At 44.2% G+C, this 144,179-nt stretch overlaps 2 protein-coding genes and 2 pseudogenes across 2 annotated transcripts; 2 read left to right on the forward strand and 2 right to left on the reverse strand.

The window, feature by feature from the left end:
• The first annotated feature begins 32,456 nt into the window (after positions 1-32,456).
• On the forward strand, positions 32,457-64,895 carry LOC123426090 (nuclear pore complex protein NUP54). Its single transcript, XM_045109866.1, has 9 exons — positions 32,457-32,959; positions 33,048-33,101; positions 33,195-33,254; positions 33,358-33,468; positions 63,615-63,680; positions 63,755-63,841; positions 63,949-64,050; positions 64,129-64,278; positions 64,367-64,895. The coding sequence occupies exons 1-9, from the start codon at positions 32,561-32,563 to the stop codon at positions 64,502-64,504; spliced, it is 1,167 nt and encodes a 388-aa protein (XP_044965801.1). The 5' UTR covers positions 32,457-32,560; the 3' UTR covers positions 64,505-64,895.
• On the reverse strand, positions 49,059-65,483 carry LOC123426089. The gene is made up of 2 exons (XM_045109865.1): positions 65,001-65,483; positions 49,059-53,745 (listed from the first exon to the last, which is right to left on the reverse strand). Exon 2 carries the CDS (start codon positions 52,671-52,673, stop codon positions 51,045-51,047), a length of 1,629 nt encoding a protein of 542 aa, XP_044965800.1. The 5' UTR covers positions 52,674-53,745; positions 65,001-65,483; the 3' UTR covers positions 49,059-51,044.
• A 6,851-nt stretch (positions 65,484-72,334) lies between these two features.
• LOC123426502 lies at positions 72,335-75,024 on the reverse strand (annotated as a pseudogene).
• Positions 75,025-91,883: 16,859 nt separating this feature from the next.
• LOC123431416 lies at positions 91,884-92,707 on the forward strand (annotated as a pseudogene).
• Positions 92,708-144,179: the final 51,472 nt, after the last annotated feature.

Raw genomic sequence — 144,179 nt, forward strand, 5'->3', positions numbered from 1 at the left:
TAGTACATCGTGATCGGAATTATATTTATAATTTTTTGCCTCGTGAGAGAGAAAGCATCGCTCAAACTTGGGGAGGCTTAAATCAATGCTATATTCATGCCCCAATCATGAGCTCTCGAGAGAAATTATCATTCAAAACTTCTATGCTCGGCTTTCTCATGATGATCGCACCATGCTTGACACTTCTTGTACCGGTTCTTCTATGAAGAGAGATATTGACTTCAAATGGAATTTATTGGAGAGAATTAAATGGAACTCTCAAGATTGGGAGCTTGAACAAGGTAAGGAGTCAGGTATGAATTTCACGTTTGATTGCATTAAATCCTTTGTTGAGACAAATACTTTTGTGACTTTAGCGCTCAGTATGGACTTGACTCTCAGATAGTAGCTTCATTATGTGAATACTTTGCCGCTCATATTGATCTCCCCAAAGAGAAGTGGTTTAAATATCATCCTCCGTTAGAAGTCAATGTAGTTAAACCCACTCCAGTTGAAGAGAAAGTCAATGCCTATAATGATCCTATGGTTCCCAGTGCTTACATTGAGAAACCACCTTTCCCTGTTAGGATAAAGGATCATTCTAAAGCTTCAACTGTGATACGTAGAGGCTATATTAGAACACCTACACCCCCTGAGCAAATTAGAGTTGAACCTAGCATTGCTATTATAAAGATCTTCTATTTGAAGAAGTTGAGGGACATAATATTCACTTCTGTGAAGATGCTGCTAAAATTGCTAAACCTCACATTAGAGACAAACATAGGCATGGTGTTGGCATGCCTGTGGTTTCTGTTAAGATAGGAGATCATTGTTATCATGGTTTATGTGACGTGGGTGCTAGTGTTAGTGCAATACCTCAATCCTTATACAATGAAATCAAAGATGAGATTGCACCTGCTGAGATAGAACCTATAGATGGCACTATTCAGCTTGCCAATAGAGATACTATCTGCCCTGTGGGAATTGTTAGGGAAGTTGAAGTCTTGTGTGGTAAAACAAAGTATCCTGCTGATTTCCTCATTCTTGCTACCGCACAAGATAGCTTTTCTCCCATCATATTTGGCAGACCCTTCCTCAATACAGTCAATGCTCACATTGATTGTGAGAAGCAAACTGTCATTGTTGGCTTTGAAGGTAATTTCTCCAAGTTTGGTAGACAACCTCATGAAAAAGAGTTGCCTAGTAAGGATGAAACTATTGCCTTAGCTTCTGTTGTCGTGCCTCCTACTAATCCCTTGGAGCAATACTTGCTTGAGCATGAAAAAGATATGCATATGGATGAAAGGGATGAAATAGATAGACTTGTCTTAGAACAATATCCTATCCTTAAGAATAACTTGCCTGTTGAACTGCTTGGCGATCCGCCTCCACCAAAGGGTGATCCTGTGTTCGAGCTTAAACAGTTGCCTGATACTCTTAAGTATGCTTATCTTGATGAAAAAGAGATATATCATGTTATTATTAGCGCTAGCCTCTCAGAGCATGAAGAAAAGAAGTTGCTAAAAACTCTGAGGAAGCACCGTGCTGCTATTGGATATACTCTTGATGATCTTAAGGGCATTAGTCCCACTCTATGCCAGCACAAGATTAAAACTGATTGTGATTTCAAACCAGTTGCTGATCATCAAAGGAGATTAAATCCTAAGATGAAAGAGGTAGTAAGAAAGGAAATATTAAAGCTCCTGGAAGCGGGTATTATATATCCTGTTGCTCATAGCGATTGGGTGAGTCCGGTGCATTGCGTTCCTAAGAAGGGAGGCATTACCGTTGTCCCTAATGATAAGGATGAATTGATCCCACAGAGGATTATTACTGGCTATAGGATGGTGATCGATTTCAGGAAACTGAATAAAGCCACTAGGAAAGATCATTACCCTATGCCTTTTATCGACCAAATGCTAGAAAGGTTGTCCAAACACACACACTTATGCTTTCTAGACGGTCATTCTAGTTTCTCCCAAATACCAATTGCACAATCTGATCAGGAGAAGACCACTTTCACCTGCCCTTTCGGTATCTTTGCTTATAGATGTATGCATTTTGGCTTATGTAATGCACCTGCTACCTTTCAAAGATGTATGATGGCTATATTCTCCGACTTTTGTGAAAAGATTGTTGAGGTTTTCATGGATGACTTTTCCGTTTATGGGTGTTCCTTTGATGATTGCCTCAACAACCTTGATCGAGTCTTACAGAGATGTAAAGACACCAATCTTGTCTTGAATTGGGAGAAGTGCCACTTTATGGTTAATGAAGGCATCGTCTTAGGACATAAAATTTCTGAAAGAGGTATTTAAGTCGATAAGGCTAAGGTTGATGCAATCGAGAAAATGCCATACCCCACAAATATCAAAGGTATAAGAAGTTTCCTTGGTCATGCTGGTTTCTATAGAAGGTTCTTTAAAGACTTCTCTAAGATTTCTAGGCCTCTTACCAATCTCTTGCAAAAGGATATTCCTTCTATTTTTGACAATGATTGTGAGGAAGCCTTCGAAATACTTAAGAGGGCTTTGATAACTGCACCTATTGTTCAACCACCTGGTTTGAACTTGCCTTTTGAGATCATGTGTGACGCTAGTGATTATGCTGTTGGTGTTGTTCTAGGGCAAAGAGTCGATAAGAAGTTGAATGTTATTCACTACGCTAGTAAACTCTAGATAGTGCCCAGAGAAACTATGCTACTACGGAGAAGGAATTTTTAGCAGTCGTGTTTGCATGTGAAAAGTTCAGGTCTTACATGGTTGATTCCAAAGTCATTATTCACACCGATCACGCTGCTATTAAGTACCTCATCGAAAAGAAGGACGCTAAACCTAGACTTATCAGATAGGTTCTCTTGCTACAAGAATTTGATTTGCACGTTGTTGACAGAAAGGGTGCTGATAAACCGGTAGCAGATAACTTGTCTAGGTTGGAGAACGTTCTTGATGACCCACAACCTATTGATGATAGCTTTCCCGATGAGCAATTGAATGTCATCAATGCTTCACTCATGACCCACAAGTATAGGGGATCAATCGTAGTCCTTTCGATAAGTAAGAGTGTCGAACCCAACGAGGAGCAGAAGGATCTCACAAGTGGTTTTCAGCAACGTAAAATCTGCACGCACTGAAATTGTCGGTAACAAGTGATTGTCTGGTGAGATGAATCGTAGCAAGCAACAAGTAACAAAAGTAGCAATGGTGCAGCAAAGTGGCCCAATCCCTTTTGTAGCAAGGTACAAGCCTGGACAAAGTCTTATAGGAGGAAAAACACTCCCGAGGACACACGGGAATTTCTGTCATACAAGTTTCATCATGTTCATATGATTCGCGTTCGTTACTTTGATAATTTGATATGTGGGTGGACCGGCGCTTGGATACTGCCCTTACTTGGACAAGCATCCCACTTATGATTAACCCCTCTCGCAAGCATCCACAACTACGAAATAAGAATTAAGACAAACTCTAACCATAGCATTAAACTAGTGGATCCAAATCAGCCCCTTACGAAGCAACGCATAAACTAGGGTTTAAGCTTCTGTCACTCTAGCAACCCATCATCTACTTACTACTTCCCAATGCCTTCGTCTAGGCCCAAATAAAGGTGAAGTGTTATGTAGTCGATGTTCACATAACACCACTAGAGGAAAAACAACATACAACACATCAAATTACCGAACAAATACCAAATTCACATGACTACTATTAGCATGACTTATCCCATGTCCTCAGGAACAAAAGTAACTACTCACAAAGCATAATCATATTCATGACCAGAGAGGTAATGAGTAGCATCAAGGATCTGAACATAAACTCTTCCACCAAAGAATCCAACTAGCATCAACTACAAAGAGTAATCTACACTACTAGCAACCTTACAAGTACCAATCGGAGTCGCGAGACGGAGATTGGTTACAAGTGATGAACTAGGGTTTGGAGATGAGATGGTGTTGATGAAGATGTTGATGGTGACGAGTCCCCTCCGATGAGAGGAGTGTTGGTGATGACGATGGCGATGATTTCCCCCTCTGGGAGGGAAGTTTCCCCGACAGGATCGTCCTGTCGGAGCTCTAGATTGGTTCAGCTCAAGTTCCGCCTCGTGGCGGCGGCGAATCCACGAAAAAATTCCTCCCTGATTTTTTCCTGGACGAAACCCTTCATATAGCAAAAGAGGGGGGGCACTGGGCCAGTGGGCTGCCCACAAGCCCTCATGGCGCGCCCTGGGGGGTGGTCGCGCCGTGCAGGCTTGTGTGCACCCCGTGGTGCCCCTCTGGCACTTCTTCGGCCTAGTATTTTTGATAAATCGGGAAAAAATCCTCGTTGATTTTTACGGCGTTTGGAGTTGCGCAGAATATGTATCTCAAACTTGCTCCACTTTCAGGCCAGAATTCCAGTTGTCGGTATTCTCCCTCTTCATGTAAACCTTGCAAAATAAGAGAGAAAAGGCATAAGAATAGTACCGTGAAGTGAAATAACAGACCAAGAAGCGATATATATCAACATGAAAACATGATGCAAAATGGATGTATCAACTCCCCCAAGCTTAGATCTCGCTTGTCCTCAAGCGAAAGCCTAGCTCAATAAATATGTCCACATGTTTAGGGAGAGAGGTGTCGTCAAAACAAGATACGAACATGCATGCATCATGATCATGATGAGAACAACAATACCAACATATAATTTCTCATGCTAAAGTGATAATTCATTCACAAAGTAAAGCATGAATCAATAACCTTACCAATAAGTAACAACCGATAGCCTTTAGTCATTGAAGCAATTGCAATTTATCACAACATCAGAAAGAGTCAAATAAGAGCTTGTAAAGCAAATCCACATACTTAATCATTCTTTCGTTCTCTACAATTGCTACAACTCACGTGGTACTCATGAGATCAAAGTTTCAGCTGGACACAAAGAAAGATAGGGGCTTATAGTTTTGCCTCCTAACTGCTTACCTCAAGGGTAATGTCAACAATAATAATTCATGAATGCCTACCTCCAAGTTGACATATGAGTATAGATCTTTCCCAAGCATGTGACGGTAGCCAAGACAAAGGCAAAATAAGGAATTGGTGAAGATCACCATGACTCTTTCAGGGGCAAAAAGTAAATGTACAAGATAGGCCCTTCGCAGAGGGAACTAGAGGTTGTCATGCGCTTTTGAGGTTTGGATGTGTGTCCTCTTAGTGCGGAGGAACGTCACTTTATATTGCCTCCTGTGATAAAGAACTTTATTATGCACTCTGTCGCTTTTATGTCTTCCTCGTCACAGGTTCGTATAAAGCTTATTTTCCACACACTAATAGATCATACATATTACAGAGCATTTTTTTATTGCTTGCATCGATGACAACTTACTTGAGGGATATTATTCAATCCATAGGTAGGTATGGTGGACACTCATGGCAAAACTGGGTTGAAGGTTTATGGATGCACAAGTAGTATCTCTACTTGGTGCGGGAGTTTTGGCTAATGTGAGGTGGAAGCAATCGTCACATGCTAAGGGATCTCTAATCACATAACATTGTTCAGAGCCAAGCAAACACAATTCATTATGTTGTCTTCCTTGTCCAACATCTACTTCTAGGCATGTAATAGTTTAGTGAGTGTTCACAGTCATAGATGGTGTCAGAGATGATATATTTATATGTGAACCTCTCTTTCTTTATCACTTCCTATTAATTGCAACCATGACCAAGGTCTACGTTTGCCTACCCTGAACAAGTTTCAATCCTCATTCTTTTTATATGTGAAGCCATCACTTCCCATAAGATCATTACATGATCTTTCATGCTTTTGTTCTATTCTCACTCTTTTGATCATGGCAAGAGGCAAAGCCCTTCAACTAAGACACTATTTATTATATGGCTCACGAGCTCAAATACATCGGGGGTGACACAATGCAAAACTCAAGACTAAAACACTAAGACTTTTATTCTACTAGAGAAAGAGAAAACTGAAAAGGAAAACTAAAACAAAGGTAAAGGCAAAAGATGTGATGGTGATACTATACCGGGGGAACTCCCCCAAGCTTGGCACAAGCCAATGGGATTGCCCATACCCATGCTCAGTTGTCTTCCTTTGGTGGTGATGGTGGTGGAGTTGTTGAAGAGGTCTTGAGCTTGTTTAATTTCCACTTGAGCATAAAATTCTGCTCCCTCAGATCATCGTTTTCCTCTTCAAGCTTCAACACCCTCTTCCATAATTCCTGCTTACTCTCCTGCAAGAAAAGAGAAGGGATAAACAAAGCCCTAGGCTTCCTCCTTGAGTCATGGAGGCTCGACTTCTTGAACTCCACATGTGTGTGTCCAGGTTGAGGTAGAGGAGCCTCCTCTTCATCGGAACTTGTTTGTTCCTTCCCCTTGGGATCATAGTCTTCTTCCTCATCAGTGGTCCAGCCATATGGATCCAAGTCCCCATAGACCTTGGGATTAGCAAGGTAATTTGCTACAAAGCTCTCCCCCTCTGAATCTTGAGAAAACATCTTGCCCTAAATCTGCGGCAGAAAACAGGCTCAAAACGAAAAACAAAGGAAATCTGCGTGATGCAAGGGTCAGACCAAACAGGAGTATATATAATGATTTTTTCAGACCAGAAGGAGTACCCCACACAAAAACGGAGTCCGGGAGGCGCACAAGGTGGCCACAAGCCCTCACGGCGCGGCCAGGGGGTGGACCCGCACCGTGCAGGCTTGTCGCCTCCTCGTGCACTTTCTGGACTACTTCCATTTTTTGTATTTTTTCAAATATTCCAAAATGGAGAAAATTTCCTACTGGAAATGTTTTGGACTCTGTTTTCTTACCGAATCACATACCTCTTCATTTTCGGAGCCTGAAACAGGCTGATAAATGCCCCTTAGGTATTCTTCCGGAGTTATGGTATTGATAATATTGCTTTCAACATTTATGGGAGTACCTGAGATATAATGCTTGATTCTCTGCCCTTTTACCACTCTCGGACAATTACCTTCCCTGTTATTGATCTTGATAGCACCGGAACGATATATTTCCTCAACAACATAGGGACCTTCCCATTTAGAGAGAAGTTTTCCTGCAAAGAATATAAAACGAGAATTATATAGCAAGACATAATCATCTACATTGAACTCACGCTTTTGTATCCTCTTATCATGCCACCTCTTAACCTTCTCTTTGAACAGCTTGGCATTCTCATATGCCTGAGTTCTCCACTCATCAAGCGAGCTAATATCAAATAACCTCTTCTCAGCAGCAAGTTTGAAATCAAAGTTGAGCTCTTTGATTGCCCAATAAGCTTTATGCTCTAGCTCAAGAGGTAAATGACCTGCTTTACCATACACCATTTTGTACAGAGACATACCCATGGGATTCTTATAGGCAGTTCTATAAGCCCATAGTGCATCATCGAGTTTCTTAGACCAATTCTTTCTAGATCTATTGACAGTCTTTTGCAGAATCATTTTAATCTCTCTATTGCTTAGATCTACTTGACCACTGGACTGAGGGTGATAGGGAGACACAATTCTATGGTTGACACCGTACTTAGCAAGCGTTTTACGGAAAGCACCATGAATGAAGTGTGAACCACCGTCGGTCATTAGATATCTAGGGACTCCAAATCTAGGGAAGATAACTTCTTTCAGCATCCTGATAGAGGTGCTGTGATCAGCACTACTGGTGGGTATAGCTTCTACCCACTTAGTGACGTAGTCAACAGTAACTAGGATGTGAGTATACCCGTTGGATTTTGGAAAAGGTCCCATATAATCAAAGCCCCGGACATCAAATGGTTCAATGACAGGTGAATAGTTCATAGGCATTTCGTGACGTTTGTTAATATTACCTATTCTTTGACATTCGTCACAAGACAAGACAAACTTACGGGCATCCTTGAAGAGAGTGGGCCAATAGAAACCTGATTGCAATACCTTGTGTGCAGTTATATCTCCCCCATGGTGTCCTCCGTAGGCCTCGGAGTGACACTTCTGTAGGATCTGTCCCTGTTCATGTTCAGGTACACAACGTCTAAAATAACACCATCTACTCCTTCCTTATAAAGATGAGGATCATCACAAAAGTAATGTCTCAAGTCAAAGAAGAATTTCTTCTTTTGCTGGTACGTGAAACGAGGTGGTATGTATTTGGCAACGATATAGTTTGCATAGTCAGCATACCACGGTGCACTATGTGAAGCATTGATGACATTCAATTGCTCACCGGGAAAGCTATCATCAATAGGTTGTGGGTCATCAAGAACGTTCTCCAACCTAGACAAGTTATCTGCTACTGGGTTATCAGCACCCTTTCTGTCGACAGCGTGCAAATCAAATTCTTGTAGCAAGAGAACCCATCTGATAAGTCTAGGTCTAGCGTCTTTCTTCTCCATGAGGTACTTAATAGCAGCACGATCAGTGTGAATAGTGACTTTGGAATCAACTATGTAAGACCTGGACTTTTCACATGCAAACACGACTGCTAAAAATTCCTTCTCCGTAGTAGCATAGTTTCTTTGGGCACTGTCTAGAGCTTTACTGGCGTAGTGAATAACATTCAGCTTCTTATCGACTCTTTGCCCTAGAACAACACCAACAGCATAATCAGTAGCATCACACATGATCTCAAAAGGTAAGTTCCAATCAGGTGGTTGAACAATAGGTGCAGTTATCAAAGCCCTCTTAAGTATTTCGAAGGCTTCCTCACAATCATCGTAAAAAAAAGGAATATCCTTTTGTAAGAGATTGGTAAGAGGCCTATAAATCTTAGAGAAGTCTTTGATGAACCTTCTATAGAAACCAGCATGACCAAGGAAAATTCTTATACCTTTGATATCTGTGGGGTATGGCATTTTCTTGATTGCATCAACCTTAGCCTTATCGACTTCAATACCTCTTTCAGAAATTTTATGTCCTAAGACGATGCCTTCATTAACCATAAAGTGGCACTTCTCCCAATTCAAGACAAGATTGGTGTCTTTACATCTCTATAAGACTCGATCAAGGTTGCTGAGGCAATCATCAAAGGAAGACCCGTAAACGGAGAAGTCATCCATGAAAACCTCAATAGTCTTTTCACAAAAGTCAGAGAATATAGCCATCATACATCTTTTAAAGGTGACAGGTGATAACATAAGCCAAAAGGCATACGTCTATAAGCAAATGTACCGAAAGGGCAGGTGAAAGTGGTTTTCTCCTAATCAGATTGTGCAACTGGTATTTGGGAGAAACCAGAATAACCGTCTAGAAAGCAAAAGTGTGTGTGTTTGGACATCCTTTCTAGCATTTGGTCGATAAAAGGCAAAGGGTAATGATCTTTCCTAGTGGGTTTATTCAATTTCCTAAAATCGATCACCATCCTATAGCCAGTAATAATCCTGTGTGGGATCAATTCATCCTTAACATTAGGGACAATGGTAATGCCTCCCTTCTTAGGGACGCAATGCACCGAACTCACCCAATCGCTATGTGCAAGAGGATAGATAATACCCGCTTCCAGAAGCTTTAGGATTTCTTTTCTTACTACCTCTTTCATCTTAGGATTTAATCTCCTTTGATGATCAACAACTGGTTTGAAGTCAGGATTAGTTTTAATCTTGTGCTCGCATAGAGTGGGACTAATGCCCTTAAGATCATCAAGAGTATATCCAATAGCAGCACGGTGCTTTCTCAGAGTTTTTAGTAACTTCTTTTCTTCATGCTCTGAGAGGCTAGCACTAATTATAACATGATATGTCTCTTTTTCATCAAGATAGGCATACTTGAGAGTATCAGGCAACTGTTTAAACTCGAACACAGGATCACCCTTTGGTGGGGGTGGATCCCCAAGCAGTGCAACAGGCAGATTATTCTTAAGGATAGGATATTGTTCTAAGACAACTCTATCTATCTCATCCATTTCATCCATATGCATATCATTTTCATGCTCAAGCAATTATTGCTCTAAGGGATCAGTAGGAGGCATGGCAATAGAAGCTAAGGCAATAGTTTCATCCTTACTAGGCGACTCTTTTTCATGAGGTTGTCTACCAAACTTGGAGAAATTGAACTCATGTGGCACGCCTTCAAAGCCAACAGTGACAGTTTGCTTCTCACAATCAATATGAGCATTGACGGTATTGAGAAAAGGTCTACCAAATATGATGGGAGAAAAGCTATCTTGTGTGGTAGCAAGAACGAGGAAATCAACAGGATACTTCGTTTTACCACACAAGACTTCAACATCCCTAACAATTCCCACAAGGCAGATAGTCTCTCTATTGGCAAGCTGAATAGTGACATCAATAGGCTCTATCTCAACAGGTGCAATCTCATCTTTGATTTCATGATATAAGGATTGAGGTATTGCACTAACACTAGCACCCACGTCACATAAACCATGATAACAATGATCTCCTATCTTAACAGAAACCACAGGCAGGCCAACAACAGGCCTATGTTTGTCTCTAGCGTGAGGTTTAGCAATTCTAGCAGCATCTTCACAGAAGTGAATATTATGTCCCTCAACATCGTCGGACATAAGATCTTTGATAATAGCAATGCTAGGTTCAACTCTAATTTGCTCAGGGGGTGTAGGTGTTCTAATATAGCCTCTACGTATCACAGTTGAAGCTTTAGAATGATCCTTTATCCTAACAGGGAAAGGTGGTTTCTCAATGTAAGCACTCGGAACAACAGGATCATTATAGGCAATGACTTTATCTTCAACTGGAGTGCGTTTACTACATTGACTTCTAAGGGAGGATGATATTTAAACCATTTCTCTTTGGAGAGATCAATATGAGCAGCAAATGATTCACACAATGAAGCTACTATCTGAGAGTCAAGTCCATACTTAGCGCTAAAGTCACAAAAAGTATTTGTCTCAACAAAGGATTTAACGCAATCAAACGTGAAATCCATACCTGACTCCTTACCATGTTCAAGCTCCCAATCTTCAGAGTTGCGCTTAATTCTCTCCAATAAATTCCATTTGAAGTCAATATCTCTCTTCATAAAAGAACCAGTACAAGAAGTGTCAAGCATGGTGCGATCATCATGAGAAAGCCGAGCATAGAAGTTCTGAATGATAATTTCTCTCGAGAGCTCATGATTGGGGCATGAATATAGCATTGATTTAAGCCTCCCCCAAGCTTGAGCGATGCTTTCTCTGTCACGAGGCAAAAAATTATAAATATAATTCCGATCACGATGTACTAAATGCATAGGGTAAATTTTTTGATGAAATTCCAATTTCAACCGATTTTAGTCCCATGATATATCCGGTATCATCACATAGCCTATACCATGTCAACACCTTATCCTTCAAAGATAAAGGAAAGACCTTCTTCTTGACCTTATCCTCAGGCAAACCTGCAAGCTTAAATAAACCACAAACTTCATCTACATAGATTAGATGCAAGTCTGGATGTGATGTTCCATCTCCTGTAAAAGGATTAGCCAGCAGTTTCTCAAGCATACCCGAAGGAAATTCAAAGCAAATATTTTCAGTAGGTGTAGCAGGTTGAAGAGCAACTCTTTGTGCTTCCGTTCGAGGTGAAGATACCCCGAACAAGCCCCTCAAAGGATTAGTATCCATAGTGACAAGTGACAATAAATTTCAGCACACTATATGAATGTTTCCTTACCAAGTTCCACTTACCAAAGGCCCTTCACTCCCCGGCAACGGCGCTATAAAAGAGTCTTGATGACCCACAAGTATAAGGGATCAATCGTATTCCTTTCGATAAGTAAGAGTGTCGAACCCAACGAGGAGCAGAAGGATCTGACAAGTGGTTTTCAGCAAGGTAAAATGTGCACGCACTGAAATTGTCGGTAACAAGTGATTGTGTGGTGAGATGAATCGTAGCAAGCAACAAGTAACAAAAGTAGCAACGGTGCAGAAAAGTGGCCCAATCCCTTTTGTAGCAAGGGACAAGCCTGGACAAAGTCTTATAGGAGGAAAAATGGTCCCGAGGACACACGGGAATTTCTGTCATACTAGTTTCATCATGTTCATATGATTCGCGTTCGTTACTTTGATAGTTTGATATGTGGGTGGACCGGCGCTTGGGTACTGCCCTTACTTGGACAAGCATACCACTTATGATTAACCCCTCTCGCAAGCATCCGCAACTACGAAAGAAGAATTAAGACAAAGTCTAACCATAGCATTAAACTAGTGGATCCAAATCAGCCCCTTACGAAGCGACGCATAAACTAAGGTTTAAGCTTCTGTCACTCTAGCAACCCATCATCTACTTACTACTTCCCAATGCCTTCCTCTAGGCCCAAATAATGGTGAAGTGTTATGTAGTCGACGTTCACATAACACTTTGTAGTTGATGCTAGTTGGATTATTTGGTGGAAGAGTTTTATGTTCAGATCCTTGATGCTACTCATTACCTCTCTGGTCATGAATATGATTATGCTCTGTGAGTAGTTACTTTTGTTCCCGAGGACATGGGATAAGTCATGCTAACAGTAGTCATGTGAATTTGGTATTCGTTTGATATTTGGATGTGTTGTATGTTGTTTTTCCTCTAGTGGTGTTATGTGAACGTCGACTACATAACACTTCACCATTATTTGGGCCTAGAGGAAGGCATTGGGAAGTAGTAAATAGATGATGGGTTGCTAGAGTGACAAAAGCTTAAACCCTAGTTTATGCATTGCTTCGTAAGGGGCTGATTTGGATCCACTAGTTTAATGCTATGGTTAGACTTTGTCTTAATTCTTCTTTCGTAGTTGCGGATGCTTGAAAGAGGGGTAAATCATAAGTGGGATGCTTGTCCAAGTAAGGGCAGTACCCAAGCGCCGGTCCACCCACATATCAAACTATCAAAGTAACGAACGCGAATCATATGAACATGATGAAAACAAGCATGACAGAAATTCCCGTGTGTCCTCGGGAGCGTTTTTCCTCCTATAAGACTTTGTGCATGCTTGTCCCTTGCTACAAAAGGGATTGGGCCACTTTGCTGCACCATTGCTACTTTTGTTACTTGTTGCTCGCTACGAATCATCTCACCACACAATCACTTGTTACCGACAATTTCAGTGCTTGCAGATTTTACCTTGCTGAAAACCACTTGTCAGATCCTTCTGCTCCTCGTTGGGTTCGACACTCTTACTTATCGAAAGGACTACAATTGATCCCGTGTACTTGTGGGTCATCATCCGCATTCGCATACCTATTTCAATCTCGTTACCGGCAAGTCTCTTTACTCGTTCCGTAATACCAGATCACGTGACTCACACTTGAGTCACATTGCTTGCAAGGCTTGTGTGTGATGTTGTATTATCGAGTGGGCCCCGAGATACCTCTCCGTCACACGGAGTGAAAAATCCCAGTCTTGATCCATACTAACTCAACGGACACCTTAGGAGATACCTGTAGAGCACCTTTATAGTCACCCAGTTACGTTGCGACATTTGATACACACAAGGCATTCCTCAGGTGTCAGCGAGTTATATGATCTCATGGTCATAGGAATAAATACTTGACACGCAAAAAACAATAGCAATAAAATGACACGATCACATGCTACGTTCATAGTTTGGGTCTTGTCCATCACATGATTCTCCTAATGATGTGATCCCGTTATCAAGTGACAACACTTGTCTATGGTCAGGAAACCTTGACCATCTTTGATCAACGAGCTAGTCAACTAGAGGCTTACTAGGGATAGTGTTTCGTCTATGTATCCACACATGTATATGTGTTTCCAATTAATACAATTATTGCATGGGTAATAAACGATTATTATGAACAAAGAAATATAATAATAACTAATTTATTATTGCCTATAGGGCATATTTCCAACAGTAACACATGCAAGAACCCCTTCTTGGATTGTTCCATTTTGAACTTCTTCAAAACTTTATCAAGGTATGTGCTTTGTGAAAGAGCTATTAGGCGTCTCGACCTATCTCTATAGATCTTTATGCCCAATATGTAAGCAACTTCTCCTAGGTCTTGCATTGAAAAACTTTTATTCAAGTAATCCTTTACACTTCCCAAAAACTCCCTGTTGTTTCCAATCAGCAATATGTCATCCACATATAATATTAGAAACGCTTTAGAGCTCTCACTCACTTTCTTGTAAATACAAGCTTCTCCAAAAACTTGTATAAACCCAAACGCCTTGATCACCTCATCAAAGCGCTGATTCCAACTCCGAGATGCTTCCACCAGTCCATAAATGGATCGCTGGAGCTTGCACACTTTGTCAGCATTCTCTGGATCGACAAAACCTTCTCGTTGCATCATATACAACTCTTCGTTAAGAAACCCATTAAGGAACGCCGTTTTGACATCCATCTGCCAGATTTCATAATCGAAAAATGCAGCTATTGCTAACATGATTCGGACGGACTTAAGCATCGCTACGAGTGAGAATGTCTCATCGTAATCAACTCCTTGAACTTGTGAAAAACCTTTTGCCACAAGTCGAGCTTTATAAACGGTCACATTACCGTCCGTTTGGTCTTGTTCTTAAAGATCCATTTGTTCTGACTAGCCTTGCGACCTTCAGGTAATACTTCCAAAGTCCATATTTTGTTTTCATACATAGATCCTATCTCGGATTTCATGGATTCTAACCATCTGTTGGAATTTGGGCCCATCATTGCTTCTCCATAACTCGCAGGCTCATTGTTGTCCAACAACATGATCGACAAGACAAGATTCTCGTACCACTCTGCAGCAGTACGTGCTCTTGTCGACCTGCGACGTCCGACAGTAACTTGATCTGAAGCTTCATGATCATCATCATTAGCTTCCTCTTCAACTGGTGTTGCCTCGACAGAAATTTCTTTATGCCCATGCGCCACCATCTTGTTGAAGCAGAGGTTCCGCAACCTCATCAAGTTCTATCTTCCTCCCACTCAATTCTTTCGAGATAAACTCTTTCTCAAGAAAAGCTCCGTTCTTAGCGACAAACAATTTGCCCTCAGATCTGAGATAGAAGGTATACCCAACTATCTCTTTTGGGTAACCTATGAAGACGCACTTTTCCGCTTTGGGTTCCAACTTTTCAGGCTGAAGCTTTTTGACATAAGCATCACATCCACAAACTTTAAGAAACGACAGTTTTGGCTTCTTGCCATACCACACCTCATATGGTGTCGTCTCAACGGATTTTGATGGTGCCCTATTTAAAGTGAATGCAACATTCTCCAATGCATAGCCCCAAAATGATAATGGCAAATCGGTAAGAGACATCATAAAACGCACCATATCTAATAAAGTACGATTACGACGTTCGGACACACCATTACGCTGTGGTGTTCCAGGCGGTGTCAATTGTGAAATAATTCCACATTGTCTTAAGCGAGCACCAAACTCGTAACTCAAATACTCACCTCCTCGATCAGATCGTAGGAACTTGATCTTCTTGCTACGATGATTTTCAACTTCACTATGAAATTGTTTGAACTTTTCAAACGTTTCAAACTTGTGCCTCATCAAGTAGATATAAACATACCTACTCAAATCGTTAGTGAAGGTGAGAAAATAACGATATCCGCCTCGCGCCTCTATGCTCATTGGTCCGCACACATCAGTATGTATGATCTCCAACAAGTCACTTGCATGCTCCATTGTTCTAGAGAATGGAGTCTTAGTCATCTTGCCCATGAGACATGGCTCGCATGTGTCAAGTGATTCAAAATCAAGTGACTCCAAAAGTCCATCAACATGGAGTTTCTTCATCACTTAACACCAATATGACCTAAGCGGCAGTGCCACAAGAAAGTGGCGCTATAATTGTTAACTCTACATCTTTTGGTCTCAATGTTATGGATATGAGTGTGATCACAATTGAGAATCAATATGAACAAACCCCTCACATTGGGTGCATGACCATAAAAGATATTACTCATATGAATAGAACAACCATTATTCCCTGACTTAAATGAGTAACCGTCTCGCAATAAACAAGATCCAGATATAATGTTCATGCTCAACGCAGGCACAAAATAACAATTATTTAAGTTCATCACTAATCCCGATGGTAACTGAAGTGAGATTGTGCCGATGGCGATCGCATCAACCTTGGAACCATTTCCCACGTGCATCGTCACTTCATCCTTCGCGAGCCATCGTTTATTCCGCATTTCCTATTTCGAATTGCAAATGTGAGCAATAGAACCGGTATCAAATACTCAGTCACTACTACGAGAGTTGGTAAGGTACACATCAATAACATGTATATCATATATACCTTGTTTGGCGTTGGACGCCTTCTTATCGGCCAGATACTTGGGGCAGTTGCGCTTTCAATTACCAGTCCCTCTGCAATAATAGCACTCAGTTTTCGGCTTAGGTCCAGCCTTGGGTTTCTTCGTCGGAGGGGCAACAACTTTGCCACTCTTCTTGGAGTTACCCTTCCTGCCTTTGTCATTTCTCTTGAAACTAGTGGTCTTATTGACCATCAACACTTGATGTTCTTTCTGGATTTCTGACTCAGTGACTTTCAGCATCGCAAATAACTCGTCGCGTGACTTATTCATCCCTTGCATGGTATAGTTCAACACGAATCTCTTATAGCTAGGTGATAGTGATTGAAGAATTCTGTCAGTGATAGCTTCTTGCGGGAGTTCAATCCCCAGCTCAGCTAGACGGTTAGAGTACCCACACATTCTGAGCACGTGTTCACCGACACACGAATTCTCCTCCATTTTGCAAGTATAGAACTTATCAGAGGTCTCATACCTCTCGATCCGGGCATTCTTCTCAAAGATAAACTTCAACTCCTGGAATATCTCATGTGCTCCATGACGTTCAAAAACGTCTTTGAAGTCCCGGTTCTAAGCCATACAAAATTGCACATTGAACTAGTGAGTAGTCATCATTACGTGCTTGCCAAGCGTTCAAAACATCTTGGTCTACCGTAGCGAGTGGTGCATTGCCTAGCGCTGCATCAAGCACATATTGCTTCTGGCCAGCTTGGAAGATAAGCCTAAGATTTCGAGCCCAGTCAACAAAGTTGCTTCCATCATCTTTCAACTTAGCTTTCTCTAGGAACGTATTAAAATTCAGGGTTGCTACTGCACGAGCCATTGATCTACAACATCAAATTTTGCAAAGATTACTTAGACTATGTTCAAGACAATAGAGTTTAGCTAATCATATTACTAATAAACTACCACTCAAATAGACATCCCTCTAGTCATTCGAGTGTCGCATGATCCAAATTCACTAACTCAAGTCCAATCATCACGTGGGTTGAGTATAGTTTCAGTGGTGAACATCTCCATGTTGATCATATCAACTATATGATTCATGCTCGACCTTTCGGTCCCTTGTGTTCTGAGGCCATGTTTGTACATGCTAGGCTCGTCAAGTTTAACCCGAGTGTTCCGCGTGTGCAACTATTTTCCACCCCTTGTATGTGAACGTTGAGTCTATCACACCCGATCATCACGTGGTGTCTCAAAACGATGCACAATCGGGGAGAACACAATTTTATCTTGAAATTGTAGTGAGGGATCACCTTATAATGCTACCGTCGTTCTAAGGAAAACAAGGTGCATAAAAGAACTAACATTACATGCAAATCATAAGTGACATGATATGGCCATGAACTTGTGCTTCTTGATCTCCATCACCAAAGCACCGGCATGATCTCCATCGTCATCGGCGCTGCACCATGATCTCCATCATCATGGTCTCCATCATCATGATCTCCATCATTGTGCCGCCATCAAGGTTGTCGTGCTATCTATGCTATTACTACCAAAGCTACTACCTAGCAATATAGTAAACGCATCTGCAAGCACAAACGTTAGTTTAAAGACAACCGTATGGCTCTTGTCGGTTGTCGTAGCATCCACGTGCAAGTCGATATTTAAGTAACCACATGATCATCTCATACATCCAATATATCATATCATGTCTTTGGCCATATCACATCACATGCATACCCTGCAAAAACAAGTTAGACATCCTTTAATTTGTTGTTGCATGTTTTACGTGGCTGCTATGGGTATCTAGTATGATCGCATCTTACTTACGCAAGCCACAACAGTGATATGCAAATTGCTATTTAACCTTCTCCAAGGACCGCCTCAGTCAAATCCGATTCAACTAAAGTTGAAGAAACAGACACCCGCCAGTCATCTTTATGCAACAAGTTGCATGTCTATCGATGAAACGGGTCTCTCGTAAGCGTATGAGTAAGGTTGGTCCGGACCGCTTCAAACCAGCAATACCGCCGAATTAATAAAAGACCAAAGAGGGCAGCAAACTGAACATCAACGCCCACAAAATCTTTTGTGTTCTACTCGAGATATCATCTACGCAAGAACCTAGCACTGATACCACTATTGGGGAACGTTGCATGGGAAACAAAAAAATTCAGACGCACACGAAGACCTATCAGGGTGATGATCTTCTACGAGAGGGAGAATGGATCTACATACCCGTGTAGATTGCTAAGCAGGAAGCGTTAAGAAACGCGATTGATGTAGTGGATTGTCTTCGCGATCCAAATCGCCGCCGTCCCATGATCCGTCCTGATCTAGCACCGAACGGACTGCACCTCCGCGTTCATCACACGTACAACTCATTGACGATCTCCGCCTTCTTGATATAGTAAGAGAGACGAAGAGGTAGCTAAATTATCCGGCAACACGATGGCGTGGCGGTGATGATGGTGGAGCTACTCCGGCAGGGCTTTGTCGTGCCGTACCGATCTAGCTACGATGTGTCACGAACTAGTGGAGGGAGAGAGGTTTGCACAAAGGCTTGAGTTGCAAAAACCCGAAAACCCTCCACTATATATAAGAGGAACCAAGGGGAGGCTTGCCTTGCCTCCTACTCCAAATAGGAGGCTTCGACCGAAGCAAGGAGGAAGGTCTCCTCCTCCAATTCGGTTTGGTGGAGGAGTCCTTTTCTTCTTGTCCACCTTCTCTCTTTTTTTCTTTCCTTTTTTTTGCTTTAGCCGAAATAGCCCTATTGGGTTGTCCTCACCAGCCCACTAAGGGCTGGTGCGCCACCCATGGGCCTATTACGTTCTATCCCGGGTGGGTGGCCCCTCCCGGTAAAACCCCGGAACCCATTCGTCACTCCTGGTACTTTACCGATAACGGTCGAAATCTTTTCGGAAGCCAAATGCAACAATCCTATATATCAATCTTTGTTTCCGAACCATTCAGAGACACTGGTGATGTCCGGGATCTCATCCGGGACTCCGAACAATATTCGGTTACCAACATCAATAATTCAACTATACCGAAAACGTCACTGATCCTTAGGTGTGTAGACCCTACGAGTTGGAGAACTATGTAGACATGACCGAGACACTCTCTGGCCAATATCCAATAGCGGGATCTGGACGTCCATATTGGATCCTACAAATTCTACGAAGATCTTATCGGTTGAACCTCTTTGTCAAGGATTCACACAATCCCGTATATCATTCCCTTTGTCCTTCGGTATGTTACTTGCCCGAGATTCGATCGTCGGTATCTCCATACCTATTTCAATCTCGTTACCGGAAAGACTCTTTACTCGTTCTGTAATACAAGATCCCGTGACTAACTCTTTTAGTCACATTGCTTGCAAGGCTTGTTTGTGATGTTGTATTACCGAGTGGGCCCCGAGATACCTCTCCGTCACACGGAGTGACAAATCCCAGTCTTGATCCATGCTAGCTCAACGGACACCTTCGGAGATGCCTGTAGAGTACCTTTATAGTCACCCAGTAACGTTGCGACGTTTGATACGCACAAGATATTCCTCTGGTGTCAGTGAGTTACATGATCTCATGGTCATAGGAATGTATACTTTACATGCAGAAAAAATAGCAACAAAATGACACGATCATATGCTATGGTCATAGTTTTGGTCTTGTCCATCACATCATTCTCCTAATGTTGTGACCTCGTCATCAAGTGACAACACATGTCTATGGCTAGGAAACCTTAACCATCCTTGATCAACATGCTAGTCAACTAGAGGCTCACTAGGGACATTGTTTTGTCTATATATACACACATGCATTTATGTTTCCATTCAATACAATCATACCATGGATAATAAACGATTATCTTGAAACAGGAAATATAATAATAACTATTTTATTATTGCCTCTAGGGCATATTTCCAACACACTGCGTCGGAATGACCTCAACCACGGAAAACCCGTGGTCTCCTCGGGTTCCTATTAGAAAACCTCAACCTCGAGATAGCCCAAAGTATCATTGGAATCCCACGCACAAGACGTTCGAGAAGAGTAAAACAAGTCCAGCAAGGCCACCTGGTGAGCCAGATCCACATCTAGAGCCGCACGCTTTCTATCTACGGGCGTGATCCATCCATGCAAAGTGGACGATAGACTGAAAATGCCTCGAGTTGCCCTGAGGTGGCACCGCCGACTGCTAGGTGGGTGGACCAACACTCATGAGGAGCACTGGCCCCGGGGGTTGATTAATTATCCATGGGGTGATCAAACCCTATGCATATTTTAGCTGTTATTAAGCAAATAGTACCAATGTTGGGCCTTGCGAGACGAGTTTTATCCGAAAACGAAAATCGAAGGGGTCCCCATAACAACCCCAATCATGTTAGGAGAGCTCAATTATGGAACATAACACCGGTAGCCGAAGCTAAGGCGACAAAAGGGGAACAAAACACCCAGCCAAAAGACCAAGCCTTCCGCCTTTTACCAGGTATATAGGCGTATTAATTTAAATAGCAATAATATGGTGATATAACAAGGAACACATGTTTTCACATGAAAGCAACTGCACGTGCAACTAGCAACGCTATCAAAAGGTTGATAAGCGGTAACATAGCCAAACAGTGGTTTGCTGGGTTGTGGAAAGGTTAGAGGCTTTCATGGCAATGTTGGGAGGTTGACATTAACAGGTGGTTGGCAGCGAGACATAACGAAAGAAACGAGACAACTAACATGGCAATGATAGTAATGGTATCTACGGAAACGTCATCTTGTGTGCGATCCCGCTTGGAAGAAGAACGAATACGTGAGGCAGACGAACCAACGTAGTCGAACGGATCCTCACACTATGAAGCGGTTCGGAAGTTATCGAGAAGAAACAATCCTAAACCACAACAATCAACACACGATAACACCACAACAAATGCACGATATGATGCACAATGCATATGATGCATGACCATTTCAATTATGCAAGGCATGGCATGGCAATTCACAACACTCAAACACTACACATTAAGTGAAGCTCAATATGCAACGAGTTGCATATTGACGAAACTCCACATACAAATTATTTAGTTCACTCCCGTTTAGGTACACGACAATTTAAATGTTGTTTAAACACGACAAGAGGTGAAGCATGTGATTCTACACGTCATTCTAGTCGGTTTACACATGGAACATTTGAATGGAGCTACGATTAAAAGATACGAGCAACACAATATATTATGCCATGAATGCAACATGCATGCAATTGACAGCCACGACACGTTCCGGTTCCGATAACTCGACGAGATACTGGTGCAAAAGAACTATGAGCCCGTGCGTGTCATGCCAAAGAATGATGGGGTGATCCGGTTACCGGGTTCCCATGTTCCGGAGGTATGAATATGGAGTACGCGCAACTAACATGGCATCTACGAAACGAACAACTCGCATGGGCCGAAATCTACTGCTACTAGTTCATCATATCCGAGTGCAACATCAATAAAGCAGAAAAAAACGAAAGAACCCAAATAATGGAGTGAGCTGGACCGAACCCAGAATCCCATACATGCGGCATGCATGGATGGCCATACGAGCAACGTATGTGTTGGCACTAGATGCGCGGGCTGGACAAACATGAACTTGTGTACAAAAGATGTCTAAAAGAGAGAATATCAACATGAAAAATAGCAGGCGCTGTGATTTGATCCCATGACCCCTTGGATGCAAACGAGTGGCGCTAGCCACTGGGCTACGGCCGTGTTTGTGTACAACCATGAGCGAGGCACAATTTGAACTAAATCAATGGCGAGGTTTGGCTTTTCTTGAAAGCACGGGGATCTCACCATCAGAGGCAGCAGACAAACGCGATGGCGAGCTCGCAAAGGAGGTCCGGGGCGCGGCCATGGCTCCATGGGGCAGCTCCTGAAGAAAAGAGAAAAAGAGATGGGCCGGTGAGAAGGAGGAGAGAGAGAGCATGTGAAGGAGAGGGAGAGGGCAACGAGGCACCAGCCTGCTGGAGGTCGCCAGCGGTGGCTGGAGCTCCTGGAGGCGGCGGGGTCGACGAGGCGTTGGGCGGCAGGCGAGGCCATGGCTGCAAGACGCAGCCAGCGGCCAGGAGGTGCAGGCCGCGGCGTGCGGGCTCCGTGGCATCTGGTGGCACTGGACGCATGTGCGTGCGGACGACGAACGCGTCGAGGAAGCAGGGGAGGACGCTGGTTTCAGGCGTCATGTGGCTGAGGTTGGATCGGAGATGATCCCGAGGAAGAAGAGACCAAGTGGATGGATACGTTGTGATGGGAGGCGATGGTTGGCTGGCGGAGAAAACGAGGTGGGGAACGAGAGGGAGAGGTTGCGTGGGAGGCTGTGGTCTCCCGGACATGTCCAGTTTGACCGCGAACATGCCCAGTAGGTGGGGACTTGGACGTTTTGGGGCGATTGGATTGAGATCCAATGGTCCAGATTTGCTCTAAGATTGGATTTTGGGGAAGAGAGGTGGTGGAGCTAGCGAGTGGGATTTTCTAGGGGGTGGCTGCAAATTTGGTCAGGGGGAATGGACCTCGTCCAGATTTGCTCTAGAGCTCTCTCCATGGGTGGTTCTATATAGGGTTTGGTCTATGGTGGGATGGACCTTGTCCGTCCGATCGCGATCCGACGACCACGAACGGAGGGAGTGACTAGGTGGGTCTAGTGGGGTGTGTAGATGGGCTATGTAGGGATGATAGAGAAATGGTGTGGCCCATGACAAAGTTTTAAAACACCGTAACGTCTCACAATTAAACTCACTATAGTGATGCTATATATTTAACGGTACGAGTATCAAACGAACTTCAATTGCGACGAAATTTCGCAGGCGGTCTTCCTACATTGAAATAAGACCGCATCCAAGTTTCAATCCAATCCTAAAAAGTTTTATACACACTTTTCAAAACAAAAATTTAACGATGACGCGGGCGCGTGCGTGTGTGCTTGGTCTCAAAATGGTCAGCAATAAAACAGCGAAAACCGGCAACGACGAATAGATGCAAGTTTGAAAACTGACGACAACAAAGTACCGATGCAATGCGCATGATACGCATGATGCAATGATGAATGCGACAAACAAATAATTACAGGGCGGCAATGGAATAAAAGGAGAATGTTGGGGAACGTCGCATGGGAAACAAAAAAATTCCTACGCGCACGAAGACCTATCATGGTGATGTCCATCTACGAGAGGGGATGAGTGATCTACGTACCCTTGTAGACCGTAGAGCAGAAGCGTTAGTGAACGCGGTTGATGTAGTGGAACGTCCTCACGTCCCTCGATCCGCCCCGCGAACTATCCCGCGATCAGTCCCACGATCTACTGCCGAACGGACGACACCTCCGCGTTCAGCACACGTACAACTCGACGATGATCTCGGCCTTCTTGATCCAACAAGAGAGACGGAGAGGTAGAAGAGTTCTCCGGTAGCGTGACGGCGCTCCGGAGGTTGGTGATGATCTTGTCTCGGCAGGGCTCCGCCCGAGCTCCGCAGAAACGCGATCTAGAGGTAAAACCGTGGAGATATGTGGTCGGGCTGCCGTGGCAAAGTTGTCTCAAATCAGCCCTAAAACCCCACTATATATAGGAGGAGGAGGGGGGAGACTTGCCTTGGGGTCCAAGGACTCCCAAGGGAGTCGGCCGAGCCAAGGGGAAAGGTCTCCCCCTCCCAAACCGAAATCCACTTGGTTTGGAAGGTGGAGTCCTTCTTCCCTTTCCCACCTCCTTCTTTTTTTTCCTTTCCTCTTTGATTTTCTTTCCTATGCGCATAGGCCTCTCTTGGGCTGTCTCACCAGCCCGCTAAGGGCTGGTGTGGCACCCCAAACACCCATGGGCTTCCCCGGGGTGGGTGGGCCCCCCCGGTGAACTTCCGGAACCCATTCGTCATTCCCGGTACATTCCCGGTAACTCCGAAAACCTTCCGGTAATCAAATGAGGTCATCCTATATGTCAATCTTCGTTTCCGGACCATTCCGGAAACCCTCGTGACGTCCGTGATCTCATCCGGGACTCCGAACAACATTTGGTAACCAACCATATAACTCAAATACGCATAGAACAACGTCGAACCTTAAGTGTGCAGACCCTGCGGGTTCGAGAACTATGTAGACATGACCCGAGAGACTCCTCGGTCAATATCCAATAGCGGGACCTGGATGCCCATATTGGATCCTACATATTCTACGAAGATCTTATCGTTTGAACCTCAGTGCCAAGGATTCATATAATCCCGTATGTCATTCCCTTTGTCCTTCGGTATGTTACTTGCCCGAGATTTGATCGTCAGTATCCGCATACCTATTTCAATCTCGTTTACCGGCAAGTCTCTTTACTCGTTCCGTAATACAAGATCCCGCAACTTACACTAAGTCACATTGCTTGCAAGGCTTGTGTGTGATGTTGTATTACCGAGTGGGCCCCGAGATACCTCTCCGTCACACGGAGTGACAAATCCCAGTCTCGATCCATACTAACTCAACGAACACCTTCGGAGATACCTGTAGAGCATCTTTATAGTCACCCAGTTACGTTGCGACGTTTGATACACACAAAGCATTCCTTCGGTGTCCGTGAGTTATATGATCTCATGGTCATAGGAACAAATACTTGACACGCAGAAAACAGTAGCAACAAAATGACACGATCAACATGCTACGTCTATTAGTTTGGGTCTAGTTCATCACATGATTCTCCTAATGATGTGATCCCGTTATCAAGTGACAACAGTTGCCTATGGCTAGGAAACCTTGACCATCTTTGATCAACGAGCTAGTCAACTAGAGACTTACTAGGGACAGTGTTTTGTCTATGTATCCACACAAGTATTGTGTTTCCAATCAATACAATTATAGCATGGATAATAAACGATTATCATGAACTAAGAAATATAATAATAACTAATTTATTATTGCCTCTAGGGCATATTTCCAACAGTCTCCCACTTGCACTAGAGTCAATAATCTAGTTCACATCACCATGTGATTCCAACGAATCCAACACCCATATAGTTATGGGGTCTGATCACGTCTTGCTTGTGAGAGAGGTTTTAGTCAACGGTTCTGAAACTTTCAGATCCGTGCGTTCTTTACAAATCTTTATGTCATCTTATAGATGCTGCTACTACGTGCTATTCGGAAATGCTCCAAATATCTACTCTACTATATGAATCCGTTTCACTACTCATAGTTATTCGGATTAATGTCAAAGCTTGCATCGACGTAACCCTTTACGACGAACTCTTTAACCACCTCCATAATCGAGAAAAATTCCTTAGTCCATTTGTTACTAAGGATAAATTTTGACCGCTGCTAGTGATTCAATCATGGATCACTCTCTGTACCTCTCAACAGACTTTGAGTCAAGGCACACATCAGGTGCGGTACACAGCATGGCATACTTTAGATTCTACGGCTAAGGCATAGAAGACGACCTTCGTCTATTCTCTTTATTCTGCCGTGGTCGGGTTTTGAGTCTTACTCAAATTCACACCTTACAATGCAACCAAGAACTCCTTCTTTACTGATCTATTTTGAACTCCTTCAAAAACTTGTCAAGGCATGCATCTTGTTGAAACTTCTATTAAGCTTTTCGATCTTTCTCCATAGATCTTTGATGCTCAACGTTCAAGTAGCGCAATCTAGGTATTCCTTTGAAAAACTCCTTTCAAACAACCTTGTATGCTTTACAGAAATTCTACATTACTTCTGATCCACAATATGTCAACCACATATACTTATCAGAAATTCTATAGTGCTCCCACTCACTTCTTTGGAAATACAAGTTTCTCATAAACCTTGTACAAACCCAAAATCTTTGATCATCTCATCAAAGTATATATATTCCAACTCCGAGATGCTTGCACCAGTCCATTGAAGGATCGCTGGAGCTTGCATACTTGCTAGTATCTTTAGGATCGACAAAACCTCCCGGTTGTATCACATACAATGTTTGCTCAAGGAAACCGTCGAGGAAACAATGTTTTGACATCCTACGTGCAATATTTCATAAATAATGCATCAACAACTAACATAATTCTAACAGACCTTTAGCATCGCTACGAGTGAGAAAGTCTCATCATAGTCAACTGTTTGATCTTGTCGAAAACATCTTTGCGACAAGTCGAGCTTTTCTTAATAGTGACTTATCACCATCATCGTCTGTTTTCCTTTAAAGATCCATCTTTACTCAATAGTCCTATGACCATCAAGTAATTCTTCCAAAGTCTACACTTTGTTTTCATCCATGGATCCTCTCTCGGATTTCATGGCTTCCAGCCATTTGTCGGAATCTGGGCCCACCATCGCTTTCTCCATAACTCGTAGGTTCACTGTTGCTCAACAACATGACCTCCAAGACAGGGTTACCGTACTACTCTGCAGCAGTACGCGACCTTGTCGACCTACGAGGTTTGTAGTAACTTGATTCGAAGCTCAATGATCACCATCATCAGCTTCCACTTCAATTGGTGTAGGCGCCACAGGAACAACTTCCTGCGCCCTGCTACACACTGGTTGAAGTGATGGTTCAATAACCTCATCAAGTTCTACTACCCTCCCACTCAATTCTTTCGAGAGAAACCTTTCCTCGAGAAAGGATCCGTTTCTAGAAACAAACACTTTGCTTTCGGATTTGAGATAGGAGATGTACCCAACTGTTTTGGATACCCTATGAAGAAGCATTTATCCGCTTTGGGTTCGAGCTTATCATACTGAAACTTTTTCACATAAGTGTCGAAACCCCAAACTTTCAAGAAACGACAGTTTAGATTTCTCTAAACCTCAGTCTATACTGTGTCATCTCAACGGAAATACGCGGTGCCCTATTTAAAGTGAGTGCGGTTGTCTCTAATGCATAACCCATAAACGATAGTGGTAATTCGATAAGAGACATCATAGTATGCACCATACCAAATAGTGCGTGGCTATGACGTTCAGACACATCATCACACTATGATGTTCCAGGTGGCATGAACTGCGAAACAATTTCCACATTGTCTTAACTGCGTACCAAAACTCGTAACTCAGATATTCATTTCTATGATCATATCGTAGACAGTTTATCCTCTTGTTACGACGAACTTCACTCTGAAACGGATTTGAACTTTTCAACATTTCAGACTTGTGATTCATTAAGTAAATACTCCTGTATCTACTTAAATTGTCAGTGAAGTAAGAACATAATGATATCCACTGCGTGCCTCAGTACCCATTGGACTGCATACATCAAAATTTATCACTTCCAACAAGTTACTATCTTATTTCATCTCAATGAAAACAAGATCTTGCTCATGTGGTATGGTTTGCATGTCACTAGTGATTCGAAATCAGGTGAGTACAAAGATCCATCAGCATGGAGCCTCTTCATGCAATTTATACTAACATGACTCAAGCGGCAGTGCCACAAGTAAGTGGTACTATCATCATTAACTCGTATCTTTTTGGCACCAATATTATGAACATGTGTAACACTACGATCGAGATTCAATAAACCATTGAAGGTGACTATTCAAGAAAAATAGAGTAACCATTATTCTCTTTAAATGAATAATCGTATTGCAATAAACACGATCCAATCATGTTCATGCTTAACGCAAGCACCAAATAACAATTATTTAGGTTTAACACCAATCCCGATGGTAGAGGGAGCGTGCGACGTTTGATCGTATCAACCTTGGAAACACTTCCAACACGTATCGTCACCTCGCCTTTAGCTAGTCTCCGTTTATGCCGTGGCTTTCATTTCGTGTTACTAATCACTTAGCAACCGAACCGGTATCCAATACCCTCATGCTACTAGGAGTACTAGTAAAGTACACATCAACATCATGTATATCTAATATACTTCTCTTGACTTTTGTCAGCCTTCTTATCTACGAAGTATCTAGAGTTGCTCCACCTCAGTGACTGTTCCCCTCATTACAGAAGCACTTAGTCTCGGGTTTGGGTTTAATCTTGGGTCTCTTCATTAGTGCAGCAACTGTTTTACCGTTTCATGAAGTATCCCTTCTAGCCCTTGCCTTTCTTGAAACTTAGTGGTTTTACAAACCATCAACTATTGATGCTCCTTCTTGATTTCTACTTTCGTAGTGTCAAACATCGCGAATCGCTCAAGGATCATTGTATGTATCCTTGATATGTTATAGTTCATCACGAAGCTCTCACAGCTTGGTGGCAGTGACTTTGGAGAACTATCACTATCTCATCTGGAAGATTAACTCCCACTTGATTCAAGCGATTGTCGTACTCAGACAATCTGAGCACACGCTCAACGATTGAGCCTTTCTCCTTTACTTTGTGGACAAAGAATCTTGTCGGAGGTCTCGTACCTCTTAACAAGGGCACAAGCATGAAATCACAATTTCATCTCTTTAGAACATCACTTATGCTCCGTGACGTTTTACAACGTTTTCGGCGCCTTGCTTCTAATCCATTAAGTATTTTGCACTGAACTATCGTGTAGTCATCACAAATGTGTATGTCGGATGTTCATAGCATCCATAGACGACGCTCGAGGTGCAGCACACCGAGTGGTGCATTAAGGACATAATCCTTCTGCGCAGCAACGAGGACAATCCTCGGTTTTACAGACCCAGTCTGCAAAGTTTTGCTACTATCAATTTTCAACTAAATTTTCTCTAGGAACATATAAAAATAGTAGAGCTATAGCGCAAGCTACATCGTAATTCGCAAAGACCATTAGACTATGTTCATGACAATTAGTTCAATTAATCATATTACTTAAGAACTCCCACTCAAAAAGTACATCTCTCTAGTCATTTGAGTGGTACATGATCCAAATCCACTATCTCAAGTCCGATCATCACGTGAGTCGAGAATAGTTTCATTGGTAAGCATCTCTATGCTAATCATATCAACTATACGATTCATGCTCGACCTTTCGGTCTCATGTGTTCTGAGGCCATGTCTGCACATGCTAGGCTCGTCAAGCCTAACCCGAGTGTTCCGCGTGCGCAACTGTTTTGCACCCGTTGTATGTGAACGTTGAGTCTATCACACCTGATCATCACGTGGTGTCTCGAAACGACGAACTGTAGCAACGGTGCACAGTCGGGGAGAACACAATTTCGTCTTGAAATTTTAGTGAGAGATCACCTCATAATGCTACCGTCGTTCTAAGCAAAATAAGGTGCATAAAAGGATTAATATCACATGCAATTCATAAGTGACATGATATGGCCATCATCACATGCTTCTTGATCTCCATCACCAAAGCACCGGCACGATCTTCTTGTCACCGTCGTCACACCATGATCTCCATCAACCTGTCGCCATCGGGGTTGTCGTGCTACTCATGCTATTACTACTAAAGCTACGTCCTAGCAAAATAGTAAACGCATCTGCAAGCACAAACGTTAGTTATAAAGACAATCCTATGGCTCCTGCCGGTTGCCGTACCATCGACGTGCAAGTCGATATTAACTATTACAACATGATCATCTCATACATCCAATATATCACATCACATCGTTGGCCATATCACATCACAAGCATACCTTGCAAAATCAAGTTAGACGTCCTCTAATTTTGTTGTTTGCATGTTTTACGTGGTGACCATGGGTATCTAGTAGGATCGCATCTTACTTACGCAAACACCACAACGGAGATATATGAATTGCTATTTAACCTCATCCAAGGACCTCCTCGGTCAATTCCGATTCAACTAAAGTTGGAGAAACTGACACCCGCCAGTCATCTTTGAGCAACGGAGTTACTCGTAGCGATGAAACCAGTCTCTCGTAAGCGTACGAGTAATGTCGGTCCGAGCCGCTTCGATCCAACAATACCGCGGAATCAAGAAAAGACTAAGGAGGGCAGCAAAACGCACATCACCGCCCACAAAAACTTTTGTGTTCTACTCGAGAAGACATCTACGCATGAACCTAGCTCATGATGCCACTGTTGGGGAACGTCGCATGGGAAACAAAATTTTTCCTACGCGCACGAAGACCTATCATGGTGATGTCCATCTACGAGAGGGGATGAGTGATCTACGTACCCTTGTAGACCGTACATCAGAAGCGTTAGTGAACGCGGTTGATGTAGTGGAACGTCCTCACGTCCCTCGATCCGCCCCGCGAACTATCCCGCGATCAGTCCCACGATCTAGTGCCGAACGGACGGCACCTCCGCGTTCAGCACACGTACAGCTCGACGATGATCTCGGCCTTCTTGATCCAGCAAGAGAGACGGAGAGGTAGAAGAGTTCTCCGGCAGCATGACGGCGCTCCGGAGGTTGGTGATGATCTTGTCTCGGCAGGGCTCCGCCCGAGCTCCGCAGAAACGCGATCTAGAGGTAAAACCGTGGAGATATGTGGTCGGGCTGTCGTGGCAAAGTTGTCTCTAATCAGCCCTAAAACCCCACTATATATAGGAGGAGGAGGGGGGAGACTTGCCTTGGGGTCCAAGGACTCCCAAGGGAGTCAGCCGAGCCAAGGGGGAAGGTCTCCCCCTCCCAAACCGAAATCCACTTGGTTTGGAAGGTGGAGTCCTTCTTCCCTTTCCCACCTCCTTCTTTTTTTTCCTTTCCTCTTTGATTTTCTTTCCAATGCGCATAGGCCTCTCTTGGGCTGTCTCACCAGCCCGCTAAGGGCTGGTGTGGCACCCCAAACACCCATGGGCTTCCCCGGGGTGGGTGGGCCCCCCCGGTGAACTTCCGGAACCCATTCGTCATTCCCGGTACATTCCCGGTAACTCCGAAAACCTTCCGGTAATCAAATGAGGTCATCCTATATGTCAATCTTCGTTTCCGGACCATTCCGGAAACCCTCGTGACGTCCGTGATCTCATCCGGGACTCCGAACAACATTTGGTAACCAACCATATAACTCAAATACGCATAGAACAACGTCGAACCTTAAGTGTGCAGACCCTGCGGGTTCGAGAACTATGTAGACATGACCCGAGAGACTCCTCGGTCAATATCCAATAGCGGGACCTGGATGCCCATATTGGATCCTACATATTCTACGAAGATCTTATCGTTTGAACCTCAGTGCCAAGGATTCATATAATCCCGTATGTCATTCCCTTTGTCCTTCGGTATGTTACTTGCCCGAGATTTGATCGTCAGTATCCGCATACCTATTTCAATCTCGTTTACCGGCAAGTCTCTTTACTCGTTCCGTAATACAAGATCCCGCAACTTACACTAAGTCACATTGCTTGCAAGGCTTGTGTGTGATGTTGTATTACCGAGTGGGCCCCGAGATACCTCTCCGTCACACGGAGTGACAAATCCCAGTCTCGATCCATACTAACTCAACGAACACCTTCGGAGATACCTGTAGAGCATCTTTATAGTCACCCAGTTACGTTGCGACGTTTGATACACACAAAGCATTCCTCCGGTGTCCGTGAGTTATATGATCTCATGGTCATAGGAACAAATACTTGACACGCAGAAAACAGTAGCAACAAAATGACACGATCAACATGCTACGTCTATTAGTTTGGGTCTAGTTCATCACATGATTCTTCTAATGATGTGATCCCGTTATCAAGTGACAACAGTTGCCTATGGCTAGGAAACCTTGACCATCTTTGATCAACGAGCTAGTCAACTAGAGACTTACTAGGGACAGTGTTTTGTCTATGTATCCACACAAGTATTGTGTTTCCAATCAATACAATTATAGCATGGATAATAAACGATTATCATGAACTAAGAAATATAATAATAACTAATTTATTATTGCCTCTAGGGCATATTTACAACAGATAATCTCCTGAAGCGTCTGTTTCAAGTTGTTACTTCCTCCTTTTCATTCCCAAGATCTTCCTGAGCACCTCCCACGTCCTCATCATCATCTTAAGAAACAATATCAATAACAAAGTCGACACCACCCATCTATTCAAACCCTACAATTGTAAACCCCAACACGATTTTTTCTTCATTTCAATTAACCTTTCAAAATGAATTCTTGTTGGGTCCCTCCAAGCAATTTTGATCCTAACATTCTCAAAGAAAGTTATAAACATTACATTTCAATCAACATATATTAATACCCCAAACATAAAAACCACCTGGAAAAAACTTTCCGCGTACACTATTTAAATGAGATACCTTCAATGAGGCTCAAGCTTTCACTACCTCTCCAAAAGAATCACAAGCACCTTTCCATTCAATCATCTTAACATCAACATTTTAAGTTTTTAGAAACCCGATAACTCAATCAGATCCTCAATTTTCTTTCAAAATAAAAATCTAATTAGAAAGATTTTGTGGAATATCTCCATGATCTTTCATGGCCATTGCTTTGACTTAGAAAAAATATCAGTCAAAAGAAGAAAATCTGACGTTCCGGTCGATCCGCTGTCTTGCCGCTCCTTTCCCGGTTTCCGCTCCGGTCGATCAGCTGTCTCTACCCAAGAAACCCTAAACCGCCGGCGGTCAGTTGTCCCCTGCGTCGGCCGCCATGTTCGGGACCCCCAACTCTCCCCCTCTCTTCGGGACGCCCTCTTTCGGAACTCCCTCCACTACCCCTGCCTTCGGCACCCCTTCCTCCACGCCGGCATTTGGCGCGCCGTCGTCCACTCCGGCCTTCGGTGTCCCTTCGTCCACCCCAGCCTTCGGCGCGCCCTCCTCTACGCCGGCGTTTTGGACACCCACTTCGAGCCCGACGTTTGGCACGCCATCGTCGACCCCGGCGTTCGGAGCGCCGCCGTCGCCATCACCATCACCCTTTGGGTTCCAGCAGCAGGTGAATCCATCCCCTTCGCCTTTTGGTTTCGGCGGCGGGGCTGGCGGGCAGATTACCACCCAGATGGCCCCAGTTGCGCCGCTGCCACTCTCGCCCTCCGACCGCGACATTCAGGTCCGCAACCCTAGTAGAAATGTTGACCTCTGTTTAATGGTTTGAGGAAGGAACGGTTCGAAAACTTGGTATTTTTAAGTTCTTATAGGCTATGGTGGATGCGTACAAGGAGGAACCAGGCAACCCTCGCTATGCTTTTAGGGTGAGATTCTTCTAGCAACTTTGGTATTTGTATTGGAAAGATTCTTTTGTTAATGTGACCTGTTTGATGCTTTTCTGTCTGTTTTGATGGCAGCATCTGTTGTTTAGCGTGACAGATCCTTCACAAAGGGTGAAGCCTGTAGCAGCATCTGATGTGCGTAGTTGGATAAATTAGTTCAATCCATGTTTTTGCTGTTCGTGGTGCTCTTCCTGGATATCATAACGCGATCGTGTTAATTGTGGTCTTGTGGGTGTAGATCATGTGGGCAGAAGCGATGGGTAAGCTTGAGTGCATGGATAGCGCGGACAGGGAGAGGCTATGGCCTCAACTTGTGCAGGGGTTTAAAGATCTCTCCTGCCGTCTTAAGGTATACTAGCAACTATTATTGAAACTAGACACCTTTCATTGGACGTGACGAATTGTCTTCTGTGATAAAGTACTGATTTTACAGCCTCAATATGTAGGCATATACTTCGCAAACAAGTATGATAGCTGTAAAAAGTCGACCAAAAATGCTTACATATGAACTTCTAACTCAGCTTCGTTCAATATGTACTTGGAAATGTAGATGATAAATAACATAGTGCTCAATACAAGAGAGGATGTCAATATTATTACTCTCATTGTTGGTGACATTAGTTTTACCTTGACGAGCGATTACATGCCACACTTGGATGATGCATCAAAATGGTTTTATGGTGTTGATTTGGTTTTTATGAAACACCAAATATTTAAAGCAGCACAGGTTTGTGGTGGAATAACCCCACTTTGCCCCTACAGAGTGTACAACACAAGTCCTGAAGGAACTACTTCAACATGTTGCAGTAGATACCGCTCAAGAGGCAAATATAGGCCAATATGGTAGCAGAAATTCAGCCTAGAACTCTTTTTTTTCTGAGGGGAGCCTAGAACTCTTAGAACATGAGATCTAGTCCAAGATCTGATACGAGGTGAGCCGTAGGACTGTCTGATCTTCACGATTGGAGTTGGATTCATGGATGAACGCAAAGAACAACATGAAAATGACAAGAGGAAACACACACAAGGCAAAAACTCACCACCAAGTACCCACTCAGGCATCAAGAATTGCTCATTGAGGCGTTTCTTCACAAAATCAATGAATTGGCGGTCATCCCTTGTGATAATTATGTCATCAACATAGAGTAGCAAAAGAGTGCGAGCATGAGAAGTGAGAATAAACAAAGTAGGATCATGAGCACTAGCAGAGAATCCAGTCCCTGTGATGATGGCGGAGAAACGACCAAACCATGCACTAGGAGCTTGTTTCAGCCCGTAAAGAGAGCACCAAAGCAACAAACAGTGCCATTAGAGAGAGTATATCTAGGACACAACTGCATATAGACCACTTCCGGTAGCTCACCTTTTAGGAAGGCATTCTTGACATCCAATTGAGAGATGGACCACTGCCGAACAACTGCAACAGCCAAAAGAGTGCGAGCAGTGGTCATGTGAACAACATGAGCAAAGGTCTCATCATAGTCATGACCATACCCCTGTTGGAAGCCACACACAACAAGACAAGCTTTGCAACGCTGAGTACCATTTGAACTTGTCTTAACCTTGTAGACCCTTTGCAAGTGATGGGTCTAATGCCTGTAGGCAGTGGTACAATGTCCCAATTGCCTCTGTGCACCTCATGATACGACTCGACAATAGTGTTAACAGCAACAACATAAGAGGCTGGAGAGTGTGGCAATCACTCAGATACCGAGGAGCAAGGGGGAGCAGGTGACCCTGAAGGAACGGGACCCAACGAGAAAGGATTGGAAGTGGAAGGTGGCGCATCAGAGGGAGAAGGGTGTTGAGCACGATGGGAGTGGACAAAAGGAAAAAGAGAGAGTGAATAACTCAACCCGGGTAGGTGAGTGAGGAACAAAAACCTTATCCCGTGTAAGCTAAAGCTCATAAGCAGATGAAGGTGGATAATCTGGTAGAGTAAGAAAAAGAGATGCTCAACTAATAGTCTCTGTGGTGGCAGTAGAAGAATGACGAGGGTAGAAGGGCGAGACTCATCAAGAGTGACATCTTTGGAGATCCTCTGTCGCCGAGCAATAGGGTTCAACAATGGTAACCCTTGTGCTCTAAGCGTAGCCAATGAAAACACATTCAACAGATTGAGCATTCAATTTGGTGCGTTCATGAGGGTGGAGAGGTACAAAACACGCACAACCAAAAAGGCATAGAGCACTATAGCTGGACCATCACCTAGATGATCAACTGGTATCCCCCTAAGACTAGAAGACTGAATATTAATGATATAAACAACATTAGAGACAGCTTCAGCCCAAAAGTGTCGGGACAACATAAGATAAAAGAAGAGCCCGAGTAGTCTTGAGGATGTGGCAATGTTTGCGTTCAGCCACCCCATTTCGAGCATGGGCACCTCGATAGGAATACCAAGGAAGGGTGCCTTGTTCAGCAAGAAAACCATGATGTGCACGAGATAGGCACTCGCCAGTCGAATCTGTGTGAGAAACTCGAACAAAGGAATCATATTGAATGCGAACTATGGCAATGAAAGACATGTAAATTTGAAGCACTTGACTGTGAAATGACATAAAGTAGATCCAAGTGTATCGGTGAAGATTATATAATATTTATGACCCCCTGTGGAAACAAAGAGGGCAGGACCCCATACATCAGAGTGAATAAGTTGAAAAGGTCGCTGAGTAACAAAATTACTAGAAGGACAAGGGAGTTGTATGTGCTTGTGTTGAATCAAGGAGAGAGAGAGTAGGGTACCTACAGACTCTTCCTGCTTGCTCTAGTTCACTACGTGAGAACACCTTGTGTGTCTGGCGGCTTACTCTCCAGGGAGGACTGGGAGCTCCTCCATTTAGGTCATCACAAGGGCTGGGCCTTGTGGGCTTAAGTGAGATGGGCCAGACAACCCATACTGGTTCAACACCCCCCCTCAAGATGGGTGGTAGATATCTATCATTCCCATCTTGCCACATGCCAAGTTGCACTCCTTTGTTCCCAGTCCCTTTGTCAAGCAATCTGCAAACTGCTGCCCAGAGCTGACATGAGTAAGATTGTTGATTCCAGCATCAAGTTTCTCCTTAATGAAGAAGCGATCAATTTCCACATGTTTTGTCCTGTCATGTTGAACTGGATTATTAGCAATGGCTATAGTTGACTGATTGTCACACCACACCTTCAAGGGTCCGTTCCTTAGAAGTTTCAACTCGCTCAGTACGTACTTCACCCAGAGCATGTCACACAACCCTTGAGATAATGCTCTATACTCAGCTTCTGCTGTTGATCTAGATACAACAGGTTGTTTCTTGCTTCTCCATGACACCAAATTTCCACCCACAAACACACAGTAGCCAGAAGTTGATCTTCTATCATCTTGACAACTGGCCCAATCAGAGTCACTATAGCCATCCACCTCAAGATGTCCACTCCTCGCAAACCACAACCCTTTACCTAGAGTCCCCTTCAAGTATCTCAGAATTCTATCCACAATATCAAGATGCCCACTCCTTGGTTCATGCATGTATCTTGTTATGACCGACACCACTTATAGCCGGAGGAGGCCTAATGGGCCCGTTTAGTTAGGGGCTTAGCCCAAGTTATCTTATTTTTATTTAGCAGCGAGGTTACATAAACAGTTGTAAGACACCCTTTTGGAATTAAGCAATAAGACATATTCTATTGCCCGGCTCCCAAAGGAGCTGGAATCCCTAACCCTAGCCGCTGCCTCTCTACTGCGCGAGACGGCGCCCACGCGCTGGCCGCCACGCCCTCGCTCATGCCAGCCTCCCTTCTACCCCTACAACCTCAGGCCGAGACCCGGTAGGGCCTTAGCTCCTACCATATCTGCTCACCACACCCACGGCATACGTAATGTCAGGCCTGGTATGACAAGTACAATAACCTCCCAACCAGTTTCTGATAATCTTCCTTATTCACCAGCTCTCTTGATTGTGTTATCACTTGATGATTTTGTTCAATCGGAGTAGGGGCAGCACGACATGCCCATGTCACTCAAGAGATCCAAGGTATATTTTCGTTGGCACAAAGATATTCCCTTCTCTGTTCGAGCCACTTCAATGCCAAGGAATTATTTTAGATTGCCCAAATCCTTTACCTCAAACTCCTTGCTAAGACAACCTTTCAATCTCTCTATTTCCGCCTTATCATCTCCAGTGATGATAATGTCATCCACATACACAACAAGAATGGTGATCTTCCGATTGAAGTGCCGGTAGAACATCGTGTGGTCACCATTACACTGACCATACCCCATACCACAGACAACACGTCTGAATCTATCAAACCACGCCCTTGGTGATTGCTTCAGTCCATACAAGGATTTCTTTAGCCTGCATACATTCCCTGTGGTCTCTGACGTACCAAAACCTGGTGGTATCTCCATGTACACTTCTTCCTTCAACTCACCATGCAAGAAGGCATTCTTAACATCTAATTGATGCAATTTCCACCCAAAGTTTGCAGCACAGGAGACCAATATCCTTACTGTGTTCATCTTTGCCACTAGAGCAAACGTCTCATCATAGTCAATTCCATAAGTTTGACTATATCCTCTGGCGACCAATTTGGCCTTATACCTTTCCACCTTCCCCTCAGGATTCTGCTTCACGGTGTATACCCACTTGCAGCTGACTGCTTTCTTTTCTGTTGGTAATGTGGTGAGCACCCACGTCTTGTTTTTCTTTAGTGCTTCCAACTCCTCTATCATTGCTTCACGCCACTTCGGATCTTGCTTTGCAGCCTTCCAATCCTTTGGGACTGACACAGTTTGTAGAGAGGCAACAAACGCTCTATAGGAAGGAGACAAAGACTCATAGGACACAAAATTGCCAATGTCATGATCGTCAAAACCATCCTGTGGTAGAGCCTTCCTTGCCACTTCACCCTTTATTGCCGCTTCACGTGTCCCCTTTTGCAACGCAATAGGCAGTTCCACTGTGTCAGATGAGCTTGCATCACTGCCTCGCTGCTCCCCCTGCATTGACTGCTCCCCCTGCACATGTGGCTGCCGTCGTGAATATACCAGAGAAATCTTCTGCCACCGATCCCGAACAGGAACCTGAAGAGTACCAACTGTCATTGTTTGCTGGACTTGAACCTGCACATCATCATCAGTGACAGTACCAACCGGAATTGTACCCACTATTGGCTGGACACGAGCCTGCACATCATCATCAGTGTTAGTACCCTCAGAGTCACCATGAGTGGCCTGCTCCCCCTCTTGACCATCTTCCACAGGGTGCAGGTGGTCATGCTCTGCAAACAACAGACTCAGGTCTGTTGGCTCACCATAGAATGGCTCAGATTCCCTGAAAGTGACATCCATACTTACAAATCTATGTTTCTCAAAGGGACACCAACGTTTGTGTTAGGAAGTATTAGTATTAGTCTAGGAGTCCTTATTAGTCTATTAGTATTAGTCTAGGAGTCCTTATTAGTCTATGTTTACTTTCCTTGCACCTCAAGTCATGTGTAATATATATATGCCCCTTGGGCCTTCAATATAGATAAGTTGCTTTCCTAACATGGTATTAGAGCCTAGGTTTAGGTCTCCGGACGCCGCAACTCGTCCTCACGATCCAATTTTTTTTCCCGTTCCTGCTCCAGCCGTCGTTCCTGGTGGCTGGATCTCGTCGCTGCTCGTCCTGCGCCTCCCCTCCCTCGACCTCCGCAGCTTCCGCGCCGTCTGCGCCTCCTGGCGTGCCGCGGCCGCCACCTTCGCCTCGGCCGGCGGCCGCCGCCTCCAGCCGCCGCCGCCTCATCTGGATCTCGCGCCCCCAGCCGTCGCTGGATTTCGCGCCCCCAGCCGCCGCATGGATCCATATCGACCCGGGCCTTCCAGATCGCCGCAGCGTTGCCCCGTGCTTGGCCGCGAAGGTGGCCGCCTCGGACGCCTAGGACCGCAGCGCGTCCCCGTGCTTGGCCGCCTCGGCCGCCCTGGACTGCAGCTGCGCCTCAATGATCGATACACCGGCTTCCTGTGTCCCACGTTTCCTCACTGCTGCCCCGCCTGCGTGGCTGTTGCTATCTCCTGCTACGCTGGCTGCTGCTGCATGCTTGTCTACCACTTGGTGTTACTAGCTGCTTACGTGCTGCTACTGCTAGTTACTTTCTGCTGCTACTTCGCAGCTTAGCTTAAAAAAAGTACAATGTCTTCTGCATACACGACGGATTTTGCATCTTTGTGTCGTGTATGCTTCCTAGCTTTTAGCTTCCTTGTTTTCCGCTGCGTGCACCAAATCCGTTGATATTTTGTGTTTTCTCATGCCATGCGAGTCCACCATACCTTAGTCCGTCAGCCTTTCTCCGATCCTGATCCTTTCTATGCAACTTTTGTGGCCTACTTGCCCTTGTTATTTTCTATTGGATTTTCTGGACTTCTTTCGCATTGTCGATCTACGTCCATCGTGCCTTATCCGCCGAGCTTCTTTCGTCGACGGTTGTCGTGGACTATGGTTTTCTGCACAATGTTTTATTCTCTTGACGTGCCATCTTCTTTTGACAACCCATCTTCTCTTGATACTTATGTTGTATCTTCAAGTGATGCGGTGTCTACCTCTGATGTGCCATCTCTTCGGTGTCTTCCTCTTGATGTGCCATCTTCTTTTGACGTCTACCTCTGATGTGCCATCTCTTCGGTGTCTCCTTCGGCGACTCGACAAGTTTTGAAGACTCTTCATGCTACGACGACACTCTCAAGATGCGGATTTGGATTATCATTGTTTTTTAGTATTACACTTCTTCAAATGCAATGCTATTGCATACGCTTTGCATTTGAGGAGGGGTGTTAGGAAGTATTAGTATTAGTCTAGGAGTCCTTATTAGTCTATTAGTATTAGTCTAGGAGTCCTTATTAGTCTATGTTTACTTTCCTTGCACCTCAAGTCATGTGTAATATATATATGCCCCTTGGGCCTTCAATATAGATAAGTTGCTTTCCTAACAGTTTGTACCCCTGCTGACTAGAAGCATAGCCTAGAAAAACACACCCCTGCTGACTAGAAGCATAGCCCAGAAAAACACACTTCACTGCCGGTGGATCTAGCTTCCCAACAGAAGGCCGGTGATCACGAACAAAGCAGGTACCACCAAACAACTTTGGGGGAACAACAAACTTATTTTCTCCAAGCAGCAACTCACACGGAGATTTCATGTCGAGTATCCTTGAAGGTGTCCGGTTGATTAGGTATGTGGCTGTCATAACTGCTTCACTCCACAAGAACTTGGGCATATGCATGGTAAACATCAATGACCGAGCAACCTCAAGGATCTGTCGATTCTTCCTTTCTGCCACTCCATTTTGAGGGGGGGGGGTCTGGACAAGAAGTTTGATGAAGAATCCCTTAGTCAGACAAGAAGGCCCCAAAGGTATTGTTCGCATACTCTGTGCCATTGTCAGTCCTGATCACCTGCACCTTAAACTGGTTCTTCACCAAGGCATGGAAATCCTGAAAACAGCTAAACACCTCATCCTTGTGACGCATCAAATAGATCCAGGTCATACGAGTATCGCAGTCGATAAAGGTAACAAAGTACTTCATTCCATGCATTGAGACAACTGGGCTTTTCCATACATCTGAATGAACAAGCATAAAAGGAGATATGCTCCTAAGTCCCTTACTCACATAGGAGGCTCTTTTGTGTTTAGCATATTTGCAAGCATCACATGTCAACTTGCCCTTGCCTATGCCACACATAACATCCGGATATATTCTACTCATCTTATCAAAAGATACATGCCCCATCCTACAGTGATGAATCATCGCCTGCTTCTCCTTGTCCTCCATGGTCACAGCACACACCAAGTCTGGCTGCACCTCCTGGTCCATATACCAGAGCCCCCTATGCCTGGTGCCAGTCCCAACCGTCTGCCCCGTCTGTCGCTCTTCAATCAAGCAACCAAACTTGTCAAGAATCACACGACAATCTATTTGATCAATGAGAGCGCTCACCGAGACCAAGTTGACAGGAAAAGCTGGCACATGTAAAACTGAGGATAGGGAGATGCTCGAAGTACATTGTACTGTGCCAACCCCTATGACAGGCTTCTTCGTACCATCGGCAGTTTGTATAGTGCCCTTGTGAGTAGGAGGATGCTTATTGTAAGATTTAAACACACTGGATTTACCCGCAACATGCTTAGATGCCCCAGAGTCTAGAACCCATTCTGGACCATTCTCATTAGTGGCAAGAGACGCCTTTTCTGGATTATCTTCATCAGTGGAGGCCCAATCAGCACAATCTCCATAGGCAGCATCATCTTTGCCTCTGCCTCTGCCTCCTGCAAACTTCATGCGTGATATGAAAGCGTGGAGCTCCTCCAACTCAGCCCTCAACTTAACGGTCTGAGCCTCCTTCTCATGTGTCAACCCCTCAGCTGTTTTCTTGTCAGCCTGGATTTCCTCCACCTTCCTCTTGAGGCTCTCCAATTCATTCGCCATTTCAGTCTTCTTAGTTTCTGCCACAGACATGCTGTATTTCTCCTCTACTTCTGCAACCACCTCCAGCCGCTGCCTCTTTTTCCCTCTCATTTTTTCTTCTGCAACCACCTCCAGTTGCTGCCTCTTTCTCCCTCTCATTTCAGTCACGGTCTCCTGTTCTCCCTCTGGCTAGCAGCAGCTCCACGCAGCACACAACAGAAGCAGATCAACAGCAAGCACCAGCCACACTCCTCCAGCAGAACAGCAGTCTCCACTTCCCTTTCAATCAGCAGCACAACACTGCACCGCTTCTCTTTCCTCAGCAGCAGGACAGCAGACCAACAACAAACTCAGCTTCAGGCAGCTACAGTCTTCTCTTCTCCCCTTCTCTGCCACAGCAACGCAGCAGCCCACAGCAGCAGGCAGCAGTAGTCAGCAGAGCACGCATCACCTCCTCTTCCTGCAGCTACCTTCCCTGCTCTTCCTCCTCTCTCCTCCTTTCCTCCTTGAGAGTCCGCAGCCGCTCCAGATGCAGCAGTAGTCAGCAGAGCACGCAACACCTCTTCCTGCAGCTACCTTCCCTGCTCTTCCTCCTCTCTCCTCCTTTCCTCCTTGAGAGGCCGCAGCCGCTCCAGATGCAGTGGTAGTCAGCAGAGCACGCAGCACCTCCTCTTCCTGCAGCTACCTTCCCTGCTCTTCCTCCTCTCTCCTCCTTTCCTCCTTGAGAGGCAACAATCGCTCCAGATGCAGCTGCCTTTCCTCCTCCCGAAACGAAGCAGAACAGAGGGGGAGAAGAGGTCCGGGCAGCAAGAACCAGCCCCAGCCGTCGCCCTGTCGCCCGTGCAGCCTCTCCTCACGAGAGGCTCTTCCAGGTCCCCGTCTCCGCCTCGCCGGACCCCACCGGCCGTGTCGCCGTCGCCGTCGCTACCTCAGGCCCCGCCATCCCAGGCCTCTGATGCCATGTTGAATCAGGGAGAGAGAGAGTAGGGTACCTACAGACTCTTCTTGGTTCCTCTAGTTCACTACGTGAGAACACCTTGTGTGTCTAGCGACTTACTCTCCAGGGAGGACCGGGAGCTCCTCCTTTTAGGTCATCACAAGGGCTGGGCCTTCTGGGCTTAAGTGAGATGGGCCAAATAGCCCATACCGGTTCAACAACTTGCCAAGCTTAAACCCGTACAATTCAGTGAATTATCACTGGAGACAGACCCCAGAACAACAGTCCTAACCAAAGAAGACAAGCGAGAGCCAAAAATGTGACCCCGTCGATGATGCCACTGAGCGCAGGATGTGCTGGAGGTGATAGCTGAAGTAAAAAGGGCGGTGATGTTCGACTGGTGTGCGTAGATGAAGTTCTTCGGGGCGCACCTCAACAAGGTCCTCCATAATAGAGAGCCGAGGATGGCGTGCCTGTTAGGAATATGCAACTTGTATTCCCATGAGGCCATAGGCCGATATATATACATGTAAAGGTGGTGGACTATATGCAGGAAACCCCTTATATATTGGGATAAATACAAAAGGGTACACGGCTATATAATATATACTCTAACACCCCCCCTCAAACTCATGGTGGATGAACAACACTGAGTTTGGAGAGATAGAAGCCATGCCGTGCTCTAGTCTGGGCCTTCGTCAGAAAATCCGCCAACTGTAACTCGGAAGGCACATACTGAAGAGCAATAACCTGATCCTGCACACCAGCGCACATAGAAAGCATCAACACCAATATGCTTGGTGAGCTCATGCTTCATAGGATCGCGCGCAATGCTAATAGCACCTGTACTGTTAGAGAAGAGCAGAGTCGGTGTAGTGATAGAAACACCAAAATCTTGAAGTAACTAACGTAACCAAGTCGCCTCTACCGTCAACAGAGCCATCGCTCGCAACTCAGCCTCTGCACTTGAACGGGAAACTGCAATCTGTTTCTTCGTCTTCCAGGCAATGAGAGAACCACCAAGAAAAACACAGTAAGCAGAAAGTGAACGGCGATCTGAAGGATCACTAGCCCATGTAGCATCCGAATAGGCCTGAAGCTGTAAAGAACTGAAGCGAGGAAAGAATAGACGGTGAGAAATCGTGCCTCGAAGATATCGAAGAACACCAAAGAGATGACTATAGTGAATCAAGGTGGGAGCGGAGACGAACTGACTCAGAATATGAACCGGATAAGAGATATCCGGAGGAGTGACAGCTAGATAGACAAGACTGCCAACAAGATGACGATAACGCGTCGGGTCAGGCAGGGAATCACCATCAGTATCACGGAGGTGAACATTGAGCTCCATGGGAGTCTCAACAGTGCGCTCATCAGTAAGAGCAGCACGAGCAAGAAGATCCTGTATATACTTTTCCTGGGATATAAAAAAGCCATCAGAGGTAGAAGAGACTTCAATCCCAAGAAAGTAGCGAAGAAGTCCAAGATCAGACATAAGAAACTGCTCGCTAAGACGGGCTTTTACAAAGGCAATATACTCGGGGTCATCCCCAGTGATGATCATGTCATCAATATGGAGAAGCAGAAGAGTCCGACCACGAGGAGAAAGGTGAATAAACAAGGCTGGATCCTGAGCACTTGCTGAAAAACCAGCGACAGTCACCACAGAGGCAAAACGCTCAAACCAGGCGCGGGGGGCTTGCTTAAGGCCATAAAAGAGCGACGAAGATGACATACCATGCCATCAGGAACAGAATACCCAGGTGGTGGCTGCAAGTACACCTCCTCACACAGCTCATCATTAAGAAAGGCATTCTTAACATCAAGCTAAGATATAGACCAGTGGCGTGCAGAGGCCACGGCAAGAAGTGTACGAACAGTGGTCATATGGGCCACATGAGCAAAAGTCTCGTCATAATCACGACCATGCTCCTGATGAAAACCATGAGCCACAAGACGAGCTTTATAACGCTCAAGAGAACCATCAGAGCGAGTCTTAACCTTGTAGACCCACTTACAAGTGATGGGACGAACTCCGGGAGGAAGGGAAACAAGATCCCACGTACCAGTGCGTTCAAGAGCAGCAATCTCCTCAACCATCGCAAACTGCCATTCAGGATGAACAACAGCCTGACGATAAGAAGTCGGCTCAAGAACAGCAGCACCAACAGTGGGAAATCCAAAGCGATCAACAGGCGGACGAGGACGAGAACGCAAGCCATAGGTAGGCTGAGAGGAGGATGACGACACATCCACAGAGGCATCTACAGGACGTGAACGACGAGTGTAACATTGAGGAAAAGAAGGAACAATGCAAGGAGGAATCACCAAGGTAGAATCGGGGGGTGGCTACGAAGAAGTCACCGTAGATGAAGGTGCGGAATCTGATGACATGCTAGGCGAGGAGACCGTGGAAGATGGTGGCGGCAAATCGACAAGAGGTGGAGAAGCAAAGGGAGCGGAATGAATAGGCAAAGGCTCGATGGGGGTGATAGGTGTGTCAGGAAAAGTGAGGAAAGATATATCCTCCACGGAAAAGGTTGAGGAAGATGGGCGTGGGTAGAAGGGACGAGACTCATCGAAAGTCACATCCCGAGAGAAACGCATCCGACAACTGATAGGATCCCAACAACGATAGCCCTTATGCTCATCACTATAGCCTAAAAAGACACACTCAACAGATTGAGCGGTCAGTTTGGTGCGTTCGCGAGGGGCAAGAAGAACATAGCAAACACAACCAAACAAGCGAAGCATCGAATAATCGGGAGAACGATCAAAAAGACGCTCGAAAGGAACACCACTCTGTAGAGCAGCGGAAGGCTGTAGATTGTTGAGATAGGTGGAGGTGGAGACGGCTTCAGCCCAAAAATGAGGCGGGAGAGAGGCATCAATCATCAATGCACGAGCCGTCTCAAGAAGATGACGATGCTTTCGCTCAGCCACGCCATTTTGAGCATGAGCACCAGGACAAGAGAATTGAGAGAGAGTCCCTTGCTCAGCAAGAACACCACGCAACATCTTAGAGATATACTCGCGAGCGGAGTCAGCACGAAACACACGAATGGGTGAAGAGAACTGAGTGTGAACCATGGCAGCAAAACGCTTATAAATAGACAACGCCTCACTACGAGAAGTCATGAAATAAATCCATGTGTAACGAGAGAAGTCATCTATGATACATCCATGATACACCCGAAGAGCCTCCTCATAAGTCGAAACCTTCTCATCATAAGTCAAAGCCTTCTCATCATAGAGGCCTCATCATAAGTCGAAACCTTCTCATCATAAGTCGAAACCTTCTCATCATAGAGGAATTGGACGTGGCGGACAACAGATCTCGCCAGAAAGAACACCCCAGAGACGGATGCCACGCATGTGAATGCGCATGAAGTCAATGAACTCGGTGTAGTTAGTACCATCGGAGATCATCGGACAACGAGGGACAACAACATAGCCCGATGCAGTAGTTATTTTTTTACTCAGCAGAGATCACGTTGAGACAGGAGAATCTGGCGAGATTCGACGAAATCAGGCAGCAGGGGGGGGGGGCGACGAGATCGGGAGCTGGTGGCGACGGGATCCAGCGGACAACTGTTTACAGAGCCGAGGCCGAACGGTGAGCTGATGGCCAGCAGAGATGTCCAGCAGCGGAATTGGCCGATGCAGCAGGGGAACCGGAAGGCAGCAGCAGGAGAATCGAGATTGAGCCGTCGCTTGGATCGATTTGCTGCCTGGATTGACGAGTGGGGGCTGCTGTCAGGGAAAACAGAAAGCAGCAGCAGATTCCATATCGTTTTGCTGCCTGGATCGACGAGGGTTGCGGGTCACGCTAGGATTCCAGATCGATTGTGGGTCGTGCTAGGATTCCAGATCGAGCCGCTGCCTGGATCGGGGCTGCTGCGCTCCGCCGAATCGGTCTGATTCCAGATCGCGCCGCCGCCAGGATCGGGACCACCGGAGCCGCTGGGATCGGGGCCAGCTGGGGGCTTCGATGCGAGATCCAGTAGCTTCGACGGGACGAGGGAGAACGAGGCAGCTTCGACGGGACGATGCAGGGGGAGATCAAGGACCAGCTTCGATCGGGAGCACAGAGACGGATCAATCGCACGAGTTGGAGCGGGCAGAAAATTGACCTAGCTCTGATACCATGGTAAGCTTCATGCACTAGCCAACGCAACCAAAAGTCCGAACTGATGGAAAGGGCTAGTGCAATCCACATATACTGTAACACCCCCTCTCACGTGTGATGGGGAAGACAAGTCAACACGTGCAACCGGAAGAGAGCGACGGCGCGCGAAACTCACTTATGACTCAAGAGGCCTCTATGTGGACACAAAGGTGGGCTACCAACAATTTTTAATAAATTGTGAAAGCAAACTCAAGACCTTAGCTCTGATACCATGTTAGGAATATGCAACTTGTATTCCCATGAGGCCATAGGCCGATATATATACATGTGCAGGTGGTGGACTATCTCCAGGAAACCCCTTATATATTGGGATAAATACAAAAGGGTACATGGCTATATAATATATACTCTAATAGTGCCAACAGCTGAGCACGACTTTGCTCGAACTCTGGCCGGAGGCAAGTGGGGACGTCGTAGAGGTGACAAACCTCTGGCTTAGCTTGTTGCCGCACACAACATCGATATGTGTCAAACATCAGCTCTTAGAGAGTCCAATTGGCGCCACACCGCCGACATCTCCTTGTAGAAGTCATCCATAGTAGCACCTCCATGTTTTAGTTGTTGCTCTTGACGAACAACAAAGAGGTACATGGCATCCCCCGTAGATTTGTAGCGACGGCGAAGGTGCTCCCACATCTGGTACACAATGATAAGGGCCACCACATCCATTGTGAGATGGACATCCATGCTGTTCACCAACATTAGGCTGGAGCATCATCATTTGTCCATAGCCCATTGCTTTTACAGGTGGACTTGGTTCTGGTACTTTTCAGTGGCCTCCTTGAAGGCGTTGAGCACCTCACGTTACTTGGTATTATCCGCATCAACATGAAAGACCACCTCAGCTGGAGGGGGTAGCAGAGGACAGGGCAGAACACATGCGAGGCGCTCCCAGACCATCTGGCACCTCACGTGCAGCTTCATGTGCTGCACCCAGTCCCTGTAGTTCTGTCCGTCGAAGATAACATGCCATTAGGGGACTTGGACAGCTCCGGTGGTGGCGGAGGGCGCCATTCCAGCAAGTCTTGAAACATCTACGACCTGGAACGGCAAGGGCTTGATGAAGACAAGCAGAGGCTGAGGCGGTTGGCGGCATAGGTGGGAAGGACGGTTCCAGGGCTTGGAATGGCAGTGTCCTGGCCAGCGGCATCCTTGGCCTAGAAGGAAGAGGGGATAAGCCCGATGGAGAGAAGGCCGGCAGTGGCGACCAGAGGATGCGGTTGGGTACCTAACCCTAGCTCTTATGTCAAGCACTGGCTTGTCTAAGAAACAGAGTATGATCGAAAAACACTAGAACTTCAGCTAAATTCAGAGGAAGTAGCGGAGAATTTCATTTCACTGAAAGAGGAAAGGCAATGTAGCTCGCCACCGGCGGCTAGGGTTCAACCCCAATACATAATAAGCATAACGTCATAAAGAAGAGGATTACATGGCTTTATAGCCAGGGAGGAGAGGAACGCGCGACACTGGGAAGAAGAGGGACGCGCGACCGGCCGACAGGGGCGTTGTTGGAATTTCCACAACGCTTCCTTCATTCCTAGCCGTTAGATCCGCGATGAGCCGTTGAGATTAGTTCCGACACGCCACACAGTGCATTAACCTCTCATTACTTGATCAGCAGCCTGACAATACCCCCCAATTGAGATTGAGCTTGTCCTCAAGCTTGAAATGCAGGAAAAACCTTCTGAATGAAGGCTGCATCTTCCCAAGTAGCTTCTTCGACTGGCATATTAACCCACTTGATCAGCCAACGAACCACAGGGATGCTTATATCACCTTGGCGCCTAGGAACTAGCTTTCTGTCCAGCACAGCTTCAGGCTCCCTCCTGATGGTTCCATCTGAATTCACCAGGGGCAACTGGGGAGATGGCACAACATGCTGGCCTATGTGCTTCTTTAGTTGGCTCACATGGAAGGTGTGATGTAGCTGACACCCTTCTGGAAGCAGTAACTTGTAGGCATGTTTGCCCACTCTTTCCAACACTCTAAATGGGCCATAGAACTTGGAATGTAATTCGAGATGTTTATGCAAACTGAGAGAAGTGTGTCTATAAGGCTGAAGCTTTAAGTAGACCATGCCTCCAACTAGGAATTCTCTTTCCTTCCTCTTCTGATAAGCATACTCCTTCATTCTAGCCTGTGCTTTACTGAGGTTTTGCTTGATCACTTCTATTGCCAACTCCCTGTTCTGCATCAGATTGTCATTTTCTTCCCATATAGAATCAGGCAGTGCTGACTCAGCTACCATTGGGGGAGGAAATCCATATAGAGCTTGAAATGGAGTCATTTGCAATGATGTGTGGTAACAAGTATTATACCACCATTCTGCCAGGGCCAACCACCCATGCCATTTTCTAGGCTGTTGAAAGCACATGCACCTGAGGTAATTTTCCAAACACTGATTTACCCTTTCAGTTTGACCATCAGTTTGAGGATGGTAGCTTGTACTCATGTGGAGTTTCACCTTCATAGATTTAAACAGCTGTTGCCACAAGTTGCTTGTGAATATTCTATCTTTGTCAGTAACAATGACCATAGGCATTCCATGTAGTTTGAACACATTGTCAGAAAAAGCTCTAGCTACTGACTGGACTGAAATGGGATGCTTCATAGCTATGAAGTGAGCATATTTAGTGAACCTATCCACCACCACCAGAATTAGGTCCTTGTTCTCAGACACAAGCAATCCTTCCACAAAGTCCATGCTTATGTGTGCCCAAGCAAAATCAGGAACTGGGAGAGGTTCCAGCAACCCAGGGTAAGGTGTATGCTCTGCTTTGTTAACCTGGCACACAGGACAGTTTTTAACAAACACAATAACATCTTGCTTTAATCCTGACCAGTGAAATACTAACTTGACTCTTTGATAAGTAGCCCTTTCTCCAGAATGTCCTCCCAATTCTGAACTATGGAACACGTTCATTATCTCTTGTCTCAGATCAGTAGTTCTCCCTGCTACAATTTTACTTTTGTATCTCAGGATTCCATTGCTGAAAGAATAAGCAGTGCTGTTTTCCTTGTCTACGACACAGGCAGCAATCAACTCCTTGATCTTGTCATCATTTCCATAGCTCTTAATAACTTCCTTGACCCAAGTAGGTGAAGCAGCTGTGGCTATCAAAGTAGAAAGTTTATGTTTCACTCTAGATAAAGCATCATCAACTCTGTTCTCCTTCCCTTTTCTGTACTCAATAGTAAAGTTGTATCCCAATAGCTCAACAAGAGTTTATGCTGAATGCCTTCAGTAATTTTCTGGTCTTGGATATACTTGAGGCTCTCTTGGTCTGTCCTGATTACTAAAGCAGTAGCTGCAAAATAATGCTTCCATTTTTTTACTGCCTCAATGATTGCTAGAGCCTCCTTATCATATGTAGACATAGCTGCAGCTTTTGAACCAATTGCCTTGCTAAAGTAAGAGAGGGGTCTTCCTTCTTGCATTAAGACAGCTCCCAAGCCATAACCACTAGCATCAGTTTCCAGAATGAAGGGCTTTGTGAAATCAGGCAGGGCCAACACAAGGGTGTTAGTCAGCTTCTGCTTCAGGGCTTCAAATGCTTTGGTTTGTTCCTCCTGCCAATCAAATGCATTCTTCTTCAAGCAATCAAATAAGGGTCTGCAGATTATTCCATACCCCTGAATAAATCTCCTGTAATAACCACTTAAGCCTAAGAAACTTCTTAATTCAGTGACATTAGCAGGCACATGCCATTCTTGAACAGCCTTGATTTTGCATGGATCTGTGGACACTCCCTCTTCATTGATGATGTGGCCCAGATATTCCACTTCTTTTTGTCCAAATGAACATTTCTCCAGTTTAGCATACAATTTGTTTTCTTGCAGAATCTCAAACACTTGCTTAAGGTGCTCCTTGTGCTTATCCCATGACACACTGAACACTAATATGTCATCAAAGAACACCACCACAAACTTTAGCAGACCAAGTAGTAAGTTCATCAGTGCTTGGAAAGATGGTGGGCTATTAGTGAGTCCAAAAGACATCACCAAATATTCAAATAGTCCCATGTGTGTAGAGAAAGCAGTTTTTGCTATATCTTCTTCTGCCATTCTTATCTGATGATACCCATTCCTCAGGTCAATTTTAGAAAAATACTTTGCTCCCTTCAGCTGATCCAATAAGTCCTCAATGATAGGTATTGGATATTTGTTCTTGATAGTGATAGAATTCAATTTCCTGTAATCTGTGCAAAGCCTCCAAGACCCATCCTTCTTCTTTACAAGCAGCACTGGAGAAGAAAAAGGACTAGTACTAGGCCTGATCAGTCCTTTCTTCAGTAGGTCCAATATGATTTTCTCCAAAATCTCCTTTTGATGGTGTGGTACTCTGTAAGGCCTCTGGTTCACCACTTTTGCTCCTTCTATGAGTGGAATTCTGTGATCACAGGTCTGCTAGGGGGAAGTCCACTAGGCTCATGGAATAACTTCTCATACTGTTGAAGGAGGGGTTGTAGATCATTAGGTACCTCAGTTGCTGCTAGCTCATATTCTGCTCCACATAATGGAAACAAGAAGAAGCCACACACAGCTTGTTCCATTAATTTACTGGTGTTTTCCTTGCTCTCAGTAATTTTTTCCAAGGGAACAGCTTCATCCACAAATGTTATCACTTGGCCTTGTGTGCCTGCAATTTTCAATTCCATCTTAATAAAGTCCATTTGAACTGGACTATACTTCTTTAGCCAATCCACTCCCAATACCATGTCATACCCAGTTAACTTGAGGACTCTGAAACTGTCACAAAATGCACTGCCCTGAATCTCATAAGGACAGTTTCTGACAGTAAACTCATTCCATAGTACTTCTCCACTAGCTACTACCACTTTGACCTTAGTGTTAGCTGTAGGTGCAATGGACATTTTACTAGCGATTTCAGGTGACACAAATGTAGCAGTACTTCCACTGTCTACCAAGGCAGTAGCTGTCGCCTCTCCAATCTTCACTGACAGGATGAATGTGTTCTTGACAGAGCTGAAGCCATGAGCAGCATGTACTGAAACTTGCAATACAATTTTTGGGGATGGTGCCTCCTGTGTTTCCAAGTCAGGATCCTCAAAGTCTGTAACAAAGATCACATCTGAACTTTCCACCTTCTGACTTAGTAGGGCTTGAACCTGTGCTTTCTGGCTCATCTTGCACACCTGTCTGTGTCCTGGAACCCATGGTTCTCTGCATTTGTAACAAACTTGGTTTTGTTTAGCCTGCTGAATAATTGTACCTTTTGCTATAGGAGATGTGCCACTCTGACCAGTTGGTTGATCAAAATTCACCCGCCTCTTAGCTTGCTGAAAGTAGGGCTTTGTCTGAACCACTACAGATGGTGGTTGTGCCTTTTCCATTCTCCTGGCATACCACACAGCAGTCTGCATATCTTTGGGTTTGAAACACTCCACGTGACTTTTGATGTAAGGTTGTAGGCCAGCTATAAAGCTAGTTACATAATATTCATTGGGAATCCCAGGGTTTTCCCTCCTCATGATGTTCATCAGGTGCTCAAACTGTTCTACATAGCTTGCCACAGTTGCTACTTGTTTGACAGCATGGAAGGAAGTGACAATATCACAGACCGACTGCACTGAAAATCTCTCAGACAACAAGGAGCAGAACTTATGCCAAGCAATGTTACCAGGTGCAAAACCAGTGCCTCTCCACCACTGCACAACAGGTCCTTTCAGGTATGATATTGCTAATTCAGTTCTGTGCTCAATAGGTGTTCTGGCAGCAGCGAAATACTGTTCTAAATTCTGTATCCAAGATTCAGGATCTTCTCCTTCAAATTCCACCATGTTCAACTTAGCAGGTTTCACAGTGAGAGGGCTTCTTCTATTGTCCATTGGAGTACCTACTCTTCTTTTATAGTTGTTATCATATCCTTCTATTTCCTGCAGATCCTCCACTTGAGCAGCATTCATTGCCATTGCAGTTTGACTCATTCCTTCAGCTTTGTTAGTGCCAAAATTGGGATGTCTGTAGGGTTGCTTCAATACCATCCATGTTCAACTGTCTCCCATTCTGATCCCTTAATACTGCTGTACCTACCCCTCCAAGAGCAGCTTTTTCAGGCATAGTCACAGATGGTGGTGTACCTGCAATCAGCTGTTTTGGGCGCCCTGGTGCTACTTGAGGTGATCCAACAGGGTTGTCCTTCTGCACAACCTCTCCCTGAACCGAGGCATTATCAGCCTCATCACCTTTACCTGGATCTGGGTCCAACAGTAACCTCCTGAATTTTATCGAAATTCTTCTGCATGGTGGTGAAGTTCCTGTTCACCGTAGCTTGGAATTGGTGAAATTCCTTTCGATCCTCATCTCTTTCTTGTCTTAGTGTCTTCAGATCCAGCTCTAGAGACTAGCTGCAAATCTGTTGTTGTTGCTGATTCTGCTGCTCCAGTCATGATCGCACCCCTTGCTTACTTCGAAGGGAGATAAAGGGAGGGAATTTACCGTGCTCAGTCTCCCACCGTTGCTCACACCGCCACCAGCAACACACCCACTGGCCACGGTCAGATCTTCAAGCCTGGGGTTTTACCACTGCAGCAAGATGCTCCAGCAACCAGGAAGAAGGCCCGTCAGCACCCGATTTTCGCCACTCCGGCCGCCTCCTTCAACCTCTTTCGATCTGAGATCTAGAACTCTTTCTACGCCGGCCCCTTGTCAAGGAAGGACTGGGCCTCTGATACCAATTGTCAAGCACTGGCTTGTCTAAGAAACAGAGTATGATCGAAAAACACTAGAACTTCAGCTAAATTCAGAGGAAGTAGCGGAGAATTTCATTTCACTAAAAGAGGAAAGGCAATGTAGCTCGCCACCGGCGGCTAGGGTTCAACCCCAATACATAATAAGCATAAAGTCATAAAGAAGAGGATTACATGGCTTTATAGCCAGGGAGGAGAGGGACGCACGGCACTGGGAAGAAGAGGGACGCGTGGCCGGCCGACAGGGGCGTTGTCGGAATTTCTACAGCGCTTCCTTCATTCCTAGCCGTTAGATCCGCGATGAGCCGTTGAGATTAGTTCCAGCACGCCACACAGTGCATTAACCTCTCATTACTTGATCAGCAGCCTGACATCTCATACCATGTTAGAACTGAGCTTCTTGTATTGAACAAGGCCAACAACCAGTACATATACACAAGAGGGAAATACGCGAAGATGTTCCTATACAATATGGTAACCACACACAGCATAACCCTGTCCTAATAGTGGGTACATAGGCTGGATACAAACTAGAGGTGAGGACCTCTATTTATGTGTCTTTGGGAAGCCTTCACATCTCAACTTCTACTTATAGCTAGAAGGCTCTAGAACATTACTTAAGGTTCAACTTCTACTCATAGCTAGAAGACTCATTATCCTCATATGATAGGAAAACAAATACAACAACACGTCTCCAACCACTTGGACGCTTGGAGGATGCGGTGTCCTCTAATCAGGATGAGGCTTCATTGTAGTTTTCTTTTTCTTCAGGCATGCGACTTTGTGTGATGTGGTTGTAACTCTGTAGTCTTTTGCCCACTCCCATATATCATATATTAGCAGGGACGTTTGCCAAAAAACAACAACAACCTATGACTTAAGGATCAACTTATCTAAAATGGATTAGAAGTGTGTAGAATAATTCAAAATTGATTTGACTTCTGTTTTTCTTTGTTGTTCTTCATCAGTATTGTTGCTTTTCCTACTTGATTTTTTTGATGAATTCTACAATTTGTTTGATGCAACATTAGTGTTCATCAACTAGCAATACAACAATATTCAAAGGTTTATCATTTAAAACCTTGAAAAACTACAGATGTGGACTTCATAGTAGGTTTACAATTTATGGATAATAAAATTCTGCAAAATTACAAAAGCTTACCTAAGTCTGTAAAATTGTTTTTTTTTCTGTCTTGTATACCAAAATACGAAATGTAGAGTCAAGAGTATCTGAAAAGGAACTCAGGAAAAGAAAGAATTCCATTTATTTTGATGTTATCCATCACTCTGTGTTATCCTCCTTTCTCTATGAAGGGAGCCTGATATTTTGCATGAATATGTATTTTGAGAACCTTTCTGAGCATTCATTTATCAAATTTGAATGTCATTTATGGTAACTTCAGAATTGAATAGTGACGCCTTTATTATGTACAAAGTATAATAGATATGCATATTATTACAACATGTGCTTTAAAAGATGGAACATAGGGCATTTGCTGCTCCAGTGATTGACATGCTTATTTGTAAACTTGATCCTGCTGAATTTCTGCTTACCTTAGTTGCTTACTGCCCCATGTCGTATTTTTCCTGTTCCTTCCTCACATAGGGTCCATTTGGTTGGAGGGATAAAGAGGAATGTGTTTCGATCATCCAACTTTTTGACTCTCATACACCCGTTTGGTTATGAGTACTGGGTGGATGATAAACCTGCCAGGCTGAGGGAATATTACCTCCAACCAAAATGTCTTGTCTGAACTATTTGTATTATTATTATTTACCTAACAGCAGTAGTTGAACAATTTGTGGGTTGTCTTGATTGTTTGCTGTACTTCAGGCCAGTTCTGTTTTCTTAGCAGTCATAAGGCAGCTATTACTTGTACGCCCTCCATTTTTATACACAACCACTTTGTTTTCGTGTCAAACTTTAACTTATAATTTTGGTCAAGAAAATATGGTTTGTATGTCATAAAAAATATATTTTTGGAAAGTCTTTCAAATGTGCATCAATGGCATACTTCTTATTGTTAGGAAGTATTAGTATTAGTCTAGGAGTCCTTATTAGTCTATTAGTATTAGTCTAGGAGTCCTTATTAGTCTATGTTTACTTTCCTCGCACCTCAAGTCATATGTAATATATATATGCCCCTTGGGCCTTCAATATAGATAAGTTGCTTTCCTAACATGGTATTGGAGCCCTAGGTTTTTTTTCCGCACGCGCAACTCGTGCTTCTATCCAATCTCGTCCTCGATCTCCCGTTCGTCTCGATCGAGTCCTCCTTCTCGTCTGCTCCCGCAGGCCCCGCTCAAACCCTCCTGGTCCCGCCGGATCGCGCTGGTCGCGCTCGAATCCTTCAGCCCGTCAGGATCGGATCGACTGCGTCAGCCCGTCCCGCTCGAAGCTCTCGGTCTCGCCTGTCACCGCTCCTGCTGGATTCGGCCTCGCCAGATCGAGGTTCCCTCCCGTGGCTCGCCAGATCGAGCGGTCCCTCCCGTCGCTCGCCAGATCGAAGCGGTCCGATCGAGGCGGTTCCTCCCGTGCCTCGTGAGCCTCCCGATCGAGCGGTTCCCAGCGGACGTGGTTCCCATCCACAGATCGCGGCTGTTCCCAGCGGACGTGTTCCATCAGCAGGGACGTGTTCCATCAGCAGGCTGTTCCCAACGGACGTGTTCCATCAGCAGGCTGTTCCCAGCGGACGTGTTCCATCAGCAGGGACGTGTTCCCATCAGCAGATCAAGGCTGTTCCCAGCTGACGTGATTACCATCTCCAGATCGAGGCAATTTCCATCAGACGGCTCCGCCAGATCTGACTCCTCATCTCACCATACCACGTCGTCTCCAATCCTGCTGTCAGACGCGGACGCGGCACGCTGACTGAGTTCAAAAAAAAAAGAAGTAAAAAAAGTAAAAGAAAAAATGTCTGTGCATCCGGCTATGTTGCTGTCCCTCGTTGTTCGGTGCTCTTCGATGGTAGTAACTACACCGAGTTCATTGGCTTTATGCGCATTCACATGCGTTGCATCCGTCTCTGGGTGTTCTTTCTGGCGAGGTCTGCTGTCCGCCATCTTTTTTGCCGAGGAAGAAGAGGATCCTGCTCGTGCTCTTCCTGGTGTCGATGTTGCCGGCATGGTCGCTGTCGCTGTACCCGACGAAGTGTGCCACCCCGGACACCTAGGGTAGTGGAGGCCGTGGTCGAGTGTCCCTGCCACGTAGCGGACGATCCTCTTCACTACCTGCTGGTGCTCCGACGTCGGTCGCTCCATGAACCGACTAACATAGCCCACGGAGAATGCCAAGTCCGGCCGTGTGTGGGCGAGGTAGCGAAGGCTCCCCACAAGGCGTCGGTATTGCGTAGCGTCGACTTCCTCCGTCGTGCTGTCGCGGCTCAGTTTCAGCCTCTCCTCCATCGGAGTGAGAGCTGGGTGGCAGTCGGTGAGCCCAGCTAGCTCAACGATGCGCTTGGCGTAGGCGGACTGTCGAAGCGCGATCCTGGAGTGATCCTGGTGCACCTCGATGCCTAGATAGAAGGAGAGGAGCCCCAAATCACTCATCTGGAAGGTGGCCTTCATGTCTTCCTTGAACGCCGCCACCTCTGCATCTTTGATGCCGGTGATCACCAAGTCGTCAACATAGACGCCCACCAGCAGGGCATTTCCTCCACTGCCCCGTCGGTAGACGGCCGCCTCATGCGGGCTTTGCTCGAAGCCCATCTTCTTTAGCGTGGAGTCCAACTTGGCGTTCCACGCCCTAGGTGCCTGTCGTAGGCCGTAGAGAGCCTTACGCAAGCGGAGTACCTTGCCCTCCTGGTCGGGGATCGCAAATCCTGGTGGCTGATGCACATAGACTTCCTCCTTCAAGTCGCCGTTGAGGAATGCCGACTTGACATCCATGTGATGGACACGCCAGCCCTCCTGGGCAGCTAGCGCAAGGAGAAGTCACACGGACTCCATCCGTGCCACGGGAGCGAAAGCGTCGTCGAAGTCGACTCCTTCCTGCTGCAAGAAACCTCGGGCCACCAAGCGAGCCTTGTGCTTGATGATGGCGCCGGCTCCATCCCTCTTCAACTTGAACACCCATTTAAGGGTCATTGCGCGGTGACCACGAGGGAGGTCAGCGAGCTCCCAGGTGCGGTTCTGCTCGACCGCATCCATCTCCAACTGCATCGCGACGCGCCATGCCGCGTCTCTCTCGGCCTCTGCAAAGGACCGAGGTTCGCCGTCCTCACACGCGAGTTGTAGCTGCACCTCCAGGTCGCGTGGCACCAGTCCCGGCACCGGCTGGTCGCCGAGTAGATTATCCATCGTACGATACCGCAGCGATTCGCCGCTATGATACGCGTCGATGCGCTCCTCGTCGTGAGTGAGCGGGGAAGCGAACTTCATCGGGTTGTGCTCTGCGTGAGCTGGTGCTGATGAAGACGAGCCCGGAGTGGTGACTGTCGGGGCTGGAGTATGCGGCGTCGCTGGTTGTGGTGCCGTCGGCGTAGCAGGCACCGGAGTCGATGTAGTTTTGGGGGCTGGGGTAGACGTGCTCGGCGAAGAGGAGCTGGTTGCTCCCCCAGCTTCCTTGAAGTGGACGTACTCGACAATGAAGTCGTCATACATCGGCGTCGAGCCGTCGTCCACCGCCTTGTCCCATTTCCACCCTCGCCCTTCGTTGAACACGACGTCTTGCGCCGTGCGCACACGCTGTGTCTTTGGTTCGAGGATGCGGTAGGCCTTTGAGCCGTCCGCATAGCCGATGAAGACTCCCGGAGTACTCCTGTCGTCGAGCTTGCCGATGTGGCTGAGCTCTTTGGCGAACGCAAGGCAGCCAAAGACCCGCAAGTGGGAGACCGCCGGCTTCCGCCCATGCCAGGCCTCGTACGGCGTCCTGCCGTCGAGTGCCTTAGTAGGCGAGCGGTTGAGGATGTAGACGGCCGTTAGCACCGCCTCTCCCCAGAAAACAGCCGGCATCCCTCTCTGCTTGAGGAGAGCCCGAGCCATCCCCAGAACCGTCTGGTTGCGCCGCTCGACGACGCCGTTTTGCTGCGGGCTGTACGGCGCGGAGTAGTGGCGCTGGATGCCCTCATCAGCGCAGTACGACGCGAATTCAGCCGTCGTGAATTCGCCGCCGTTGTCAGTGCGCAACACGCGCAGTTTGAGGCCGCTCTCCGCCTCTACAGCAACCTGCGCGCGCCTGATGGCGTCCGCCGCCTCTCCCTTACTGCCGAGGACCATCACCCACATGTAGCGAGAGAGGTCGCCCACGAGCAACAGGAAGTAGCGTCGACCTCCTGGTGTGGCTGGCGTCACCGGGCCGCACAGATCTCCGTGCACGAGCTTCAGCCTCTCCTTGGCCCGAAAACTCGCCTGCTGGGGAAAGGGGAGTCGTCTCTGCTTTGTCAGCACACAGATATCGCAGAACTGCTCCACATGGTCGAGGCATGGCAGGCCTCGCACCATCTCCTTGGCACTTAGACGCTTCAGGGCCTTAAAATGAAGGTGCCCAAAGCGCTCATGCCATTGCCACGCCTCGTCGTGCCGACGTACAGCGAGACAGACCAGTTGTGCCACCTGCACATCAAGGACGCAGAGTCGATTTTCACCTCTGGGTACCTTGGCGAGAAGGCGACGCTGGCGATCCCAGATGCGTAGGACCCCATGCTCAATCAGCACGCGTGAGCCGTTCTCATCCAGCTGTCCCAAGCTGATGATGGAGTTCCTTAGCGCGGGGATGTAGTAGACACCGGTGAGCAGTCGGTGCTCTCCCGTCTTGGTGGTGAAGATGACGGAGCCGACACCCTTAATTTCCACAGCTGAGGCATCCCCAAACTTGACGGAGCCTCGCGCGTCGAAGTCGAGCTCGGCGAAGAATTCCCTTCGACCGGTCATGTGGTGGGTGGCGCCGGTATCGAGGCACCACCCTGCAGTCTTGTCCTTCCCGGAGCCATCGCCGAGAAGAGCGTGTGCTTTTGGCTCGTCGAGGTGGAGGAGAGCCTTTGCGACTGGTGTCGCTGAAGGTAGCTCGATGCTTGCATGCGCCATGAACAGAACCGTCTCCTCCTCCTCCGCCTGTGCGACATGAGCCTGGCCTTGTCGTGGTTGTCGACACTCATTGGCCCAATGGCCAAGCCGGCCACAGTTGTGGCAGCTGTTGTCCTGTGCCGGCTTGGGCTTGCCAGCGACGCCGTCCTTGGCGCCTCCGCGGGCGTCACCTTCGGCACGTCCTTGTGCCTTGCCGCCCCTTCGCGCCTTGCGCTGCTTGCCGCGCTTGCGGCCGCCCGTCGTGGAAGAAGGCTCCCCCTTCTTCTTGTCACCAAGGCTGGCATCCCACTGCTCCCGAGTTAGGAGCAGCTTCCCGCCGGTGGTAATGGGCCCCGAGGGAGGCTGTGGCTCGTCGGTGTCGACGACCTTGAGGCGACCTATCGCCTCCTCGATCGTCATCGTGGAGAGGTCCAACAAAGACTCGATCGAGCGAGCCATCTGCCTGTACTTCTCGGGAATGCACCGGAAAAGCTTCTCGACATCTCTCTCCTCGGTGTAGGTGGCATCGCCGGACTTCACCATCTTCTGCAGCAGAGTGTTGAGACGGAGAGCAAAGTCATCAACGTCCTCACCTGGCTTGAAAGCCAGGCTCTCCCACTCCTTACGAAGTGCCTGCAGTGTGGACTTACGAGCACGGTCGCTGCCGATGCGTGCCGCGGCGATGGCGTCCCAAGCCTCCTTGGCAGTCCGCTTGTTGGAAAGTGAGAACTGCATCTCGGGCGGGACTGCGGCGATGAGGGCGTCCAGCGCCCGTCGATCTTCTTGGTGGTCGATGTTGCTGTCCTAGACTGCCTCCCACAGGCGCCGCACCTGGAGCCTGATCTTCATGATCGGGGCCCACTCGACGTAGTTGGTTTTAGTGAGGGTAGGCCACCCAACATTGGGACCAACATCCCTGACCACAGTCTGGACCTCGTAGAGGCCGCGGTCCTGGTCGTTGCAGCCGCCGTCGCCGTGCGCACCTCCATCTGGAGCGCGGGCGTGCTCGGCTGCCCACTGCGCCGTCCGCTCTTGCGCCACTTTGGCGCGGTCTGCGTCGGCGCCGTCGTCCGCAAGCGCGGAGCCGTTGGAGCTGCCGGAGCCGCCGTGGAGTGCCTTGGCGTCCGCCGTAGCCTCACGTGCTGCCTCCGCTGCTGCTGCTTCTACCTCCGCTCTGGCTGCTGCCAGCTCCGCTGCAGCCAGCCTCGACACCCTTGCTGCCGCAGCAGCTGCTGCTACAGCTGCTCGCTCACGCTCCTCTGCCACGGCGCGCTCGGCCTCCTGCCGGCGCCGTATGCTTGAGGTAGCCGTGTGCTGAGAGCAACCTGCAGACATGGCTCGCTGCAGGGGGCCTGTTGCGTGAAGAGGAGGCTGTTGCTGACGAGCTGCTGCTCGACAGTCCGGAAGGAGGGAGGTAACTAGGGGCAGTCGGAGCAGCTGCTGCTACCGGCTTAGGCTGCTCAGCTCCCGGTGAGAGAGGAGGTGAGCAGGAAATGCTCAGGGTACAAGATAACGAGGCTCTGGTACCACCTGTTAGACCTTTCAGCCTGAGCATTGATAGTTGTGGATGACACTAGGAGAGTTGGGACAATTTTCGTTGGTTTATTTCTCACACAATGCCATGCCAACCTGAGGGGTTGGGGATACATATTTATAGGCTGCTAGCCAGCCAAGCATATGCTAAGATGCTAGTCTAAGATGCTATCCTAACTGCCAGTCCTTGATGGTCAAGGATTCTGTCCTAACAGCACATAGTCCTTTGTGGGGCTGCAGCACATGGTCCTTGTGGCTGTTAGGACAGAATCCTTGACCATCAAGGACTGACAGTTAGGACAGCATCTTAGACTAGCATCTTAGCAGCATCTTAGACTAGCATCTTAGCATATGCTTGGCTGGCTAGCAGCCTATAAATATGTATCCCCAACCCCTCAGGTTGGCATGGCATTGTGTGAGAAATAAACCAACGAAAATTGTCCCAACTCTCCTAGTGTCATCCACAACTATCAATGCTCAGGCTGAAAGGTCTAACACGCCATGCCCGGTTCCTCCCGTGGCTCCCACCCCACCGGCTCTTCCTGCGGATGCTTCTCAGGCCGCAAAGGATACAACTAAGCTTGCTGATGAGGTCGCTATCCGTGCTTATGATGAGAAGGCTTTGGCTTATGAGGAGGCTCTTCAGACGTATCATGGTGCTCTGTCAGCTTACACCCAGTGGCTTGATGATGATGCTCGTGCTGCAACTGTTCTCACCGCTAGCGTTCTGCCTCAGTTTGCCTATGAGTTTTTGGGCCTTCCTACTGCCTTTGAGATGTGGACTCGCCTTCGTCAGCGCTATGCGCCCTCTGGTGATGCCTTATATCTCTCTGTGGTTCGTCAGGAGCATGCTCTTCAGCAGAGTGACTCTACCGTTGATGGCTTCTATGCACAGAGTTCTGCTATCTGGCGCCAGCTCGATTCTCTCCGCACTGCTGGTTGTCGTACTTGCCCCTGTTGCTAGGTTGTCCAGACCAACTTGGAGTTTCATCGCGTCTACGAGTTCCTGTCTCGGCTCCGTAAGGAGTTTGAGCCCCGGCGTGCTCAGTTGTTTGCTCGTGGCCGTATTTCTCTCATGGAGGCGCTTTTTGAGATTCGTGCTGAGGAGACTCGCTTACGTGGTGCTGCTTTACTGGAGGTTCCCTCGGTGCTCGCTGCTCGGGCTACTTCTACGCCACCTGCTGCACCAACCCTTTCTCACTCGAGTGCTCCACCGCTCTTGTCCACTCCTTCTGGAGACTCAGGTCGCCCCCGTCCACATTGTGGCTACTGCAAAAATGATGGTCAGATTGAGTCCCACTGCTACATGACGAAGAAACACTTGCGCCAGACGCAATCATCATCTACAGAGACTTCGTCATCTACCTCGACAGCTTCAGCCATCGCTTTGACTGAGCAGGATATTCTGAGACTTAAGGTTCTGCTCGCTGCTTCAGGTTCTTCCTCGACGGGTACTGCTGGAATTGTGACTCAGGCTTCCCGCACTGAGCAACCACCTTCTACACAGTCAGGACCGTCTCACGCACACTCTAGTTGGAATTGGCCTTCGCCGCCATGATATTATTTTTTCTCTTCCGCTGCCATCATCCCTAATCTAGTGTGTGTTTTCTAGTTTTCTTTGTTTTCCGTTGCGTCCACCAAATCCGTTGATATTTTGTGTTTTCTCATGCCATGCGAGTCCACCATACCTTAGTCCGTCTGCTTTTCTCCGGTTCTGATCCTTTTTATGCAACTTTTGTGGCCTACTTGCCCTTGTTGTTTTCTATAGGATTTTCTGGACTTCTTTTGCATTGTCAATCTATGTTCATCGTGCCTTAACCGCCGAGCTTCTTTTGCCGTCGGTTGTCGTGGACTATGATTTTTCTGCACAATGTTTTATTCTCTTGATGTGCCATCTTCTTTTGACAACCCATCTTCTCTTGATACTTATCTTGTATCTTCAAGTGATGCGGTGTCTACCTCTGATGTGCCATCTCTTCGTTTTCTCCTTCGGCGACTTGACAAGTTTTGAAGACTCTTCATGCTACGACGACACTCTCAAGACGCGGATTTGGATTATCATTTTAGTATTACACTTCTTCAAATGCAATGCTATTACATACGCTTTGCATTTGAGAAGGGGGGGGGGGTGTTAGGAAGTATTAGTATTAGTCTAGGAGTCCTTATTAGTCTATTAGTATTAGTCTAGGAGTCCTTATTAGTCTATGTTTACTTTCGTTGCACCTCAAGTCATATGATATATATATATGCCCCTTGGGCCTTCAATATAGATAAGTTGCTTTCCTAACACTTATGGCATAGAACTCACATTTTGTTGATAAAATTAATGGTCAAAGTTAGACATACACATGAAGTGGCCTTGTATTAGTAGACGACGGAGTATGTTTTTTCTAGCACGTATCCAGGGTTCTAGGCATACAAGGAAATGTCCTCATGTAGATCAGACAGATATAATGCGTGGGTTACAGTGTGGTCATTCATGTTTTGCTCGTGGATCAGACAGATGTAATGCGTGGATTACAGTGTGGTCATTCATGTTTTGCTTGTGAAATACCCTCATGCAAATCAGAAAGATGTAATGCGTGGGTTATAGTGTGGTCATTCATGTTTTGCTCGTGGATCAGACAGATTTAATTATGTTGGTTACAGTGTGACATTTGACAAGATCTGTTTACTATAGCCCTTGTTCCTTCTGTGCAGCTCCAAGATGAAGTTCTTGTTTCAGATACTGAAAGATTGAGCATGACCCACTCCAATGTTAAGAAGGTATAATCATATCGTGGCATTTTCATTTATTTGTCCAGGAGTCAATATCTTGCATAAAAAAGACTCAACTGTAGCTGCAAAGACATTTCCAAGCTGACACATATCCCTGGATCCAACGGTTGAAGCATCAAGAGCTTGTTATTGAGAGGCGCCTCCTAAGGGTGATATTTCCTCTCCTTTTTTCATAACTAAAAATGTGCATAGGAAATTTAAATTCATTATTCATGTCTGTATCTGACCGTTATATATTTTTTAACCCTTGATAAAGATCATGAGAATAGTGGAGGCGCTGGAAAACCGGGGTTTTCGTGTTCCATTAATGAAAGAGGAAGCCGATTTATATGAAAGATTGGTTGCTATAATAAAGCAGGTTAGTTTTCTTTTTCCTGTCTATTAGTTCTCATTTGGTTGATTATGGATTTTAATTATTTGAATCTTCCGTAAAAAGATAAAAGGAACCGGCGGTGATCTATCGAAGAGAGCTTATAATCTTCTTTCAACCTCACGTCTTCTTGCAAGCACCGGCTGCGCTAGTGGTCCCATCTATATTCCGAATTCAACCAAAGTCGATAAGCAGAATGTTTCTGAGCTTCTTGAGGTAAGGGCCGTGGGTTTTAATCCTTGTCCGTCCATTTTTATGGCCTGGTCTTCTGTCAAGTTGAGAATTATTTAACTGCACAAAATAGGCATTGCAACAGCAGACCGAAGCAGTTGCGAAGTTAGGCAATGTATTAAAAAGGGATACCAGGGACGTGGAAATTGTACTTTCGGAAGACACGGATATGGCCGAAGACAGTTCCAGGAGAAGGGCATTTAAGATGTAAAGCTGAAGCATGGTCTCCATTTTAGGTACCTATATGCAGAGGGCCGGAGCCTCCAGTTGATGCGATTGTGTTTTTGTGTTTTCTGGAGTCTAGATGAACTTTTATCTTAACTGTTGCTGTCGTCTAAGCCAAAATTTGAAATCAATTTGAGCATCTGTTATGAAATAACCATGTCCCTCGGATATTTGAGAGAATTCTTATTTGGCACTCCTTGAAATTCACTTTCTTATTTGTCCCAAAACAATTTTTTCTTCCCCATTTGATAGTAAGTGTACATTTTCTTCTTATGTGTCATTTTTGTCCCTTTTGACAAATGAAGGTGTTAAGTGTGATCATTTTGTCCATACATTGTACTGCAATGTTAAAAGAATAGAGCGTTGGTTTAACTGAACCGGTTTATTGTCTTGTCAAGCCTTGATGGGGTTGGACTCTTTGAGAAGGGCCACCACATGTGGTTGCTACTCTTGTTGTATTGATAGCGCGATGACAACCTCACCTGTATGGTAGTGGTCGTGGCGTTGAGGCCTTCCCTCGTGCGGTGCTTGTGGGCGTGGCGGCGGGAGGCGCTTCGAGGCGGCATTGTGTGGTTTTGGGCGAGGCAAGAGGGGTGTAAGGATGCATGCGTCTTTGCTTTAGATGCCGCGCGAGCGTGTTAGGGCGTGTAGGGAGGTGTGATCGGTGGATTTGGCATTCTGGCGTGGACGTGGGTAGCATTGAGGGCCGAAGCTTGTTGACGAGGTGACATGGGTGGATGCGTGTAGGGAGGTGTGATCGGTGGATTTGGCATTCTGTGCGTGTGTGGAGAGTCTTTGTTGCGAGCGGATTACACCCGTCTTTGTTGCGAGCGGTGGTTCTCTCGTCTTTGGAGCTGGTAGGTGTGGACCCGTCGGAGCTTGCAAGGGACGACTACCTCTGTGATGTGTTGATGTTGCTGGCGCAAGAAGGAGGTGAGGTGGTGTAAGGGCAGCGTTAGATGCAGATTGGCGAGGACTTGACAAGGCGCTGAGGTGCGAGGCTGCATCGGGAGGCCGTGCTTGTTGGGTGGCCGTGGTGGTTTGTGTGTGTGTGTGTGTGTGTGTGTGGGGGGGGGGGGTGCGAGCTGAGCGGCCGCAGGTGTTTGGACGGTGGGGCGGCGACCCCAGACCTCTTCTTCAGCAATGACGACCGTGATAGCTACTTGGGCATCGTCGTGGTTGGGGCTTGGAGGAGTCTGTCCTCGTTGGCGGTTCGTTGACCCCGGTCGCATTGGGGACGCCTGACGATGGCTGGTGGTTGGCTGCTGATGCACGTGCTGTGGATTTTGGCCAGATGTGGCCGTATCTAGCTGTTGTGACATTTGGGGTTGTGAGGTCGGCCGCTTTGCATGGTGCAGGTGTCGACGACAGGGCTGCTCTGCCTAAGGGCTCAGGGCTCCGGTGGAATGGTGGTGGTTCTGGTGAGCGGTGGATCTCGTGTGCAGGTTCGCGAGAAGGCCTTGCTGTGACACTGGCCGGAGTAGATAATGTCGACACGTGTGGTCATCGCACACCTTCTTGGAGGCTTGCCGTCTCAGGGCTAGACCCTTCCCTCTCGTACCTCGAGGGAAACCCTTGCCCCAGGTTCCTAGAGCGGATGCTCACGACGCTTCGGCGTCATGGTCCTTGGAGGCATTGATTTGGAGTGGTCTTGGTTTGAGAGTCATCTACTGGGGTGGTGCGCGGCCTCACGGCTGCGTGGAAGTCGGAGTGGTAGCTGCGGATCTCGTTGTCAAAGGGTGCTGGTATTGGCCATGTGGGGGACAGTGTCGTATGTCATCCTATTCCTAGTGCATGGCCTCGAGGTCAGGGTGGATGTCAGAGTGGCGGCTTCAGGTATAGTTACCATGGACCGGTGGAGACTGGGCCGAGACAGTGGCACCCAACAAGGTACACCGTGTTGTCTTGCTGTGCGAAGGACCATTTCTTGTTTGATGAGGCTCTGTCCCCCCGACAAGCACTCATCGGAGCGTTGCCCGAGGAGTACCACCTCCCGTAAAGCGATTCCTTCTTTGCCAAAGGAACCGGAGAATCTGCGTGTCACTAAATGCGCACGACCGCGCTAGTGACCGACATCAGCTGCTGGATGGGACTGGATGTGTCTGCCTTTTGACTTTGCACCCCAATGAGGTACACCTACACCGTGTGGTCAGCTACAGGGGTCGGAGAGGCGCCAACCTGGTGCGTGGCTACAAGGGTAGCAAAATTGACAAAAATGACCTCTGGAGCGAAAGAACTCACGAAGTGAACCTGAACGGAAAAAATTCACCCAACTGACCCTTTCGTGTGGCGCCCGACACCTAGGCGCCACACTACACTGTGTGATGCCTAAGACGTCGGCGCCACACGCCCGGCCACCTGGCACAGCTGGCCCCACCCCTCAGGCAGGGCGACGCCTAAGCCTCAGGCGTCACACCATGTAAAGTGTGGCGCCCAAGGCTTAAGCGCCACACTTCGACTTATCCACCCACGGGCCAGCCCCCTCCCCACCCCCTCCTCATTCCCCTCCCTTCACTTCACTTCATAGCTTTGTGTTCAAGTCGCCCCTTCGTCAAATCCCTCTGCAAATCAGCAGATCTGAAGGTTTGGACCGGACATTTGTTGTCCAATCCCTCCCCTAAGGTAATCCCCCCCGATCCCCTCCTTCTCATCCAAACAAAAATCTCTTTTGGTCATTTTGTTGCAAATTTGAGGAAACCCTAGTTTTTCATGAAATGTGGGATCTATATGATATTGTTGTATTTGTTTGTATGTTAGGATAAGGGGTATGATGGGGTTAGGATTAGGTTTTTTTGGATGTTTGCATTATGGTTGTTTTAGGGTTAGGCTAGGGTTAGGATTAGGGTTGTTTGGATGTTTGCATTATGGTTGTGTTAGGGTTAGGATAGGGTTAGGGTTATAGATGTTTGGAAGTTAGGAATAGGGTTTATTTTTATTAAGTAGATATTGTAGTATTTGGATGATTGCTTATAGAAAATACTGTATGTTGTGTTGTTTAGGGATGGGAAGAACATGTGTTTATGTGCATCACGTGGACAAGGATGCCTTTTTAAAAGGCAATATTGATCCAGACCCGGATGAGCTTGACATGGTGTTCGATTTCTGTCCTAGCTATGCTAAATTGTTGGAACAAGTCCGAAAGGATTTGAATTGGATGGACCCTAGTGATGTAGTTGAGTTTGATGGTAGGCATAATGTGGGATTCGGAATGCACATTCGTTGGAAGACCATGCGTGTCAACTCCGAGCAACGTTGGCTTGCATACAAGGATACGGTGGCCGAATCACTAGACAAGGCTCTAGAGTTATTTGCCATCAAAACAAATGTTCCTAACTTGCAGTTGGATTTGAACCGGGTTGCCTCTCCGATTGTTGAAGCTAGTCCTCCACGCATCAACGAAGAGGCCAACATTGAACCTCTTTCAGCACAACAATCTTGTATCCAACATGAACCATTGCTAGAGGATAATGATGAGCACGATGATGATGAGAATGATGGTACTGTTCTTCATGACAACAACCTTGGTGATTTGGACAAATATAATTTGCAAGAGACAATGGACCATTCTATTCCGTACTCACGTGGCTCTGCATCCGAATCGGACGATGAGGGTCCCGATGAAGAAGTTGATGATGAAGGGTTCACGGCAAAGGAGGCTGAAGCTTTCACGAAGGTATTAGGACGGGATTACCGGACACCATTGTTCGAGGATCTTAGCCTTGCGGATGAAGCCGTGGTTGACGGAGGCGAAGGCATATTGTTTGGAGTTAGGCCACCTCACCGGGACAAACATGGGAAGAATATTATTTTGCCGGGGTCAAAGTTCCAAACATTTCTTGAACTGAAGATGTGGTTGGATGAATATTCTGTTACGCATTATAGGCCACACAAAGTTGTTCATTCAAACATGAAGCTGCGTTACACGGTTGCATGTGAGGATTCAGGGTGTCCTTGGATTGTCCGTGCAAGACCATGGAAAGGAGGTCCAAGATGGAACATTATCAGTTGTATTCCTCACACGTGTCGAGGCAAGAGGGTTGATGGCAAGCTTTCGTCGCAAAGCCATAGACAACTCACCTCCGAGTTCACCGCTTATAGGCTTTCCAACTCCATCTCCTCTCTTCCTACAATGAGCATAAAAAGCGTACAAGACCTTGTGAAAGCCCTCTTTCACTACGAGGTGAAATACGGGAAGGCATGGAAAGCGAAGCAAGTCGCATTCAAGATGTTGTATGGTGATTGGGAGCAAGCATACAACCGACTACCTAGGTTGTTGGGAGCTATTGCCGCCACTAAGCCGGGCATGGTTCATGTGGTCGAGCCGTATGGGGAGAAAACAAGGATTCACAATGTAAAGAGGGTCCGTGTATTTGGCCGTGCATTTTGGGCATTTGAGCAATGTGTGAGGGCTTTTCAGCACTGTCGGCCGGTCATCTCCATCGATGGCACGTTTTTGACCGGACAATTCAAGGGCACTTTGTTGGTTGCAATAGCAAGTGATGCCAATAACCGGTTGATGCCTTTGGCTTTTTCTTTGGTTGATGCAGAGAACAATGTTAACTGGGAATGGTTCTTGCATATTTTGAGAACCAAAGTATTACCGTTTGAAAGGTAAATCTGTGTCATATCGGATCGCCATCAAGGCATACTTAACGCGATTGACATTGTCATTCCCGGCCATGCTCCTTTGCATCATCGATGGTGCATGAGGCATTTCTGTGCAAACTCCTACCGGGCATGTGGTAGCAAGGAGTTGGCGGATGATCTTCAAGATTGTTGTCAAGCATTTTCAGACAAACGATTTGCAAGATTGTACAATGCTTTGCTTGCAAAAAAAAACTTGATGCAAGTGGGCTTGAGTTTCTCAACAGGCACATTCAACTTCGGCCCAAGTGGGCACGAGCTTATGATGAAGATGGCCGAAGATATGGCCAAATGACAAGTAACATGGCAGAATGCTTCAACCGGGTGCTGAAGGGTGTCCGTGCGTTGCCGGTGATGGCAATAGTTCAATACACATTCGACAAGTTGAGAGCATACTTTCTAAAGTACTCGCAAGAAACGGATGATCAGATTGCGGGAGAGAACAAGAAAAAGTACATGTACCAGTTCCCACCAAAGGTTGACAAATGGATGGTATTTCAATCACGGAAGGCTGACTCCCAAACGGCTACGTTGTACAACAACGAGGATTGGACATACCAAGTGAATGAGCCCGGAGGAATGACAAACGATGGCTAGCAACACGGAAACAAGGCGTTCAAGGTATCTTTATCGTTGTGTGATTGCTCTTGTGGGAGGCCAAGGTTGCTTCATCTCGCATGGTCGCATTTGTACACGACAGCTCGCACTAGGAATGTGGACGTCAACCATCCACTAACCGTGAGGGAGTCCGAGTTCTCGATCATGACCACGAAGCATACATGGGCTCCTAGATTTGAACCATACTTTGACCAATCACAATGGCCGGAGTATCATGGAGTACAACTATGGCCCGACCCGGAGTGGAAGGTTGTGAAACGGGAAAGCCGAAAGACAAAGCGTTTTAGAGGAGACATGGATGGATGGGGCCATGGTGGTGGCAGAGAAATGGGGAACAACCAATTCCAAGAGCCTACTGAGAGATCACATTGTGGAGAGTGCGGTGTAACAGGGCACAACACAAGAAGGTGTGGGAAGCCAAAGAAGAAGTTCAAAAACAATGATTCAAGGTCAAGCCAACAAGTCCTAGCCAACATGGTCATAGCCAAGCAAGTTCAAGCCAACAAGGTCCTAGTCAAGCAAGTACAAGCCAACAAGTTCCTACTCAACAAGTTCTGCACATTGATTCACATAATTTCATATGGACATTCACACCACTTCTACACATCAATTCACACAACTTAAGACACTCATATAGACACAATTCATAGCATTAAAACACAAATAGTGCAAATGGTTCACAACACCCACAAATAGTGCAAACGGTTCACAACACCCACAAGTGCAACACCCACAAGTGCAAATGGTTCACAACATCCACAAGTGCAAATGGCTCCGGTTCACATCTTGGGGCCTCGTCCCCTCTTAGAAGCTAGCTTCTTTCTTCTCACAAGAGGCTCCGGTTCATCCAACTCATCGTCATTGTCATCCTCATCGTCCATACTTCTCATCCTTGATAGACGAGAGCCCCCGGCGACCGTGTTCTTTCCTTTGTGCGCATAATCATCCGGTGAGTACCGCTTAAATTCCTTCTTAGGCTTCATCATGTAAGCGGAGTGTTGGAAAGCCTTCAATGTCATTTCGTCCTCAACCTATGATGCGAAAACGATATCGTCATACGTATGAAGGTTGAAAGTGCACAATGTATGATGGCTATGCCATACCTATGGAGTGTCAACATCATCCTCTAAATGAGCTGCCGAGGTAATGTCACCATCATCCATACGAGCTCCCAAAGAAGTTGAATCGTCTATAGTATTTCTTTGGGATGAACCGGATCTCGAAGGTGAAACATATTCAGGGTCACGTCAACCTAAAATGTTGGATAGGCGCCGCAATTTCTTGCCCTGTTTCTGTTAGATTGAAAGATAAATGACATATATAAGGTATGTATGTTGCATTTGTCGGCAAAATCTGAATAATGACACAACACCTTTATGAAAAGTCGAAGTGCAGATTCTCCCTTTTTCCCTCCAGGTGTCTTGTCTAGAATAGCTTCGGCTTCATCAGCTTGTTTCTTGACCTCTTTGCGCTATGATCACAAGAAAATGACATGTAAGGCAAGTGCATATGTGTACTAGCGTTCATACTTAACATAGAGGAGCACACTTACCACACAGTTCAGGACATGGGCGAAATAAGTTTGGTACCCTTCGCGAATTAGCCTGCTGTATTCACCATGGGCAAGTGCATCGTACTCAGTGGGTTCTTCCAATATGTCCTCCTCGTAAGCCGACGGACAAATCTCGATGCGATTACTCTCCTGAAACCATCTTACGTAGTTGTTGAACGCAAGCGGACAATGCTCGCGGGGCTGGGTTCCTTGCGTACTCGTAGCTGCCCGCACAGTTTGCTCGAACATGATGACATAGTTCTTATGATGCTTGTCCCAATCCTTGATCTTTTGCTGCCTCCTCCTATCCAACCCGCTTTTTACAAAACTCATCATTAGCTCGCTCAACACGAAACTCAAACATAGTTCTTTATTGTGCATGCTTTGTTACCTGTGAAGCTGTGTGTCGGTGTCCACCCACTCCGGAGGCTGTGGCTGAAACAACCCAAATTGATGCATCACACGATGAGGGAGATGAAACTCAACCGCCCAATTGCATATAAGTGGACAACGCATTAGCCAAAGATGTTTTTCCTGCATGCATATTGGATTGAGCTGGAACGTGTGTGCATCACCAAAGCTTGGCCCGACACCATATGGCTGCCATTCCACCTACAGCACAACATAAAAGGCACAATTCATTTTCCTCACAGCAAAAGCTGGGAGTCAACTCTGAGATGTTTACTTGCTCGGTGGTAAGCGAATCCATCTCGTTGCTGTATTGCTTGTACAATAGATTCACATCGCTCGCCACCTCCGATACCACGTCCCACTTGTAAGCCCAGGTAGGAAGCCGTACAGGGTTGCGGTGGTCATCCCAGGTCTTCCACGTTGCGGCTTTAGGGCGTCCAACAGGAAGGCGTTCCCAGCTCCATACCGAAAGTAAGAGCATACAACCACCAACTCCGCCGTCCTTTGTGGACCTGCGACAAGCATCGTCCAACTACAAGTAACAACAAATATGGATCAGTTTAGCAGAAAAGTATAAAACTGAACTTACTATTAACAATTTATTACCTGCCGGTACAAGTAGGCCAGTGCGGCCGAGCCCCAACTGAACTTGTTGTCGAAAACAGTCAATGCCTTCAGCCACATCCATGGAGCATTCTTGCCAGTGCCGTCAGCGAATATAGTCCTAGAGATCACATACCACATGTACACGCGAGCATAAGTCTGGATCACCTCGTCATTTGTGTCCTCAGGACAATGAGCAAAGTTGGCGGCAATCCAAGTGAAAGAAGCGCCACCCGGGACTCTATCTTTCTTCCCTCCATCTTCTACCTCCGGCTCTGGAGGTGACATACCAATAAGGGCATCCATTTGGTGCCGCCATCCCTCAGAATCAGTGCTCATACAAAGAGGCTTCCCCTCGATCGGAAGTCCGGTGATCATGGAAACATCTTGAAGAGTCACTGTCATCTCTCCGGTCCGGAGGTGAAAACTATGGGTCTCCGGCCTCCACCGATCAATAAGTGCAGTGATTGCCGTAGCGTTCAGGTTGGGCGTTTACCGACTCACAAGCTGAATGAATGGAAGGAGTCATGTCATCTCGATATATGGTGTGTACCGCTCATCGTACTGCATTACAGTTGATGCACCGTGAGACCGAATCTTCAAGGGCATAAGCTCCTGCAAACAGATAGGAGTGATATCATTACAGTTTCATCTTATTAAATAAATACATGATTTTTAACATATGATCTACTTAGCATTTCCTTCTCCGACATCAAATAGGCCCGGTGTTCAACGTCATAGGCATCATTCAAAAGCCACACCATCATGCATATCACAAAAAATAAACTTATGAATATACTCATCTTAAAAAAAATACTCATATGAATCTACTCATCTACTAATCCACTCATCTACCTATCCACTGATCTACTAATCCACTCATGTACATATTACTAAAAAATACTCATATGAATCTACTCATCTTAAAAAAAACTCATATTACTCATATCCTCATAAAAACCACGCCATCTACTCATAGGAATAGTCATAGAACAGAACTACTCATCTAGGATTAATAAAATAGGACTAACTCCTCATCTACATTTCAAATCCAATCAAAATATGACTCTCAACCTAACTAACACAAATCTGGAAAATAAGCAATACTATCTGGATAGATAGATGGGAAACAGAAGAGTTTACCTCGTAGACAAGTTTGGGGGATCAATCCACGGAAGAAATCATCAGATCCGAAGCATTTAGAAGAGGGGATTCAGATGAGGAGAAGAGCCAGCCGCTGGTTTGAAAAACGAATGGGAGGGGAATGAGGAGGGGGTGGGGGAGGGGGCTGGGCCGTGGCTGGATAAGTCGCAGTGTGGCGCCTAAGCCTTCGGTGCCACACTTTACAAGGTGCGACGCCTGAGGCTTAGGCGTCGCACTGCCTGGGGGGTGGGGCCAGCTGTGCCAGGTGGCCGGGCGTGTGGCACCGACGTCTTAGGCATCACACAGTGTAGTGTGGTGCCTAGGTGTTGGGCGCCACACGAAAGGGTCAGCCGGGTGATTTTTTCTGTGTTCGGGTTCACTTCATGAATTATTTCGCTCCAGAGGTCATTTTTGTCAATTTTGCCTACAAGGGCGTCCAATTGCTACCTACTTGAGATGGGCATGGACACCAAGCTCGGTCACATCGGGTTGGTACGGACAACCCTTCCCTCTTTGTTTATATCGTCTATGCGGCAACCCCTTGTGGCAGTAAGGGGAGGACCATAACTAGTATAAATAGGGAGCTACCACAACCTAGATAGGGGATCGACTCATTCCACATCAACCACATACATTGTAGCTTGTTCCTCTAGAACACAACAACAGGAGTAGGGTATTACACCTCGACGGTGGCCCAAACTTGGGAAACTCTAATGTCCTCTACTTTGTGTTATTTTCCTTGTCGGCGGTAGATGTCCTAGGAAACGTAGCGTGTTCAGTCCCCGGTCAAACTCACAAAGGGTTGTTTGGACACATTCTAATGTTTGGTTCCTAGACATCGACATTTGGCGCGCCACATAGGGGCCCGAGGCATTTTGTTTCCTCAGTTTGCATCATCTTCACCGCCTCAACGTTCGGCCGTCTGCCAAATTTAATCGCAATCAGAGTCCGTTTGATACCCGAACGGTCGATCGTAGCGGCACTGTCATCGGTTTATTTGTCAAACCTTTTTTGGTTTTATAAACTCCTACCGGGCCACAAACTTCCCTCTTATCTCAGCCCACCACCTCTACACATCCCAGCTTAGCCCACCTAGCGTAACTCTCCGATCGAAGTCGTCGGATCGCGATCCAACGGTCCGAAAACGGACTAAAACCACTAAACCTAGCGCCCTTTCCCTATATAAGGGCCCCTAGCGTGCCATTTTTGAAACCCTAGTCCACCCCATCGAAATCCGCGCTAGATCAGCCCCAGCTGCCACTGGAGCGAGTCTCCCACCTCAAGCCACATGCCCGTAGAAGTCCATCTGGGGCCCGCCCGGGCCCGAATTGCCGGACACCGGCTCCCCGAGCACCTCTACCCCCGAGTGCTCCCGTGCGAAGCTGCACTCCGCGTGCCGTGCCGCCTCTGCCGCTCCATGCCTCGCCTGCCGCCGGAGCCGCCGCCGGCGACCACATACCACCGTCCAAACCTCTCTCCTTTCCTTCCCGCTCTCTCTCTCACCTCGTCCTTTCTTCCTCAGTTGCAGCCGCCATGTCTGTCGGCCTCGAGGAAGCCAGCCCCGCCGGATCCGGCCCTCCCCTCAGTGGATCTGCCGCCAGCGTCATCCCCAACCTACCTTCGTCGGCTCTGTTGCAGGCCCTGCCTCCGTCGCACCGTAGCACCGTCGTGCCTCACTGTCGAGCAGAGTCGCCCCGATCCGCATGAGCCACATCGTCTTTCCCGATCGCCTAGCGTTGACCGCCAGCCCGGCTGGCCTCGCACGCTCGCCCAACCGCGTGGGCCATCGACTCAAGCCGACTCAGCAACCGCCGACCCATCTGCGAGCTGCTGGCCCATCCGCGCCTCGGGCCCAACCGGGGCGTCGTCCATTGCCTCGACCGAGGTGGCCCGCTTCACCCCTTCAACCCTTCACCGAGCTGGCCCAGCTGTTGTTGGCCCATGGTGAGCACTTCCCAGAGCCATCCCTCGTCCGCGCGACTTATATCTATCATGTGCATGCGGATGTTTCAGCCGCGTCGAGGAGATTTGGCCCGTAATTGTTTTGTTTCCACGTTCTGCGATTTTCCAATTATTCAGGAATTTGCTAATTACATATTATTTCATCATTTTAAAATGCTCATATCTAATAAATCATGCATCATGTGCAAAAACCATAGATATGTAAAATGTTTAGATTTTCGTGTAGTTTCACAATTTCTCACCCTCACACTTGTTAAAAATGTTTAAACTTGCTGTTTAATTAAATTTGCTTAGATGCCATGTTAAAATGATTTAATTAATAACAAATTAACCGTGCATCTGATTTAAAAACATTATACATGAAAAATGCTAAGAAATTTGTGTAGTTTCACAATATACAAGTTTCAACCATCTTAGCAATATTTAACTTGTTGTTTTCACTTAAAATGCATAAATGTCATGTTAAAATGATTTGTTTCATAATTAATTAACCATAGCTTTGATTAAAATGTTCCATACATGTAATTTGACGAGACAAATGAGTGGAATAACATGGCGGCATTTATTTTGCTTTTTAACAACTCTAAAATTGTGTATAGGAAGAATAGTACCGAATCTTAATTTGCATATGATGATTTTCCAGAATTATTATTCGTTGTTCCGTCCTTATTTGAACTTGCCTAGAATTCGTGTAGTTCCATAATACCCTGCTGCCTCCATTCTAACATGCTTGTGGGTGTCATTTGCATACATTTTGCATTCATGCATATTATCTTGTCATGAACATATCTTTTAAACCGTAGCTCCGTTTTAGGCGATCTGTATATGTAAATCGACTAAATGACGTGGAGAATCATATGGTCCACTATACTTTGCCGTTCAATAAATATAAAACATGTTTAGTTCAGATCTAGACCAATTTCGAAATTAACATGTGGGGTCGTTTCATAAATGCTATATGTTGTTACCGACCTCATTTAAAATGACTAGATAGTGTAGTTTATTTATGCTTCACCGCTTGCCATGATTAACAACATATACCATTGTCGTGTACCTAAACAGGAGTGAACTAAATATTTCAAATATGAGTTTCGTCAATATGCAACGAGTTGTGTATTGAGCTTCCTTTAATGTGTAGCAATAAATTGTTGTGCTTTGTCTTGTCGTGCATAAATAAATGGACATGCATCATATGTGTTGTGCATCATGTTATGCATATGTTGTGGGGTTTATTGTGTGTTGATTGTTGTTTCCAGATTGCTTCTTCTCGATAGAGCTCCATAAGCATATCGGAGTGTGAGGATTCATCCGGATTCGTTAGTTCGTCTACTTCATGGATTCCTTCTTCTTCCAAGCAGGATTACATGCACGATGATCATTTCCCTAGATACCATTTTTATCATTGCCATGCTAGCTTTTCTCGTTTCCATCGCTATGTCTCGCTGCCTATCACTTAAATGTCAGCCCCCAACATTGCCATGAAAAGCCTCTAACCTTTCCACAACCCAGCAAACCACTGTTTGGCTATGTTACCGATCGCTCAACCTTCTTCTAGCACTGCTAGTTGCAGGTGCAGTTGCTTCCATGTGAAAACATTGGTTCGTTGTTATATCACCATATTATTGCTATTTAATTAGTGCACCTATATACCCGGTAAAAGGCAGAAGGCTTGGCCTTTTGGCTGGGTGTTTTCTTCCGCTTTTGCTGCCTTAGTTTCTGCTACTGGTGTTAAGTTCCATATTGAGCGCTTCTAACATGCTTTGGGTTGTTATGGGGACCCCCTTGACTTCCATTTTTATTAAGACATAGGACGTCATGAACCCGAGGAGTAATTCAACATAATACAGGGAGGGCCTGTGCTGATGGTGCTGGTCCTAAAGAGAGCACTGTGCGGGGCTAACCCATGGAAACTTGGGTGATTTCTATGAGGCACCGGTACGCGTAGCTTATCCGTCGTATCCTCAGAATGAGATATGCGACTCCTATCGGGATCGTCGACACGTCGGGCGTCCTTGCTGGATTTGTTTTACCCTTATCGAACATCTTGTGCGAGGAATTCCGAGGATACTTTGGGCTATCTTGAGGTTGAGTTATTCCACTAGGAAGCCGAGGAGATCACGGGTGTTCCTGCGGTCGAGGTTACCGATGCAACTTATGGTAGTTTGTGATGGACTAGTTGGAGCACACATGTAGGGTTAAATCTTTCTGAGAGCATGCCCGCAGTTATGTGGTAACTTGGAAACTTTGTTTAACATCCGGTTCTAGATAATTTGAAGTAAAGTTAATTAAAATATGCCAACTGTGTGCATAACCGTGACAGTCTATTCTCGTGAGTTCTGCATCTGTAAGAGGACACGTTGAGGTTATGTTTGACGTAAGTAGGTGTTCAGGGTCATTTTGAGATCATAATTAGTTCACATATGTTTATGTGTAGATGACCCCCTCTTATTCGTGTACTCGTAAGCTAGCCACTCAAATAAATGCTTAGTGCTTGATGCAGCCTGACCACGTAACCATACCTCACCCATTAAGCTTTGCTAGTCTTGATACCTTTGGAAATGAGATTGTTGAGTCCCTGTGGCTCACATATTACTACAACAACAGTTGCATGTACATATAAAGCAATACTTTGACGCGAGCACGATGATTGTTCTATTTGGAGTTTCTTGTTGTTCTTCTTGATCGAACTTGGGTGGGTTTCAGGTCGACTGCTTTGGATAGCAATGATGGACGCCATTCTTTTATCGTTTGTTTTCGTCCGTAGTCGGACCCTGCTCTTCTACATGGTGATTGAATATGTTGTTGTATTCATGTGATATTGTTGTTGCTTGTGGCGAGTGTAAGCCAATTCCATATACTCATGTATTCCATACATGTACTTGTAACGATATCCATTCTTGCAAAAATGACGAGATGCGCTTTTATCCGTGTCGAGGCCCTCGTACGAAAATAAGGATAGGTTCGCATCTTGGGCATTACAAGTTTGTATCAGAGCAGTACTGACCTAGGAGCCCCCTTGATTGATCGAACTTGGCCAAGTCGAGTCTAGTGAAAAACTACTTCGAGTCTGGTTATATATCGAAGGGTAGGATTCTTTTACCCCTCTTCCGTGCTGTGGTGAGGTTTATGACTTATTAGTAATTTTAATTATACGCCTCTTCTCACTCAATTTTTTTAGGATCACGCGGGTATTTTGGAACCTCTATGATGTCGTTCTGACCAGGACTTTGTTTTTGGTGCCTCCTGTTCTCGAGGAGTTGAGCTCCACGGGATTCTTATCACACTCACCGTCGTTCAATTTCCTTAGTATCTCTGGACGGAGGATGTTCAAAATTGCTTCAATACTAGTAGTGGTGAGAGGAGTCTGACATTCCCTAGTACTGACGGGGAGCGTCTAGATGTACTGCCAAAATTGGTATCACTGTGATTACGAGGGTCTGAGGTAGACGAGTTTCTGAGATCTCTGGTTATGTGTTGACGGATGTGATACATTGGACGGGTAGTATTATTGCTAGGAGTTGAGTGATGGATTTTACTCCTTGTATCTGTTGGACCAAATTGCTTAACCAAAAATTTCAGAAGTTCTTAGGTGGGAATTCAAGTAGTTACCTAGGATTATCTTCCAACAGATGCATGATGTGAGGTTGAGGTTTGATATCTAGTGGATTCGTTTGTTCATGGTCTTTCTTACAGAGGACAGTCTCGATATATGTCATCACATATGCTCCATGAAGCCTTGTATTTCGCTACGCCTAGGGAGCATATTCGAGCATCATTTCAATATGAAAATCCAATGTACGGTCGAGCCTGTGCGAACCTTACCATGAAAATATCGGATGAAATCTCTGTCATATATTTGTTTCTGGCTCGTTTCGTAAGCCTCATCCTTTGTTTTGTTGGAGCATGGTAATTCGAGTTGTTTCGATGTGAAGTGGTGATTTAATATATTCTCTAAGTGGTGTTCTCATATTTATATGGGAGTGCTAATTAATTCTTTTGATCTCAAGTTGTCTTATCAATTCTTTTAAACCGGAGCTGTCATGTCAATCCTTTCCCAACCGGAGTGATTCTCTTCAAGATAATTTAGTCTCCCCAATATTTGCAAGATCAATCCCTCATTTCTTTCCGGAGTTCGTCCCATCTGTCCCAAGTTGTCTTTTGTTTTTGCCCTCCCCCCACCCTTTTTCTTTAGCTATTAATTCTCGTCCAAGTGCCCTTATTTTTAGTTATGCTTCCGCTTCTTTCGTTTGTATCCGGTGATTCACTGTGAAGATGCCCAGGTGCTAAGTTCATCATTCATCATTCCTCATTCTCATTTTTGTCTTCCTCCAGCGAATTAATTTCAAGCTATTGGTGTTCACCATATACTTTTCACCCTTTAATGATTTCCATGTTGGAAATTCTTATTAAATCCTCTCTTATATATTCATCCCTCTCTATTCTATCCTGTGTGCTGAAGATGTCTGAGAAGGTTCGTGTTTTCATTCAATCCTTTGAATTATTTCAAGGCTCTCATCTCATCAAGTTCTTCATTTGTACCGATGAAATCTGTCTTTCTAAGTAATCTTTTTCAATGGTGTTCTCTTCTAGTGGGCCCATAACCCACAGGTTCTCCCAGGATCTTAGCTGGCTTTTCTATTCTTTTCCGGAGATCTCTAATCATTTTCAAGTGTGACGTAAGTATGAATTCCATCAGTCATATTCCTTCTTCAAGATTGTTCCAAATTTATTTCTCGTCATTGGCTCAATCATTTCTTATTCATTGTCCCGGAGTGTCTCAGTAATTTATGGTGGTGTTCTCATCGTCGTTCTCAGCTTGGAAGACCGAAGAAGTGTTTCTCTTCAATCTTGGTCCATTCTTTTGAAGATTGTCATCTCATCTTCGTGCTCTCCCTCAAATTGTTTTCGATCATGAGTAATCCCTTCCATATTTATCCAGTGCATTTTAGAGTTGTTTTCATTTCTCGATCCTCCAAAGGCCATCATTTCATAAGATTTCTTCGTTCTCAGCTTTTAGCTTTCATTCTTAAATTCTTCTCAATTGTTGTCTCTTCGTTCATATCAATTGTTCTAGTGTGTTCTCAAAGTTTTCTGTTAGGTGGCTCAAGATCTATTTGTTCTCATGTATTCCGTTTATTTCTAATATCCCCATATGTTCTAAATTCTTCAGGTGGATCATGATCTCTTCATTCTCATGTATCTTCATTCATTCAGGGTATTCCCATTCATTTGCAATTCTTAACGGTGGCTTGTTCAAGCATTCTCTAATCGAATCATGCTCTTTTTGTCCTCATGTAGCTCAATTCATTTGGTTTATCATCTTTCTTTCCAAATTCTTACCGGTGCTTCTTCCAGTACTTCTTCAAGTTTGTGCTCATATCTCTCCTCAATTTTATCAAGAAGAATAAGTGGTATGCTAAATCCGTTGCTTGTCATCAATTTAACTTGGTGAAGGATAAGCATAACATAATTCTTATTCTTGTTTTATCAAAATGTTTTCAATCCTTCTTTCCTGAAGTTTTTCATGATATAAATTCTCGTTTCTAAGTGCTTCATCTTTTTTTCCCGGAGTTTCAAGTTTTCTCAAGTATCTCTTTGCGAAGTTCCATCTAAATCTTTGCAAGGTCATAATCTTATTCTTTCAACCTTCAATTTTTTTCTATCATGCTTTCATGCCGGTGTTGTCCAAGAGATTCTTCATGGTGGATCGCTGAAGAATTTAATTCATTCTCAATGGGTTGTTCGAGATTCTTGTGGAGTACACCAATTATTCTTTATCTTGAATTTTCAAGGCCAATTCTTTCTCCTTTATCCTTTGAGGTGGTGTTATAGCATTCTTGATTCATGAGGAGTCTTGAAGAGAACTTGTTTCAAGTATGAGATATTTGAACCCACCAATTCTTTGATCATGGGACATTTTCAACCCATCTTTCTTCCATTGAAGTTATATTGGATTGGATTTCACCTAAAGCCTTTCCTAAAGATTGTTGCTATTATGGTGATTATTGTTGATCCAAGTTCTCAATGCATCCCATTGGTGTAAGAAGTTTTGCATATCTTGTTGCTCCCAAGCAATCTATGTTTCCGTTGGTGGCCGATTGTCACCTCATTATTTGAGATAGTTTTCATAAGTCCACTACAATCATCTTCGTTTCGTCGTTGATTTTCCAACAACTCCGTTCAATCCTTCCTTGTAGGGATGCTTACAAAATTCAATTGTGGTAGTATATGTCATTTTCTTCTCCATTATTTTATTCTCAATGATCTACTTTATTTTCTTTTGTTCTCGAGCCTTTGTGATGTTGCTCTCTTTCAGTCATTATCTAGTTTTATCAAGATCTTGTTATTCCCTTGCTTGTCCATTTAATCGAAGTGTTGTGAAATCTTTTCAAGATCTTTCCATCTTATTTAATTTTGCCTCTATTTCCTACCGAAGTGCTGCCGAAATATCTTTTGAATTCTTGCTTGTTCCTGATGCCATTCTTCATCCTTTTGCTATTTCCAAGTTTTGCTTGTTTCACTCGTTTGTCAAAGAAGCGATTAAGTTTTACCTATTGCTCTTTCTCTTCCTCTTCCCTTTTCATTCTTAGATCTCGGGGCGAGATCTCTTGTTAGTGTACGAGAGTTATAACAGCCCGGAACCGACGCTCCAGTAGATTCCCTTTTTATTCCATTGTCGCCGTGTGATTTATTTGGTTGTCGCATTCAACATCGCATCATGCACATCATCCGCATTGCATCGGCACATGGTTGCCGCCATTTTTCAAAACTGGCATCCGTTATTAGTTGCCGGTCCTCTCCTTTTTGTCGTTGACCGTTTCGAGACCAACCATACACGCACGCAACCGCGACATCTTTAAAATTACTGTTTTTAAAAGTATGTATGAACAATTCTCGGATTGGGTTTAAAGTTGGCGTGCGGTCTTAATATAGTGTAGGTAGGCTGCATGCCAAATTTCATCGCAATCGGAGTCCGTTTGTTACGCGAACGGTTGACCGTAACGGCACCGTCATCGGTTTATTTGTGGAACAATTTTTGGTTTTATAAACTCCATGTCGGGCCACAAACTTCTCTCTCATGTCAACCCACCACCTCTACACAATCCAACTTAGACCACCTAGGCTAACCCTCCAAACGAAGCTGTTGGATCGCGATCCAACGGTCCGAAAATGGACTAAAACCACTAAACCTAGCCACCTTTCCCTATATAAGGACCCGCAACCTCCCATTTTTGAAACCCTAGCCCATCCCCCCATCGAAATCCACGTCAGATCAGCCCGAGCCGCCACCTCGTCCAGTCTCCCACCTCCAGCCGCAGGCCTGTAGAAGCCTATCCCGGGCCCGCACAGGCCCGATTCGTTTGATACCGCCTCCCCGAGTACCTTTGCTCCCGAGCGCTTCTGTGTGCAATTGCACCCCACTTGTCCTGTCGCCTCTGCCACTCCATGCCTCGCCGGCCGCCAGCGACCAGCTCCCGCCGCCCCGACCTCTCTCCTTTCCTGGTTGTGCTCTCTCTCACCTCGTTCTTTATCTTGTGTTGCAGCCGCCATGTACGCCGGCCTCGAGGAAGCAAGCCCCGCTGGATCCTGCCCTCCCCTCACCGGATCTATCGCGAGCGCCGTCCCCAACCCACCTTCGTCTGTGCTACTGCAGGCCGTGCGGCCGTACCTCGCTGTCGAGCGGAGTCGCCCCGACCCGCACGAGCCGCAACATCGTTCCCAATCGCCCCGCATTGACCACTAGCCGGGATCGCCTCGCGCGCTCGCCTAACAACGTGGGCCGCCGTGTGAAGCCGGCCCAGCAACCGCCAGACCATCCCACACCAGATCCGCCAGCCGGTGGCCCAGCCGCGCCTCGGGCCCAGTTGCGGCCTCGCCCATCTTCTCGGCCCAGCCCCGCATCGAGGTGGCCCGCTTCACCCCTTCAACCCTTCACCGAGCCGGCCGAGTTGTTGTTGGCCCACGGGGAGCACTTCTCACAGCCATCCCTCACCCTCGCGGCTTATATCTATCATCTGCATGCGGATATTTCAGCCCAGTCCAGGAGATTTGGACCGTAATCATATTTTCCACGTTCTCCGATTTTCCAATTATTCAGGAATTTGCTAATTACAGATTAGTGCATCATTTTAAAATGCTCATATCTAATAAACCGTGCATCATGTGCAAAAACCATAGATATGTAAAATGTTTAGATTTTTGTGTAGTTTCACAATTTCTCACTCTCACACATATGAAAAATGTTTGAACTTGCTGTTTAATTAAGGGCCATTTGCATTTCTGTCCCGAACTCGAACAACCTACTCAGATTTGCCCCTAATTTTTAGTTATGCTCAAATTTGCCCCTGTGTCGTCAAGTTCCCTTATAGAAACCCCCTTCTGTGCCGTTACCTTCTGATCAATGGACATTGACCGACTTGGTGAACAGTAACTCGATGAACGGTAAATTAAAAAAAAGCAAAATACTTCAAAACAATGTGAAATTTTGAGGGATCAAAGATACTCGGGATGCAGAAGGTGCGTGCAAAGATACTCGGGACATTCGAGAAGCTCGCATCAAAGGAAACAATTTAAAATTGTATGCATATGAAGATTAAACTTGAAAAAATAGCAAAAAATAATAATCAAAAACTCTAAAAAAATTAGCATCCAAGATGCTTCGGCGCGCAATGTGCGTGCAAATATTTGTTATCAAATGACATGCAAGGAGCCCTAGCAAAAAAACCAAAATAGTGCATTTTTCAAAGTTTTTGTTGAGCCAAATTTTGTTTTTTCTTCACGAGCTCCTACAACGTCCAAACACAACAAAAATTTGCATGCACCTTTTGCACTCAAGGATCTTGGACGCCAATAAAAATCAGATTATTTTTAATTTTTCTTGCTATTTTTGTCGAATTTACTGTTTATAGACGTATAATTTTAATTTTTTCCTCTGGTACAAGCTCATGGAATGCCCAAATAGCACGCAAATTTGCACGCACCTTGCGCACATGAGTATATTCGATCCCATAAAATTTTAGATTTGTTTGAATTTGTTTGCAGTTTTTTTGAATTTATTGTTCACCACATGGTCAAAGCCCGTTGACCGGACGACAACGACACAAAAGGGCATTTCTATAAGGGGGCGTGACGAGAGAGGGGAAAATTTGAGCATGCTTTGAAATTATGGGAAAATCTGAGTAGTGGGTTCGAGTTAGGGTCCGAGATGTAAAAGACCCTTTAATTAAATTTGCATAGATGCCATGTTAAAATGATTTAATTCATAGCAAATTAATCGTGCATCGGATTTAAAAGCTTTATACATAAAAATGCTTAGAATATTGTGTAGTTTCATAATATCCAACTTTCAACCATCTTAGAAATATTTAACATGCTGCTTTCATTTAAAATTGCATAAATGTCATATTAAAATGATTTGTTTCATAATTAATTAGCCGTAGCTCCGATTAAAATGTTTCACATATGTAACATGATCAGAAAAATGCGTAGAATAACATGACGACATTTATTTTGCCGTTTGACAACTTTAAAATTGTGCATAGGCAGAACAGTACCAAATCCTAATTTGCATATGGTGATTTTCTGGAATTATTATTCATTGTTCCGGCCTCATTTAAACTTGCCTAGAACTTGTGTAGTTCCACAATATCTTATTGCATCCATTCTAACATGCTTGTGGCTGTCATTTGTATACATTTTGCATTCATGCATATTATCTTGTGACGAACATATTTTTTAAATCGTAGCTTCGTTTTAGGTCATGTGCATATGTAAATCGACTAGAATGAAATGTAAAATCACATGGTCCACTTTACTTTGCTGTTCAATAAATATAAAATATGTTTAGTTCAGACCTGGACCAATTTCGAAATTAACATGTGGGGTCATTTCGAAAATGCTATATGTTGTTTCCGACCTCATTTAAAATGTCTAGATAGTGTAGTTTATTTATGCTTCACCTCTTGCCATGATTAAAAACATTTAACATTGTCGTGTACCTAAACGTGAGTGAACTAAATAATTCAAATATAGAGTTTCGTCAATATGCAACGAGTTGCGTATTGAGCTTCCTTTAATGTGTAGCAATAATTTTTTGTGCTTTGTCATGTCATGCATAAATAAATGGACATGCATCATATATGTTGTGCATCATGTCATGCATATGTCGTGGTGTTTATTGTGTGTTGATTGTTGTTTTTGGATTGCTTCTTCTCGCTAGAGCTCGGCAAGCGTGTTGGAGTGTGAGGATTCGTTCGGCTTCGTTGGTTCCTGTGCTTCATGGATTGGTTCTTGTTCCAAGCAGGATCACATGCAAGATGATCATTTCCCTAGATATCATTACTATCATTGCCATGCTAGCTTGTCTCGTTTCTATCGCTATGTCTCGCTGCCTACCACTTAAATGTCAGCCTCCCAACATTGCCAGGAAAAGCCTCTAACCTTTCCACAACCCAACAAATCACTGTTTGGCTATGTTACCGCTCGCTCAGCCTTCTTATAGCGTTGGTAGTTGCAGGTGCAGTTGCTTCCATGTGAAAACATGGGTTCCTTGTTTTATCATCATATTATTGCTATTTAATTTAATGCACCTATATACTTGGTAAAAGGCGAAGGCTTGGCATTTTGGCTGGGTGTTTTGTTCCGCTTTTGCTGCCTTAGTTTCGGCTACCGGTGTTAAGTTCCATATTGAACGCTCCTAACATGCTTGGGGTTGTTATGGGGACCCTCTTGACTTCCATTTTTGGACAAAAATCTTCTGGCAAGGCCCAACATTGGTACTATTTTTTTCCAACATAATAATACTGAACATTGTTATTAAGACATAGGGCATCATGAACCCGAGGAGTAATTCAACATAATATAGAGAGGTTAGTGCTGATGGTACTGGTCCTAAACAAATCACTTTGCGGGGCTAACCCAGGGCAACTTGGGTGATTTCTATGAGGCACCCGTACGCGTAGCTTCTCCGTCGTATCCTGAAAACAAGATATGCGGCTCCTATTGGGATCGTCGACACGTCGGGTGGCCTTGCTGGATTTGTTTTACGCTTATCGAACATATTGTGCGAGAAATTCCGAGGATACTTTGGGCTATCTCAAGGTTGAGGTATTCCACTAGGAAGCCGATGAGATCATGGGTGTTCCTGCGGTCGAGGTTTCCGACGCAGCTTATGGTAGTTTGTGATGGACTAGTTGGAGCACACGTGCAGGGTTAAATCTTTCTAAGAGCCATGCCCGCGGTTATGTGGTAACTTGGAAACTTTGTTTAACATCCGGTTCTAGATAATTTGATGTAAACTTAATTAAAATATTCCAACTGTGTGCATAACCGTGACTGTCTCTTCTCGTGAGTCCTGCATCTGGAAGAGGACATAGTGGGGTTATGTTTGACGTAAGTAGGTGTTGAGGATCACTTCGAGATCATAATTAGGTCACGCCCGTTTATGCGTAGATCACCCCCTCTTATTCTTGTACTCGTAAGCTAGCCACTCAAATAAATGCTTAGTGCTCGCTTCAGCCTCACCACTTAACCATACCTCACGCATTAAGCTTTGCTAGTCTTGATACCTTTGGAAATGAGATTGCCGAGTCCATGTGGCTCACAGATTACTACAACAACAGTTGCAGGTACAGGTAAAGTGATACTTTGATGTGAGCACGATTATTGTTCTATTTGGAGTTTCCTCTTCTTCTTCTTCATTGATCTAGGATGGGTTCCAAGCCGTCAGCCCGGGATAGCAAGGATGTACGTCGTTCTTTTATCGTTTGTTTTCGTACGTATTCGGACCTTGCTCTTCTACATGGTGATTGAATATGTTGTTGTATTGACGTGATCTTGTTGTAGCTTGTGGCGAGTGTAAGCCAATTCCATATATACTTCTCTTCTGTACATGTACCTGTAATGATATCCATTCTTGCAAAAACGATGAGATGCACTTTTATCCTTGTCGAGGCATTCGTGCCAAAATAAGGATAGGTTCACATCTTGTGCGTCACAGGCCGGATGGGGGCCCATCACGCAGAAGGACTTCAGAGGCCTTATGACGAAGCGTGGATACTCCAAACTCTATCAAAGGGTTGGCGTGAACTCCAGGGAAATGATGATTCGTTCGTCATGTAATCTGTAGATGGTAACCGACATTCATGTAAACCTAGATACCCCGGTGCCTATATAAATCGTGGGGTTTAGCCCGTAGAAGATGCCTATACACAACATCATAACCTCGAGGGTTTAGCCCACAATGTCATGATCTCGAGGTAGATGAACTCTATAATCGCTACAACATTAATACAAAAAGAGCATGACACAGGGTTTTACCTCCATCGAAGGTCCAGAACCTCGGTAAAAGTGCTAGTTATCGACTAGGGGGGGGGGGTGAATAGGCGATTTTTATGAAAATCTTCAAAATGATAAATGTATTCAAAGTTAAGCAGAAGCGATATAGGATCAGTTATGGATACGTATCAAGGATCTAACTGAAGCACGCAATACTATGAAAACATTCAATCATACAAAGCATAGTCATCATGCACACTAAGATAGATCAACGATAAACTTAGGTAGTGTGAAGATAAACAACAGTTGGGAATGTGTTTGGAGAATGTCTTCGGGGTGAGATGATCAAGCAATGTCTTCAAGTACAGGAAGTAAGAGAGTAAATGATAGAACTAGTAGCTTGACGAAGACACATGATTTTTTGGACCAGTTCCAGTTGCTGTGACAGTTGTACGTTTGGTTGGGGAGGCTCAGACCTCGTCTTCACCTTGATCCCCTTGAGCTGAAGTCTCTCAGGCCACGCCCAATCAGTCAGGTAAGTCTTCAGTGGAGACTTCCGAAAACCATACACACTTGGTCACCCGTCAATCCACAATGACTCTTGGATTCATCTAGACTATGGTCACACGACAATCCACAATAACTCTTGGATGCACTAGACCATGATGCCGAACCGTTTAGAAGATCATAGTCTTCAAGTGTAACAAGTCTTCAATTCTCTCATAATAGAATGACTTCAGTAATGCTCAAACACTCTGGCTCTAGGTGTTTGGGTTTATGCTTGCACGATAGTTCTCTCTCTCAATGTCTTCGAGGTGGGTTGCTCCAAAACAACAATAGCTGTATCAAATATGAGAAGCTACTAGCTTATGGTGGAGGGGTGGGCTATTTATAGCCAACATGCAACCGTACTTGATATGACCAAAATGACCCCGGGTCAATGGCCATCCTACATGTGTTCCAACAGTCGGATTTCAAATAAACAAAGGGCAACATTACTTGGGCTGCAAGTAATGCTGACTCAACCAACTCTGGAAGAGATGTCCTCTCATTGTCTTTGCTCGAAGACATGACTAGTTGTGGGTTGAGCATTACATCAACATCTGACTTCGATCACATCAACGCCACTTAACAGTACAGTGGTTCCTATGACTTAGGAAAGAACAAACAAAACAATAAAACACTTTGTCTTCCCGTTTCATTATCTTCAAGCGATTATCTTCGCACACCACTAATGGCTTTGCCCATCATCAATGTCTTTAGACATTTTTGGGGGTCGCCTTCGACGGTTAAACTGAATCTCCAGGGACTCCTATTTGTGTTATCCTGTGAACTCTCACAAACACATTAGTCCCTCAACCACGTTTGTATTCAATACTCCAAAACCAACAAAGGGTGGCACTAGATGCACTTACAATCTTCCCCCTTTTGGTGATTGATGACAAACTGGTTGAAATTTCAATGGGGATAAATATATGTGAAGATAAATACTTTGAGACCATGGTTGCAAGATATAGAAGCTCCCCGTGAAAATGTGCTTATGAAGATTTTTCTTTGAATGCAAAAGCACATGGCAGGTTGTAGTTAGTGGAGATCTTCCCCTATATCTTGGAATCCAATCATTATGCATTTGAATATAATCATGAAGATAATGAAATGCATAATGAAGAATGGACGTGTGCTGAATGGCTTCAAACACATATGATATTAAATGAAGTAGCGCCAAAGATATGATAAGTAAGGAATGCGCAGATGTCCATCAGGACTTAAGTTTTACAACCCAAAAGGACAAATGTTTGGAACGGGAGTTACAAACTTGAAAAAAATAGCAACACCCAACCCATATACCCGTTCGAATACTATCAACCAATGCTTCTCCCCCTTTGTCATCAAATGACCAAAAAGGACGAAGCCATAGGGCACTACTCGTCCCCAAGACGTGAAGACGTTGGTGCAGCTGGGTCGTTGGAGGTTGGTGCAGGCTGAGTTGGTGCAGTGACGATGCGAGTCATTGGTGCAGGAGGGGAAGTGATGTCTTTAGCCTCATCACGGGCAAGATTGGCATGGACGGGTTCTGCCGATGAAGATAAGTCACTGTCTTTGAGGGATGGCGTCTTGCGATATTTGTCTGTACGAGGAGGAGGGGCACCAAATTTGAAGCGTTCATGTAAGTGCATCTAGTGCCCCTTAGTGATTTTGGTGGTTTGAAGACTTATAGGTTAAGTATCTAATGTGTTTATGAGTGTACACAGGATCTATAAGTCATTGAGGAGTTTGAGATATTTGAAGAATATCGACCCCTAAAAATATATGTCTTCAGTTGAAGAAATTGGTCTGAAGCTGAAGAAATGAATCGTGAGGAATCTGCGATGAAATTGATATTCCTCATGAAGATTATGGTATTGAGAATTCCGGTGGTTCCTGAAGAAAATCATTCTGAAGAATTTGAAGCATGAAGATTTATACTTTCTGTTTTACTTTCTTCGCATTTGAGTAATAGGAACACCGTACTGTTAAAGGGGGTCGAAATTACACTATGGAATGAATTTCCTCATGATGCTCAACCCAAGCCTAATCCTACCAAAAGCCTCAAGTGAGGAATACGAGTGACATGAGGACTCTCACAGTTGAGGGTTCCGACCGTTTCGATAACCACGCCAAGTCATTGGTCTTATCCATTCCAACGGTCATATTATTTAAGGACATTAGTATCAAATCATGTCGGGATGCTCCCAGGCTATAAATAGCCACCCCCCACAACCACTAGCTGGTTGGCTGCTCCGTTAGAAACTGACACTTGTCATAAGTGCAACCCAAATTCCTCAGAGATTTAGAGAGTAATTCATCAGTGAGGAAATACCCCATACACCAAAACCACAAACCAAACCTAGTGATTGAGCATCACTAAAGAAGTTGTTCCTGTGTGGGACTGAAGCCTTTTACCTTTGAGGACCGTGCATCCTCCAGATGGTTAGGCGTCATGGTCTAGGGCAATCCAGCAGTCAATTGTGGATCGCCGGGTGACCAAGTTTGTGAGGGTTTGGAAGTCTGCCCTGAAGACTTACCACGAGTGTTGGGCGATGACTGTGTGTCCTTAGCTCAAGGAGAATACGGTAGGGACTGTGTGTCCCGGGACTGGGTGTCCTTTGGTTTCAATACCAAGCCGCTCCAAACCAGATGTACAACTGTCACAGCAGTTGGAACTGGGTCATCAACAACTGTCTTCACTGAGAAACGGGTTCTAATTCCTCAACTCTTTACTTTCCTTGTATTGTGTGTTGATGAATTTCACTATGACTGTTTGAATAATTTGCTGAAGACTTTCTCTGAATTTCCTCAACCCCAAATTCTTCACAATAGTTAATTATCATCTGTATTCTGCGTGCGTGCTTACTGTGCAATCTGTTTTCACATTCTTCACTCTGAAATACTGCTGGTGTGAACGTTTGCACGTCTGATCCTTTACTGTTTCCGCTGTAAGTTAGTCATCAGTGAGGAATTTCCTCAGTGATGAAATTCTAAAAATCTCCTATTCACCCCTCTAGTCGATATAACACACTTTCAATTGGTATCAGAGCAAGGTACTCCCTTGTTCTGTGTGATTTTGGTTTAACCACCTAGAGTTTTAGTTATGTCGACTGCAGGCATGTTTAAGGTGACTGCAGCATGTCCTACCTACGAAGGAAAGAACTTTCTCTTCTGGAAGAACAAAATGCAAATGCATTTACAAGCTATTGATAATGATCTCTCGTATATTGTGGAAAATGGTGTCCCCATTATCTCTGCCAGTGTCACTGCGGCTGATGTGAAGAAATTCAGGCAACTCGATTCTCAAGCGAAGAACATCATCTGTGGCCATCTGAGCCCAGGCCAGTTTGGAAGAGTAAGTGCTTTGGGCTCTGCAACACTGATCTGGGAGAGACTGTGCAAGGTAAATGAAGGAGTATCAACCCAGCGTGACTCTCGTGTTGATATTCTTCACAATCTCTTCAATCGCTTCAAGAGACATGACAATGAAAGCTGCCAAGACACCTTTGATCGCCTCACTGACATATCAAATGAACTGCAAGCACTGGGAGCTCGAGACATCACTGATCATGAAGTTGTGAAGAAACTACTGAGATCTTTGGATTCTTCATTTGATACTTTAGTTCTGATGATTCAAGAAAGACCATATTACAAGATGCTTGATCCAGCTGATACATTAGAAAGGCTGAATACTCATGAATTCCAGCTAGAAGAAAAGAGAGATCTATATGGACCAAGCTATTCCAGACCACGTGCACTGAAGGCAAGAGCAATTTCCTCATCTGAAGACGAAGACACAGATGACAGCATTTGTGACCCTGAAGAATTTGGACAGGAGCTTGCAATGCTCATGAGGAAATTCCAGAGATTTACACGACGTGGTCAGTTCGGTAAATCTTCAAGAAGAGACATGAGGAAATCAGAATCTTCATCTGAGGACTACAAGAAACGAACCTGTCACAAGTGCAAGAAATCAGGTCATTACATTGCTGATTGTCCCCGTTGGGGAAGGAATCAAAGAAGAAGAAATACAAGGATGACAATTTTGATGACTCGAAGAAGAAGAAGAAGAAATCTTCAAAATCCTCATCTTCAAAGCCCTCATCACACAAGAATACTAGTTTCAGAAAGGCTCGTGCACTTATTGGCAAGGAAATGGACTCTGGGGCAGAATGAGAGGAATGTGATGAAGAAGAGGGTTCTGATGAAGACTCAGAATCTGGACAGGCTAGTCTTGCCCTAGCAACCACTTTCGTCAGCAAGTCAATCTTCAATCTTGAAGAAAATGATTGCACCATCCATACTGATGACTATGCTGATGACTTCGCTCCAACCTATTGCTTCATGGCAAAAGGTTCAAAGGTATCAAATAATGCCTCCTCCTCTGATTCAAGTGACTGTGAACCTAATGATTATAAGAAACCAACTTACAGTAAACTTGCTATCATTGCCACTAAACAACAAACTGCTCTGGAAAAGCTTCAGAAACTGCTAGTCAAAAGTGATGATCTGTTGAATGATGAAATGAACCTTACCCAAATCCTCACTGATGACATGAAAAGTCTTCAGTCTAGATTTGATAATCTTCAAGATCGTTATGATACACTCCTCACTGATCATGAGAAGCTTTCCTATGAATTTCTTCAAAGGAAGCTTGATCTTGAGAAGCTGAGGATGTCTCATGATGACCTTCGTATGGAAAATGATTCATTACTAGCTCAACAGATCAGCGCTAGTCAAGTTGAATTTATTCCTCCATGTCTTGAATGCATTGAACGCGAAACTGCTAATTCCTCACCAGAATCATCAAATGCTGCCATTGCTACAAATTCTTCAACTGCACCTGTTGTGTCTATTTCCTCACTTGAGGAAAACACAAATGTTACTGATGAAAATGCAGGGTTGAAGGAATTGTACTTGACAGGCATGTACAAAAGCCTCAAAGGACATCAAACCCTTTGTGATGTTCTCAAAAAGCAGATCTTGAACAGGAACCCGAGGAAAGAAGGAATTGCCTTTGAGAGGAAATTAAATGCTGATGGATCATATTGGAAACCTGAGCAGTATCCCAAAACCTCATGGGCTGCTGCTACTGGGCCTCCTTTTGATCCATCTAATCTAACTGGCTTTTCATGTGAATTATCCTATTCCTCGGATGAGTCATTTGATTCCAACTATAAACTGTTCAAAAATCAATCTGGTGAAGTATTTGCTCGATATGTTGGAACTAACTGCAGGAATGGCCCTCCTCTAAGGAAAATCTGGGTTCCCAAAAGCTGTCTTGAAAATCTTCAGGTGAATGTCCTCATGACACCACCACTGAAGAATCTGAACCCCAGATCAAATTCCTCAGGAGGACCAAAGTCTTCAAGAGGATCAAAATCCTGAACTGGTCAAAACTATGCTCGTACCCGTGCTTATGCGTCTAACATGCAGGGAAACTATAAGGAATATGAATATGAGCGGTTCTCCTCAAATCATTATGTTCATAAATCCTCAAACCAGTTCTCTGCATATTCATATGAGTACTTTAATTCCCCTACTGTTAAGAGAAGTGCATTAGCTTCAATGCCACCTTTCTCATATGGTGCTCGCACGATGATGAATGCTTTTCCACCCCTTCAGATGTGGGTGGTGAGGAAATCGAACTAATCACTTCTGCAGGTCAGGTCTCCAGATGAAAATCATCATCTGAAGAATGTGCTGGAGACCTGAGGAAATGCTTGATAGGACGCAAGCTAATGATTGATGAAATAGAAATATTTCAGACATCCATACATTTCTGTTATGATGAAATTACTGATCTGATGAAATTAGTATCATATTCTTCAAAACTGAAGCATATGAGATGGTAAGCTGTACTAATTCATCTGCAGGATGACAAACCCAAGAATACTGAGTGGGTTCTTGATAGTGGCTGCACACATCACATGACTGGTGATAAAAGCTTACTGATGAATATGCCACTAACTCCATCACCTCTGAAGCAAATCACATATGCTGACAAAGGTAAAAGCAAGGTATTGGGACTTGGCAAAGTGGCTATTTTCAAGGATAGGCATATGTACAAAGTGATGCTTGTTGAATCCCTTGGTTTTAACCTTATGTCAGTCTCGATGCTTTCTGATCTTGATATGATTGTTATCTTTGGTAGATATAGATGTGTAGTCATCATGGAATCTGACAGATCCAAAGTCTTCGAAGGTGTAAGAAGAGGGGATTTGTACATTGTTGATTTCTCTGCAGGTCCTCAACCAGCCACTTGCTTACTAGCAAAAACCTCAGAAGGATGGCTGTGGCACCGAAGACTAGGTCATGCAGGCATGAGGAATTTGCACACGCTTGCAAAGAAGAAGCATGTCATCGGCATTGAATCAGTCAAATTCCTCAAGGATCATCTCTGCGGTGATTGTGAATCTGGGAAAATGACCACATCCAAGCATCCCTCTAAAACCATCATGACCACTACACGTCCATTCGAATTGCTTCATATGGATTTATTTGGACCTATTCACTATGCCACACTAACCAATGCAACATCTTTATATGGCTTCGTCATAGTTGATGATTATTCCAGATATACTTGGGTGCATATCATAGTGTATAAAACTGAAGTGCAGGAAATCTTCAAACGATTTTCTTCAAGGGCCTCGACGAACTTTGGCATCAAGATCAAACATATCAGGAGTGATAATGGAACCGAGTTCAAAAACACTGGTCTTGATGATTATCTTGATGAACTTGGTATTACTCACGAATTGTCTCCTCCTTATACTCCTCAGCAGAATGGTGTCGTCGAAAGGAAGAACAGGACTCTGGTTGAAATGGCTAGAACTATGCTTGAAGAATATCAGACTCCTCGTCGCTTTTGGCCTGAAGCAATCAACACTGCATGTCATATCATCAACAGGGTATATCTTCACAAATTCCTCAAGAAGACCTCATATGAACTCCTCACTGACAAGAAACCCAATGTAAGTTATTTCAAAGTCTTCGGTGCAAAATGCTGGATTAGAGATCCTCACCATAGCTCAAAATTTGCACCTAAGGCACATGAAGGTTTTATGCTCGGTTATGGAAAGGACTCGCACACTTATAGAGTCTTCAACAACTATCACAACAAAGTTGTTGAGACTGTAGATGTGCGGTTCGATGAAACTAATGGCTCGCAAAGAGAGCAATTGCCTTCTGATCCAGATAAGCTGTCTCCTGAGGAAGCAATAAAGCTCAAGCCTACTGAAGACATTATCCCAACTGAGGAAATTGATGAAGAAATGATCTCCATCGCTGATAAAAACCAAGAAGATGCTCCTGAGGAAATTGAAACAGCACCACTTCCTCAGCCCAGACAAAATCCTCAACCAACTCATCCGAGGATTGCAAACGAAGTAGAACTTGACAAAATCCTCAACGACATCAACGCGCCAAGTCCTCTCACTCGCTCAAAAGCTTCACATTTAGTTAACTTTTGTGGGCACTTTTCCTTTGTATCCATCACAGAACCATCGAAAGTTGCCGAGGCTTTTCTGGAACCGGAGTGGATCCAAGCTATGCAAAACGAACTTCTTCAATTCAAGTTGAATGACGTATGGGAGCTCGTCAAACGACCAGATCCTCGCAAGCACAACATCATCGGTACCAAGTGGATTTTCCGAAACAAGCAAGATGAGGACGGTCTAGTGGTGAGGAACAAGGCACGACTTGTAGCCCAAGGCTACACCCAGGTTGAAGGAATAGATTTCAATGAAACTTTTGCACCTGTTGCTAGACTTGAAGCTATTCGAATATTACTTGCTTATGCTAATCATCATAACATCACCTTATATCAAATGGATGTGAAAAGTGCATTCCTCAATGGTAAGCTTGAGGAAGAAGTATATGTAGCTCAACCCCCAGGTTTTGAGGATCCAAAGAATCCAGACAAAGTCTTCAGACTCAAAAAGGCTCTGTATGGCCTCAAGCAAGCCCCTCGGGCATGGTATGATACATTGAAGGAATTCCTCATGAAGGAAGGCTTCAAACCTGGTTCACTCGATCCAACTCTCTTCACAAAATCCTATGATAATGAGCTGTTTGTATGTCAAATATATGTTGATGATATCATATTTGGCTGTACTGACAAAAGATACAGTGATGAATTTGCCTACATAATGAGTGAAGAATATCAGATGTCCATGATGGGGGAGCTGAAATTCTTCTTAGGTCTTCAAATTCGTCAACAAAGCAATGGAATCTTCATATCACAGGAGAAATACCTCAAGGATGTTCTAAGGAAATTCGACATGCACAAATGCAAGGGTGCCAAGACTCCGATGCCTACCAACGGCCATCTCGGCACTGATGAAAATGGTAAAGATTTCGATCAGCAGGTATACCGTTCTATGATTGGCTCCTTATTGTATCTATGTGCATCTAGGCCAGATATAATGCTTAGTGTTTGCATGTGTGCACGTTTTCAAGCAAAACCGAAGGAATCACACCATAAGGCTGTGAAACATATTCTTCGATACTTAGCTCACACACCAACACTAGGATTATGGTATCCCAAGGGCTCCAATCTTCATCTGGTAGGGTATTCTGATTCAGACTATGCTGGTGACCGTGTGGATCGCAAGTGAACTTCTGGCACATGTCATTTCCTCAGAAGATCACTAGTTTGCTGGTCCTCAAAGAAGCAGAACTGCGTATCACTCTCCACTGCCGAAGCTGAGTACATTGCTGCTGGTTCTTGCTGTGCTCAATTGCTATGGATGAAGCAAACCCTCAAGGACTACGGCATCAACGTGAAGAATGTGCCTCTCTACTGTGACAATGAGAGTGCTATCAAGATTGCATACAACCCAATACAGCACTCGAAGACCAAGCACATCCAGATTCGTCATCATTTTCTTCGGGACCATGTCCTCAAGGGAAATATCCTCATCGACCATGTGAAGACTGATGATCAACTAGCAGATATCTTCACTAAGCCCTTGGATGAGAAAAGGTTTTGCAAGTTGCGGTGTGAGCTAAATATCTTAGATTCTTCAAATTTTTTGTAAAAACATGCACACATCCTAACACTTATGCAAAGTTGATGACTTAGATGTGCAACACATGATGAAACAATTTTCTTCAACTGATGAAGAAAGTCACTCTGAATGTGAAGAAATTAACGAAGAAATTGATTCTCAGGGCCCTACGACAATTGTACGCAGCGTCTGTAATCAACATTCTTATATGGTGGGTAACGCCACCGCCCAATGTGAAATTCCTCAAGTTGATTTTCTTCAAATGATCAATTTCCTCACAATGTATTTTTCTTCAAAATAGCTGTTCTTCATTGTGATGATTTATTACAAAATCTTCAAAACCACTTGATGACTTTCATTTGACTAGATAGACTGTGATTTCTAGTCCTCAACATCATTCACTTATTGCTATTTCTTCAAGTTGATGTTTCTGCTAAGTGAATGTGATCGGACCCTACTTTCCCTCTATGCTATACTTATCCAGTATATTCAATTCTTCATATGCGTTCTACTTGAAACTTTGTTCAAAATCCTCACTGCATCCTTGTCAGCTGATGATTTTGTAACAAAAATCCTCAAATTTTTCAAAAATTGTTTCTTTAAAGACACAGTAACTGAAACCCCACTTCCCACGATCGGATAACCACGATCTCCACTATCTCCACCACAACTATGGGAGCTACACGTGTCCTGCGGATACGTAGAGGCAGGGGCTATTTGGTCCTACATTTTTGCGCCAAACAGTAACTTCTGGCTATAAATATGTCCTTATCCCCCTCGGCATACTCTTCTTCGCCTCATCGCTCTCCTGCCACAGCACACTCCACCGAACCCTAGCCCCACCGCTGGTAGTCTCGTCGCCGGTGAGGAAGAGCTTCACTGCCTCGACCTCTTCGTCGCTAGAACCACGCTGGAGTCGGACCATCTTCGTCCGCCGCCGTCGTAGACGTCCTCTGTCACCGAGTTAGGGTGCATTGGACACTCGAACGAAGAGCCTCTCGAACACTATGTAGCGACCCGACTCAAAACGAGTCAAGCCTCTGTGTATCTGTGCCATCCCTGGATCAGTATGCTGGCACACACAGTACATCAATGTATATATCAAAGTGCAATCACATGTAAATAGCGTAAAACTGATATATACCTTAAATATCTCAGCGGAAGCAGTCAAGGGAGTGGAGTCCCAATAAACACCAACGGCAAGTTGAGTGTAGACCGTAACCCTGAATCGTACTCTTACTCGTCGAAGAAAAATATCTGCAACATAAGACGTTGCAGCCGTGTAGGTCAGCATATTGAATATGCCGGCAAGTCACATAAGAGAGGGGTGAAAAGTAATCATCTATACTATATGCATATATGGCAGGTGGGGCTATAAGTTTTTTTTAGAAAAGCGAGTTTTCTCCTACAACAAGAGGGGGCTAAAAGCAAAATGTTACTACTTTGTTGGTTGTTAACGAGATGGTTCCGCCAACCAGTTCTCGTACCCGAGTTTGTCAATAATTACCCTCCTCAAATATATTTAATGGTGTTGAGAAATCCAGATAACTTCAGTTCCTTTGGCTCAAGTTGTCCATGACCGTGGACACGGCTAATCGATTAGGTTTAAGTACTCTGCAGAGTTTTGCACACGTTCCCCACAAGATTTGATCGTCTCCGAGTATGTTCTCGCACATCAGGGTGTTTGGAGACCAGATGATCAAAACATGGTCTTTCAACGGGTCCCTCTTTGGGTCTTGAAAATATCCGTCCGTCTCTTTGGGCCTGGGTGAAGCTTTCCGCAGGATGTCATGGCCTCTCCAGCATCCCGGGTCATCCACTTGGTTCTCCAGGGAGCCGATCAACCGTCCTTCACCCAGAGTTGCATTGCGTCCGAGGTCTTGAAAATCTTGTCTTAACCGGTCTTGATTATTTAATAAACCTTGCATCACTCGTGTTATGCACTCAACCGAAATCCCGTCTACTCAAGCATAGCAATATGAAATTTGTCGTCCCGGGGCCAAGTATCGGGGTTGTTGTGTGCCTACCACATGATACTACAACCTTTACTAAAATTTCCAAGTAACTAAGCAGCATGCAATTGGGCATAGGATGGTAGAACTACGATGCATAAAACATAGGTGATAGTATGATCAAAATGACTTGCCTGGTATTACTTGATGAAGATAGTCGCTCTCAAAATCCTGATAATTGTACTCGCCACACTCCGAGCAATCTATCGTAAACAAATAGCATTCAATAAACATTCATGCCAAAAAGGAAGAACCAAGAGAACATAAGAACAAAGCATGTCTTGGTGCAAAATAACAACGTACTAAGGTTTAATAAAAAGGTCCTAAGTGTGTTGTAAAGTGAAGGTGCATGAATGAGATCAAAAGAGTTAATGGACGAGGAATCATTGCTATATAAGCTCGACTTGCATACACTATGGGAGATGATAAAAAATATTGGGAGAACAACATGAATGTTGTTTGACAAATAGTATAAGGCATAAGAATTTATTTGTAGAAAGAATTTCTTGAAATGGAGCACTACAACGCAAGTTATAGCGAATTGAAGTATGAATTGAATTTGCATTCAAAAAGGTCAAGAGAAGTTGAACTGAAGTACGATGGTTACGTACAAAAATATATGACATGAGTGTTTAGGGGTAAAAGGAATCAATTGAAAAGGTGGCACGATTTGCAAGATAAGATCAAATGAATGTTCGAATACAAATTTGAATCGCTCAAATTTGTAAGGTTCAAAGGTCGAAACTAATGATGCTATTGGATATAGGAGATCAATATGAGCGTGTAGAAAAAAGAATTACTAGATTTGAACTAGCGGATCAAAAGATACAAATACGTCAATATAACATTGAATCGGCTTAAAACGATGTGAACACTTTTGGGCACTAATAGATAAATCTGATTTGATCAAAATTATAAGTTGAAAAGTTAAAACTAATGATACAAGCGGAAAGATTACTTTGATACGAATCCGACGCAATTGAATTCATCTAAAACGGAGCTACGGATAAAAAGATATGATCAAAAGAAGTTTGAATATGAATATGAACAAATTTCGAAATTTGAAAATTTCAAAAAGTTGATATGATAGGTTCACATGATAGGTGGGATCAAGACGAAACTCTAGGCGTTGGTTTCATCTAATTCGGATAAACGAGTAAAAAGTTATGGCTATTTGAAAAATCAGGGCCAAGCTGTTTTACGGAAGAAAAGTGCTATGTCTAAAAGAATTCTAGTACTAATGTGTAAATATGAAGACTAATTAATATATCTAATTACTCTACCGTATACTAGTGTAGGAATACTAGTCTAGAAATAATAAACTACGGGAGTAAAAAAAATACGAAGAAAAAATATCTTTAGAATGCAGAGTAAGAATTAATTCCAATGAGGAGACGACTTCGAGAAATCCCGCCGAAGAGAAGAAAACATATTTTTATTTAATAAATCAAGTTAAACCAAAAGATTGATTTAACCCGAAATAGATGATTTTTGGATGCTCCTGTGGGTCTATATTTATAGGTGGAAGGGAGGTCTAATGGTCCATAGATAGACAATGTGGGACTAAACATATACGTAAAGAGGAGAAAATAGAAAAGGAGGTAAGATGTGCCGCATGGGCCAATAGTTCGGCCAGCCGCAGCGAGCGGTCCGGCAAGCCGTGGCCTTTTTTTTTTTGCGAACGAACAAATTTTTTTTAAAACAAAAAAAACGTATAAATGAAAAAAAGAGAACATTTTATATAGACATATTATATCAAAATTTTCAGAATAAAATTTTCTAAAACATGAACATATTTTCAAAACCAAAAAAATACTTTAAAAAAAATATTTTTTTGCAATAACTTTAAAATGAAAAGGAATTTGAATTTCAAATAAATTGCAAATACTTAAAATTTGAATCAAGACATAGTCTCTGATTTTGGAGGGTCATTTTCCTCCTCTCGTTTGATTTTTTTTAATCAAAGGGTTTTGAAAATATTCAAACTCAAAATTGAAAAGGGATTCAAAATATAAAATTTTGGGAAAGTCATTTTATTCCCTCTCATTTTTTTGAGAAGTTTCAAATTCCACTCAAGTTTCAATCACTCAAACAAACAAACAATCAATCTAATAGTTATATTAACATTCCAAAATTTATAATTTTGGGATGTTACAAACTACCACACTTAAAATGAATCTCGTCCTCGATATTCGAAGAGGCTAGAAAGAAAAGGTTAAGGTTTGGGGGGTCTTCTAACAAATATAGTCTCGTGCAAAGTGGGGTGCTACCACACTTAAAATGAGAGTTACCGGTCCCTTAAGATTTTAACAATCCTCTGGGGTTTTGGCATCTGACTCCTCACAGTCTTCATACCTTCCGCTATATTCATAACGTTTCCATTAAGACGAGGGTCCTTCTGTTGATATAAGCTTCTTCCTTTACTGGGTCTTCTTTAACTGACAGTCTCGTGATCAATTCTAACTAACCTATCGATGATTCTCATGGTGGTCTACCATTTGTGGCTATCCTGCAGAGATAGGGGTCTTGGTTTCATCCTCACCGTAAAATTTCCTACGCGTGACAACAAATGCCATGTACATGGGACTTTCATCATACCATTCTAAGGCTTAAAACAAAAGCTTCAAAGAACGTTGTCTCTCACTATGGGTAAGTCTCTCAGATTTACCATTCCAAATAGCAAGAGAATGATAATAGTAAGTCGTCATGGTGGCCAAGCCATGTCGCACTGAAATCATTACCTTGTATAAGGTTTAGTGAATCTCGTATACTAACACTTGGACATCCTCACAAGCGTTGCAGAGTTTCTCTTGTCCACGAACGAAGTTCAGATAAACCATTGGTTCTGCAAGCTGAACAAAACATCTATCGTTTCTTCACCACTCTCAAGTTGTCGTATGCTCCTAAGAAAACGTTTACTGATACAAGTTTCCTTCTCCAAAAATATAGTACTTGATCCTTGTTAGTCCCGGGGTCTGTGGGTTTCAGGCATACTTGGGGTAAATGTGACACGTCGCTGGGTAGTGGGTGGTTCCTTCTCACAAGAAACAAGTCACCTGACTAGTTGGGCATTCCTCAGCTGGGTGATTTTCTTCACAATGAGTGCATCCATCCTTGTGTTCCTCCTGGGTGTGTCCTATTTCTCCACAAATCTTGCATGCACAAGTCTTCTTCTTCGGATTATCATAGCACTTCTGAATGAGACGAGATCTTAACAGAGTGTTCTTGAATTCGTCCCAAGTTTCTGCTCCACTAAATCCTTGTATGGCATGATGCATTTTCCACCAGATTGCAACACTTTGTGTAAAGTACCGAAGAGCGTGTTCCACTTCATACTTCCTTGAGATCAAGTTGCTCCCGAAGTGGTTCTCCATGTTCTGAATCCATATTTCAGCCTCCAGTTGGGTCATTGGTCCAGAGACTACAAGTCCAGCTTCATACTCCATCTGGTAGGGTTGAGGTTTTGGGGATGAGACAGGTAAGAGAGGGAGGGAGATACACACAATACAAACAATATTTTTGAGAATAAGTTTTAGTTGTGGCTGTCGGAAAACACACACCAATGACGGCTCACCAATCATCGTATCTAACATGGGTATATAAAAGGGGATTGGACTTCTAATGGTCATATAATTATTCAAACACTTCAGTGTCTTCGAGTTCTCCGGGTCTTGAGAGTCTTCAATTGGTGTAGCTTCAACTGCATGATGAAATCCTCTTCACTTTGAAGTAGAACTCCGTTGATTCTTCATGAGGTCAAAGGGGTAAGGGGATTGTATAACTATTTGTGGTGAGAGAGAACATTTGATGAAATCAGAAGAGATGAGAAGTGAAAGGTGTTCTCAAAAATAAGATTTTTGAGAGATCCTATCCTAGGAAGTTTCGAGTTTCTAGGGTCACGTCCTACAGTCAACATGTGCTCTGATACCATCTCTGTAGCGACCCGACTCAAAACGAGTCAAGCCTCTGTGTATCTGTGCCATCCCTGGATCAGTATGGTGGCACACACAGTACATCAATGTATATATCAAAGTGCAATCACATGTAAATAGCGTAAAACTGATATATACCTTAAATATCTCAGCGGAAGCAGTCAAGGGAGTGGAGTCCCAATAAACACCAACGGCAAGTTGAGTGTAGACCATAACCCTGAATCGTACTCTTACTCGTCGAAGAAAAATATCTGCAACATAAGACGTTGCAGCCGTGTAGGTCAGCATATTGAATATGCCGGCAAGTCACATAAGAGAGGGGTGAAAAGTAATCATCTATACTATATGCATATATGGCAGGTGGGGCTATAAGTTTTTTTTGCGAAAAGCAAGTTTTCTCCTACAACAAGAGGGGGCTAAAAGCAAAATGTTACTACTTTGTTGGTTGTTAACGAGATGGTTCCGCCAACCAGTTCTCGTACCTGAGTTTGTCAATAATTACCCTCCTCAAATATATTTAATGGTGTTGAGAAATCCAGATAACTTCAGTTCCTTTGGCTCAAGTTGTCCATGACCGTGGACACGGCTGATCGATTAGGTTTAAGTACTCTGCAGAGTTTTGCACACGTTCCCCACAAGATTTGATCGCCTCCGAGTATGTCCTCGCACTTTAGGGTGTTTGAAGACCGGATGATCAAACCATGGTCTTTCAACGAGTCCCTCTGAATCCCTGTCGGTGCCCATCCATTCCTACCGTTCGTCTACATCTGCTAGCACCGCCTGTCCAGAGTCGCCGCGTTGTCCAACCAAGCCAGAGCCCACAATGACTTCTGGCTGTGCAGGTAATCCTTGGGTCTTGAAAATATCCGTCCGTCTCTTTGAGCCTGGGTGAAGCTTTCCGCAGGATGTCATGGCCTCTCCAGCATCCCGGGTCATCCACTTGGTTCTCCAGGGAGCTGATCAACCGTCCTTCACCCAGAGTTGCATTGCGTCCGAGGTCTTGAAAATCTTATCTGAACCGGTCTTGATTATTTAATCAACCTTGCATCACTCGTGTTATGCACTCAACCGAAATCCCGTCTACTCAAGCATAGCAATATGAAATTTGTCGTCCCGGGGCCAAGTATCGGGGTTGTTGTGTGCCTACCACATGATACTACAACCTTTACTAAAATTTCCAAGTAACTAAGCAGCATGCAATTGGGCATAGGATGGTAGAACTACGATGCATAAAACATAGGTGATAGTATGATCAAAATGACTTGCCTGGTATTACTTGATGAAGATAGCCGCTCTCAAAATCCTGATAATTGTACTCGCCACACTCCGAGCAATCTATCGTAAACAAATAGCATTCAATAAACATTCATGCCAAAAAGGAAGAACCAAGAGAACATAAGAACAAAGCATGTCTTGGTGCAAAATAACAACGTACTAAGGTTTAATAAAAAGGTCCTAAGTGTGTTGTAAAGTGAAGGTGCATGAATGAGATCAAAAGAGTTAATGGACGAGGAATCATTGCTATATAAGCTCGACTTGCATACACTATGGGAGATGATCAAAAATATTGGGAGAACAACATGAATGTTGTTTGAAAAATAGTATAAGGCATAAGAATTTATTTGTAGAAAGAATTTCTTGAAATGGAGCACTACAACGCAAGTTATAGAGAATTGAAGTATGAATTGAATTTGCATTCAAAAGGTCAAGAGAAGTTGAACTGAAGTACGATGGTTACGTACAAAAATATATGACATGAGTGTTTAGGGGTAAAAGGAATCAATTGAAAAGGTGGTACGATTTGCAAGATAAGATCAAATGAATGTTCGAATACATATTTGAATCGCTCAAATTTGTAAGGTTCAAAGGTCGAAACTAATGATGCTACTGGATATAGGAGATCAATATGAGCGTGTAGAAAAAAGAGTTACTAGATTTGAACTAGCGGATCAAAAGATACAAATACGTCAATATAACATTGAATCGGCTTAAAACGATGTGAACACTTTTGGGCACTAATAGATAAATCTGATTTGATCAAAATTATAAGTTGAAAAGTTAAAACTAATGATACAAACGGAAAGATTACTTTGATATGAATCCGACGCAATTGAATTCATCTAAAACAGAGCTACGGATTAAAAGATATGATCAAAAGAAGTTTGAATATGAATATGAACAAATTTCGAAATTTGAAAATTTCAAAAAGTTGATATGATAGGTTCACATGATAGGTGGGATCAAGACGAAACTCTAGGCGTTGGTTTCATCTAATTCGGATAAACGAGTAAAAAGTTATGGCTATTTGAAAAATCAGGGCCAAGCTGTTTTACGGAAGAAAAGTGCTATGTCTAAAAGAATTCTAGTACTAATGTGTAAATACGAAGACTAACTAATATATCTAATTACTCTACCGTATACTAGTGTAGGAATACTAGTCTAGAAATAATAAACTACGGGAGTAAAAAAAATACGAAGAAAAATATCTTTAGAATACAGAGTAAAAATTAATTTCAATGAGGAGACGACTTCGAGAAATCCCGCCGAAGAGAAGAAAAATATTTTTATTTAATAAATCTAGTTAAACCAAAATATTGATTTAACCCGAAATAGATGATTTTTGGATGCTCCTATGGGTCTATATTTATAGGTGGAAGGGAGGTCTAATGGTCCATAGATAGGCAATGTGGGACTAAACATATACGTAAAGAGGAGAAAATAGAAAAGGAGGTAAGATGTGCCACATGGGCCAATAGTTCGGCCAGCCGCAGCGAGCGGTCCGGCAAGCCGTGGCCTTTTTTTTTTTTTTTTGCGAACGAACAAATTTTTTTTAAAACAAAAAAGAAACGTATAAATGAAAAAAAACATTTTATGTAGACATATTATATATCAAAATTCTCATAATAAAATTTTCTAAAACATGAACATATTTTCAAAACCAAAAAAATACTTTAAAAAATATATATTTTTGCAATAACTTTAAAATGAAAAGGAATTTGAATTTCAAATAAATTGTAAATACTTAAAATTTGAATCAGGACATAGTCTCTGATTTTGGAGGGTCATTTTCCTCCTCTCGTTTGATTTTTTTAATCAAAGGGTTTTGAAAATATTCAAACTCAAAATTGAAAAGGGATTCAAAATAGAAAATTTTGGGGAAGTCATTTTATTCCCTCTCATTTTTTTGAGAAGTTTCAAATTCCAGTCAAGTTTCAATCACTCAAACAAACAAACAATCAATCTAATAATTATATTAACATTCCAAAATTTATAATTTTGAGATGTTGCAAACTACTTTCTGTGTTCTTCGTACGCACCTTCTAGGGTAAATATATCCCATTTTTACAGCAGATTAGATCTGAAATTTTACATCTCCTATGTGAAAATTGTTTTTCCTCAAGATACGATGCACACATGATTACTCAAACACTACCTATCACCACAATCATTGATGAACTATGCTAAGCATCTAAGATTTTCACGAGATTCCTCAATTGTGCGAATTTTCGAATCTGTACAACTCTGGAACCCAATAACAGTATGCTTAGGCAAATTCCTCAACCACTGGTTATATTCCTCAAACTGTCAAACTTATTCATTTTCTTCAAATCTGAGAACGCATATGACCTCTCCAAATTCCTCGCAACTATACTCTGTTCACAGGTACACACATGTCAGCTGATGAATCTCTCGGTTCTCATCACATTAACTCATTTGCAGCGTTTCTGGAAGAAACTCTTCAAGGCTCATCAGAATCCTCAAGAGTTCAAAATCATCAGCAAAGTCCTCAACTAAAGAAAATGGAGGAAGAAAGAAAACAGAAGGAAGGAAAGAAACTTGAGCAAAACACAGCTGCTGATATCCCTGAGAACATTTACTTGGACTATTGCACGCCTGATGAACATGAGACAATGGCCAAGAGAAAGATACGGTTGCACAAGATTGAACGCCGATGTGCGAAGGAATGGAAGGAGTACAAATTTGTGACTCCCAAATATGCGAAGAAATTCGCTTTGAAGCCTCGTGGCAGAAGGGCCCCACTTGAGGATCATCAAGTAGTACATCCATCAAGCCTCAAGACCATTGATGACTATCCAGATGAAAAGGAAAAGCATATGGCCAAGCTCAAGAGGCAGGCAGAAGCTGCAGCGAGGAAATTTAATGAATCCTCAGATGCTGCCTCCGGCGCTGCAAATTCCTCAGCTGCAGAAACCTCAGGCTCAGAAATTCCTCAAATGCAGTCTGCGCCATCAAAGCCAAGGGCTCCAAAGCCTCAAGAGAAGTCTGCTCAGGCTTCTGTCACAAAACCCTCAGCACCAAAACCCTCATTACCAAAACCTTCAACACCAAAACCATCAGCGCCAAAACCCTCAGTACCAATCTCCTCAGCACCAAAATCCTCAGCTCCACCTCCAAAGCCTCAAGAGAAACCAGTACAGAAGCATGTCGTGAAACCTACGACCGCCAGCTCCAGCTCCTCACTCCCAGCTGCAACTAGCTCGGAGACAAAGTCTTCAACACCTCTTGTGAAGACTTTGACAACTGCTGAACGTGCACCTCTTCCCAGCCCCAGCAAAATCATCGCAGTCCCATCTGCATCAGAGGGAAGTGATGAATATGATGATGAAACCCTGCAAGCCATCATCAGAAACAAGCAAGAAAGGGTAGCTCAAGCATCAGGCAGTGCTATTCCTCTGGCCATGGACCCCAAGGTCCTCCTTGACTACATCAATATCTGGTATGAGGACCCAAACACTCCCATTGATGATTTGAAACTTCCTCCTGGCATCAGCCACATGGTGGCCACCTTCATAAATGAAGCCAAGTGGAAAGAACAGCATGCTAGGCATGCAAAGGTTGCAAAGATCAAAAAGGAGAAATTCCTAAGGCAGAATCTCCTCAAACTGACTGCTGATGCACTGGTGTCAACCCATGCAGAGCTGCAAATATTGACTGACAAATACACCAAGTTGTCAGATCGCAAAAGCATCAAGAGCAATTTCATCAAGCTAGCCACTAGTGCTGTTGATGACTACAACAAGAGAACCGCACCCCCAGCACCAACTCCTCAGCCCTTGGCCGAGGAGCCAGCAGATGCATCTCCTCATGAGGAGGAAACCCCTCAAGCTGAGGAAGTACACCAAGAGCGCCGTGTTGATGAACCGGCCATTGAAGAAATCATCACGAAAACTCCAACTGATGAAATTGCTGCCGCTGATGAGACTGCTCCTGATCCAGCTGCTTCATCAAAGTAGGCTGATGACTCTGTTCCAGCTGGTTCCTCAATACCAGCTGAAGAAACTGTAGAGAGAACACCTTCACCAAAAGCTTTAAAGGTGAAGAAGATAATTCCGTCTGCATCAGACGTGAAAAAAACAAGGGCTGCTGAAAAGGAAGCCAAGAAGAGAAAAGCCTCCTCAACAGTAGAAGAAACAGAGGCAAAGCGCCTCAAAGAAAGTGAAGAAACTGCTCCTCTGGACCCGGTGCCTCTCAATGTCGCCCCTTCCTATGAGATTATCGTCATTGATGACCCATCTAAGAAGGCATATGAGGAAATGAAGGATGTCGCTCCTGAGGAATAGACTGATGAGGAAATCCAGATTGACGACAGTCCTAAACCTCATATTCCTCAGACAGAAACTGCTCAAGCATCAGCTGCACGAGCTGATGAAACTGCTTCTGCCACAGAACCAGCTGAGGAAAAACAAGCTGAAAATCCTCAAGCTGAAGAAATCCAAAACTCTGAGCAAAATCCTCAAGATGAGGAACAGGCTGATCAGACTCCTCCAAATGAGGAAGAAGCAGAAATTCCTCAACCTGAAGCTCAGTCAGAGAAAGCACCATCTCCTCAGCATGAAGTACCAGCTGATGAAATTCCTCACCTTGAGGAAAATGCTAAAGAAAATGCACCCTCCCAAGACAATGCACTCATTGTGCTTAACCCAGAGACTGCTATGGTTGTCTCCCCCCTATTCCTCAACAAAATCTTCAGCCAGTTCAGCGTCAGCCCTTCTCCAAGCGTCCAAAGTTTCAGAAAGAAAATTTCTTTGAAGAACGCATGTACTTCATCGGAGAGAACCCTTATGACAAGCCTCAAATGAGGCATCTGAAGTTTTGGACAAGGACCCAGATGAACTACTATGCCTCTCTGCTCTGTGGACGCAACAAGATATTCCAGCACATGCATATTCCTCATGTTGAGCTTGAAGCAATACCTTGCCTAGAGCCAGTCCTCAGTGTACTCCACGATGCAGTTTTGCTCTGAATGTGCTCAAACATATCAGACTGGAACAACGAGCTTATTCTTCAGTTCTATGCAACTCTTCACATATCTGGCAACCCTGAAGACATTAACACATGGGTGTTTGATTGGATGACCCAAAACACTCACTACAAGGCTCCTGCTTCTGAACTCCTCAGAGAACTGCCCATACCAATTCCCTCAGATGCGGCAGTGAAGATTTATGGTGAGCGTGAGCTGCCAAATGGAATGATGGAAGTCCTCATGAAGCCTTTGGCTGCAGGCAAATCTTCAAGAACAGCCTTCCTCGTCCACGAGCTGAAGTACACAGCCCGGTCTGTCTACAGAATCCTCTGCAGTGTGCTCGCACCGATCAAAGGCCATGACAATGAAGAAGATGTTGTAGGCCTCATGAAGAATATCCTCTTCAACATCATTCACGGTATTCCTATCACTATCCATGATTTCTTCTTGAGGACTTTGGCCGACAATGCCATGTGCCCCTTTGATCACAAGATATATGCCCCATGGATTATGAGATTCATCAGGACAAGGACAGACATCAACTTCCATACTGATTTCGAAAACCACATGGGTTATATGCCTCCTATCCGGGTCAACAAGAAGACTTTTGAGCCCATTGAAGGAAACGGAAAAATCTGTGATTGAAGAAGGCAGCAGGCCCCTTGATGGCCAGTTCAAAGAGCCAGAAGCATATTCTTCATGGGACGATACTGAGACTCGTCCAGCAAGACAAGTTCCTCCTCGCGTGCTGAATACCAGAGAGCTCCTCCTCAGTCTTCACCAGAAGGTGGATCGCAACCACAAATGGGTCAAACGCCAGTTTGGTGCCATTGTGAAAACCCTCACTGAAACACAGAACTCTGTGAAGCTTAACCATCACTATCTGCATGAGGTTTTCGATCGCACCTGGGCTACACTTGCACATCTGAAGACTCAGACTGAGCTTGAAGAAATGGACTTTGAGCGAGATTTTGACTGGTCGTGGCCTCCCAAGAAGAAGTTCAGGCCCATTCCAGTGCCAGACCTTGAAGACATCTCCTTTTCTTCATTCCGCACTGCTGAATCTGATGAAGAACAACTCGACATTGCAACCGGCCCAAGGAAGAAGACTACTCCCAAGAAGCATCACGGCTCTTCCTCGACCGCCAAGAAATGAAGTCTTCACGGGCGTTAGTCCTCAGTTTGTCCCTTTTTGTCACTTGATGACAAAGGGGGAGAAACTCGAGAGTTAGTCTTCAAGCGGGATATTTTTGGGGCTTATAAACTATATTAAGTTAAAAACTCTTGGCTCTTCTGAAGTTTTTATGTAATGAGTTGTAACTTAAGCCCGATGGTACTCTGACGCTTTTGAACGTTTTTCTTCGCATGCTTATTCCTCAAGTTTTAATGCACGCATGCTGGAATTCGTCAGATACCATTTGCCATCATGCATCTTCATTTTCTTCATATGATATGTTATATGTATGCATGATTTACAAGACTCAGGGGGAGATCTCCATGATATAAATCATCAATGTGCATCTGCTATAAAAGCAAAATCCTCAAGATATGCACATCTTCAGGGGGAGTCTCTCTGAATCTTGTTTTCAAATTCCTCAAATGAGTATTTACACTTCATATTTTTGATCCCTGTTGAAGACTTAACCTAATTGTCATCAACCACCAAAAAGGGGGAGATTGTAAGTGCATCTAGTGCCCCTTAGTGATTTTGGTGGTTTGAAGACTTATAGGTTAAGTATCTAATGTGTTTATGAGTGTACACAGGATCTATAAGTCATTGAGGAGTTTGAGATATTTGAAGAATATCGACCCCTAAAAATATATGTCTTCAGTTGAAGAAATTGGTCTGAAGCTGAAGAAATGAATCATGAGGAATCTGCGATGAAATTGATATTCCTCATGAAGATTCTGATATTGAGAAGTCCGGTGGTTCCTGAAGAAAATCATTTTGAAGAATTTGAAGCATGAAGATTTATACTTTCTGTTTTACTTTCTTCGCATTTGAGTAATAGGAACACCGTACTGTTAAAGGGGGTCGAAGTTACACTATGGAATGAATTTCCTCATGATGCTCAACCCAAGCCTAATCCTACCAAAAGCCTCAAGTGAGGAATACGAGTGACATGAGGACTCTCACAGTTGAGGGTTCTGACCGTTTCGATAACCACGCCATTGGTCTTATCCATTCCAACGGTCATATTATTTAAGGGCATTAGTGTCAAATCATGTCGGGATGCTCCGAGGCTATAAATAGCCACCCCCACAACCACTAGCTGGTTGGCTGCTCCGTTAGAAACCGACACTTGTCATAAGAGCAACCCAAATTCCTCAGAGGTTTAGAGAGTAATTCACCAGTTAGGAAATACCCCATACACCGAAACCACAAACCAAACCTAGTGATTGAGCATCACTGAAGAAGGTGTTCCTGTGTGGGATTGAAGCCTTTTACCTTTGAGGACTGTGCATCCTCCAGACGGTTAGGCGTCATGGTCTAGAGCAATCCAGCAGTCAATTGTGGATCGCCGGGTGACCAAGTTTGTGAGGGTTTGGAAGTCTGCCCTGAAGACTTACCACGAGTGTTGGGCGAGGACTCTCTGTCCTTAGCTCAAGGAGAATACGGTAGGGACTGTGTCCCCGGACTGGGTGTCCTTTGGTTTCAATACCAAGCCGCTCCAAACCAGATGTACAACTATCACAGTAGTTGGAACTGGGTCATCAACAACTGTCTTCACTGAGAAACGGGTTCTAATTCCTCAACTCTTTACTTTCCTTGTATTGTGTGTTGATGACTTTCACTGTGACTGTTTGAAGAATTTGCTGAAGACTTTCTCTGAATTTCCTCAACCCCAAATTCTTCACAATAGTTAATCATCATCTGTATTCTGCGTGGCTGCTTACTGTGCAATCTGTTTTCACATTCTTCACTCTGAAATACTGCTGGTGTGAATGTTTGCACGTCTGATGCTTTACTGTTTCCGCTGTAAGTTAGTCATCAGTGAGGAATTTCCTCAAAAGGAATTTCCTCAGTGATGAAATTCTAAAAATCTCCTATTCACCCCCCTCTAGTCGATATAACGCACTTTCAGTTCAGCAAAGCCATCTTCACAAAGATCTTCCTCGGGAGCCAATATAGACAACATCTTCCAAGAACGCGTGTAATTTTCATGTGGAACAAAGGAGTTCTTGGCGGAGAGGTTGCGAACGTGATTGTATCAGTTATGAGTGCATGCATTTGTCTTTGCCTCCACTCATGACGTCGGTCCTACTTCTGAATAAGAGAAACAATAATTTCTTGATCATTCATGGAACACTCCCTTTTGGGTTGTGGCAGTATATTTGCAGTGGATTCAATTTCAGTGACACTAAGCTGAGGGCGTCTAAAATAGCCAATGAGTCTAGCTCTATCTGGATCTGATGGAATGTGAATCCCTTCAACATCAGAAGTGCCACTGGTACCTTCAACAGTGGGATTCCTGGCCTTGGATGGATAGATGTATTCATGGATGGCTTCAACATGAGGAAGATATATCCCGTGATTGTGAGTAGAAGGTAGAAACCTTGCATTGGTGCGACACTTAATGAAGCGCATGATCGATGGTGCAAAGATTTTGAGTTCGAATAGATTGATGCTATTGGCATCCAGGTTTCTCAGAAATAGATCTGGAATATTGAACCTGATACCATAGACAATGTTATAGATCAATGTCTTCAATGCACCTTGCAGCTTGCTTGAGGAAGAATGCTCTTTGATCACCCATATGGTATGAAGAAGAAAATGGTATATAGTTCTTGGCAGACACTGAAGATCATTGACGAAGAAGCTTGTGGACAGTTCAGCATCTCGGGCCAAAGGCTTCATCAGGGTGAGCATGGTAGTCATATTTGGCTCAGGTGACTGAAATATGTTGCGAGTGGCTTCAACATAAGCTGTAGATCTTGGATCTAAGACTTCACCATATGTGGCAAGTGGTGTGGTGGCAAAGAATTCCATGGCAGGAGCTTGGACATGTTCATCTTGAATCATAAAGTCCATTTTGCATGTGTTCAGGTCTCTTCCATAGCCACAGATGTGGTGTGTTGCATAAAATTGAAGAATCATTTCTTCATTCCAATCTTCATGGTTAGTGACAAATGGCAGTAGTCCAACATTTCGAAGACAATCCATGGCTTGATCAAAACATCGAGGACCACCAATTGCTTCAATGTTAAGATGCTTGTGAGGGAAGATTCACTTCTATCCATATGGCACAACTATATAGTAATCTCGTTGAGGCATGCTCCATAACCTGTAAGATTGGATCTTTGGCTTCGTGTATGGATTTCTGTCAGAGTCACACAAAGTGTTGTTTTGTCTGAAGCGCTAGACATTGAAGAGAATTGGACGACTTGGTGCTTGGTGACGAATGCTTGGTAGCATGGGCATTGGCTGGACACTGGAGAGAATTGGACGACCAGGTGCTTAGTGACGAATGCTTGGTAGCCTCGGATTGGCTTCATAACTTCTGGGCATCGAAAGATGTTGAATTCATATTATGGGCTCATTCTTGCAGGTGCTTAAAGCCTTGGCCATATGGTAGGGACCATTTGTCCTTCCTTGTTGTGAGCCATCACAATATTTTCAGTATTATGATCGGTGGATGGTCTAGCAGATAGAGGAGGGTCATTAGGTGCAACAATATCATCAACAACAATATCTTGAGCTGCTTTGTCTTTGACTTCAGGCTAATCATGAGGAATGTCTTCAAGCCCGAGTACTTCATCAGCTGATACAGTTAGAGTCACACACACTTCATTTTCAGGAATGCTTTGCATCAAGGGAGGGGCTTGCCTTGGTCCTTTATGAAGCCATTCGAGAGGCGATGCAGGTTCATGGGCTTCATCCTCCATTGGTGAGAATGGTGATTATGGGAGTCTTGCCACAAGTGTAGAGAAAGGACCTGGCGGAGAGCCAGGAGCAGTTTCACGCACATCTAGCCTTGGAGGAGTGCTAGTGTCTACATACTCACTGTCTTCTTGCAGCGGCGATGATACCACTGGGGCATCCAATTGAGGCACCGAGTCAGGTTCTCTTTGAACATTGACTTTAGGAGAAACAATGTCTTCAGTGCAGGTGGTGCAATGTCTTCAGCTGCGGTGGTGTCAGCAGCTGGTGCATTGTCAGTTGTGTGAGCCTCTGAGGTAGTAGACTCATGTAGAACAACTTGGCTCTCATGATTTTGTGAGGCAGGAGGAGTCATTGAGATTGGAGTCACAAGAAGTGGCTACTCACTGGTTGGCGGTGTGGCAGATGGAGCTGGAGGGTGCTGGGGTACTTGGACATAGCTCGGAGACTTTGTCTTCTTTGTCTTCAGCCGCTTAACAGGTTGAGCTTCAGAAGAACGAGCAGACTTTCCTGTCCTGGCTTCAACTTCATTTTTCTTGGTCTTCTTGTTGGGTATAACAGAGGAAGAAGGGGGTGATCTTGTGCGTGAGAAGCCAACGAGGAAGACAATGTTTGACATGTCTTGCTGAGTTGAGGAAGGCTGGCTTGAAGACAACGAGCCTTGAAAGAGCCTTTTCATGGCTTATCATCTCTCTCTGTTGCACAACCTTCTGAGAAATAGTGAGCTCTTTGCTCACCAGCCCTTGGAATGTGACGCTAAGTTCAATGGGGATCTGGAGGGCGTCGACGGTGAGCGAGGGATCAGTGAACCATTAATCAATGAATTCGTTTATGATTACATCATCTATCAAAGGCAAGTCTTCGTGACATTTTGCCTCTTTCTCCTTTTGCTGAATCAGCCTTGCTAGGGCTTCATCATCAAATTCATCATCACACAACTGTATCACACAACTCTATCCATGGTCAACGATATGTTTTCACTTCAGTCTCCTATTCATGCAAGAGTCTTCCTCAGTTTTATCTACTACAACTAGTTTTGATCTCGAGGCTTGAGGTGAAGCTCTTGGCCCTGAAGCCTTTGTAGTCTTAAGCTTTGAAGACTCTGCAGTCTTAAGCTTTGAAGCCTTTGCAGTGTGAGGCTTTGAACCCCTCACATTATCCTTTTGCTTTGGACGTGCAAGTGGAGGCTGATCTTCCTCATTAGATGTTTCGTGTGCCGCAACGCGACCAAGGATGCTGGACGGATCCGATCGCTCAGGCATTGGAGGCCATATCATGTAGAGGTAGAAACCAATCTGAATGGCTTCGGCTTTTGTCTTCAGATGCAGATTCTTGTAGTATATCATATCTGTCCAAGGAGCCTTCTTGGCATTCTTCTTGGCATATGCATCCATGAAGAAGCGGTAGTTGAACCACTCCTCGACCCACTATCTTTGGATCCATTGGATCCGGGTCTAAGTCTATTCTGGATCAGACTTGTATCTTTCATAAAGATTTGGTGGAAGTTCTTTTGCTGTATTTAGACGTCTTTGTCTTCCACCCTTCTTAGGAGTGTTGTCTCTGGCTATTGTCTTTGACTTTGTCAAAGACTTCGCAGATGGGTTCAGGTGAGAGCATGCTCAAGGTGAGTCCATATGTATGTGTAAGTAGTCTACAAACGAATTCAGACTATGAGATCCTAGTGATACTGCCGCGGACATGTACGTGTGAAAGAATTTGAGATGCGAGGGAATAGATGAGGTCATATGCATTATGAGAAGATTTTGAAGATAAAACATTGTCTGAAGATATTGACCTCATTCACTGAAGACTTTCACTTTTCTCAAGACAAGGTGGTTTCAAATTTGTACAAGTTCGATAATTTGCACAAGTAAGAAATCAACACGTAGTTTTAACACAAGTAAAAGCATTGAGAAAATAGAGATATATTTGTCGAGAGCTGTTGGATCTATAGTGGGAAAACAACTTTCGAAGATTTATGGTAACTTTTAAGATCAAACGAGCAATAAAATACCACCATGAAGAATGAGAAGAACTGTTCGACGAGGCGAAGAAGTAGAGCAGTTCAATCTGCTACACACTAGCTTGGTGGTGGGAGTCTGCTACGGTGGCGACAGACGAAGATGGTCACGGCTGGCATGAGTACGTCGACGAGGAAGTCATGGCAACGAAGCGCTTCTTCTCGAGCGTTGGAGCTAGGGTTAGGAGCTTGGAGGCAGAGATGGGGAGGTAAGAGTAGTAATGAAGCTGGGGGCTTTGTATTTATAAGGTAGGGGTGAAACTAAAACATCCGTTATTTTTGGACTGATTTGCCCCAGACTCTTCAGCTTAGTGAGGCACGTGTCAAGCATGCAACACATCTAACAATCCACTATCTCCAATCTGTTGCGCCTGGCGTGAGAATTTTGGCGTTTTGGGCGGTAGAAAGATAAGTGTGAAACACGTTTTAACTACTCGGTTGGATTTGTCTTCGACATACAAGGATGCTACAAATACAATCAACACGTGTAAATTAGAATACATATGACCGGAATTGAACATTGTTCGGAGAAATAAGCATATATGAGGTGCAAGGGTCCGATCACATTTTCCTAGATAAAACTCGAAGATATAGCTATAGGGAAGATGCTATAGAGGACAAAAATCCATTATGTCTCATATGATATATTCAAGTGACAAGTGTTCAAGTTCAAAGACAACCACAAAATTCGAAGATAAACTCAAATCTGTGAAGACATAGATGAAATACAAAGATAAAAGCAATGTCTTTAGGAGGGGTTGGTGGCATTTCCCACCGTATAAGAATGTTTAGCCCACACACGAGGTACAATTATCGTGGCGCTCTGAAGTCATATTATTCCTTAATGTATTCACACATAGACTGTATGTATTCATGAGTTGAAGACAAACATTACTTCATGTGTTGTGCATCAAATTCATCAACATGCATAAGCGTTAGGATGTGTGTTCATTCACTGGACATTTGAGGATTCTAAGATACTTAGTTCACACCGCAGCTTGCAAAACCTCTTCTCATCCAAAGGCTTCATGAAGATATCAGACAACTGCTCTTATGGCTTCATAGATTCGATGACGATGTTGCCCTTCAACACATGATCACGAAGAAAATAATGTCGTATCTGAATGTGCATTGTCTTCTAGTGTTGTACTGGGTTGTAGGCGATCTTGATAGTACTCTCATTGTTGCAGTAGAGATGTACTTTGTTCTTGCTGATGCCATAGTCCTTGAGAGTTTGCTTCATACATAGAATATGTGTACAACACGCGCCAGCAACAATGTGTGCGACTTCAGCAGTGGAGAATGAACGTACTTTTTCTTCTTCGAAGGCGAACATACCAGTGATCATCCAAGAAAGTGATAATTGCCTGATGTAGACTTGCAATCAACTCTATCACCAGCAAAATCTGTGTCTGAATTACGAGTGAGATCAAACTTGGAGCCCTTTGGACATGATAATCCTAGCATTGGGGTGCGAGCCAAATATCAAAGTATTCGCTTCATCGCCAGGTGACGCGACTCCTTTGGTGCCTCTTGGAATCGGGCACACATGCAAACACTAAGCATTATATCTGGCCTAGATGCACATAGATACAATAAAGAGCCAATCATGGAGCGATATACCTTTGATCGAAATCACTACCATTTTTGTCGGTGTAGAGGTGGCCATTTGTTGGTATTGGCGTCTTGTAGCCTTTACAATCTTGCATGCCAAACTTCATGAGGCAGTCCTTAAGGTACTTCTCCTATGATATGAAGATCCCATTTGTTTGTTGTTGAATATGAAGCCCTAAGAAGAACTCCAGCTCTCCCATCATAGAAATCTAGTATTTCTCTTGCATCATGAAGCTAAACTCATCACTGTATCGATTGTTAGTACATCCGAAGATAATATCATCAACATAGATTTGACATACAAATACTTCACCTTCATATGATTTAGTGAAAAGTGTAGGACCGAGTGAAAACAGGTTTGAAGCAGTTCTCCTTGAGAAATTACTTGAGTGTGTCATACCAGGCCCTTGGTGCTTGTTTGAGGCCATACAATGCCTTGTTGAGTCTGTAGACCATGACGGGGTGTTTTGGATCTTCAAACCCTGGTGGTTGAGCAACATATACTTCTTCCTCAATCTTACCATTGAGGAATGCACTTTTGACATCCATTTGGTATACGCGTATATCATGATGGTTAGCATAAGCAAGCAATATGCGTATGTCTTCAAGTGTAGCCACATGTGCAAAGGTTTCATCGAACTCAATACCCTCAACCTCTGTGTAGCCTTGAGTGACAAGCTGAGCCTTGTTTCTGACCACTTGGCCAGATTCATCTTGCTTGTTGCGGTAGATCCACTTTGTGCCGATGAAATTGTCCTCGCGTGGATCGGTATGCTTGACTGGCTCCCATATGTTGTTGAGCTTGAATTGATGAAGATCTTCTTGCATGGCTTGAATCCATTCTGATTTCATGAAGGCTTCATCTACTTTAATGGGCTCTAAGATAGACACAAAAGCAAAGTGTCCACAAAAGTTAGACAATTGGTTAGGCCTGGAGCGAGTGAGAGGACCTGGTGTATTAACGCTGTCGAGCATCTTCTCGATTTGAACTTCATTTGCCACACGAGGATGAGTAGCTCGAAGAATTTGGTTCTGCTGCAGAGCATTGTCTTCGCCAACATCATTATCTTCCGGAGCATCATTGTCTTCGTGATGGGTTGGTGGAGGAATGATGACTTCCTCAGCAACTGGTTCCTCAGGTATGATCTCACCAGTACCCATCAGCCTAATAGCTTAACCAGATGGACGGTCATCTAGCAAAGGAGGCAAGTCCTCTCTTTGCGAGCCATTACTTTCATCGAACCACACATCTATAGTTTTAACAATTTTATCGTGGAAAATGTTGAAGACCTTGTAGGTGTACCAATCCTTTCCATAACCAAGCATTAACCCCTCATGTGCTTTTGGTGTAGATTTTGATGTGTGGTGTGGATCTCTAATCCAACATCTTGCACCGAAGACTTCGAAATAACTTATGTTGGGTTTCTTACCAGCAAGTAGCTCATGTGAGGTTTTATTGAGGAGTTTATGAAGATATACCCTCTTGATGATGTGGCATGCAGTGTCAATGGCTTCAGGATGGAATTTTCTTGGCATCTTGTATTCATCAAGCATAATACAACCCATCTCAATAAGTGTCATGTTCTTGCGCTCCACAACGCCATTTTGATGTGGTGTGTATGGAGCATAGAACTCGTGAGTGATACCAAGGGAGTCAAGAAAGGTATCCAAATCCGTGTTCTTGAACTCTGTTTCGTAATCACTCCTCATATGCTTGATTTGATGTTGTAGTTGGTGATGCACCTGTTTGCAAAGCGTGTGATGACATCCTGCAGTTCACTCTTATGAAGTAAGATGTGCACCCAGTTATATGTAGAGTAATCATCAATAATTATGAAGCCATATAAATTTGGAGTGGTAGAGAAAGTGGAGTAGTGAGTAGGGCCGAATAGGTCCATGTGGAGCAGCTCGAAGGGACTAGATGTCGTCATGAGAGTCTTCGTGGGATGTTTGGCCCTATTCACTTTCCCGGCTTCACACGCACCGCACAGATGATCCTTCTTGAACTTGACACCCTCGACGCCAATGATGTGATTCTTCTTGGCGAGTGTTTACAAGTTCCTCATACCAGCATGCCATAGCCTTTGATGCCAAAACCAGTATTCTGAAGCCTTTTTGAGAAGACATGTGGCGACCCGTGGTCCTGGAGAGAAGTTTACCATGTATATATCACATCTTCAAAAACCTTTGAAGACTTTGGTTTTGTCAGAGGCCATTAGTACAATGCATCAAAATTTGCCAAAGAGGACAATCATGTCAAGATCAGAGAGCATTGAGACAAACATTAAGTTGTATCCAAGGGATTTGACATGCATCACATTTTCCATGTGCCTATCCCTTGAGATAGCAACTCTACCTAGTCCCAGCAGCGTGCTGGTGCTTTTGTCGGCAAAAAACAATGTATATTTTGTTGGAGGTCGAAGAGTTGACTCCATTAGTAAGCTTAGATCACCAGTCATTTGACTAGTGCATCCACTGTCCATGATCCATTTGGTTGGACTGGATTTGTCTTCCTGCATTGATAATTTGTCTTGATCGCCAAGGCATGCAGCAACATCATGCATTGATGAAGATATTATAGTGATAGTAATAGTAACACTGGATGAAATAAATGGTAGCACCATTTTCATTAGTTTTCTTGTGTTGAGACAAGAATGTTTTCGGGGCTCTAGAGATAGTATTCGAGTTAGGCTTCATCCTCTCTAGAGACCCAATGCTACATGAAGATATTATTTCTTCTTAACCACCCACATCCTCAGGGGTGGCTTAGAAGCAATAAGACATAAAGCATCATCAAAGACTTTAGGCAATGTTGCCCTAATAGCACATTTCACAAGAGGGTTGGAGTATTCAAATGAACAAGAAGAAAAGTTCTTAGATGAGTGAACATAACGGTTCATGCCATAGTGCTGATATTCATGAGTCTTTTTAGTCCTTACGTGCAAAACATAGTGGTTAGTCAATCATATGAAGACCTTTGTCTTCTCGAAGACATTGATCTGGGCAATGTCTTCTTCTTAAGAGATTTCATCGTGAAATTCATAGGAAGCTTCTCAAGAAGACATTTGGGAACCTAGATACTCTTCACAGGTGAACCATTCTTGCAGTTAGTGCCAATGAACCTAGAAAATACTTCACCATTTTGACATTCAAACAATTTATAGTTGGAATCAAAGGATTCATCAATAATGATAGGATTAGCACAGATAGGTTCTCACCTAGGGTTCGATAGTCCTCCGACGACGCCGTCGTGGGTTACCTTGTTACCACTAGAAGAATTGATGACAAATTCCCCCTGTCCCTCGTACGTCTCCTTCCTCTCCTCGAGCTGATACATGGGGTGACCTGCTCGCATACCTGGCCTTGGTAGGGTGAAGTGACTACGTTCGATCTAGGGTTTGGGACTCGGTTGCATGGCAGTGCCAGGAGAAGGAAGTGGATCAGGGAACCAGATGGAGGATGCTAGCAAGCTGTTGGAGAGGATGAATCTACAGGATGAGGAAGTTGATGACCTAGTATGGGAAGATGGGATAGATGCAATGGAGATCAAGCCAAAGTGGCTAGCATTGGGGCGACTTTTAACAAGTAAAAATTTCAGCCAAAGTGCACTGATCGCGGACATGAAAGCAACATGGAACCCAACCCAAGCGGTGGTGTGGAGAAGAATCAATGCTAACCTCTACACAATGCAATTTAATTTCCTAGGTGCTTGGAACAAGGCCATGCATCAAGGGCCCTAGGATTTCCATGGTGCAGTGCTGATTCTAGTTGAATATGACGTATTCTCAAACCCAGAAAAAGTCATATTGGACAAACTGGAGACATGGTGCCACATTCATAGGCTACCGGACGGAGTTCTAAGGAGTATGAAGGCCGTGGAAAACTTGGTGAGTCAAATTGGAGAGGTGCAAGAGGTTCAGGTTGCCCTACCAAATGTGTTCTTTGGTGAGTTCATAAGAATCAGAGTAAAACTTGATGTTAATAAAAAGCTGACCTCGGCTATTGGTATAACAAAGGGTGGTGAAACTGAGAAGTATTTAGTGAACATGAAAAAATGCCCACTTTTTGCAATGCTTGTGGCTTGATTGGGCAGTGGCATGAATATTGTGGCTCTAGAGAGCATGATGAAACAAAATTTGAGTGGGGTAGGTGAAAGGACGTGGATGTCGCCTAGGGGGGGGTGAATAGGTGCTTTAAAATAATTACGATTTAGGCTTGAATAAATGCAGAATAAAACTAACTTTTAATTTGTCAAGAACAAAATCTAAAACAACTAGGCTCACCTATGTGCACCAACAACTTATGCTAAGAAAGATAAATAACTAAGTGATAGCAAGATATACAACAAGAAATAATATGGCTATCATAAAGTAACATGCATAAGTAAAGGATTCAGGTAAGAGATAACCGAGGCACGCGGAGACGATGATGTATCCTGAAGTTCACACCCTCGCAGATGCTACTCTCCGTTTGGAGCAGTGTGGAGGCACAATGCTCCCCAAGAATCCACTAAGGCCACCATAATCTCCTCACGCTCTCGCACAATGCAAGATGTCGTGATTCCACTAAGGGACCCTTCAAGGTGGTCACCGAACCCGAACAAACAAGGTTAGGGAAATCTCCACAATTAATTGGAGGCTCCCAACAACCCACGATGCTTCACCACAATGGACTGTGGATCCAAGATGACATCAAATGCTCGAGGCAATCTCCAAAACCTAATCGGAGACCCCGAGGCTTGCCCGGAGCTTTATACCACAATGATTGAGCTTCGAGGCACCACCAAGCTTTTAGGACGCCAAAGCATGCACAAAGAACAATCCCTAGGGTACCAAACACCCAAGGGTAATAAACTTCTCAAACTTTTTCACTTCCATGTATTACCGTGGAGAACTCAAACCGATGCAACTAATGCAATCGCAAGAACACACAAAGTGGTCAAGTCCCTCATACTCAATCCCCCCACAACAGCAAAATCTATGGAGGAATATGAGAGGAATAACAAGTACCTCACAAAGAACTACAAGATTAAGATCCAAGGGGTTCGCCTCACATAGAGGAGAAAGTGATTGGTGGAAATGTGGATCTAGATCTCCTCTCTCTTTTCCCTCAAGAACTAGCAAGAATTATTGGAGGGATGGAGAGTTAGCAAGCTCTAATAGGGTCAACAATGGGGGGGGGGGGAAATACGAGCTCAACGGTTAGGGACCATTGGGTAAGAAGACCCCCTTAAATAGCTCCCTCAAAATCCACTCGTTATGCACTCAGCCAGTGCACAAGCGGTAGTACCGCTCAGGCGAGCGATACTTCTGCTGGAACGGAAATTTCACGGAAAACATGCAAAATGACACAAACCTCGAGGCGGCAGTGCCGCTGGAGCAGTACTACCGCACTGCCCGGCGGTACTTCTGCTCGGAAGCATTAAGAGTCTAGAACCCAAATATAAGCAGTAGTTCCGCGGTACCGACAACGGTAGTACCGCGCGGGCGGTATTTCCGCTTCAAACTTCCACTCAAGAATAATTCCTAAATAGAATTGAAAAAAGGGAAACGTAAGCGGAAGTAGCAGCGGCAGTAGACAACGGAAGTACCGCCCAAGCGGTACTATCGTGGTACCGAGCAGTACTACCGCCTATTTAGAGAAAAACAGCTCTCACACTGAAACTGCCATAACTTTTGCGTATGAGCCCGAATTGAGCAAACTCAAGCTTGTTGAATAGCACACGACAAGTACTATACAATGACGACAAGAGTTATCTTAAAAACATACAGTTATGAAAATGCCAATGATATAGAGATGTGAAACCTCTATGAATTAAGAACCGGCAAAAACTCCAACATTAAAAACATCATAGAAGATGCACATGAACTCCATTTTTGATGAACTCGAGCTTGTCATAAAGACGACCATAAGCTCTGAAACTCACAAATAGAAACACCAATCAAGAACGAAGAAATATGATGCAAGGATGCAAATGGTTTGAGCTCTCAATGAATGATACGGTCAAGCTATTCACTTGAGAGCCCCCCTTGAGAGTACGCCAATCTATCCTAAAATAGAAAAACCTATCAAGGGCAAACCTATACCTTGCACATAGTCCACTTGAGCTAGATGATGACGATATTGACTTCCTCAAGATGGACCACCTTTCTTGATTGCGTTGGCTTGATGAAGACTAGTTGATTGCTCCCCCATACTCACTATGGGTGAGACACTCTTCAACACATCTTCACTAGTTCATTGCCACCATAATGGTTGGCAAGCTTCAAGCATGATATCTTCGTGATGCTTCACTTGAACTTGCACACCGCAATCTTGATGAAAATCACCACTTGATGTCATCCTTAATGGGTTGAATGAGATCTTCCTCTTGACACAAGCCCATGGAAACATACCTAACTCCACATAGAACTCTCAAGAAGACCATGGGTTAGTACACAAAACCGTAATGGACAATGCTCACCATACCATGGGATCACTTGATCCCTCTCGGTACATCATGTATGCTTTGTGTGTTGATCAACTTGATTTACTCTTTGTCTTAGTCTTGATCAACCTTGTGTCTTTATGACCATTCTTTGGATAATACCTTGAATACCACCTTGGTCCTCATATAAACTCCTTGAAACCAACATATGGACTTCAAGAAGTGCCTATGGACAAATCCTTCAAATATAACTTAAGACAACCATTAGTCCACATGGATTGTCATCAATTACCAAAATCACATATGGAGAAATATGCACTAACAGTAGGTTTTTGCTGGCATCAAGAAGAGGTAGAGGTGGCGACCGAGGTGGTCATGGTAATGACCGACAAAGAGAGGGGGAAGACACCTTTAATGAACGTGGTGGGGGATTTGGCCGAGGTCCTTCACGGCGACGTGGAAAAAACACGCAGTACAATATAACTAAGGAGAGAAATAGTGGAGGCACCGGTCCTGTTATTTGGCGACACAATTATGCTTTCTATGGGGAGATAGTACATGCAGGCAACACAAGAGAAGATATTGTTCAAGCAAATTATAATATGGTTAAAAATAATGGTTCAGATACTATATTGGGCAGGAGAGCAGCTGAAGATAGTACATCTGGAGCTGCCCCAGAGATGATTACTCAGAAAGGCGATCTTAGTTATACGCCTATGGTTCCTTTTGTGGGAAAGAAGGCAGAAAGTACCCCTGAGTGAGCAAATTTTGCAGAGAAAATAAACCTGTTTGAGGGAGAGGACAAAAACCCTACACTTACAGGCACCCCACAGAAGAACGCTAACAGAAAGAAGTTAAGAGGAAGAGATGGTCAGGCAGTTGACAGTAATACAAGTTCGGCAAATGATTTTGGTTTGACAACACCCCTAGAGGGTGATCACCGGGAGCAATGAAACTCTTGTCGTGGAACTGCCGGGGACTTGGGAATGATCTGACAGTTCGAGCATTGCTAGACGTCTAGCATAGTACCCATCCTGATGTGACATTCTTGTCGGAGACTCACCTTAATAGCTATCCAGCTGAATGTTTGAGACGTTGTCTGAAGATAGATCAAAAAATGGTTTGTACTAGTAATGTGAGTAGTGGTGGTTTATTGTTACTATGGAAGAATAATATTGTAGTTCAAAGCTTGGGGCTAGGCCCCAAGTTTATTGATGTAGCAGATCATAAGTGATTGAGGTATCCTATGGTGATTGACTGGCATGTATGGGGAATTTCGCTGGGGAAACAAATAATTGACATGGGACCGTATGCGCCAACTATCCCAAATAAGTACACTGTCGTGGTTACTTATTGGTGATATGAATGAAATTCAGTTTCTGCATGAGAAAGAGGGAGGGAACCCACGTCCCCAACAATGTATGGTGGCATTCCAGCAAGAGATTGATGATTGTAACCTGCATGATATGGGCTTCGTCGGAGATACATTTACATGGCACAGAGGAAAATATCGAGAAAGATTGGACAAAGGTCTCGTGAACGATGGATGGTCTAGTTTGTTTCCCAATGAAATTTTGGAACACCGTAACTTTAACCACTCTGACAATAGACCATTGTTGGTTGATACCGATTTTTATCAAGGAACAACGCCAATCCAAGAGGGACCCAAGAGGTTCAAAGCTAGGTGGCTAAGAGAGGAAAAATTTCTTGTCATGAAGCATGGGACAAGGCTGGAGTTGACCCGAATGTTTCAGGGGTATTATAGAAGCTCTCTCGTATGCACTCAAAATTTCATGACCGGGATCAATGGGTGTTAAAAAACCCGAAGAAGCGTCTTCGGAAAGCACAACGAGAGCTAGAGGAAGTTATGGATGGACCCATGATGGATGAAAATGAAACAAGAATAAAGGAGCTGTCTGAACTCGTAGAGTATCTGTTGCAACTTGTCGAGATCCAAAGTCTGCAGCAATCACGAGTGGACTGACTCATATATGGGGATCAAAATACGACTTTCTTTCCAAGCTTTTGCGGCAAAGCAGTGGAAAAGGAAGTATATCAAGAAACTAAAAGATAATAATGCCGACATAATGGAAGGTATGGCTGGGTTAAATCCTCATGTACAAGGTTATTTTACTAACCTCTTCATGTCTGAAGTTCAGCATACCGACCGTGTTTTACTTTAGAAGGTGCGGTGGAACGTAACAGATCAAATGAACACCATACCGATGACACCTTTTTGTGTTCACGATGTTTGCAAGGCAATTTTTAGCATTGGCGATCTGAAGGCCCCGGGCCCAGACGAGCCACACGCAATCTTCTTTAAAAATTATTGGCATATCATTGGTGATGAAATTATTGTTGTAGTGTTACATGCGATCAAGACAAGGCAAATCCCAGCATAATGGAATGATACATCCATTGTCTTGATTCCAAAAGTGGATTTCCCAGAGTTAATTACATAGTTTTGGCCTATTAGCTTGTGCAATGTTCTTTACAAAATTATCTCTAAGATGCTCTCGTTTCATATCAAGAGTATTTTGCCTGATATTATAACTCCTACACAAACTGCTTTTGTGCGTGGTAGCATGATCACTAACAATATTCTTATGGCATATGAATGCATTCACAAAATTAAGGAACACCAAGAAAAACCAGGCTAGGTTATGTGGAGTAAAATTAGACATGCATAAAGCTTATGATAGGGTCAAATGGATTTTCTTAAGGAACATGATGCATAGATTGGGATTTGATAACATATGGATTGAACTTATGATGGCCCGTGTGAGCTCAGTTTGATACAAAGTTCGATTTAATTCCCAAGAGAGGGAGATGTTTACACCTTCGAGGGGACTTCGACATGGAGACCCTTTATCTCCTTATTTATTCCTAATCTATGGAGAAGGCCTATCCAGCATGTTGCGGTACGAAGAAGAAGTTGGTGCCATTGATGGGTTTAGAGTGTGTAGGAATGCACCATGAGTTTCACACCTCTTATTTGCTGATGATTCTCTAATTCTCATGAGAGAAGATATTTTAAATGCAACTTCCTTAATGCATGTGTTGGACACCTACTGTGAAAATTCAGGACAACTGGTAAGTTTGGATAAATCCAGTGTTTTCTTGAGCCCAAATACTAATATGCAAACAAGAGATGAAATCTGTGATGAACTTCATGTTACTACAAAAGCATTGTCAAACAAATATTTGGGTTTGCCTGCTCTTGTTGGTGCTGATATAAGTCATTGCTTTAAACATTGTTGTGAGAAAATCAAGAAACTTTTGAAGGGTTGGATGGAAAAACAATTATCTATAGGAGGGAAGGAAATTCTATTAAAAGCTATTGCGTAGGCCATTCCTATTTTTGCTATGTCTGTATTGTGGATTCCAAAGGGAGTGTGTAAAGATATTACAAACGTGATTGCACAATATTGGTGGTGGTGGTGGGGGGGTGAAAGATGCATTTGTTTTCCTTGTGGAAATTATGCATTCCTAGATCTGATGGTGGTATGGGTTTCAAGGACCTAAATCTTTTAACCTGAATTTACTAGCTAAGCAATGTTGGAGACTAATTACAAATCCAGAATCCACTGATTTATTCTCTACGGGCCCCAAGAAAGGATCTTCTTTTACATGGCGAAGTATTATCGCTGGTCTTGCCATTTTTAAATGTGGATATATTTTGCAAATTGGTTCGGGAGAGAAGGTGAATATATGGAATGATTTGTGGGTTCTTGCAAGCTTGGATAGGACAATTTGAACTCCTCGGGGACACACTATGATATCTAAGGTGGTGGAGCTAGTTGATCCAGGAACAGGGCAATGGGATGAGGATCTGATTAGAGACATCTTTAACCCTGTGGATGTAACAAGCATCGTGCAGATTCCGATACACTTTCAAGCCTTCGATGACTTTGTTGCTTGGCGTCTTACAAGTTCAGGATTTTTTCAGTGATGACTACCTATCATGAACAATGGGTACACAAATACGAATGTCAAGTAGGAGAGTTTTTTTACATCCAATAGTACCATGGAGTTAGGAATCTGGAATCACCTTTGGAAGCTGCAAGTACCACAGAAAGTTCAGATTTTTTGCTCGAGAGCGCTTCGAGGAATTGTCCCTTTAAAATCAATATTATCAAATGAACACATGCTTGTCAGTGGTGCATGTACGGTGTGTAGGAATGACCCTGAAGATGTGGGACATCGTACCTTCCAATGCGAACTGGCCAAGAGATTATGGACAAATGTGGGCCTTATTGACAAGGCAAACAATGTGTTATACATTGATCATTCAGGACGGTAATGTTGGAACATGTACTCATTGAATTGGATGCTCCCTTGTCACTTATGCCAAGTCTGAACTGCAAAGAAGCTTTTGCCACTGGATGCTAGTATTTATGGTGGATTCGTAGGCAACATACACACCATGATTCTTTCCCTCCTCCTTTCCGGTGGTCTGGTTCGATCTTGGTGATTGTTTGGAACTATGTGAAGTCAATTCGAAAGTCAGATATGAGCGAACATAAGTGGACGAGACCAGACCCTAACTTTGTTAAACTTAATGTTGATGCCTCGTTCCATGAAGATGATGGCTTGGGTGCAGCAGTGACAATTTTGCATGATGCAAAAGGTAGATGCATAACAGCTTAATGCAGGTTCATGTGAAACGCAGCTCATGCAGCGACTGTTGAGGCAATGGCAATGCATGATGGACTGAATCTGGAAAACTCTTTGGGTTTTAACAGAGTTGAAGCAGAATCCAATTCTCCGAATGTGGTGAACTACTGTCAAGGGAAGGCTAAGTGGTGGGATTCTGCACCGACAATCTTTATGGAATGCATTGATATAATTATTTAATAGGGAAGGTCACCTTTAATCATTGTTTTCGTGATGCAAATTTTGTTGCTCGTGAGCTAGCTAAGTTCAGTTTTTGGAATAATTGCGATAATAGTTGGGCTAATGAACCTCCGCCTTTTTTACTTAGCCAACTAGTAGACGATGTAGTTGTTCTTTAGTCTATATAAAGCTAGCCATGATGGCCTCCCCCCAAAGCATAGTTAAAGCCAGATAAAGTGGATGGATCAACCCAGGGGCCCTTTGCAGCAGCCCATGAGGTTTTGGGGTACTGCTCAGGCTTCGAGTATGATCTATCGGTATTGATGTTTCTTTCCAAAAAACACCCTCTTTCCGAGGGTTTCTGTTCATGATTATCTTCTGTGGACATCACACAAGATCTGATGTCCCTTCAGACTTTTGTACATACCTGTCTCAAGCAATGTCTTCAACCTATCATTGTCAACAGTGATAGCAGTGCTTTCCTCAGATGAGGGGTTAGATCCCACAGATACAATTGAAGATATTGCATCTTCAGAAGCATTTGAACATTCAGCCGTGGAATCATTAGCTTTATTAGCAAGGTTTTTTAAGCATGGAGCATCAAATTCATCCTGAGCGGTATTGATCTGTTCAGCAAGGAGTGAGTCACTTTCCTTCCGAAGATCCTCATAAGCCTTTTTCACCTTCTCAAGGTCAAGGTTTCTTTGAATATATTCAAGAGAAAGCTTCTCATGATCAGTTGAGAAGGAGTCATGAAGATTTTGGAGATCCTCAAACCTTGAACAATGATGGCACATATCTTTTGCCATATCTTCGTTCAGACTCATCTCGCTGTGCAACATGTCATCGCTTTTCTCTAGAGTTAGTTGCTTTTTTCCATAGCATTCTGTTGCTTAATAGAAATTTTGACAAGTTTAGAATAGCTAGGTTTCAAGTCATCATCAGGTTCAGCTTCGCTATCAGAGTCATAGCATGCAGATTTTGAAGATACCTTGGAGCCTTTTGCCATGAAGCAGTAGGCTCGAGCATTGTCGTCGTCACTGGCTTCAGTGTTGATGAAGTGACCATTGTCTTCAGAGTCGAAGACACACGATGCGACAAATGCAGAAGCCATTACAAAACCAACAACTTCAGAACCAGACTCCTCCTGATATCCCTCTTCAGCTTCAGACCCAAATTCAGCATTGGAATCCATCTCCATGCCAATGAAAGCATGTGCCTTGGAGCTCTTATGCGACAAAAACTTGGATGAAGACTTGTGATACTTATTCTTCTTCTTGTCACCAGAATTATAGTTCTTTCTCTTCTTCTTTGATTGCTTCTCCCATCAAGGACAATCAGAAATGAAGTGACCTACTTTCTTAAACTTTTGACAGGATTGCTTCTTGCTGTCATGCGAAGACATTTCACCAGATTTCTTGGAGATACACCTTGAAGACTTTGCAAAGCGTTTTGACTTGGCAAACTACTGGAACTTTTGGACAAGCAGAGTGAGTTCTTTGCCAAACTCTTCGGCACCATCAGAACTGCATTCAGATTCGACTTGAGATGAAGACACAACCTTTGCCTTTATTGCACGAGAAAGAATATTGGTGGAACCATATATTTCCCTTTTCTTAGCTTGCTGGAATTCATGAGTGTTGAGCAAGTATATCAGCAAGATCTAATTCCTTGAAGTCGGAGCGTTCTTGGATCATGAGGGCAAGAGTGTCAAAGGAACTGTGAAGTGATATCAATAACTTCTTCACAACTTCATGTTTGGTGATATCACTAGCACCTAGTGCATTCAACTCATTTGAGATATGAGTTAGACGATCAGACGTGAGTTGCACATTTTTGTTGTCAAGCCTTTTGAAGCGGTTGAACAGGTTGTAGAGCACATCTACACGTGAGTCTCTTTGTGATGAGACACCTTCATTGACTTTGGATAGCCATTCCCAGATTTTCTTCGTAGTATCAAGAGCACTCACACGATTGTACTGTCCTTTGGTTAGGTGACCACATATGATGTTCTTGGTGGCGGAGTCTAGTTGATCAAATTTCTTCACATCAGCAGTAGTGACACCTTCGCCAATCTTGGGAACATTAGCCATGACGACATACAAGATGTTGTTGTCAATGGCTTGGAGATGCCTGCACATCTTGTTCTTCCAGTATGGGTAATCAATGCCACCACAGAGAGGGCACGTAGCCGAAAACTTGATTATCTCTACATTCAACATAGCTAAAACTCCAGATGGTTAAACCAAAACACATAACACGAGAGTACCTTGCTGTGATACCAATTGAAAGTGTTAGTTATCTACTAGAGGGGGGTGAATCGGAGATTTTTATGAAAATCTTCAAAACAGTAAATGTATTCAAAGTTATGCGGAAGCGATACTTGATCAGGTAGGGATAAGTATCAAGGATCTAATCAAAGCATACAATACTACGAAGACATTCAATCATACAGATCATAATCTTCATGCACACTAATATATATCAATGATAAACTTAGGTAGTGTGAAGATAAACAAAAATTGGGAATGTCTTGGGAGAATGTCTTAGGGATGAGATAATCAAGCAATGACTTCAAGTTTAGTAAGTAAGTGAGTGAAGGATAGAACTAGTACCTTGACGAAGACACATGATTTTTTGGACCAGTTCGAGTTGGTGTGACAGGTGTACGTCTGGTTGGGGATGCATAGACCTCGTTAAATCTTCAAGGGAGTCTTAGGAAACCCGTACAAACTTGGTCACCCGTAAATCCACAATGACTCTTGGGTTGATCTAGACCATGGTCACCTGAGAATCCACAATAACTCTTGGATGCACTAGACCACGATGATGAACCGTCTCTAAGATCACAATCTTCAAGTGTAACAAGTCTTCAATTCTCTCAGAACTGAATGACTTCAGTAATGATCAGACACTCTGGCTCTAGGTGTTTGGGTTTATGCTTGCAGGATAGTTCTCTCTCTCAATGTCTTCGAGGTGGGTTGCTCCAAAACGACAACACCCGTATCAACTATGAGAAGCTACCAGCTTATGGTGGAGGGGGTTGGCCTATTATAGCCAACACGCAACCGTACTTGATATGACCGAAATGACCCTGAGGTCAATGGCCATCCTACACTGTTCCAATGGTCGGATTTCAAAGACACATAGGGCAACATTACCTGGGATGCAAGTAATGCTGACTCAACCAACTCTGGAAGAGATTTCCTCTTTGGCTTTGCTCGAAGACATAGGTAGTTGTGGGTTGAGAATTATGTCAACATCTGACTTCGATCATATAGATTCCACTTAACAGTACGATGGTTCCTATGACTTAGGAAAGAATAAACAAAACAATAAAAAGACTTCATGTTCGCGTTTCATTATCTTCAAGCGATTATGTTCACACACCACTAATGGCTTTGGCCATCATCAATGTCTTCCAACATTTTTGGTTAAACTGAATCTCTAGGGACTCCTATCTGTGTTATCCTGTGAACTCTCACAAACACATTAGTTACTCAACTATGTTTTTCTTCAATACTCCAAAACCAACAGAGGGTGGCACTTGATGCACTTATAATAAAGCCTTGTGTTCTTTTTCTTCTGTTACCCTCAATCCGATCTCATAGCTCGGGACCCCCTACCTGAGATATGTCAGTTTTGACAGCGACATTGGTGCTTTCATTGAGAGCTTTCTATGTGATTGTCATGATTGATGGCTCGTGTGCAGTTCGACAACAACATTGGTTACGGCGAAATTTTCATCACGGGACAACTTTTCTCCTTCGGTAGTGTTGTACTACTCGCCGAACCCTGCGTCCATCTAGGCTGCGTCGACACCTTCATACGAACCAGGTGATCATGTTCGGAAGCATGGAATACGTCACCGGTGCTCGCGCCGATCTAGTCCTATAGGGACTTATCACAATCACACGACAAGAATCGTGGGACACAAACGCTTCGAAGTCGGCTCCCGACATGATCCTTGGATCCGAACCCCTGATGGAAGCGGCCCCAAAGATGGATCTGGATGTAACACCCCGAGACTGCTTATTTCCATAATAATAATTATATCGCTTGCTCTGTTTATTTATTTTGTATAGCATCATTTCATCATGCCATCATGTCATTAAATGTTTTTGCAGCTCAACTACATAAATTGTATGGATTTCGATCCGTTTAAATTGATGGAAATGCACATGGTGGTTTCTCTTTAAAACATATACTATATCCTCCCAATATTTAGGGAGCTAAAATAAATATTTCAATAATTTGTAATCACCAAAGCACTTGCAAAATAGAACCCATGCCTTTTCTACTTTGAGTTTGAACTTCAAACCTTGTCAATAATTCTTTCCCCGTTTATCGAAGCTCCACGTAAATTCTCAACTTTTTTGGCCTCTTCAAAAACCTTGTCCTAGTTCAAATCATTTGAATTAATTCAAACGAGTTTGAATTTAAATCTTGTAATCATGCTCGTTTCTATCTTTCTTGAATCAAGTTCATTTTTGCGAGTCCAGGAAATTAACCCATGTACAAAGTCCTCCTCTAGTCCTTTCTCTTTTCTCTTTTTCTTACTTTGCTATTTATGAGAAATATAAGATTATTGAGAAGAAAGGGAGAGAGGAAGCATAGCCAACAACCAGCCCATGGCCCAGCCGCCGCCCCACCTAATCTAACCCTATCTCCCGACCGAGTCACCACATGCCCAAAAACCAAGCCACGCAACCCCAATCCAACTCGCTCGCTCCCTTCTCGATCGGCAAAATGAAAACAATTGACCAAAAAACGCAACTAATTCACAAAACGAACCATTCCCGAAAATAATTCATCCGTCTGACCCTTTTTTGTGACACCTTTGACTTAGACGTCACACTACATTGTGTGGCGCCAGATATTACGTTGTGTGGAGCCCGAGACCTAGTGTGGCATGTAAGCCAAAGGCGCCACACTACACTGTGTGGCGCCTAAGAAAAAAGCACCACACAGTGCAGTGTGGCGCGAGACTGGCGGGCGCCTCACAAAATGGTCAACTCAGTGAAATTTTTTCGAACGCGGTTCAATTTGTGAAATAATTTCGTCACGGGTCAAATTCATAAATTTTGCCTTCTCGATCCCCGCTTCCCTTGTCCGCAGCTAGACACACGCGCTCACACACATCCCGTGCCCGCGGTCCCTTTCTCGCGCCCCAGCCATTGCATCATCCCCCAAATCCGCTGGCATGGACATCTCCTCCATCGTCCGGCGTCCCTTCTCTCTTCCCCATGTGCCTCTCGGCTCCGTCCGCTATGAGCGAAGCTCAGCACCCGTCCATGTTCGTGCGCCTCCTGCTTGCTCCTCGACACATTTTTAGGGGTCGATTTTCATTGAATAACTCAAACTCCTCAGCAACTTATAGAACCTATGTACACTCACAAACATATCAGTCTCTTAACCTATAGGTCTTCAAACCACCAAAATCACTACGGGGCACTAGATGCACTTACACGTTACAAGTTGGTATCAGAGCAGTATCGACCTATGAGCCCCCTTGATTGATCGAACTTGGCCGAGTCAAGTCTAATGAAAAACTATTTTTAGTCTTAGTTATATTGGAGAGTAGGATTCTTTTTTCTCCTCTTCTATGCTCTCGTGAGGAATCTTGACGTACGAATTTTAATTCTACTCATCTTCTCACTCAAAACAATATTTAGGATCACGCGAATATCTTTGGAATATATATGATGTTGATGTGACGGAGTTCTCACTTGGTGCCTCCTGCTGCGTTGATTTTATTCCGGGGAGTTGAGCTCGAGGGGATTTTTGAGCACATCATTATCATTCAGATTTCTTAGTATCTGAGGACGGAGGATGTTCGGAATTGCTTCAATACTAGTAGTGGCAAGATAACCTCGTCATCCCCAATACAGGTACATAGAGTTCGGGGGTACTTCCACACTTAGTATATTGTGTTTTCGAGGATCTGAGATAGACGAGTTTCCGAGATCTCTGGTTATGTGTTGACGGATGTGATAAACTGGGCGGGTAGTGTTATTGCTAGGAGTTGAGTGATGATTTACTCCTTTATCCATGGACCCGATCGCATGAACAAAAAATTTCAGGAGTTCTTAGGTGGGAATTCAAGTAGTTACTTATAGGACAATCTTCCAACAGATGCATGATGTGAGGTTGGGGTTCGACATCTAGTGGATTCGTTTGTTCATGATCATCTTACAACGGTTCTCTTTGTGACTTAAAGAGTCCCTGTAGCTTGCTATGACTTGGGGACACTTCGTATGTCGGGTGCACTGCCTTGTATATGATTGCTACTATAGGATAGAGCCCGTGTAAATCTATCCATGAAAATATCAGATGGAATCTCTGTCATGAATTTGTTCTGGCTTGTTTTGTAAGACGCATCCATTGTTTTGTTGGAGTATGGTAATTCGAGTTGCTTCGATGTCAAATGGTGATTTAATATATTTTCCGAGAGGTGTTCTCATATTTGTATGGGAATGCTGATTCTTTTTCTCATTCAAATTGTCATATCAATTCTTTTCAACCGGAGTCCTCATGTCAATTATTTTTCAACCGGTGTGCTTCTCCTCAAGCAATTCAATCCTCGCCAACATTTGCAAGATCAGTCTCTCATTTCTTTCCGGATTTCATCTCATCTGTCCCAAATTGTCTTTGTTTTTCCCCGCTCTCCCGCCCATTTTCTTCAGTGATTAGATTATCATCCTAGTGCCTTCCTTTTTAGTGTTGCTTCCTATATCTTGTCTTCTGTGTTGTTTCGGTGATTCATTGTGAAGATCCTCAGGGGTTACAAGTTCATATTTCTTCATTCTTGTCGCCTCTCTGGTGGATTCAATTTAAGTTATAGGTGTTCATCATATACTTTTCACCCTTTAAATTCTCTCCCATGTTTTTAATTCTTATCAAGTCTTTATTGTTTTTCATCTCTCTCTATTCTATCCGGAATGTTGAAGATTCTAAGAAGATTCATGTTTTCATGCAATCCTTTCAATTATTTCAAGGCTCTCACCTCATCAAGTTATCTTTGTACCGGTGCAATCTCTCTTTTCTAATCAATTGTTTCAACGGTGTTTTCTTTTAGTGGGCCCATAACCCACATGTTTCTCCAAGATCTTACCTGGCTCTTCTAATCTTTTCTTGGAGATCTCTAATTCTTTTTAAATATGACGTAAGAACGAATTCCATCAGACATATTTCTTCCTCAAGGTCAATGTGAATTATTTCATCATTGGCTCAACCTCTTCATATTCTTATTCCGGAGTGTCTTAGTTATTCTTGGTGGTGTTCTCCTCATCATTTTCAGCTTGGAAGACCGAAGGAGTGTTTCTCTCAAATCTTGCTTCATTCTTGTGAGATTTTCATTTTAGCTTGGTGCTATTCTTTCCAATTGTTTCCAATCATGACTAATTCCTTCCATATCTATATGGTGCATTTTGGAGTTGTTTCATTTCTCGAGCCTCCGAAGGCCATCATTTCAGAAGATTTCTTCGCTCTCAACTTTCAGCTTTCATTCTCAATTCTTCTCAATTGTTGTATCTTCGTTCGTCTCTCAATTATTCCGGTGCCTTGTTGAAGTTTTCTGATAGGCGGATCATGATCTCTTCATTCTCAAGGCGTTCTTCAAGATTCTAGTGGTAGTACCACAAGTATTCTTTCTCTGCATTTCAAAGTGCAATTCTTCCTCCTTTATCATTTGAGATGGAGTTATAACATTCTTATTAGTGGAGGAGTCTTGAAGAAAAATTTGTTTCAAGAATGAGATAGTTAAACCCACCAATTCTATGATCATGAGATATTTTCAACCCATGATTTCTTCATTGAGATATCTTGGTTTAGACTTCACCTAAAGATTTGTCTAAGGATTGTTGCTATTATGGTGTTGCCATTAATCCAAGTTCTCAATGTATCCTTTTGGTGCAAGAAGGTTTGCCTTTCTTGTTGCTCCCAATCAATCAATTACTTCCGTTAGTGGTTGGTTGTTGTAAATCTTCTCAAGGTCTTTCCATCTTATCAATTTTTCCCTCTTTCTACTGAAGTCGTGCCGAAATTATGTTTGAATTCTTGCTTGTTTCTCATATCATTCTTCATCTCTTTGCAACCTTGAAGATTCATTTGTCTCACACGTTTGTCAAGAAGTGACTAAGTTTTACCTATTGCTCTTCCTCTTCCTTTCCCCTTCCTCTTCCTCTTTCATTCTTAGATCCCGGGGCGAGATCTCTTGTTAGTGTAGGAGAGTTGTGGCTGCCCGAAACCGACGCTCTAGAAGATTCCCCTATTATTTCGTTGGCACCGTGCGATTAGATTTCCTGTCACATTTATCATCACATCATGCACATCATTCGCATTGCATCGGCACTCTGTTGCCGCCAGTTTTCAAAACTTGCATCCGTTATTAGTTGCCGGTTCTCTCCATTTTCGTCGTTGGACGTTTCGAGGCAAACCACACGTGCACGTGCCCACGACATCGATAAAATATTGTATTTAAACAGCACGAAAATATTCTCGGATTGGGTGAAACTTGGCATGCGGTCTTATTATAGTGTAGGTAGGCCGCGTGCCTAATTTCGTCGCAATCAGAGTCCGGTTGATACCCGAACGGTCGACCGTAGCGGCACCGTTATCAGTTTATTCGTCGGACGGTTTTTCGGTGTTTTAAATATTGTGTTGGGCAGCAAATCCCCTCTCTTCTCTTAGGCCATCATGGTTACACAGCCTACCCGGCCCACCTAGCCACCCCTCGCGTTCAGAACCGTCTGATTGCGATCCTACAGTCGAAATCGGGGTCAAAAACCCTAAACCTAGCCCCTTCCCTATATAAACACCACTTCCCTGCCTAAATTGGTCTCCCCCACCTCCAGCATCGCTTACCGCGCCGAGCCACCACCACCTCGCTACTTGTCTCCGCCACCTCAACCAACATCGCAAGCCGCGACCAACTAGGGGCTACCACGCGCCCCTGGCAGCCACCAGCCGCCGTCGGCCCATCATAGCCCGCATCTGGCCCTCCCAGGCCCGAGCCAGTCCGAGCGCGCCCTCGCTCGCCCCTACCTGCCCCCGAGCCTCATGCCTCCAGCCCCACCGCGCCGTTGCCGCGCCCTCCGGCGAGTCCCCGCCGCCAGGCCCCCGGATCAGGCCGGAGCGCCTCCTTCCTCTCCCTCTATCTCCGTCTCCTTTCTTCTTTCTCCTATCCCTGAGCTCTCTAACTCCTTTTCCTTCGCAGGTACGCCATGGTCGTCCAGAGCTCCGCCTTGGCCATCCGCGGGTCGCGCAGCCCCGTAGCCCGCCGGATCTGGTGCCCCGCATGCGGATTTACCGGTTCCGGGGCTGGCCGGAGACCCAGCATCCCGCCGCCGTCACCTTGCGCCCCGGGGAGCTGCGTCGCAGCCATGGCCTTCCCACTCATGCAGGAGCACGGGGGAGACAAGCAGCACTGCCTCACCCTATCGACCGCTTCGAGCAAGCCAGCCAGCGGCCCTTTGGCCCAGTCAGCCTTCGGCCTGCCTCAGCCTCTCCACCAGGCCGACCCGATAGCCCATGGGTGAGCAGCCCCTATTCCCCGCCCCGCGCACGTTTTTGTTATCTTGTGCATGCCTCTATTTAGGCCTAGTAGAAGATCGGTAGATTTTTTTAGGTCCTGCGAATTTATTATTTTCAGAAAATAGGTATATTTTTCAAACGCCCGTAGTTTTTAAACCGTGTATCAGTTCGGAACAAATTGTATATGTAAAATGTGTAGAATTTTGCGTAGATTAATTTTTTCTAGCTTGAATGCATGTTTAAAGGGGATAATTAGATTTATGCCCCTAGTTGTGTCCCACTCGGCTATTTTACCCCTAATTTCCAAAAGTCACCGGTTCTGTCCAAGTCACTTCGCTCCTCTTATGCTTTTACCCTTTGACCGTTTGACCGTCAGTTTGAAAATTTCATAACTAATTAATACTAAATCATAAAAATTCAAATAAAATACCAAATTGTTCGGAAAAACATCACCTATATGTCAATGTCATTTTTATTCATGACAAACGTGTTGGAAAGTGTACATCCGGGTTTTAGCTCTTATGATACGATCATGAATAGTAAAATATAAAAAATAAAATCAAAAAATGCTAAAAAATAATTGGTGGCAAAGAATTACAAATGTTTTGAGTGCTTGCCAAGTTTCATGAGGGAACGACATTCGTGGAAGTCATGGCAATTTTTTTTTATTTTGGAGTGTTGATTGTTTCTTTTGCCATGACTTCCACGAATGGCGTTCGCTGATGAAACTTGGAAAGCACTTAAAACATATGCCACTCTTTGCCACCAATTGTTTTTAGAATTTTTCGATTTTTTTATATTTTACTATTCATGGTGGTATCATAAGAGCTAAAACTCGGATGGGCACTTTACAACACCATTGTCATGAATGCAAATGACATTGACATATAGGTGATGTTTGTTAGAACATTTTGGAATATTATTTGCATTTTTATGATTTAGTATGAATTAGTTATGTAGTTTTCAAAATAGCGATCAAACGATCAAAGGGCAAAAGCATAAGAGGAGCGAAGTGACTTGGACAGAGTTGGTGACTTTTGGAAATTAGGGGTAAAACAGACGACTGGGACGTAACTAGGGGCATAAATCTAATTATCCCTATTTAAAGGTGTTGGCTGTGCTGTTTGCATTGGTTTGCGTGTCGACGCGTTAGAAATGGTTTAGTTTGTAGTTATTTAACCGTAGCTCTGTTGGAGATGAGCCATATATGTAAATGGACTAGAACGACAAGTAGAATCACCTGAATCACTTTGTTTTGCCTTTTAACAAACATAAAATGTGATTAGGACAAATCTGGACAGATTACAAAGTTAACACATGGGGTCAGTTTGGAGATGCTATTTGTCGTTTCCGGCCTCATTTAAAATGCTTAGATAGGTAGTTTATTTTTTTGCTTCACCCCTTGCCATGTATAACACATTTAATTTTGTCGGGTAACTAAACAGGAGTGAACTGAAAATTTGAATGTCAAGTTTTGTTAATTCGCAACTCATTGCATATTGAGCTTCACTTAATGTGCAGCGTTTGTCTGTTGTGAATATCCATGCCATGCCTTGCATATTTGAAACTAATCATGCATCATATGTGAATTGCATCATGTTATGACTGTTCCGTGGTGAATACTGTGTGTTGATTCTTGTTTCCGGTTTGCTTCGTCTCGGTAGAGTTCCGCAAGCATGTCGGATTGTGAGGATCCATTCCACTACGTCAGTTCATCCGCTTCATGGAGTCGTTCTTCTTCCAAGATGGATCTCAAGCAAGATGATCATCTCCCTAGATACCATTACTATCATTGCTATGCTAGTTGTTTCATTCCTATCATTATGTCTAGCTGCCTACCACCTGTTAAATATCAGCTTCCCAACATTCCCATGAAAACCTCTAACCTTTCCACAACCCAACAAACCTTGTTTGGCTATGTTACCGCTTGCTCAGCCTTTTGTTAGCGTTGCTAGTTGCAGGTGTAGTTACTTCCATGTGGCAACATGGGTTCCTTGTTATATCCCCATATTAATGGTATTTAATTTAATGCACCTATATACTTGGTAAAAGGTGGAAGGCTTGGCTTTCTAGCCTCGTGTTTTGTTCCACCTTTGCCGCCTTAGTTTTGGCTACCAGTGTTATGTTCCTTAAATGAGCGCTCCTAACATGCTTGGGGTTGTTATGGGACCCCCTAGATTCTCGTTTTGGGATAAAACTCGTCTGGCAAGGCCCAACATTGGTACTATATTTGCCCAACATAATAATCCTGGTAATACTGAAAACATAGGGCGTGATGAACCCGAGGAGTAATTCAACATAATATAGGGGGGCAGTGTTGATGGTGTTGGTCCCAAACAGAGCATCTTATTAACGCTACCCGGGGCAACTTGACGTGTGGTGTGGTAAGCATAGCTCATCCGGTGTGCCCTTAGAACGAGATACACGGCTCCTATCAGGATTGTCGGCATGCCAGGAAGCCTTGCTGGACTTGTTTTACCTTTCTCGAGCATCTTGTGCGAGGGATTCCGAGGATACATTGGGATATCTCGAGGTTGAGGTTTACTAATAGAACCCGAGGAGATCACGGGTTTCCCTGATCGAAGTCATTTTGTCGCAGCGTGTGCTAGTTTGTGATGGACTAGTTGGAATACCCCTACATGGTTAAATATTTCGGAAAGCTGTGCCCGCGGTTATGTGGCAACGTGGAAACTTTGTTTAACATACGGTTCTAGATAACTTGAAGTTAACCTAATTAATACTTGTCAACTGAGTGTGTAACCGTGATAGTCTCTTTAGTGAGCTCCTTCTCCGATCGAGGACATAGTGGGGTTCTGTCTAACGTAAGTAGGTGTTTAGGATCATTCATTTGATCATCAGTAGTTCATGTCCGCTATGCGTAGATCACCCCCCTCTTTCTTCTTGTACTCGTAAGTTGGCGACCCCAAATAAATGCTTAGTCACTTGCTGCAGCCTCTCCACTTAACCATACCTTACCCATTAATCTTTGGTAGTCTTGATACCTTTGGAAATGAGATTGGTGAGTACAATGTGGCTCACAAATTACTACAACACCAGTTGGAGGTACATGTAAAGAGTTACTTTGACATGAGCGCACTGGTTGTTCTATTTGGAGTTTCTTCTTCTTCTTCTTCATCGATCTAGGATGGGTTCCAGGCCTGCAGCCTGGAATAGCAAGGATGGATGTCGTTCTTTTATCGTTTTTTTCGTCCGTAGTCGGACCCTGCTCTTCTTCATGATGACTGATTATGTTGTTGTATTGATGTGACTGATGTAGCTTGTGGCGAGTGTAAGCCAATTCCATATAGTCATTCAAGGTCCCCCCTTGTGAGTTTATTTTTTGTTTTGTTTTGTTTAGCTAATTCATGTTTGGGCATATGCCATTTAGGGGAGATTCCAATTCTAGAAATATCTTGATTGGGTATATGCCAAATATGGCATATACTAGGTTATACCTAGATGAATAAATTTTGATTGTAGTTTGTTGTTGATTTTTCTACAGGAACATTACCTTATGATATATGATTTTGGGGTATAAAAATCCAAGGAATCCATTTGTGGCATTAGTTTTGTATTTTGAGCAAGTTGGCGTGCATGCTATTTTTCATCATGATGCCCTTTTGTTATTTTTGTATGAATCAATCCTTCCTCCCTTTGAAAAACTTGTCAACATGAAAGTTGTACTGTGTTGGGGTTACTAGGCCCGACTATTTTTGCTGGCCATGAAAACCTTGTCTACTTGTCGCATTCTTGCCATGAACATGCCATGTTAATGTTGCTGATTTAGTAGTATGAAATATGATTGTTTGAAAACCTGTAATCAAGTAGCTGTATTGGCATGCGGATTGCTAAGCATCTACAAGTTATTTTGTTGGGGAACATTGCATGGGAAACAAAAAATTTCCTACGCACACGCAATATCTATCCATGGTGATGATCATCTATGAGAGAGGAGATTCAATCTACATACCCCTGTAGATCGCTAAGCGAAAGCCTATATAACGCGGTTGATGTAGTTGAACATCTTCACGATCCAAATCGCAGCCCGTACCGCGATCTCATCACGATCCGTCCCGTGATCCCATCACGATCCATCCTGATCTAGTGCCGAACGGACGGCACCTCGGCGTTCAGCACACATACAGCTCGATGACGATCACCGCGTTCTTGATCCAGCAAGAGGGGTGGAGAGGTAGATGAGTTGTCCAACATGGCAGTGTGGTGGTGGTGGTGGTTGTGAATTAATCCAGCAGGGCTTCGCCAAGCTTCTTCGAAACTAATCTAGAGGAGTAAACGATCTAGAGGGAGAGAGGGATGCGCCTTTGCTTGAGGTGCAAAAAGCCTCTCTACCCTCTAGTATATATAGGAGGGAGGTAGAGGAGGAGGCAGCCGAAAGGCTCCTCCTTGGCTCGACTGAATAGGTGGAGGTGGAAGATTCCACCTCCAATCCTACTCCAAGTAGGACTCCTTCAACTTGGAAACCTCCTCTCCTTTGGATGTCCCCCCCTTTTTTGCTCGTTGGCCGAAATAGCCTTATTGGGCTGCCCGCACCAGCCCACTAAGGGATGGTGCACCAGCTTTAGGCCTATTAGGTTCTCTCCCAGGTGGGTGGCCCCTCTCGGTAAAACCCCGGAACACATTCGTCACTCCCGGTACTTTACCGGTAATGCCTAAAAACTTTTCGGAAGCCAAATGCAACTTTCCTATATAGCAATCTTTACCTGTGGACCATTACGGAGCTCCTCATGACGTCGAGGATGTCATCCGGGGCTCCGAAAAACTTTCGGTTACCAAACACACACAACTCAATAATACCGAAACGTCATTGAACCTTAAGTGTGCAGACTGTGCGGGTTCGAGAACTATGCAGACATGACCTGAGACACTCTCCGGTCAATAACAAATAGAAGGACCTGGATGCCCATATTGGCTCCTAGATATTTTACAATGATCTCTATCGGCTAAACCTCTATGTCAAGGATTCAGTTAATCCCGTATGTTATTCCCTTGCTCCTTCGATATGTTACTTGCCCGAGATTCGATCATCGCTATCTCTATACCTAGTTGAATCTCGTTACCGGCAAGTCTATTTACTCGTTCTGTAATACAAGATCCCATGACTAACTTCTTAGTCACATTGTTGGCAAGGCTTGTTGTGATGTCATATTACCGAGTGGGCACCGAGATACCTCTCCGTCACACAAAGTGACATATCCCAGTCTTGATCCATGCCAACCCAACAGACACCTTCGAAGATACCTATAGAGCACCTTTATAATCAACGAGTTACGTTGCGGTGTTTGATACAAACAAGGTATTCCTCCGATGTCCGGGAGTTGCATGATGTCATGGTCATAGGAACAAATATATTGACATGCAGAAAACAGTAAC

This window comes from Hordeum vulgare, chromosome 2H (assembly GCF_904849725.1).
Source record: "Hordeum vulgare subsp. vulgare chromosome 2H, MorexV3_pseudomolecules_assembly, whole genome shotgun sequence".
NCBI lineage: Eukaryota > Viridiplantae > Streptophyta > Magnoliopsida > Poales > Poaceae > Hordeum > Hordeum vulgare.

Coding starts and splice junctions, on each gene's coding strand:
- LOC123426090 (XM_045109866.1), top strand. CDS start 32,561: ATGTTCGGGACCCCCAACTCTCCCCCTCTCTTCGGGACGCCCTCTTTC. Junction 32,960..33,047: donor CCTCCGACCGCGACATTCAG/GTCCGCAACCCT, acceptor AAGTTCTTATAG/GCTATGGTGGATGCGTACAA. Junction 64,051..64,128: donor TGGTTGCTATAATAAAGCAG/GTTAGTTTTCTT, acceptor TTCCGTAAAAAG/ATAAAAGGAACCGGCGGTGA.
- LOC123426089 (XM_045109865.1), bottom strand. CDS start 52,673: ATGGTATTGAAGCAACCCTACAGACATCCCAATTTTGGCACTAACAAA.